This window comes from Borostomias antarcticus, assembly GCF_949987555.1.
Source record: "Borostomias antarcticus genome assembly, chromosome: 18".
Classification (NCBI taxonomy): Eukaryota; Metazoa; Chordata; class Actinopteri; order Stomiiformes; family Stomiidae; genus Borostomias; species Borostomias antarcticus.
Window position 1 is genome coordinate 6685220 of NC_140251.1, and position 124509 is coordinate 6809728.

At 46.4% G+C, this 124509-nt stretch overlaps 11 protein-coding genes across 13 annotated transcripts; 5 read left to right on the forward strand and 6 right to left on the reverse strand.

Annotated features, from left to right (window-relative positions):
- Nucleotides 1-2824: 2824 nt before the first annotated feature.
- Nucleotides 2825-8883, forward strand: LOC311320665 (intestinal mucin-like protein; the record flags this gene model as incomplete). The annotated part of the gene is made up of 5 exons (XM_084452469.1): nucleotides 2825-2909; nucleotides 5169-5200; nucleotides 5291-5459; nucleotides 8495-8615; nucleotides 8721-8883. 5 exons carry the CDS (start codon nucleotides 2825-2827, stop codon nucleotides 8881-8883), a joined length of 570 nt encoding a protein of 189 aa, XP_084308595.1.
- A 2119-nt stretch (nucleotides 8884-11002) lies between these two features.
- On the forward strand, nucleotides 11003-17782 carry gtf2h1 (general transcription factor IIH, polypeptide 1). The gene is made up of 15 exons (XM_084453242.1): nucleotides 11003-11139; nucleotides 12113-12268; nucleotides 12384-12576; nucleotides 13010-13172; nucleotides 13312-13405; nucleotides 13944-14093; nucleotides 14190-14269; nucleotides 14605-14735; nucleotides 15203-15290; nucleotides 15400-15488; nucleotides 15604-15721; nucleotides 15831-15921; nucleotides 16080-16195; nucleotides 17313-17405; nucleotides 17503-17782. Exons 2-15 carry the CDS (start codon nucleotides 12115-12117, stop codon nucleotides 17587-17589), a joined length of 1647 nt encoding a protein of 548 aa, XP_084309368.1. The 5' UTR covers nucleotides 11003-11139; nucleotides 12113-12114; the 3' UTR covers nucleotides 17590-17782.
- A 1095-nt stretch (nucleotides 17783-18877) lies between these two features.
- On the forward strand, nucleotides 18878-31835 carry hps5 (HPS5 biogenesis of lysosomal organelles complex 2 subunit 2). Of its 2 annotated transcripts, XM_084453039.1 has the most exons (24): nucleotides 18878-19000; nucleotides 19718-19766; nucleotides 19998-20126; nucleotides 20290-20400; nucleotides 20603-20667; nucleotides 21090-21282; nucleotides 21402-21532; nucleotides 22000-22221; nucleotides 22822-22893; nucleotides 23054-23142; nucleotides 24202-24380; nucleotides 24963-25121; nucleotides 25248-25407; nucleotides 25602-25719; nucleotides 26231-26380; nucleotides 26495-26563; nucleotides 26714-27321; nucleotides 27946-28066; nucleotides 28487-28636; nucleotides 28771-28890; nucleotides 28992-29105; nucleotides 29777-29883; nucleotides 30268-30559; nucleotides 30717-31835. In XM_084453039.1, exons 3-24 carry the CDS (start codon nucleotides 20025-20027, stop codon nucleotides 30775-30777), a joined length of 3393 nt encoding a protein of 1130 aa, XP_084309165.1. In that variant the 5' UTR covers nucleotides 18878-19000; nucleotides 19718-19766; nucleotides 19998-20024; the 3' UTR covers nucleotides 30778-31835. The 2 variants fall into 2 exon arrangements, with proteins under 2 accessions (XP_084309165.1, XP_084309166.1); XM_084453040.1 differs by lacking the exon at nucleotides 19718-19766 and having other exon boundaries at nucleotides 18895-19000.
- Nucleotides 31836-32459: 624 nt separating this feature from the next.
- On the forward strand, nucleotides 32460-38935 carry epx (eosinophil peroxidase). The gene is made up of 16 exons (XM_084453141.1): nucleotides 32460-32575; nucleotides 32682-32772; nucleotides 32987-33162; nucleotides 33697-33829; nucleotides 33949-34078; nucleotides 34210-34416; nucleotides 34821-35196; nucleotides 35721-35881; nucleotides 36075-36333; nucleotides 36490-36660; nucleotides 36979-37216; nucleotides 37661-37872; nucleotides 37983-38147; nucleotides 38273-38356; nucleotides 38583-38685; nucleotides 38826-38935. The coding sequence occupies exons 1-16, from the start codon at nucleotides 32545-32547 to the stop codon at nucleotides 38881-38883; spliced, it is 2595 nt and encodes an 864-aa protein (XP_084309267.1). The 5' UTR covers nucleotides 32460-32544; the 3' UTR covers nucleotides 38884-38935.
- A 969-nt stretch (nucleotides 38936-39904) lies between these two features.
- rab3il1 (RAB3A interacting protein (rabin3)-like 1) lies at nucleotides 39905-46986 on the reverse strand (the record flags this gene model as incomplete). The annotated part of the gene is made up of 12 exons (XM_084452526.1): nucleotides 39905-41235; nucleotides 41426-41492; nucleotides 41616-41715; nucleotides 42071-42094; nucleotides 42336-42448; nucleotides 42602-42730; nucleotides 43874-43993; nucleotides 44483-44722; nucleotides 44881-44958; nucleotides 45165-45260; nucleotides 45632-45821; nucleotides 46763-46986. The coding sequence occupies 12 exons, from the start codon at nucleotides 46984-46986 to the stop codon at nucleotides 41150-41152; spliced, it is 1467 nt and encodes a 488-aa protein (XP_084308652.1). The 3' UTR covers nucleotides 39905-41149.
- Nucleotides 46987-49166: 2180 nt separating this feature from the next.
- Nucleotides 49167-53120, forward strand: best1 (bestrophin 1; the record flags this gene model as incomplete). Its single annotated transcript, XM_084452719.1, has 9 exons — nucleotides 49167-49318; nucleotides 49499-49593; nucleotides 50011-50244; nucleotides 50477-50631; nucleotides 50766-50843; nucleotides 50969-51121; nucleotides 51253-51333; nucleotides 51527-51678; nucleotides 52034-53120. 9 exons carry the CDS (start codon nucleotides 49167-49169, stop codon nucleotides 53118-53120), a joined length of 2187 nt encoding a protein of 728 aa, XP_084308845.1.
- Nucleotides 53121-53576: 456 nt separating this feature from the next.
- Nucleotides 53577-56178, reverse strand: fth1b (ferritin, heavy polypeptide 1b). The gene is made up of 5 exons (XM_084452623.1): nucleotides 56038-56178; nucleotides 55468-55573; nucleotides 55151-55297; nucleotides 54574-54699; nucleotides 53577-54442 (listed from the first exon to the last, which is right to left on the reverse strand). The coding sequence occupies exons 2-5, from the start codon at nucleotides 55567-55569 to the stop codon at nucleotides 54284-54286; spliced, it is 534 nt and encodes a 177-aa protein (XP_084308749.1). The 5' UTR covers nucleotides 55570-55573; nucleotides 56038-56178; the 3' UTR covers nucleotides 53577-54283.
- Nucleotides 56179-57970: 1792 nt separating this feature from the next.
- LOC311320666 (inner centromere protein-like) lies at nucleotides 57971-68741 on the reverse strand (the record flags this gene model as incomplete). Its single annotated transcript, XM_084452470.1, has 19 exons — nucleotides 68674-68741; nucleotides 68292-68399; nucleotides 66972-67651; nucleotides 66649-66703; nucleotides 66255-66445; nucleotides 66071-66116; nucleotides 65889-65982; nucleotides 65616-65756; nucleotides 65452-65469; nucleotides 64663-64772; nucleotides 64358-64478; nucleotides 63573-63695; nucleotides 63081-63238; nucleotides 62890-62989; nucleotides 62466-62582; nucleotides 62187-62234; nucleotides 61735-61797; nucleotides 61459-61612; nucleotides 57971-58155 (listed from the first exon to the last, which is right to left on the reverse strand). Exons 1-19 carry the CDS (start codon nucleotides 68721-68723, stop codon nucleotides 57971-57973), a joined length of 2562 nt encoding a protein of 853 aa, XP_084308596.1. The 5' UTR covers nucleotides 68724-68741.
- An 11473-nt stretch (nucleotides 68742-80214) lies between these two features.
- LOC311320624 (inner centromere protein-like) lies at nucleotides 80215-90409 on the reverse strand. Of its 2 annotated transcripts, XM_084452419.1 has the most exons (20): nucleotides 90226-90409; nucleotides 89636-89787; nucleotides 89254-89361; nucleotides 87938-88605; nucleotides 87625-87679; nucleotides 87230-87420; nucleotides 87046-87091; nucleotides 86866-86959; nucleotides 86599-86739; nucleotides 86435-86452; nucleotides 85711-85820; nucleotides 85411-85531; nucleotides 84617-84739; nucleotides 84011-84168; nucleotides 83820-83919; nucleotides 83393-83509; nucleotides 83114-83161; nucleotides 82662-82724; nucleotides 82386-82539; nucleotides 80215-80416 (listed from the first exon to the last, which is right to left on the reverse strand). In XM_084452419.1, the coding sequence occupies exons 2-20, from the start codon at nucleotides 89776-89778 to the stop codon at nucleotides 80232-80234; spliced, it is 2643 nt and encodes an 880-aa protein (XP_084308545.1). In that variant the 5' UTR covers nucleotides 89779-89787; nucleotides 90226-90409; the 3' UTR covers nucleotides 80215-80231. The 2 variants fall into 2 exon arrangements, with proteins under 2 accessions (XP_084308545.1, XP_084308546.1); XM_084452420.1 differs by lacking the exon at nucleotides 86435-86452.
- A 5869-nt stretch (nucleotides 90410-96278) lies between these two features.
- On the reverse strand, nucleotides 96279-101712 carry pgghg (protein-glucosylgalactosylhydroxylysine glucosidase; the record flags this gene model as incomplete). The annotated part of the gene is made up of 13 exons (XM_084452473.1): nucleotides 96279-96439; nucleotides 96846-97057; nucleotides 97151-97248; nucleotides 97379-97474; nucleotides 97596-97729; nucleotides 97877-98013; nucleotides 98184-98256; nucleotides 98507-98618; nucleotides 99059-99190; nucleotides 99617-99736; nucleotides 99856-100291; nucleotides 100730-100940; nucleotides 101463-101712. The coding sequence occupies 13 exons, from the start codon at nucleotides 101710-101712 to the stop codon at nucleotides 96279-96281; spliced, it is 2172 nt and encodes a 723-aa protein (XP_084308599.1).
- Nucleotides 101713-106080: 4368 nt separating this feature from the next.
- LOC311320823 (protein phosphatase 1 regulatory subunit 12A) lies at nucleotides 106081-122959 on the reverse strand (the record flags this gene model as incomplete). Its single annotated transcript, XM_084452668.1, has 25 exons — nucleotides 106081-107467; nucleotides 108342-108392; nucleotides 108760-108810; nucleotides 108977-109081; nucleotides 109295-109358; nucleotides 109457-109482; nucleotides 109598-109660; nucleotides 109783-109886; nucleotides 110131-110233; nucleotides 110361-110483; nucleotides 111552-111642; nucleotides 112852-112968; nucleotides 113058-113156; nucleotides 113372-113461; nucleotides 113579-113667; nucleotides 114025-114224; nucleotides 114383-114508; nucleotides 114723-114961; nucleotides 115363-115448; nucleotides 116121-116195; nucleotides 116581-116725; nucleotides 117605-117761; nucleotides 119264-119382; nucleotides 119633-119763; nucleotides 122684-122959. The coding sequence occupies 25 exons, from the start codon at nucleotides 122957-122959 to the stop codon at nucleotides 107381-107383; spliced, it is 2817 nt and encodes a 938-aa protein (XP_084308794.1). The 3' UTR covers nucleotides 106081-107380.
- Nucleotides 122960-124509: the final 1550 nt, after the last annotated feature.

Here is a 124509-nt window from a genome sequence, read left to right on the forward strand (position 1 = left end):
CAACAACAGTCACTACCACAATAACAACAACAACAACAACAACACCAACAACAACAGAAGCTTCCACAACATCACCATCTTCCTCAACAAAATTAACAACAGAGGCAGTTACAACTGGTAAAACAACACTAAGGACATCAACAACAACACCTTCAACAGTCACAAAGCCCCCATCAACTCCATCCATTCAACCAACAACAGTGACTATCACAACAACGCCCACGACCACAGTGACATCTTCCTCAACAAAATTAACAACAGAGGCAGTTACAACCGGTAAAACAACACTAAGGACATCAACAACAACACCTTCAACAGTCACAAAGCCCCCATCAACTCCATCCATTCAGCCAACAACAGTCACTACCACAACAACAACAACAACAACAACAACAACAACAACAACAACAACAACACCAACAACAACAGAAGCTTCCACAACATCACCATCTTCAACGTCAACCAAGACAACACCAGTTACGAGCTGCCTTGTTTGCGGATGGTCTGATTGGATTGACAAGAGCTATCCTAAATTTGGTCAAAATGGAGACTATGAAAAAATAGAACAGATAAGGCAATCTGGAGTGGACATATGCAGCAAACCAGTGGACATAGAATGTAGAGCAACAGAGTACAGAGATGTTCCTCTCGCAGCCTTGGGTCAAGCGGTAGAATGCAATCCTCAGGTCGGGCTAATTTGCCATAATAAGAATCAAGTCAGGCCACCGTTGTGTTTAAACTATGAAATAAGAGTAAAGTGTTGTGTTGACCACTGTGTATCCGGTAGCACTACAACAAGCAGTAAGCCTTCAACAACAGCTTCAGAAAGGCCAACAACAGTCAAGACCACAACAGCACCCACGACAACAGTGACATCTTTCTCAACAAAATTAACAACAGAGACAGTTACAACCAGTAAAACAACACTAAGGACATCAACAACAACACCTACAACAGTCACAAAGCCCCCATCAACTCCATCCATTCAGCCAACAACAGTCACTACCACAACAACAACAACAACAACAACAACACCAACAACAACAGAAGCTTCCACAACATCACCATCTTCCTCAACAAAATTAACAACAGAGGCAGTTACAACTGGTAAAACAACACTAAGGACATCAACAACAACACCTTCAACAGTCACAAAGCCCCCATCAACTCCATCCATTCAGCCAACAACAGTGACTATCACAACAACGCCCACGACCACAGTGACATCTTCCTCTACAAAATTAACAACAGAGGCAGTTACAACTGGTAAAACAACACTAAGGACATCAACAACAACACCTTCAACAGTCACAAAGCCCCCATCAACTCCATCCATTCAGCCAACAACAGTGACTATCACAACAACGCCCACGACCACAGTGACATCATCTCCCACAACCAAAATCACATTTTCCTCAACCCAGTCAGAAAAAACAACTACATGTTTTTGCAAATATATAAATCAACATTTCCCTGCTGGTAAGTGTTTCTTTGATTTGTTCATCAAGCATAAATTTCTTGCCATGCACAGATTTTCTAACCAAAAATATGTTTCCTCTTTTTACTATAGGTTCTTTTATTTATAATGAGACTGATGGGGCAGGCTGGTGTTTCACCTCATATTGTAATTTAACATGCAGTGTTGAGAAACAAGCAAGACCATGCCACTCAACTATACCACCGACTGTTCCACCAACTGTACCTATAACAGCAACATCCACATTGACTGTGTCTACAACGGAGCCATATAAACCCTGTGATAATACCATTCCACAAAGGAAGGTAAGTTAATTCGCTCCAGATCGGCTTGCTATCTTGTTCCAAAATGCATAATGGCTTAAGATGGGTTTTTACTTAAAAAATAAGTCGTCCTTTTCTTTTGAAGCTAAAAACAGGCTCGTTTGACAAAATGAATTTCCCTTGTGAACAATAAAGACATCAAATCGAATCTAACAGGTGTCAGTGTGTCGCTCGTCAGCATCGTTTCCTCATGAAACTTGCGCACACTGAGATCGAACACTTATCCTCTAATTTGCGAACACACATGACCACCTCTCATAAACACCATACCAGTTTATGCCAGCTTTCCATGACCATGACATGACTTTAACTAATTCAATTTGGTTACATCTGCTACCTTCATGCCTGTGATAGACTACGGACACATCATCTAAATGAAGGCCTCCATATCATCACTGCGTATGCCAGACAATGTGTACCATTGGGCACTAAGCCTCAAAACTCAAAAGTTCTCACCCATCACAGTATCCTCTAAAGAGTGGGCTGGCATTCCTTAGAGCTGCACAGGTGAAATCACTGATACATATGTATTTATAAGGCCATCTTGAGACTGCACCTACAGTACATTGTCCAGCAGGCAAATTAACCATATCATTTTTGATCACACAATTTCAAATCATTTGGTTGAACCAAAAAATCGGCTAGGAACGAAAGCCCCTTTACTCTGTACCTTCCATTTGGAAAGAGCTGCAAAAAGATATAAAAGAGATGGAGGAGAACAAAACGGGTCCTGTTAATGTTATGACATGTATGATTTTTGATGTCAATGAAACTAACCCGATTAAGTAAATACATTTTAAAAAATTGGGGGAAAAAGTTTCTGGGGTGGGTATAGCAAGGAATGTCTGGATTTTCAAAGGGTTTTTAGGGTGTATATAATGGAATAAAATTGTTATAGCTGTTAAGTGTGGTGTTAGTTTTTGTTTTATGTTAACAGGATGGTGAGTCTTGGAAGACTGAGAACTGTAGCACTAATACCTGCATCAATGGCCAAATCAAAACAACACCAGTGAAGTGTGAATCAATGGCAAAACCTGTGTGTGTAAACGGTTTACCACCAGTTAAGGTCTATGACCAAACAGGTTGCTGCTTCCATTATGAATGCCAATGTAAGTTCAAACTAATGTTTCATTTCACTTGATTCAAAGAAAACATCCTCAACATGTGTCCTCAGAAAATCGGGAATAGGACTTATTTTAACTTAAAGCTGCATTCATGTATTTTATTTACATTGTCAAAACGAATTAAAACCACCCAATATCAGATTATTTCGCTGAGCCATAGTGCCCCTGTTGTCAAGAAGCTTGCCCGTGCCTAACCCCCCCTCCTTATATGGCTCTGGCCATTCGTTTTAGCCATTCGTTTGTAAACATGTTTGCGCAAGTCCCTTACTTCCATCTAGTGGTAAAATAAAATCAATGAATGCAGCTTTAATATTTTCTAGCAAGTCAGTTTATTCAAAGTGGTCATGATCTCTAATTATAATGTCTTTCACAGGTGAGAGCTATGGATGGGGAGATCCTCATTATATCACATTTGATGGAAAATATTACGCTTTTCAAGGAAACTGCACCTATATTTTGGTTAAAGAGATAATTCCTAGATACCATAATTTCACTGTCATCATTAACAACGAGAGCTGTGATCCTTCTGGAACCATGTCTTGCCCACACTCTCTGATTGTTTACTACAAGTCCTATGAAGTTATCCTTACTTACAATAAGTTTCCTAAAACAACAAATATGGTAACTATAATTATGCTGTATCACAGATACAAATATGAACACGTCTTGCTTATATCAAACACACATATCATAACCTATAGGTTACCATTCATACAGTACATAGGACTGAAAGCTTAGTTGTAATGTATATGATGAGCTAATTTGATATTACATTATAATCCTTAATGTATGAGGAGCTAATTTGAGATTACGTTCTAAACCTTAATGTATGTGAGCTAATTTGAGATTACATTTTAATCCTTAAGGTGTATATAAATGGCAAGCAGATCTTCCCAACATATTCTAACGATGACCTTGTCATCACAACGTCCGGAATCAGCACTTTCTTGAGAATCCCAGAGATTAAAGTGCAAGTAACGTACACAAAAATCATGTTCATCATCAGCCTGCCATATTCCCTCTTTCATAACAACACAGAGGGCCAGTGTGGTGAGTCAGCATTAATGTACAAAACATGTCATGTAATTATATTGTTTTGACATAGACATGTACTATATGTTTGTGACAAATATTCTCAAAGACAGTATCAACTAGCTACCATAAATCTTTCTCTAATTAATTTTGTCACTATATCTTTTACATCTTTGAGGTCTCTGTGACAATAACCAGGCAAATGACTGCAGATCGCCAAGTGGCCAGACCAATTCATCATGTTCTGATATAGCATATGAGTGGGAGTATCCAGACAAGGAAAAGCCCTACTGTGAACCGCCTACCCCTCCGCCCCCTCCTCCCCCCACCCCGCACCCCTGTCCCCAGCCGGTCAAGTCAATCTGTGAAGTCATACTCAGCAAGTAAGACTTAGCAAAGAAACAGTGTTGTATTATCTCTCAATTTATGCAATATAGTGCATATATGGGTAGTAAATTCACTGTGTGCTTTCTTTGTTAGGGTATTTCACGAATGCCATAAAGTAATCCCACCACAAGGGTTCTATGAGGCCTGTTTATTTGACGTCTGCAAAATGGAAATTTCCACGATTGGCTGCTCCAGTTTGGAGTCATATGCCTCGTTGTGTGCCAAATTTGAAATCTGTGTCGACTGGAGGAATTCAACAAATGGACTATGTGGTGAGAATGCCTTGCCGATTATTACGAGTTTTTAAAACACCACAGGTTTAAGCATTTTGATTTTGTTACAACATTTTGCTTTTCCTTCTGATTTGACCCTACTTTAGAATATGACTGCCCATCTACGAAGGTCTATAAGCCATGTGGCCCAGCTGTACAACCAACATGCAACGCAAGGTAAAATTCCCAACAAGAAATCAGCAAATCACACAACAAGCATGAATTCAATACAAAATGGGAATTTTTCATCCATAGCATTTTGCGTTCTTTCCCATCATTGCTGAGTTTTAAATATATGTTTTCTTATTATACTTAGATACAATCAAAAGTATGTGCAGTCATGTCTGCAAGGTCAACAGAAACCGATATGTGATGAAAAATGTATAGAGGGCTGTTTCTGCAAAGAGGGGACAGTCTTGTTTGATACATATAGTGACATGTGTGTGATCTACTGTGGTGAGTATACAATAATATTTTAATAAAAATTACACTAGTGATCAGTGACGCAATTCAAATGTTCAAATCTAATTTCCTTTATTTGCTATTATTGTAGGCTGCACTGGACCCGATGGCATGCCTAAGGAGGTACGATCGTTGAGCTGATCATGTATGATGTAGCGTCATTGGGATTGATAACTCGTTGTGTGCCCTGATCTGCTTTGTTTATGTACACAGCCTGGAGATAAGTGGCAGAGCAACTGCCAGGAATGTGTTTGTGACTTAGACACTCTCAGTGTTCAGTGTGAGCCTGTGAAATGTCCTGCCCAAAAACCCATTACCTGTGACAAGGAAGGTGAAGTGTTGGTGAACTTAACGGTGGGTTGCTGTCAGCAAACCGAGTGTGGTAAGTAAACAAAAAGGTAGACTCTCAGCAACCAATCGGCTCATTTCTAGAGGAGGACAGAAATAAACTGGGCTTTAACATATTTCTTCTATCGTAGTGTGTGATGGGAAACACTGCTCAGCACAACAACCACTGTGCCCAGTAGGGTCCGAGCTAAACATCACTATGGGTGACTGCTGCCTGTCCTATTCCTGTGGTAAACCCTTATAAAATAATCACTCTATTAATTTTGAATGATTATTGTATTTCAAAGAGATGAGACGGATAAGAAACACCTATATCTAAAGATGTAACTGCAGTATCTAAAATGTTTGATGTTTGTCTTGTTTCTTAGAGCCCAAATCTGTCTGTGTCTTCAATAATACTGAGTACCAGGTGAGCCGCAAATACACATTTTAAAATCTATGAGCAAAATAAATACTTGGAGACAGTATAGTATGTTGTGGTGATTAAAACCTACCCCTCATACTGTATCTGGTTGTGAGTCGCTTGTCTCATCCTAAAAAGCACATTGACATTGTACTTCATTTCCAGCCGCGTTCTAAGGTTCCAAAAAACACATGTGAGGACTGTCATTGTGGTTCTACTCAGCATCCTGACACCCAGCGACATGTTATAAAGTGTTCCCCTGTTACATGTGACTCTGAATGCCCCCAGGTACTGTACTAGCATGGTTTTAAATTACTTTGATGACTATATTTGGGACAGAGTTTGATATTTTCATTTTTGTCTTTAGTTGGTTTCAGGTTTGGGTTTTTACTTTTGGGGGTAAATCTAGACATTGTAATAGAATTTTTAGAGGTTTTCAGAGATAACTGTCCTGGGCTTTTGTTCTCAGACTTTTTGTTCTTAAACCTATTGTTGTAGCCATGAACCTAACTCCTGTTTGCAACCCCCTACCTTTTGAGATTCAAGACCCCTGCCTGTGCTAACTTAATTTATGACAGGATGACATCTCCAGGGGGACACACACCCAGGCCTTGTTGTCTGAGAACCTGTGACCTCCCATTGTTTACATTGTCTGTGCAGAAACCTTTGATAATTTACCGCCCTTTTCTCCACTATTCTGGCCATTGTTGATGACGTCCGCCATTAAAGGAGTAGTAAAGGGAAAATGCATGTTTAGCCCTGTTTTAAGGCTACTTATGATCATATACAATGGTTCAGATCAAAACATTGACAAAGCTAGTATTTTCGAGAAAGTTAATAATTGCTCTACCGCCGTTTTGGTCATACAATGGATGTGGATGGGCATCTTGCAAAATCATTCAAAAACATGTTAAACTCTCGATTTCAAAGACAAGAAGCTCACCGAGGGGGTAATTGGTGTCCGTTGGTGTTCTGACATCCAATTCGCCGCAAAGTATGAATCCTGTAGGGTTTTATTGATCATTTTATGAAATCCATTGACTTGTATTGAAGGGACCGTTGTAGATGTGTAGATCAATCTGCAGAGGGGATTCAGGAAGCGGAACTACTTATGGTAGCTTATGTTATTGTTCATGTTGCTAGGCTACCTAGTTTGCGGAAGTTTACACACGTATGTGCTGCGACTAAATAGTTCTATGCTAAATATTTAAAAAAGCCTTTCCAGATGAACTAGAATCTTACTTTATGGCGAATTATATGTCAGAACGCCAACTAACACCTAGGTGAGGTTCTTGTCTTTGAAATCGAGTTTAACATGTTTTTGAATGATTTTTCAAGATGCCCATCCACATCCATTGTATGACCAAAACGGTGGTAGAGCAATTATCAACTTTCTCGAAAATGCTATCTTTGTCAATGTTTTGATCTGAACCATTGTATATGATCATAAGTAACCTTAAAACAGGGCTAAACATGCATTTTCCCTTTACTACTCCTTTAATGATGACGTGTAATGATGAGTTAGCCAATCGGATCTTAGAAACGTCATATCCGGGCATAACATCGAATATAAGAGCGCGCAAGAACAAACTGAGTTACTTCTTCTCTGTAAAACGCTTTTCTGTGTTTTATTCTGAAGTCCAATTGCAATTGTATGTTTTGGCAAATAAACCAGATTGAACCTTTTTGAGCGAACCTCGGCAAATCCTTTTACTTTTGATAGTTACATCAAATTTATTCCATTACAACAACTATGGTGGGATCCTTATGGATGCCTATTTTTTGTTGGTTGTCTTTGGTTTGAGCAAGCACCAGGTTGTTGATTTCAGGGAACATAACAATACAATGCTATTGATGCAATGCTTTATTTTATTTCCTGAAGGGTTATGAGTATGTAGTTCAGTCCAATTCATGTTGTGGAGAGTGTGAACAGAAGAGATGTGTGGTAGTCCTCCCAGGCAACACGTCTCACATCATTGAGGTGAGTTAAATGCCAATGTGGTCAAGGTCAAAATCCTGAAAACATTCTGTAAAGGCATTCCCATTTATTATAATTGTCTTTCTTTACACAACTCTCAAACTTTTACCTGATCTTACTTATATACAGCCTGACCATGACTGGTCTTCTCCTAATGATACATGTACTAAGTATAAATGCACAAAGGTCAACCACCAGTTTACAGTTGTGGAATTAAAAATTGAATGCCCAGAATTCCATCCAGAAGATTGCATCCCAGTGAGTATTCAGTAGTTGATATTGATACTGAGCCATGAATTATCATGTACAAGTGTCTGCTAAATAACTAAAATGTGTGTGTGCGTGTGTGTGTGTGTGTGTGTGTGTATGTATATATATATATATATATATATATATATATATATGTGTGTGTGTGTGTGTGTGTAATAAGATATATATATATATCAATTTGCCTGTTCTTTTTTTTTTATAGGGAACTGAAAGACATGACCAATACGGTTGTTGCCAAACTTGTAAGTAAATAAAAAACTGTGCAACATATTGCATATAATCATATAGTTAATCTTTTTTGCTTTAAATTCAGGTCTACTGGACAGTGTACACAATAACACACAATGTAGTCCTGGATTTAAGATAAGTCATGTTTTGAAAACTGTAGTAATTAATTTTTTCCTCTGCATTTTCCTAGGCTCACCACGTCCTGACTGCCACGTCAGAAACACAACCACACACCTGGAGACTAAAGACTGCAGGTCTGCAGTATCTGTGGAAATCCCAGCATGTGGAGGATTCTGTGAAACGTCTTCTATGTGAGCATCATTATTATTACTGTTGATCTAAGTCGATCTGAACCCTGCTCCACCTGGTGTGGTTAAGCAATGCTCTTAACCATGTTTTTTGTGTTTCATTTGAAGGTATTCAGCAGAGAAAAATGCCTTAATGCATTCATGCACCTGCTGTCAAGAAATGTCTACTAGCCAGAGGGAGGTGGAGATGATCTGCTCAGATGGGAGGAAGTTCCAAAGATCCTACACTTTTATCGAGACATGTGGATGCCATGTTAGAGAGTGTGATTAAGCAATAAACCACTCGAGGCCGTGTGTTGACTCCGCTTCGCGTCGTGCCTAACAACGCCCCCTAGCTGTTATAAAATCACTATAACACACGGCCTCGAGTGGTTTACTGCTTTTATACAACGGTTACTACAGCTATTAGTGTAAAATAAACACACAGCAATGTAAAATATGAACATTTATTCAAAACGAAGCATCATTCCCTCAATTCCGCCGAGCAAAATAGTCCCTCTAACAAAAGAGTTGCCAAGAAACAACAACAACTAGGCCTACAATGCATTGGATCAAATGGGAGGCGCATTAATACTGAAAATGGAATGATATGCGGTCCCAGGTGTGTGTTACAAAGTATTTTAACACGGCTTCCAGCCAATCAGAATCAAGAACCAGAACTAACCGTTGTATAACAATAATTAATAAATGCTACATTAATGTCGATTCAGTTTAAAAAATAATTTATGTTTTTTAATTATGTGCATTATCCTATGGGCACAACAGGGTTTCCATCTTCAACATAAAGTAATGTATACATGACTTAATAATTAATCATTTCTCTCTGCATGCAGATTTTTCTTTTCATTTTCAAGTCTATTAAAGTTCAAACAAGAATATGCGTCTGTTTTTTGAACACGAGAACTCTTCTGGTCTAGAATATGTGATCTTCTCTCCTGAGTAATTTGTACCATACACAGGCCTACTTCGTGTTGAGTAGTGCCTCCTGACCAAGACAATTTTATTGTAGGTGATTCTGGCTCATACCAATGTAGAGGTGTAACTGCAACCACACACTTAAAGGAGTAGTTTGGTATTTTGCATCATAAGCCCTGTTATAAAGGTTATTTACAATCATATACAACGTCATATAAACATTTTGACAGTCTTTGCACTCTTGAGATATTAGTGGTCCTTGCTCATGTCACAGCCAAGTACACAATGGATCTCTATCCATCTCTATCCATTGTGTCCTTCGGTGTGGGTCTTAAAGGAGTAGTAAAGGGAAAATTCATGTTTAGCCCTGTTTTAAGGTTACTTATGATCATATATAATGGTTCAGATCAAAAAGTTGACAAAACTAGCACTTTTGAGAAAGTTGATAATTGCTCTACCACTGTTTAGGTCATACAATGGATGTGGGTGGGCACCGTGAAAAATCTTTCAAAAACATGTTAAACTCATGTTTCAAAGACAAGAAGCTCATGCTCATTTATCATTGGGATAAATCTGGGGTTTAGTGTCTTGCCCAAGGAGACTTGACACGATCATTGGACGACCCGCTCTACCACTGAGCTACCTTGCTGTACACCCACATAGCTTTTGCTCATTGAAATGTAGAAATTTGGAGTACACTATACACACTGGCAGGTATATTAGGCTTAGGGTTATACAGTGTATATAATATATGCATGCATGTATACACTAAATAATCCTAACCCTAACTACCTGCCAGCGTGTATCGGGTACTATTGTGTACAGCGCTATCGGGTAGCCTACAGCACGAATTCTTACTAAAACCACGAAAAGAGAAAATATTACACCTGTACTAGCATCTTTCTGCTTCTTTTACTTTTGTTTAAGTCTTTGAATGATCTAGCACCTTCCTACCTGTCAGACTGCCTGTCGGAGTAGGCTATGTTCCAAATCGTTCCCTCAGATCGCTTGGTGCTGCTGAGGGTGCCTCCATCAAACAGCAAGAGGCACGGTGATGCTGCCCTCAGTAGATATGCACCGAGGATTTAGAAACATGCTTTATCCAAAGCGCTAAGCTATATAAGTGCAGTCCATTTACCATTTACAATTCATCCAGCATGGGTTGTGTTTTCATCAAAAGTGTGTTTTGCTGGCCTAAAAGGTAATTAATCTGATATTGAATCAAATACATTGAAACTAAAGGGGCTAATATATAGAATGCTCAAGGGATATCACCGAGCACCCTCCTGTATTTTGAAGAGGGACCCCCAAGCTACAAGAATAAACAGAGAAAAATACTAAAATCAGGTTAATCAAAATATAGTAGCCTGACTCCCAGACTAAAGTGTAAGCTATGGACGGGAACTACAACACAATCGCTCACTCTTCCGGAACTATTAGCGCGATACACCTTTTGACACATTTGTGTCGATGGAGAGCACAGAGTCTTGAGTTGTTATACATTTCAAACAAATAACACCTTCAACAAACATTTGCACTCACGTTAACTGCATGTCCGATATCGGGAGAACACAGAAACAAGGTATCAACTGCAACAACGTTGGAGATTGAGGTAATGAATATTTTCTTCACTTTCTTAGCCAGTCAGCCAGTTTCTCGAGTCGAAGCTAGCCATGGGCATGATGATGGGCTATCTAGCTAGTTAGTGCTAGCCTGTACTGGCCTAGAAAGTACAGCGAAAGCTTCGCCGGCTTTTGGTATGACGTGCAAGGGGTATGTAGCTAGCTACTAACACGTTTTCATTAATTTGGTTTATGATGTTGCCTAACTGAGCATGCTAGCAAGATGCTAGGTCATTAGCTAGCTAGCACTAGCTGGCTTGCTCTTTTTAAGTAGCTAGCCGGCTAATGTAAGCTAACGTCCCTAGCTAGCGTTAGGCTAGCTAGATGATATATTAATGTTAGCCTTGTAAATTAGCGACAATTGCAAAAAGCCAACTTTTTGCTAGCCTTACCTGCCATACATTTTATTTATTTCTGGCATCGCCTCCATTATAGCATTTGACATAGCGAGCTAGCATCGTAGACATACGTACTTCTCCCGTCTTGCTCCTGCGACCTTACATTTACATTGCAGTCATTTAGCTGACGCTTTTATCCAAAGCGACAATACAATCAATTGCAATTACATTTAACGTAGGAAAAGCCAATGTACTACTACTTGCCAGAACTCAAAAGTACATCTCCTTTCTAAACAAGTGACTAAGAGCATAATATAGTGCTGAAGGCAAAAAGTGCAAGAATAGCAAATTTAAAAAAAAAAAAGACAATAGGTGCTTAAGAGGGGAGGATCGTGGTAGTACTTCTTGAAGAGGTGCGTTTTGAGCCTGCCGGGAAAGATGGGCAGCAACTCTGCTGTCCTGACGTCAGTGGGCAGTTCAGATACCTTATTGATCCCCAATGGGAAATTGCACATTATGCCATTATGCTAGCTCCTACGTCTTAAGCTCAAGTCAGTTTTATGTTGTTTTCAGTAATGTTACCTCTCATCTCTTAATGTAAGCCTCCATCTTTTTCATCTTTCAGCCATGGCAGCGTTGTCGGAGGAGGTGCTGCTGGTGGTCAAAAGGGTGCGACAGAGGAAACAGGATGGCACTCTGTACCTGATGGCAGAGCGCATAGCATGGGGCCCAGAGGGGAAAGACCGCTTCTCCGTCAGCCACCTGTATGCTGATATCCGCTGTGAGTTCTGGCTGATGAAATCACACACCTAAGTCTAAATAGGCTATCATAAATATAGCGCAATGATTTCACTGTGGGGTTTTGTTTGTTATTCTGTTGACCCCTGGGTGTGCAGGTCAGAAGATCAGCCCTGATGGCAAAGCCAAGATTCAGCTTCAGTTGGTCCTTCACACTGGTGAGAGTACCACATTCCACTTTGCCAATGAGAACACTGCCCTTAAAGACCGAGACGCTGCTAAGGACCTTCTACAACAGCTACTACCCAAATTCAAAAAGAGGGCCAACAAGGAACTTGAGGAGAAAAATAGGTGAGGCCAAATGACATCCAGACATCCAGGTGTGCATTTTAACAGATTGGTTATGTCCTTACTTGTAAAATTACTTTATTTGAAAAAATAAAAATGCTTTGGTTGCTTTGCCTTCATCAGGTTACAAAGACTCATGTCTCAAACACTGACAATGACTCATGTCCCGTTGTAACCTGATGAAGGTCTATCTAGCAACCGAAACATTGTTTTTTCCCATAAAGTAATTTTGCAAGTAAGGACAGTGTGCGGGAAGCCTCTCTCAGCCTACTTAGATCTATTTCCTCCTACGCACCTGTCGGCTAACTCTTGAAGGTGTGCAGCAGCCGTAACAGTTCCAACAGATTGGTTATGAAATTATTATGGTATGTTATGAAAATGAATATGATCAACATAAACTGGAATATTTGTCAGCATTTTTATTCTTCTCCCCCAGAATGTTGCAAGAAGATCCGGTGCTTTTTCAGTTGTACAAAGACCTGGTTGTAAGTCAGGTGATCAGCGCAGAAGAGTTCTGGGCCAACCGGCTAAGTATGAACAACGTGGACCACTCACTTTCCAATAATAAGCAGGAAGTTGGGATATCAGCAGCCTTTCTGGTGAGCACATCAAAACTTTTCTAATCACCACAGTGGTGTTAATAGTATGAAAAAAGACAAAGTTGGCAATTTCTTGTTGATGCACATAGAAATGTTTTGTATCATAGAATTATCATGAATGTCGTAATGTGGGTTGTAGGCAGACATACGGCCTCAGACAGACGGCTGTAATGGTTTGAGATACAATCTCACTTCTGACATTATTGAGTCCATCTTCAGAACATACCCTGCAGGTAAGATACCCAGTTTCTGCATGTATCTAAATTAGTACCACTTCAACCTACTGTATACACTATCTAGTACCACTTCACACTATACGCTCTACCAGTGTACTGTATCTAGTACCACTCACTATACACTATATCAATGTGTTTAGTACCACTTCACACTATACACCATCAGTGTGTCTAGTACCACTTCACACTATACACTATACCAATGTATTTAGTACCACTTCACACTATACTGTACACTGTCTTAATGTCTGAAAGTATGATTTCACCTAATCAGCTGGAAAATAATCTAGGAATCTTTTCCAGAGGTGCATTTGAGGCTACATTGTTTTCACTCATACATTGGTACCTATACTGTATATATAAGCTGCCTATGAGGAGGTTCAATGCCGTTTGCTGGACTGATAAGCAAAGGAATAAATGAATACTATTTGATCTGCCAGAACTAGTTGGTGCATGTTAAACAGGTTTGTGTATTTTTGTATTTACTGACTGGCTGAGTCAACTCAATCACTGTTAAACTATCTTTTACCTGCAGTGAAACAGAAGTATGGTGAGAATGTCCCGCACAACCTGACTGAAAAGGAATTCTGGACCCGCTTTTTTCAGTCCCATTACTTCCACAGGGACCGTATCAACACTGGTCTACAGGATATCTTCTCAGAGTGTGCTAAGGAGGATGAAAAAGGTTAGACCACATGTGTTCGAAAAAAAAAAGCTAATTGGTCATTTCCTTTGTCAACATCATTACTGAAATAGCCATATCCACATCCACATCACGCAGGCTTGAAATCCATGGTCGTTCAAGGAGTAAAGAATCCTTTGGTGGACCTCATGTCATTGGAGGACAAAACATTTGACGAGGTAAGAGTCGTTATGTTTTTAATATGCACCTATGGTTCAGGAGGTAGAGCGGGTCGTCCAATGACCGCAGGGTTGGCCGTTCAATTCCCGGCTCCTCGTGTCCACATGTCAAAGTGTCCTTGAACAAGACACTGAACCCCATATTGCTCCTAATGAGCAGGCTAGCACCTTGCATGGCAGCTTGCTGCCATTGGTGTGTGAATTTGTGTGTGTGAATGAGAGGCCAATGTAAAGCACTTGGTCCGTTAAGGTAGAAAGGCGCTATATAAGTGCAGTCCATTTACCTACTATTGTATGGAGTGGAAGAGCTTGTCACTGCATGCTTCATTGTACAGGGATATGGGATCTCCACGGCACCCTCCACATCCAATTCTAACAAGACGGTGAAGGAGAACAGCAACTCTGCCATCATCAAACGTTTCAACCATCACAGTGCCATGGTGCTGGCAGCTGGCTCACGGAAGGGGTGAGCCGAGTTATTCAAGGGACGGTTAATGTTCTCTTAACATAAAGATATTTCTGTTAATTGTTTTTGTACTGATTCTGTTGATTCTTTCTGTGTTTGTTATATGTCTCTGTGGCTTTGTGTCACTTTTTGTGTCACACATGCCTCGTTTGAAATAAAATGTTTGCCAAGCACATCCACCACGCTGGTGCAGGACAATGTGACATCTGGTGAAACAAGGTTGAGGTCCGCACACAGCTACTCCACAGGGTTTGTTTACAAAAGTGACAACGTTTTGAGACAACCATTACCTGACGAAGGCCCACGCGGGTCGAAACGTTGTCACTTTTAATCCAATAAACAAACCCTGTGGAGTAGCTGTGTGCGGACCTCACACATGCCTCGTTTAACACATTTGAACAAAGAAAATGGGCCCGCTCTCTTTACAGTTATTAAATGTTAACCTATAACCTTTTGTGTTATCAAAGAGATGCTCCCAACGATCAAGCTAGTGAGACAAGCAGTACAGATGGAAACTCAAGGGACTCTGACTTCTTTCAACCACCCATTAAGAAGGTAGAGGTTCAAGCAAATTTATGAAGCTGCGATCTATTCTTAATTATTGATGAATATTCTGTCTAAATGGCAATTCTTAAGTCTAAAAGCATGTGTTTATATATAACAGGTGAAATTGCAAGAGGCCATAGAATATGAGGACCTTCAAAGGGAAAATGTACAGAAAACTATTGCCTTGAACCTCAAGAAATCTGACAGGTAGAGGAATTGTTTGGGTTATTCTTCACATTCTTTCTACTCTTGACTTGGAAGGGATATACTTGTTTGGAACAACTGTGTCATTCAGTTGAGTATTAAAATCCTTTTCTCCAAGGTACTCTCATGGTCCTGTGCCTCTCCAGTCCCAACAGTACACCACTAGCCAAGACATCATCAACTCTGTCAACTGCATCCAGCATGAGATGGCCAGCTACAAGCCCTGCCTTACTCAGGTTAGGGACACCTGGCGGTCTCTGATTCTACTCAGCCTGCCACCGAGGCTTTGGATTGTGACGTTTCTTCTGAAAGGAGATTATCCTTCTCACAGCTGTCTCCTTACAGGTGATGTCCAGCAGCACAGCCAGTTCTGCCATCGCTGCCCTTTCTCCAGGGGGCATACTGATGCAGGCAGGGGCACAACAAGCCATAAACCGTACGTTCATTGCTTCTGTTGAATAGGTTTGCATTCCGTTAGTGTATTCAATTAATGTTGTCATATACAAAAAAGTAACCAAAGACAAGTGTTGCGATGTGCAAAAACACCATGTGCCTGATGTTCTCTGACTCTGTTGGTTCTTTGCTTTGTTACAGAGATGGTACCAAATGAGGTCCAGGGAGAGCTGAAGCATTTGTATACGGCTGCTGGAGAACTACTGAGGCACTTCTGGTCATGCTTTCCTGTAAACACACCGTTCTTGGAGGAGAAGGTAGACCTCTTGAATGTGCTGCACTCACTTCTGCACTCTTCTTATTCAATCAGCTAGAGTTCTTGCCATGGTCTGATCTCTCCTTATCAGTTCCATCATCAACAATTTAATTTAATAATATTCAGAATCCAAAGCCACCACACTTAGGGCGCTTTCACACCAACCTTGTTAAGTCCGGTTGAACCGAACCAAACCCCTTGTTGCGGTTTGTTTCAGTGGTGTGAACGCAGGAATCAAACTCTGTTGCGGCCCAAACAACCACTCTCTGGTCCGGCTGGACGATGGTGGTCTCAGTCCACTGTCAAGTGAACTCTGGAGCGGTCCATTTCTGGTGTGAACACCATTCGAAACAATCTTTGTTTTATGAACTAAAAGTCCCACAATGTCTAGCCTACAAGTTGAAAATAGGCTTCATATTGTCGTTGTAATACTTTTTACTCTTATGTCATTGGCTACATTTTGCATTTTGGGAGTGCAGTGCGCATTTGTCATGCCGTTACGTAGGCCTAGGCTACATGTTATCATTTGGATTATTACTATAGGCCCACAATAAAGATGATTGTGATCAAGTTAAATTATGTAATACCAGTGCATTTAATTTAATTTAATCATTGGGATAGATGGGAGGGATGGGATAAATGGGAGGCTTCATGTCCAGACTGGCGCAAACTCCAGGAGTGGAAGTGACCTACTGAGAAGCAGGCCTACATAAATATTAAATTAATATATCCTAATAAAATACAATAACATGCCGAATACAAATTATTAGTTAGTAACTAATTAATAATCAGCCTAATTTAGAAATGCATGTGCCTGTGGAAAAAGTGCCTGAAAAAAGAGGTGCCCAAAATCGTTTGGTCGGGGGGGGGGGGAGATGCCTGTCAGTCAATGGCGGACTCCACTCCTCAAGTCTTCAAGTGGGCCGGTGTGGGCCGGCCTGGTTTCTGTGAGTGAGATATTCAGAGGGGATATTCCCCATTCAGAAAACAGATCTTTAGGTGTGAACGCAACCTTAGTTTCATCATAGGAAACACCCTCAGCTTGTTAACGTGGCCAAATCCATGTGTTGTTCTTGCTGTAGTGCTTTTTCTGACTCAATTAATCATTACTCTTACAGGTTGTGAAAATGAGGTCAAACCTGGAGAGATTCCAAATGACCAAGCTCCGACCCTTCCAAGAAAAGATCCAGCGTCAATATTTAAGTACTAATGTAAGGACCATGATTCGTTAACCTCTGTAAAAGTAGGGTCGTACATTTGACCCTGTATAGGCCTTTCGCAAATAAACATATGAACCGATCCCCACAGCTGACGGGGCACCTGGAGGAGATGCTGCAGACGGCATACAACAAGTTCCATGCCTGGCAGACCCGTCGCATGATGAGGAAGACCTGAGAGACGTCGTCCTGCAGACGCCGTATGGAGGCTGAACGAGGAAAGAACACGAGATGGGCTCCACGCCTCGGCCTGCCCCGGGCTGGGCACACAGAGAAATAAGGCCCTGACAGGTTGTGGTCCACAGGGGCCGTGAGGACATAGATGGATGCCGCTGTGTCTCTTAAACGTCAACAGAAGACTAAACTGCATCTCTACCACAAACGACTGTAATTAGTTTCTTTCTGTTCTGTTAGCTTTTTTTTTCTTTTTTCTTTCAATGGGCGGGGGGGAATATTTCAGGGTTCCCATAATGGTTGAACCAGACAAACTTTTAAATAAAGGTATTAAATGACCAAACTTCAAGAGAAAAGGAAATCGAATGACGGAACTCTCAGGAAAAAAAGGACTATGTGAGATGCAAAGCAAAGGACTATGCGAGTCACTGCACAGGACAAGACTGACGAGGGATGGCTCGAACAAATCAATGCAGCCCTTCCGAGCACCGGGCCTGTTCAGGGGGCAGAGTTCCAGTGAACCTGGCCTGGGCGGTTGAGGGGAGTGAATATAGCAATACTGTAAAGACATTTCCACTGTAGTGCTTTTTAGTATGTGTGCCCCAATCACACTTTAAAACGGCACTGGGTTTGTAATGTCTGCACCTTCTAGCTGCACTGAAGACAAACTTTGGATGTTACACACATTAAAATATGATGTTCATGCTTGGGTCTGTACTGGTTTCACTTATGTTTCTCCACCCTCGAATCGAGAGGGCCCTGTTATTTCGGTGGTAGGAGGAAGCTTGCATCATTTCTTCACAGTGCACTGAGAGGCATGAAGTCAACAGCCTTCTGGACCAGGCATCTGTGGGCGCCCGTTACTTTGTGGTGCACTTATCTCCCTAACCCCCGGATCTCCGTTATCATCAGGGTTATTTCTGGCGCTGCGGAGAATGGTTTCACATTTCAATCGATTGAAGGGGGGTCTTAATGGACGCATAACTCTCCAAGACTGTCTGGCTGCGCTCTAGAAAATAGGCCAAGCACGGTATCGGCGTTATTATTATACTGTTGACTACAAAATACAGAACATATGTCACGTGTAAAGTTTTACATAATATCCATAAAGTGACACAACTACGAGTATATAAATTCGTGTTTTTTTCACGTAGTAGGGTAAAATCATTTAGTCCAATTCCCGTGGTGCGCCTGTTGGGACTGCTAACAAAGTAGTACCACAAGAATCTCTCACCAGGAAATGTAACTTTAGTGTTTGTGAGTGGCGGGGGGGGGTTGTATTCAGTTTGAGCGTCAGGCTGGAGTGTGTGTGTATTTATGATGCGCTGAAGTAGCTAGATTGGGGAGAATGACTTAGCACTAAGTTAAACGGGTATTTAATACAGAATTGAAATAAACTGTTTTGAAATTTGCAGGTAAGTTCTAAAATCAATATTTTGTATATCTATTGAGCTACGTTGGCTAACATGTAGCGTAGCGATGTGAAGTTAGAATACGCTGACGTTACCCTAGCAGCTAGTCAGAAAACTTGATTGAGTGAGCTCGGTGTTGGAGTAGCTAGACATGGCTAGCTTACAAAACATTGTAATTGTCTCTGGCTAACATTCAAGTAGTGTGCTGTCTTTCCCCGTGTCCGTGGGGCAACGTTAGCTAGTCTACCATCACACCAGCCACTGTCCCGTGATCGGCAGTCATACAGTTGCAAAGCCTGGTCGTACCGATGATTATTATAACCAAACTAATGTAACTTAGTATGCCACACTGGCACTAACTAACGTTATGTTAAATATAACTCAAAATTATTAGTCAGATAGGATAACTACGAATAAGTAACTCATAGTGCTAGTGGCTAACTAGCAAATAGTTAGATGCCAGCACTACTGTAACTCCAGCTGAAACTGCAGAAGAATGTTTAAGTTTGACGTGAGCTTTCCACGTCGCTGTTAAATGTGCAATGTCACTTTAGTAGACTAATGTTAGCTTTTGCTCTCGAAATAATTAAGATTTTTAGTTGCCAGCAAAAAATGTCAAGGTACAATGTAGTTAGCTACCTTTCTCATGTTTAGAAAGTAGATAAGTGAAGTCATGATTTTTCAATTTGAGAGGATAGTGACAGTCATATGATGTTTCAGCTGAGTTAACCAAGGCAAATCGACCAAGCAGGGAGTTCAGATTGATCAGGTGAGCTTTCTGTAACAATGTTCATTTTTACTGACATAGACTTGTCTTAGTGTCTGGCATTTGTTCATCACTATCGACCAAAATAATATTCCTAATGTGTAAAAAAAAAAAAAAAAAAAAAACCTGGCAAATAAAACTGATACTGATCGCTCACAACATTTCTATATAGACCTACTTTTACAAAATCATAGTAATCTTTTCCTTTTTTGCTTCACAATTTATCACTTTCAGCCGTGCAGCATCCTAAATATTATTCCCATGATTTCTGCTGCGCCTGAGTATCACAGCCATGTTCTGGCAGAGTTTGACTGCTTGGACCCTCTGCTCTCCGCCCTGCGCCTGGATTCTGGGAGACTTAAGGTAGCGGCTGCCTCCTCCTGTCAGACAGACAGCCCGGGGGAGAACACAATAACACAATTACTCTGTATTGAATAGAATGTAATGGATATCACATGGACACTTGTAAATTGTATTTAATGTGTGTGTGTGTGTGTGTGTGTGTGTGTTTGTGTGTGTGTGTCAGTGTACCTGCTTGGCAGTGTCGAGGAAGTGGCTTGCGTTGGGGACATCGGCAGGGGGATTGCACCTGATCCAGAGAGAGGGCTGGAAGCAGAGGCTCATCCTCGCTCACAAGGTGTCCTTTTCTATATACGTCTGTTCTAAAACCTGGCATCAGCTTACAAGAGGCAAAACTAAACACTCTCATATTGAAATATCTTTTTTCTTTTTATAGTTGTACGGTGGGCTATTTGACTAGTTCAAGTAAGTGACAACTGTTGAGGGGGAACAATGCTTATTGATCAATAATCATATACTGTAATTGGATTCTCTTCCAGGAGGGTTCTATCACTCAAGTGGCTTGTTGCCCCCACGATGAAGACTTTATCGCTGTTGCAACAAGGTAAACAATGCTATCTGTGGCACTGAATCTGATAACCTAGGGTTTATATTGATTATGTTGTTCAGTTTCCTCTACTTTATTGACAAGGTTCAGGCAGTGTCATTATCTCACTGATGCCCTCTCCTTCCTCCTCTCTGTGTCCCCGTCCTCTGTTCTGCTCCCTGTGTGTCTCCTGGTCTCCCTGTGTGTCTCCTGGTCTCCCCGTGCATCTCCTGGTCTCTCCGTGTGTCTCCTGGTCTCTCTGTATGTCTCCTGGTCTCTCCGTGTGTCTCCTGGTCTCTCTGTATGTCTCCTGGTCTCTCCGTGTGTCTCCTGGTCTCTCCGTATGTCTCCTGGTCTCCCTGTGTGTCTCCTGGTCTCCCCGTGTGTCTCCTGGTCTCCCCGTGTGTCTCCTGGTCTCCCCATGTGTCTCCTGGTCTCAGTCAGGGGCTGGTGGTGGTGTGGGAGCTGCAGCTGGAGCGGAGGGGGCGTCCGGAGAGAGTCAGCGTGTCCTGGGAGCACCGGGGGCAGACCATCACCTCGCTGTGCTGGGACACTGGCGCCTTGAGGGTTTTTGTCGGGGACGCCGGCGGCAAGGTGTCCTTTCTCCGCGCCGGGTCCTCCAAACTCGGCAAGGTATTCCTCTACTGCTTCGGGGCGCTTCGCTGTGGCTGAACATGTGCAGCACTTCTGACAGGTCCAGCATGATTGAACTGCAAATTCTTAACCCCTTTGTTTTTTGGTTGTGTGTCCAGGCGTCAGCGTTTGTAATGTTCCCCGTCCAGACCATCACCACAGTGGACTCCCGGGTGGTGCAGCTGGGCTACATGGACGGCCGTCTGCTGGTGTCCTCCCTCAGCCGCTGTTACCTGTGTGACACAGAGAGGTGAGGGGAGGAGCCTGACTGGACCACCACTTAAGACATGGTGTGCAACTCAACAGAGTAGAAAGCCAGGATCCCCTTAACCTTGCCTGTCTGTTTCTGTTCTGATGATGTTTGGACACATCATGTAGCCTGGCTCCAGCCCCTGAATCTGAATTTTCGAAATGCAAACCAGGGTCTGGAAAGGCTCTCGTCCAGTGATCTCTGGTTGGAATTCCAGCCAGGCCAATCAGCATCCTTTGAATGCGTCCTATGAATTAAACTGCGCAAAGTGATTGGTTAGGGGATGAACTAATCGCGGAGGACTCCTTCGGCAACACCCATCTCTGAAAATGGCTGCAATGGGAGCCTGTTCAGACGGAAGTGAAACGAAATGGGAATTCAGTCTGAGAGCGCCAGGCTACAACATCACAGTTGTGCTTCAACAACCTTACGTGCTTATATTCTCTCTTATCTCTCCCCGTCTTCAGAGAGAAGTTCTGGAGGGTGGGGAATAAGGAGCGGGACGGCGAGTACGGCGCCTGCTTCTTCCCTCAGAGCCGGGGGGTGGCGGCGGGGGGGGTGCCTCCCCTGCTGTACTGCGCCCGGCCCGGATCCAGGATCTGGGAGGCTAGTTTCAGCGGGGAGGTCCTCAGCACCCATCAGTTCAGGCAGCTGCTGGCCTGCGCCCCGGTGCCGCTGGTCAGTTACAGGTACGTCCTTCCTCATCATCGCCTCGCTTGGAGACCGTGTTCCACGTTGACTTGACTGAAGTACCTCAGATCTAAAGGAAAATTAGCTTTACTTAGCAATAAGGTAGAGTCCTACTTCGGGATGCCAAATCTGGATGAACCCTACTTTATGGAATATGACCTTATCGTTCATGGGCAGCGTCTTTCATGTTTTCTAAAATGTTTATAGATCAAAACCAAAGAAATATATAAAAAAGAAATCCCTGATGACCTCTTGCTAGCTAGCTAACTTGCTCGTTGGCCGGTTGGGAATGTTGTGCGCTGAGTTTAACAAGCCGTGTAGACAGCTGACTTGTTGGCAGGTGCCGCTGAATCATGCATGTCACATTTCTCAGATTTGCAAACATTCTTTCCCCCAGTATTTTGAGCTCAATTTACCCAAGAATCTCCCCATCTGCTTAGAATCTTCCCTGTGAGTAGGCAGGGTGCTGCTAGGGTGGCGTGTACCCCAGTGGAAATAACTGCCTATGCTTAGTATATTAGATTCAGATTCAGAAATTATTACAGAAGGTTGAATCATTTTTCTGTCTTTTTTGGTTTCTTCATGTTCAATCCCTTCAGGAGTGAACCACGTTACAATCCGTTGCAGAGGAGTTCCCAGTCCATTGCCTTTCCTAGACTGCTGTACCTTGGGTATTGTCAATCCTCTGTATTCTTTCAGTCTCAGTTCACTGACAGTTCCCATAGTAAACTGATGTCTGATTTTGTTTTCAACATGGCCTGACAAATGTGGAGGAGCTGTATGTCTCAGGCTCATTTGTAACCTCATGGTCCTCTGTATGCTGATGTGCAGGGACCAGCACCTGCTTACCTGGACTGATTCAGCCGTCTATATCTTCACCCCCCAGAGTGGCCAGGTACTTCTGTGGACTGAGGTCAAAGGTGAATACACCTTCAGGTTGCCCTCAAGATTTCCTCGCTATATTACTCAAACTCTGTTAAATTACTTTCTGCTGCTTGTACGTAGTCTCACAGGCTTGTGCTGTGTTCGTTTGCAAGTTGGAAGTCGATAGTTCCGAGTCGGTGTTCCCGACTTCCAGTTGATTCAAGATTCAAAATCAGTTTTATTGGCCTTGTACATGGTTTACACATACTAGGAATTTGACTAGGGTAATGGCATACACTGATGGAGACAACAGGACAGTGCGAAGACATGACAGTACAAATACAAAATACGATATAATCAAAGAAAAAGTCACAAATGCAAAATCACGCAAAATATACAGAATCGAGTGTGGTGAGCTTTTATACAGTGTGTGTGTGTGTGTGTGCAGAGTGTAGTGTGGTACCGTAGGTGTGCTACGTCCCAGTGCATCTGCTTGAGAAAACATGGACGCCCACAGCAAACTGATGTTTGAATGGCAAGTCTCTGAACTTTACAAACATCTACTGAGGACCTTTTATCAATTACCACAGCACCATGAGCAAAGAGAAACGGCGTACAGTATACAGGGCAGGGGTTGAGTGGTTGTGTTGTTCATTCAGAGAGCACTTCGAGCATGCATGGGCAGCCATGTTGGATGGAGGGCCATGTACATGCAGGGATTCATTCCAACCCAACACTACAGCAGCTGGTTTAACAGATAGCACACTTTAAAAGAGGCGGGAGGAGTAGGCTAGTACCGCACGCTCGCAAAGACTTCTATCAAGCACTATCAAGTCAACTGAGTGGAAATGTCAAATACAAAGTCGTCGCGGCACGTTTCACAATACAAACACTACTGCACATAAAGTTGATGATGGGTGATTCTGTGTGTATGCCGCGATATTGCTGTGACGTCACGTGTGTTTATGTCGGCGAACTTGGAATTCCGATTTGGAATTATGTCTTGATCGACCGTTCCATTGCACTTTTCTGCATCAGAGGTTGTTGTTTTTTCTCCCCAAGCTCCAAGTACAATGGAACGCAGCATTAGACTAATCTGTCCCTCTCCCCTGTAGACGTGGTGGAGATTGCCGTCTACCGCAGTGAGCTGTTCTGTCTCCATGGTGACGGGCGCCTGTCCCACCTCTCGTTGTTGTCTGTGGAGCGCTGCGTTGAGCGGTTGTTGCGGCGAGAAGCCTGGGCGCCGGCCGCCGCCGTCTGCTGCATGTTCCAGCACGCCATCGCCCCCAGCAGGGTAAGACGTGTACTGCATTTCCTCTGCTTCCTGCCCTGTTGGACTGTAATCATGAAGTGGCGCAGTGTTGAGTGTCAATAGGCCCATTTCATGACCATATTGGTCTGATGTCATGAGGTGGTAGAATACGGAGGTTGCCATTGACTCCAATGTAAAAAATAAAAATAATTTATTTAAAAAAACGCTAAAAAAAATACTACTTCAAGAACCGAAATAGTCTAAATAACAGGTAGAATACACAATCGGACCTACAAACTCATGATTACCAGACTTCACTGTTGTAGTTTTCGCGTTTGAAAATACTGTACATGGAAATGAATGAGCCGTAGTCAGCCATCAGCTCATTCACTTCCATGTATTTCCAAACGCGAAAACTACGGCAGTGAAAAACAATCGGGAGTCTGGTAATCATGAGTTTGTAATTTCGAAGTGGTATTTTTATAACGTTTTCTTTATTATATTGGAGTCAATGCCGACTTCCGCATGTTACCACCTCATTGATATGAATGACCCATATGGCGGCGCCGGGTTGTGAAATAGGCATATGAAGTCATCAGTGTGGATCACCATTGTTCACGGCAGGTCAGGAAATCAATCCCCATCGACCGTCTTGACCACCTTAGATCACAGCTCAGCCACGCCACACACCCCGAGCTGATTGGCCAGTTAGAGGAAGTCATCGCCAAACTAGAGCCTCTGGACTCCGCCTCCAGCAGTCGCAGAAGCAGCATCTCCTCGCATGTGAGGTTTTATGCCCAATGCTCCTAATGCTACATTTTATGTGTTCATATACTTGGTTCAAAATCGTTCTGTAGATATGTTTTTGTATTGGCATACCAGCATTTAAATATGCGGTCTTCCATCCAGGAGAGCTTCAATGTTCTGGACTGTGGCATCTATCGCGTCATTAGCCGCAGAGGCAGCCAATCGGATGAGGAGACCAGCTCCGTCGTCAGCCAATTGATGTTAGAGGAGGAGCAGCTGAAGGAGTTTAGTTTTGGTCAGGAGGAGGAACAGGTAGACCCCGGTAAGGAGCAAGTTTGATACAAGCCATCACGCAAACAGGTTCATGGTGACATCTTGTTCACATTGCCCCATTTCCTTGTGTTCTCTGTGCTACATCGGCAGTGGTCTGCTACATCTGCTTGCTATATGGTCTCATCGTCCCCTCCCATCACTCCAACCCCCCCCCCCCCCCCCCTCCCCTCCATCTTCACTCAGATCCCCAGAGTGGCGAGCGCATGGAGGGCGAGCGTTCTGAGCCCAGCCTGCAGTTCCATCTCCCCCTCCCATTCCGCTCCAAACCCCCCCGCATCGCGCTGCAGGCCGTCAGAGACAGGTGACCACCCCCCCCCCCCACCCCCGCCCACCGCCCCCACTCTAATGACACAAAGGAGCAACAGAAGCTCAACCGAGTTGAGTGCAATATGTTGTATACGGTTTCAGAGGCAACAGCAGCAGATACCATACAACAACACATGACAAGTAGATGTGACAGATTAAATGGATTTTCGGGGGCCAACAGGTTTTACTGTCTCGGGAGAAGTGAAACCTGCACTTTAAAGTGCAGCTGTTGTCTTAGATGGTTCACTTTAACTTCTCCTTTCCATCATGTGGCCTCCATGTTCTGAGACGGTATGCCCCCCCTCAGCCCTCCACCATTTTCGTTCTTGCGGTACATTTCGTCGTGTCCCTTGATGCCCGTCATACTCTTTGTATTGCGGCCGGCTACACCAGGGCGCTGTGTTTTTGAAGACGGTCTGCTCTCTGCATCTCCTAGGAAAGTGATAGTAGCAAAGTCCTGCGAATGCTAATCTGCCGCCGTGTTTGCGCCTCTTCCTGTCGCTCAGCGTCTCCAGCTTTGTGAAGAAGACGACCGACCGGATCAACACCCTGCAGATGAACTCCGAGATCTGGCCCCGCCCCCCTGACCCCAGGGAAGGGGGGCACGCCGAGGTCGCCACTGCCACGGCGACGATGCCCGAGGAAATAGAACACGAGTGAGTATGGAATAGTAAGCTGTGATACAGTACGCTTGAGCAAGACGTTCTCAAGAAAAAAAAACAAAAAGGAGTCAGTTCCCTTTTGATGGTGATTTGTTGTGTATTGCACAGGGCGTCCGCCGATCAAGCAAACGCAGAGACTGACCTACAGGAACTTCGAACGGCGACGGAGCGAGTGGCGTGAGTTCAGAGCAACAGCCTTCTTTTGTTTGTTTCCACAGACATACCTTAATATTGTTACAGGCAGAATGGAATGATCACCCTAACATTGAAATACACGTTTAAATGGGGAATATACCGTATACATCCGTTGTATTCCATCCAATGCAGCTCCAAGATCCAGGACCCGTTGGTTCTGCTGGACCCGACTTGCCTGGGAGAAGCTCTGCAGGAGTGGCTGCCTGTGCTGGAGAGAGTCCTGGGTCCCGAGGGGCAGGGTCCAGCTGATGAAGGACGCCCGGGTGCGGAGGGAAGGGGGGAGGACAGGCGGCAGAGCGACCACCCGGAGTCAGAGAATCCGGCCAGCCCTCCGGAGGAGCCAGCGGGGGAGGACAGCGTAGAGGAGGAGGGGAGGCCGGAGGGTTCCCTGCAGCGCGGAGGAGAAGAGAGGCAGGGCGAGAACCGCTGCAGTTCCGAGCATGTCGAGGCGGCGCCTGCCGTAACGTCGAACGGCACCCCGTCGGAGCCCGTGCGCGTGTGGGCCCCGAAGCACCTACCCTCCGACCTCCAGGTGGAGCTCGGCCAACTGGCCACCCTGTACCTGGAGCTGGGGGCGTTCGGGAACCAAATGGCCCACGGCGGCGGGCGTGCCACGGGGGTCGCCGTGTTCCTGCGCCGCTACTTCTTCCTGCTGGAGCCGGAGCGTGTGAGAAGGGCGTGTCTGCTGAGTCACCAGGACCGCCCGGAGCTACAGAGCTCCTTCATGGAGGCCATGTTAGGTCCGTAGCTAGTCCTGTTTCCTTCATGGGAGCATGCTAGGTCTGTAGCTAGTCCTGTTTCCTTCATGGGAGCATGCTAGGTCTGTAGCTAGTCCTGTTTCCTTCATGGGAGCATGCTAGGTCTGTAGCTAGTCCTGTTTCCTTCATGGGAGCATGCTAGGTCTGTAGCTAGTCCTGTTTCCTTCATGGAGGCCATGCTAGGTCCGTAGCTAGTCCTGTTTCCTTCACGGAGGCCATGTTGGGGCCGTAGCTGGTCCTGTTTCCTTCACGGAGGCCATGTTGGGGCCGTAGCTGGTCCTGTTTCCTTCATGGAGGCCATGTTGGGTCTGTAGCTAGTCCTGTTTCCTTCATGGAGGCCATGTTAGGTCTGTAGCTAGTCCTGTTTCCTTCATGGAGGCCATGTTAGGTCTGTAGCTGGTCCTGTTTCCTTCATGGAGGCCATGCTGGGTCCGTAGCTACCAGTCCTGCTTCCGTCATGGAGGCCATGTTAGGTCCGTAGCTAGTCCTGTTCTCAGGACTTGATGACATGGTGTACTTATGTTATTTGAGACAAGCAAACAATGTAACATTGAAACCATGTGCCGATACATTGTCTTTTCTTTTTTCATTTATTTTTTAAAACAGAACTGACTCGACCGAGCAAGGTGGTGGAGGTGATTCAGAAATGTGACCTGCTGAAGTCTCTGCGCAGCCTGAGAGAGTTACAGCCCTGGAACGCCCCGCAACTCCTCGCTCACCTGCACAGGTACAGTACACCTCTCAAAACATCACAGGTACAGTACATCTCTCAAAACCTCACAGGTACAGTACAACTCTCAAAACCTCACAGGTACAGTACACCTCTCAAAACATCACAGGTACAGTACATCTCTCAAAACCTCACAGGTACAGTACACCTCTCAAAACCTCACAGGTACAGTACAACTCTCAAAACCTCACAGGTACAGTACACCTCTCAAAACCTCACAGGTACAGTACACCTCTCAAAACACCACAGCCACCAGCTGGTGAAGAGGAAACAGAAGAGAAGAGAGAGTCTCCTATTTGTGCCGTCATGCTACAGGAAGCTGTAAACGGTTCACTTCCCCATTTGGGTTCAGAACTTTGGGATTGTTTGAGAGTGAAAAGTGCCCTATAAATGAAATGTATTATTATGATTATCTAGGTTGTACGAGAAGCACGGGGAGGTGGCGGTGCGCTCCTTCGCCCAGTTCTATCCCACAATTCTTCCCTCCGACATAATGGCTATGGCCCAGCCGAGCCACTTCCTGGCGTATCTCGACAACCTGGTCCAGTCCCGCGCTGAGGAACAGAGGTAAGTCAGCGACAGGACGGTTTCACAAACCGGCTGTAGTCCTCCTGTGTGTCTCTGTCTATGCTTTCAAAACAAACAAAGACGAAAAGCCCCATGGATCGAACCTGTCTGTCTGTATCCCTGCTGCCCTCCAGAGCCGCGTTCGTGGGGTCCCTTCTTCAACCAGAGACCCTGCGTCAGGATTGGCTGGAGCTGGCCTTGACGCATGATGCTCCACAGCGGTCCAGCACCCTAACCTCAGACGGGCAGCCCAGGTCTGGAGATGTTGGACTCACCGGGGTTCACTTCATTCACTCTTCCTGTTGAGTCGGTCTTCATAACACATCCCATCTCTCTCTCTGTTGTCGTGCTGTAGGTGGCATTCCCACTTTTTCACGTGGGGATACGGGCGCCTCCTCTCCCTCCTGATTGGCCTCCCAGCCGACCTGGCATCCAAGCAAAAGATGGCGGAAACCTGCAGGGTCCATGGGTAAAGTTGTGTTTTTTGTCCTGTAGTCGTTCCTAATTACAGTATCTGGTAAAACCAAAGACTGAGTAGTAAACCTGTTATGAAAGGTGTCATGATGCCTCTCTTTGTGTGCAATACTGTGACGGTGTCATTTGTGGTTCTCATAATTCATCCTGCCAGGTTCCCCTATGTGCGTGCGTGTGGGCGTGCGTGCTATGTGTATAAGGGGATGTACATTGCAAGGCATGATAGAATTGTTGATTTATTAGTGGCAAGGCTAATAAATGTTAGCATCTACAGTAGATGTTGTCGATGAGGACAGTAGAGAAGTCACCATTTTTTAAGTAGGATGTACGTTTGACCATTGTCTGGAAGAGGCAATCATTACCAAGGTTTTAAAGTACCAACTGCTCAAGGATCTTTATTATACAGCTTAAGTACAAATGTAAATTGCTGGTGTTTATATTTGGAAGCCTAGGTAATTTCCACAGACTAGCTGTGAGGGTCCTGCAGATGGCAGGAATGCCCAAGCCAAAAGCTAAGGCCTTGGCAAGGTTCTATTCGATGTCTGTGATAATTGGCAGTGGCAATATACTGTATGGAGGAGACGCTGCTTCCCGTATCCATGAACTCTTGTCAAGTGTGCACGTGTGTGTGTGTTTGTGTGTGTGTGTGTGTGTGTGTGTGTACAGATACTGGACTGGCTACCTGTCCCTGTGTTGTGAGCTCCAGCGTCGTACGGAGGCTTTCTCTACCATCTGCAGGCTAGATGACATCAACCTCCTGGAGGAGCCCAACGGTAATCACAGCCACTCTTCCAGTTACAGCTCGCTGTTTTACACCCCTAGATAAATGCATGCAAAATACTGTTCTTCACTTGCAATAAATCAATTTAATAGGTACCTATTTTGTGAACTCTTCAGTAATAGGTACCTATTAAATTTATTTATTGCAAGTGAAGAAGGCAGTGTGTGGGACTTCTTTCTCTCTACTTAAGTTGGCCATTAGTTCTCTCCGACGGACCTATCAGACTACAGAGGTGCAGAAGTCTTGAGAACCAAAGTACTGTCATTGAGAACGACAGGCTGAGCTGCTGTACATTGGTCTGATTGTGCTTAGTGTGCATCACAGCGCCCACATGAACCTCTCCTCTCTGTTCTCGTGGTCGTCCTCTGTCTGTCAGGTGTGGTTCCTCAGACCCTGGAGGAGTGGAAGGCGTTGATCCAGCTGTCCCAGCAGTGCAGCAGGCTGCCGGACACGGCGCCCGCCTCCAACGGGGGCGGCCTCGCCAACGGCTCCGCAGACAGCAGCAGCAGCAGCCAGGTCAGCCCTGAGAACCTGACCCTGCGGCTGGCTGGTGCGGTAGGGCCTGACCAGGCCCTGGCCGCCCTGCAGGAGTGCGGCGTGCAGCTGGAGCTCCGGCCGCACTCCGCCCTGGTCTGCGAGCTCCTGAGGGTGGCCGAGAAGAGGCAGAGGTGGGTGTTCCGTGACTACAGGGATCAGCATTTTCCACAGTATACAGTTTGTATTTCTCATGTTGAATTTCTGATAATTAAAAAAAAAAAAAAAAAAAAAGTGTTTTGAAATTTGTCTTCTAACTGATTTTCGTTTCTTGTTTGCGTTTGACGCCAGGGCCCTGATCCAGACTATGTTGGAGCGCTGTGATCGCTTTCTGTGGTCCCAGCAGGCCTAGCTGCACCAGCAGCGCTGTGTGGAGATCTGTTACCCGAAACCAAACCATGAACAATCTAACATGCTGAATGTGACCTTGCCTATTAACTGCTTATGTTGCACCATTCCTCAGTGTTGAGACTGATTAATTTTAAACTAAAATTTAAAGTCTTCCGGAATGAATATTGATATTTTATCTGCACTGATTAACCTCTTTATTATTGACTGCTTATGGCCTAACGTGTGCAATCATGAAAGTTAATTAAATTAATTAAAATATAATAATAAAATGCATCGTGAAGAAATATGCTAATCTATTAATATTTATGTGAATAAAGTCTTTGAACCATGCTGTGTTGTTTTTCTTATCACAGACATTTCAAGAGGACACCAGGGTAAGGGCGGCCCTGCTGTCTCTTCGCTCCCTTGTTGGGAGGAATGACTACTTCTTTTCAAACAGACTGATGTTGTGTAACTGATTGGTACTCAGCAGTGATAACATTAATAACACTGTATTGAAATGTGACTGTCTTCTCTTTGATGGTATCTCAGCTGCACACCTGGAACTTCAAAGAAGGAAGGAGAAGAGAGTTGTGCACTGTTCTCCCTCCTTTCATTGGCATAAAACTATAAATGTATTGTCTTTATTTTCATGTTGATTTCAAAAATAATTTTTGATCTCAAGGCCCCCAGAGTAGGCTGTTAAAACAAGCCTCCACCATTCCCAGGTGCCCTGTACTTCCCGTAAGCCCTCCTCTCCTATCCTGACCTTCCATCCTCGCCCACCTGCCCGTATCATGGGAAGCCCTGGCAGAGTGACCATCAGATTCAAAGGTCTCGGCATGTGGCAGAGACACTGACACACTTGTAAGAGAGAGAAAGGGAGCCTATTGAGAACTGAAGAGTTCACATGACGTCGGTGTGAAATTCCCTTCTGTTGCTCCTCATATTCTTAGAAGTGCAGCTGCACCGCAACAAAGATAATAATCCTCACCTTGAATCGGTGTTTACAAACACTGAATGATCACTACTGTATCTGTGCTGTAGACATGCACATTTCCTCGAGAAATCTTCTCACGGGTTTCCTGCACCATCCCTACTTCCATCTGCCTCTGACGGATATGCAAAACCTTTTTCAACCATTTGCTCAATTTATCCAATAAAAACAAAGTTTGTGCAATTTTCTGGCAAGTGATTCTATTTGACACATAGCTGTCATGATGAGAGTGGGCAGAAGTGGGCTTGATTTGAAAGGCTATTAGGTCGAGGCAAAGGGGAGTCTGTTTGATGTTGAGTGCCTGTCACCAGAGAGAGATAAGTAGATTCTGCACATACCTGTTGGCCTTGCCAGTGTATAAAAAGTCAACTTCTGATGCTTGGAGCAGACACGCACACACAACGACACACCTGGCACTCAGGATCCTGAACGCTCTCCAATGAACATTAAGAGACCTGCACATAGCTATGTATTGATATTATGTAAGCCGTTTAGGCCACTCATCACTTCATAGGCATTTATACTCATGCTGCTAAGTGACAAATTACATACTTCCTGTGGGCACTGTGTGATACTTGGTTTGGAGACGCAGACTAAAGAATTAATCAACTCGGCATCCATGGTAAGCTCCTCTGACATCACTAAAACCCATTACAATATTCCTGTTTGCAACAGATTCACATAACACTGCAACCGCTTCTGTCATTGTATGTGTTAGATGTCCTCTTGTTTTAGGTGTCCCTGTCTCTGCTTAGACTGGCTCTCAGCCTGCTGTCTCTACCTCACTCTGCCATGCCACACGGAATATTCCAAAACACCTCAGGTATACATATATGTGTACATTGAGTAAAACCAATGTCTAGTATCACAACATGTTTATCATCGTGTACGTTTGAGTGGGTACTGGACTAGTGTGTGTCATTTAACAGGTGGTGTCTATCTGGGGTCCGCGTTTATGGAGGAGGCTTTGAGACGAGCCATCGAATTGACCGATGCTGCTTATGCTCGTACCAGTGAGAGGTAATCCTCTGGAAGACAGGTTCACCTCATACCTTCTCATTTGTCTTTGCAGATTATTTGTAAATGGCTTTGTGTTCTGTCAATAGATAAACGATTAAAAGTAGATAATTGACTATATTATGATGTTTTATTTTGTTCATTGTTCATATCGATTTCTGAATATTTTGTGGTATTTTAGCTCTGTGATTAGTGTGCTAATTTATTGCCATTGCAGAGTGAAGATGTCTCTGTCAGAGGGCTCTCTCAGGCCTAGCGACCTGCTGGCCCAGTTCAAACAGGCCGGACCCGTGACCAGGACCCACATCAGGGCCGCAGAACTGCTGGACAACACGGTGGAGCTGATCAGGGAGATGGTCTACACTCACACCATGGCCCAGCCCAACCTCACTGGTACCGGAAAAATATCCACTGGGCGTTTTGTATATGGAAGATTAGCATCTTTCACACATGCCATGATGCTATAAGTACATTATGGTTTCACATGCCCCAGTATGAACATCAGAAGCTGTGTGTCAGTTATTTCTTGTGGCAAACTGGGCGGCTGTGGCTTAGGAGGTAGAGCGGGAGGTCACCCAGTGATCGTAGGGTCGGTTCAGTTCGAATCCCAGCTCCTCCTGTCCACGTGTCGAAGTGTCTTTGGTCAAGACACTGAACCCCAAATTGCTCCCAATGAGCAGGCCATGCATGACCTTGCATGGCAGCTGCCGCCACTGGTGTGTGAATGTGTTTGTAAATGGGTGAATGAGAGAGGCCATTGTAAAGCGATTTGGATAAAAGTGTTATATACATAAGTGCAGTCCAAACTGAGAGAGTAGTAGACTGAGAGTACTCATCAATTAAAGCCTTTTCTTGGAGGTGCGACAATGTTTCGATGTCAATACATCTTCATCAGGTCAATTATTTCTTGTCTGTGGTTCTGTGAAGAGCTGCTGACTGAGGAGGACCTGGAGACCCTGCAGCAGGCGACCGGCTGCTCCTCCGAGCTGAAGAGGCCCCAGTGTGACACTGGCTGTCTGACTCAGCGATACCGCTCCTTCACTGGGGAGTGCAACAACAGGTCAGAGCACTCACCCGAAAGCACAAACACAGGAATACATGTTCGACTCACAGTCACTTCAGCAGTTAGTTTTTGTATAATTTTCTCGTGCCGTGTGTCATGTCGTCATCCCCCCACAGACGGCACCCGAAATGGGGGTCAGCAAACACCCCCTACTCCCGCTGGATGCCGGCAGAGTACGAGGATGTCAGAGGGGTTCCCAGAGGCTGGGACCCAGAGCACACCTACCACGACTTCACCCTGCCCCCGGTAAGAGTCACTCACCTACCACGACTTCACCATGCCCCCTGTAGGAGTCACTCACTCCACACTATTCACTCTGCGTCAGCTGTGGCACCACACTCCAGCAGCCGTGAAGCCCTCTGGTCTCCCCTGTCCAGGTGCGGTTGGTGTCCCATGAGGTGCTCTATACCCACAACGACAACATCTCCCTGGACTCCACCCTGTCCCACCTGCTGGTGGAGTGGGGTCAGTGGATCGACCACGACCTGGCGCTGACCCCTCAGAGTCCCAGCACGGCTGCCTTCAGGACAGGAGCCGACTGCACCCGCACCTGCAGCCGCGACACGCCCTGTTTCCCCATACAGGTGCGCTCGGGCGTGGGAACCCACATCTGGGAACCCTTCCAGGCTTCAGACAGATATATGGTTACTTTAGTTAGTTCCCTGCGGGGAAAATTGCTGTGTTACAGCAGTAAGGACAACAACAAAAATCTGTGTACCTAATTATAGTAGGTCCAAATATTGAGAATAGGGCAAAGTACAAAAATCAGGAAGTGAAGTAAGCGGTGCGGTGCAGTCGATCACCTCTGAACAGCTGTCACAGCCCCTGGCACGGATTGGAAAGAGGCTACTCCTGATTGGTCTAAATCTCATGCTAGGAACGGACACACACATGGACGGACACATCCAACCTCACCACTAGATGCCGCCAAAAATTACACACTGCACCTAATGCACACTTAATGACCCTTTCTTTTTCCTTGTCCCAGATCCCTGTAGCGGATCCTCGAGCTGGCGTCCAGAGCTGTATGCCTTTTTTCCGCTCGGCCCCGAGCTGCGTCGGGGGGCCGCTGCCCCATCGCCGCAGAGAGCAGCTGAACGCCATCACCTCCTACATGGACGCCAGCATGGTCTACGGCAGCTCCGCCTCGCTGGCCTCCGCCCTGCGGAACCTCTCCTCTCCTCTGGGCCTTCTGGCCCTCAACCCCCAACACTCAGACCAGGGCCTCGCCTACATGCCCTTCCTGCCCCGCCCGCAGCCCCGCCTGGACCCCTGCGGCCCTCGCAGGGGGCTCAACTCCACCGATGCGGAGACACCGGATGCCCCCGCAGACTACGAGAACAGCACGTCCTGCTTCCAGGCGGGTAGGTATACGTGTAATAGCAGGCATATGCATACGTGTAATAGCAGGGTAATAACAGGCATATGCATATGTGTAATAGCAGGCTTATGCATACCTGTAATCAGGGCTGAAAATTAACACCTGCCACCGGCCAAATGCAGGTAAAATTTCCAATTGGCGACTAGATTTCGGAAGGCTATCTGAAAAAAATATATACTTGGCCGGTAGATCTACAGTCCCCTTGGCAGGTGACTCACCGTGAGCCAAAAAGTTAATTTTCACCCCTGCCTGTAATAGCAGGTTTATGCATACCTGTAATAGCAGGCTTATGCATACGTGTAATAGCAGGGTAATAGCAGGCTTATGCATACGTGTAATGGCAGGCTTATGCATACTTGTAATGGCAGGCTTATGCATACGTGTAATAACAGGTATATGCATACGTGTAATAGCAGGCATACAGTATGCTAGGAACTCGCAACCATGCCAAAGTGTAGACGGGCTTTGGGGGAAACTATCATACCTGGCCTGATTGCTTCTCGTCAGGCGACTCGCGGGCCAATGAGCACTTGGGGATGATCGCCCTGCACACGTTGTTCCTGCGGGAGCACAACAGGCTGGCGGGGAAGCTGCACCTGCTCAACCCTCACTGGAGCCCCGACACGCTCTACCAAGAGGCTCGCAAGATCATGGGCGCCATCCACCAGGTACACGCCCACCCTGCTCATCCACCAGGTACACGCCCACCCTGCTCATCCACCAGGTACACGCCCACCCTGCTCATCCACCAGGTACACGCCCACCCTGCTGTGTATCTTTACCAGGACCTCCGCCTGCCCTCTGGGTCTACACGCTTGGTTCACCAGGGTTCCTAACTCATCGAGATCACTTTTGTCCTAGGTTCTAACATGGGAACGCTACCTGCCGCGGATACTGGGGGAGGACGCCGCCTCCCGCCTCCTGCCTCCCTATGAGGGCTACGACCCCGAGGTGGACCCCGGCATCGCCAACGTGTTCTCGGCCGCCGCCTTCCGCTTCGCTCACGTCACGGTCCAGCCGGTGGTGGCGCGGCTGGGCCCCGAGTACGGCCCCAGCGCCCAGCATCCTCCGCTGCCCCTGCATCACTCCCTGTTCGCCTCCTGGCGGGTGGTGCAGGAGGGTGAGAGACGGGGCCCCGCGCTCGGCTCATCCTTTCACCTGGTTCTGCCGCCTCTGACCTCTGCAGTTTGATGTTTGTATTCACCACTTCTTTCTCTCTCTCTCTCTCTCTCTCTCTCTCTCTCTCCCTCTCTCTCTCCCTGTCTGTCTGCCCCAGGTGGTATAGACCCTGTGCTGCGTGGTCTGCTCCTCTCCCCAGCCAAGCTCCAGGCGCCGGGCCAGATGATGGTGGAGGAGCTGACGGAGAGGCTGTTCCAGGCCCAGGGAGGGATGCCTCTGGACCTGGGGGCCCTGAACCTTCAGCGGGGCAGAGACCATGGCCTGCCTGGTACAGTACACATACAGTACTCACACAGTACGCATGCAGTACATATACAGTACATTTACAGTACAGAAACAGTACACATGTACATATACAGTTTATTCAGTACACTTACAGTACACATAATACGCATGCAACGCTTCATCTCGGAGCACGCTGTCAAATTCACATATTATAGCACTATCCCTATCTGACAAGTTTTCTATACCCCGAAACAGTCCCCCTTTCTACTTCTCCTCTGCGCCCATATATCCTTCAAACGTGTCGATCTCATTGTCAAACTCTCTCCTTCCCGTCCCACCCCCCCCCCTCCTCCTCCTGCAGGCTACAGCTCGTGGCGCCGTCTCTGCGGTCTGTCCGTCCCCGACACCGCGTCCGACCTGGCCGGCGTCCTGGGAAACCCCGCTCTGGCCCACAAGTTCATGCTGCTGTACGGAACGCCCCGGAACATAGACGTCTGGGTCGGCGCCATCTCAGAGGCCGCCCTCCCAGGGGGCAGAGTGGGCCCGCTGCTGGCCTGTCTGCTGGCCAAACAGTTCAGAGCCCTGAGAGACGGCGACAGGTGAGGAAAGGAACGATCTGTAACAGCGGCACGGTGGCTCAGTACTTATCTAGCATTGTCCTCTCACAGCCAGAAGGTCCTGGGTTCGATTCCCGCTTGGGACGTTGTCGGCACTGGGGATGTTCTCCCCAGGGTTGTCAGGTACTCAGGTGGGGTATCTTCCAGGTCTTTCTGTGTGGAGTTTGCGTGTCCTCCCCGTGTTTGCAAGGGTTTCCTCCCAAGAACCCAATATGAAAAACATGCAGACAAACAGATGTGTGTGTGTGTTGTGTGTGCTGTGTCGCCGCTCACTTACGTGTGTGTGGCAAAATAAAGTCCCCTTGAGGTTCAGTTATTATTAACTATGAGTCTCCTTCGCTGTAATGGACAGAAATACGATGACTGAATCCCAAGAATCCGTCAGTCCCGTTAACACAGCCGTGTCCCGTGTGCTGGTTCTGTCAGGTTCTGGTGGGAGAGAGAGGGCGTGTTCACCAGCACCCAGAGGAGGAGCCTCCGCGCCGTCTCCCTGTCACGCATCATCTGTGACAACAGCCACATCACCCGCGTCCCCGAGGACCCCTTCTACCGCACCGCCAGCTTTGAGGACATGCTGGCCTGCAGCCACCCCCTCATCCCTCACCTGGACCTCAGCGCCTGGAAGGAACCGGACCTAGGTAGAGAGGAACGACGACGCAGACATATGGCTTTAATCCAGAAACGGGAAAAGATCATAATGAGATGCTAGGATGCGCCTTGGTTCACATCTGCCTTCTGTCCCTCTCAGATCCCAGCTGTGGTCCAGTTCCCAGGCTCCAGTCTGGCTTCTCTCTCCTCTGTGACTCCACGATTCTGTACCAGTGTCGTTCGGGCTTCCGTCTTGTTGGTCCGTCCACCGTCACGTGTAACTCCGGCAGCCATCAGTGGAGTTTGGCCCCTCCTTCCTGCCAAGGTACACAGCCTCAGACCCCCTTCCTCCCCCCATCACCTTATCCCTGGTGAGTCTTTGCTTTGCTGTCCTGAGAAGACAACAAAGTGAAAATATGTTTTATCAGTGTTGGCAATGATTGTGTGCAGATATCAACGAATGTGCAGAACAACCACCCCCTTGCCCCCAAGCTATGGAATGCACCAACACCCCGGGTTCATTCATATGTACAGGTATGCACCTCTCTCATAGTATGTATGTATCATACACCTTGTCGTTACGCAATAAATAAATCAGATTAAACAGCAACATCCTGTCTGGTCCTTGCACCCTGTCTAATGTTGTCTCCATAAGTGTTATGTTATGAAGTGTCTCCATCAATAAAGCTGATTGTGATTCTGACCTGTGATCCCCGTGTTTCTGAGCTTCTGTTCTTCTCTGTGCTGTCATCCGTTCCAGAGCCTGGCCCCGCCTCCCTGTCCACCGTCTCCATGGTCACTGCAGTGGTGGTCGTGGTCGGGGGAGTGGCCATGTTGGTGCTGATGATGATCTGCTATAAAAAGTACATCATCTACTAATCATCTACTAATGATCTTATTAACCCAAATATATACACAACTCTATTAAAGGATATATATGCTTTACTTGTTAGAGAGATTGTGCTATGTTTCACACTTTTCTTAATTTTCTTTTTTTCTACAGATATTTTCCAACGAAGCAGGTGTCGGTGAATGCCGGATGCTGTAAGGAAGACAGATAAGGTTAGCAGAGTCGCTGCAGGTTCAAAACTTACCTCTTCAAGAAGTACCACCAGGATCCTCATCTTTTGCTACCCTTGGATGCTATTATAAGTCACTTTGGATAAAATCATCTACTAAATGACTAATAACGACTTGTATCATTCTCTCTTGGCCATACAATGTGCCTCCCTTGTGTCTTCCTTGAAATGATTGAGGACTATCATGCCATGTTTCAAACGTGTCCTTTTATCAGGTTTAACATTGAAAATAGTTGTAGTTACAGCTCATGAAAAATAATATTTCAATAACAGTATCCCATAAATGAACAATAAAGTGACCTCATCTTAGACTGTCATGTTAGGCAATGATCACTTTTGACAAGCTTGAAGTGACACTCCCCAGAAGTGGCATCATGTTTTGCATTCTGTTGTCATGACATCCTCAGCTGTCTACTTACTCACTGGCTGCATATTAAACCTTCTTCATGAGGCCACTGTGAGTGACAGGCTAGTGTGCCAAGCAAATTCATAAAACGGAACAAGCTTGGAGCTAAGTACAAGTATCCGGAATACTTAACAAATCCTCTAACAACTTTTCCAGTAATGCCATTCTTAGTGAGATATTCTTGGTATGTCGGGTCTGTGCTATATTACAGTACCTCCCATAAACCTGTTTAGCAGCTGTGGGCGCAGGAGTCAAGTAGAGCTTTTTGTATTAGGGCATCGAAGACGCTCCTAGTGACAAACTTAATACTGACAAATCAGTGAACTGAGGTGAACTAGGCCTCTTTGTCGTCCTGTTCTTCTTCTGAGCTGCTGTGTGGCTTAGGGTGCTGAGTCATCTGTTCCAGGCACTGACCAAAACTACTTGGCTGACGTACAAGTGGCTTTCCATAGTAGTTTTAGAAAGACTCATTTCTGTGAACACATACTTTCAACTTTGGCTTTTAGGCCTGTAGTCCATACACATAACAAATCACACGGCACACACTGTGGGATGTTCTGGCCAAATATTTATTGTAAGCCTTCTAATGAAATGAGAATACATGAAATTAATAATAGATTTGCCAGTATATATAGCAATCAGAACGGAATTATATTTGCTAGCATATTGCAACTCCAAACCAATGAGAAGGTGAGGAAGTCATTATTGCACTTGGTTTCATTCAGGAAACTAAATGTAACTTCTTTATGGCCTTTCATGCAAGGGTAGCTATTATCACCAATACAATATGAGGTAATATGACCTGGACACACTACACTACATATGGTTATGTATTCATGCAGTACAAAACACTTGGTCACTTATGGCTTTCACATACATGCAGGAGTGCATTTTATATATACTACAACTGCAACAGTTGTGCATAATACAATCATGTTAAAGCTGTTTAATATCCAAACTATATAGTTAAAGCTGTACTTACATTGTGAAGGGCGGTACTACCTGCTGTGCATAACCATATATGATTTCAGCTGTTTCTGTATCATTGCCAGAGGGAATACTCAAAACTGTTTTGGGATCCGCAGTATCTCCATAACCCAAACTATAAGTGCCCTGTCTGTACAGACCATGCAAGGCATCTAAAACACAGTGCAAGAACGTAGCAACGTTAAAGCCATACTGTATCTACAAACAAGGCTCCTGCGCTCTGATACTTCCTTGGTGACGAGTTGAGTCTGACGACATACGCGAGAGGTCCAGGCATACTGGAGTGTATATGGCACCTGTGCCAATATGTGAACATTATTATAGTCCTGGATAAGGAATGTGTCTGTGGATACCACATGAGTATAGTCTATCTGCGCTGATGAAAGATAGCCAGGAAGCTACACATAATATGACTGTCAAATGATCTCAACACACTCCATGTCCAGTACACTCAGCAGCTCAGGCTAATGACTGACCCTTAGCCAACTTAAGTACATTCTATACAGCTCACTGGAGCCATTTTAGTTTCACTTCAGTCTGGAGTGTTACATTAGGTCTTTTTGGATACAATACAAGGCCATGGATAAGCAGAACTGCCCTTTGCAGTACCCATTGAGCGTGACTACATTTTGTGAAGACATTTTACTCATTAACCTCCTGGTCATTTCAATGAGGATTTACACATTTCATATTTCTAATGTTTTGCTCTCTTTAGTGTGACAGGGAATCTCCGAGATGCTACAATTCTCTTTCTTTGTCAACGAGCATTGGCGATCACGTATCTGGGATCCACACATCCTCCCCCTGTTGGCGTGTCTTGTGTGATGGTGACGGTGCTGTCTTGGCGCTGACCGCTTAGTCCTGGTCTGTGGGGAAGAAGCCCAGCTTGGCCACGGTCATCTCCCTTCGCAGCCGCATCACCTCCCAGAACATCTGCTCCGCTGCGGGGGACAGGACAGGCGGACAGCGCGTTAGTCAGCAGGACAGGCGGACAGCGCGTTAATCAGCAGGACAGGCGGACAGCGCGTTAATCAGCAGGACAGGCGGACAGCGCGTTAGTCCGCAGGTCCGTCGCCTCAACAAAGTACCTGTTGCCAGGGGTGTTGGTTACGTTTTTTAAGTCCATCTTACCGTCATGTCTGACCAGCCCCTGCTGAATATAGCGGATGTAGGTGAAGAAGTTGCACACGGCCGTGATCTGGAGAGGGAAGATGAGACCGGTTTCACACATCACATCACTTGGACGGGTCATCGTATCAGAAGGGTGAACAACTAAACCGACTGCATCTACAGAACTGAGGAGGAGGGGGCGGATGAGTACCCGCGCTCGGCTGGAGGGAGAGATGTAGTAGTAACTCTCTTTGTCACCGAGCTTGATGCGATGACGGCAGGGCCGGGACATCCCGCTTAGCGCACACTTCCTGGGAGACAAGAGTGCCAAAACTTAGCTGTGAAAACAAAGCTGTAGTTTGGCCTCACACAGACCAATGTGAGATAAACTGCTCGGTCAGCATAACAGCCAGAGGAAGCGGACGAGGAATATTACAAACAAACATAGTCACAAACAGCTGCATCAGCAAAGAAATAGGAACCATCAGTGCTGTCAGATTGTGGGTCATATTTCAGTTATACTGTGTACGAAACAACAAAGATCCAAGCCAAGCAGACAGAGTTGTTAAAGTTTGTTAGTAAGACTGGGACAGGTGTCTTTGTATCATGTTAATTCATAATTTAATTGAAAGGTTAGTCAATTGATTGCCCTCTAAAATCACTTACGTCTCTACCGCTGCCCTCAAACCACTGGGAAAACAATCATAAATCAAAAAGGTGATCAGAAAGTATTGTGAAATGGTGAATAGTTGTGAAGAGTGAAATAGTGAAGAGTTGATACCCAAACCCAACTAGATAGATCTCCATGTGACAGAGATACTGCAGGTGAGCGCAAATACTTGTTGAGCGCTCATTTGTGCACAAACAGGCTGTGAATGAGCTGCAGAATTAACAGAACAAGGCTGAGCATCTGTGTGGAGGAACAACTCACTTAGGCCCTCCGCACTCCACGGCTGAGGCTTTGACCACGGGCAGGGTAGACATGGCCACGGGCTCGATGGTCAGCGAGTTGTTCTCCACTGCACTCTGCACCGACTGGGACAGCTGGGGGGGGGGGGCAATGGGGCGTCCCGTATGTGTGAAACATTCAAAGATAGGCTATTTCACACACGCATGTGTCATAGTTCCGGAAAAATCCAGTGTAGTGAATATTTTCCCGGAGCTGCGGTATTTGCGGACAGGCGTGAAGATACTGACCTCAGAGCGTGTGAAGGACAGACAGGGGCCGACGTCCTCCCTGTAGATCCGGCCCAGGAAGGCGGAGGAGCGGTCCAGACCGGGCCGTTCCCTCCAGCTGAGGAACTCTGCATACAGAACCGAGTCCATCTGAGGAGAGAGGACCCAGAGTCACTGACCCAGTCACAGTAGACTAGTTAACTCACCCAGTCACAGTCAATTGTAAATGGTAAATGGACTGCACTTATATAGCGCTTTTCCACCTTAGCGGCACTCAAAGCACTTTACAATGGCCGCTCATTCACCCATTCACACACACATTCACACACCAATGGCGGTAGCTGCCATGCAAGGCGCTAACCTGCTCATTGGGAGCAATTAGGGGTTAGGTGTCTTGCTCAAGGACACTTTGACATGTGGACAGTCGGAGCTGGGATAAGAACCGCTGACCCTTCGATTATTCAACGACCCGCTCTACCAACTGAGCTACAGCCGCCCCACAAGTTAACAATAGACTAGTTAACACACCCGGTCACATTAGACTAGTTAACACACCCGGTCACATTAGACTAGTTAACACACCCTGTCACAGTAGACTAGTTAACACACCCGGTCACATTAGACTAGTTAACACACCCTGTCACAGTAGACTAGTTAACACACCCGGTCACAGTCGACTAGTTAACACACCTGGTCACAGTCGACTAGTTAACACACCTGGTCACAGTCGACTAGTTAACTCACCCGGTCACAGTGGACTAGCTACCCATCACTTCTCTAGTCTGACTCAACAGATGTAGGTTTTGGGGATAAGCCTTGTCATTTGTTTATTACTGCCCAATCGGTGGCGACGGACCAGATTCCTGGCCCAATATGGACCCCAGGAAGAGTAGCTGTTGCCTTTGTAACAACTAATGGGGATCAAAATGAACAATAAACAATCAGATTCAATCAAGACTGTCAAACAACAACTACCTAGCAACCGCTCTGCTCAAGACGACTGTGATTGATTTAAAGAAATTTCCCCCCTATCCCTGAACGGTAATGAGTCCAGCCAGACCTTTCTCCAGCGCTGGCACAGCGTAAACCAAGTGTAGAGATAGGTCTGGCTATGCGAGACTACCTCTACACTGATCACATAGTGGAGTACACAGGAAAGACTATACACACGGTTGCTAACCAGCTAAAGTCGTAGTAGGCTACTGTAGAAATCTCCGCGTCTACATGGCCGTGTCTAAGCTGCTGGAGGAGGAGACAGGTGAAGCAGCGGCCTGGTCGGATGGGTGTGGTTACCTGGAGGTTATGAACCCTTGGTCCCGCCCCCAGCTCCTGCCAGTCAGGTTCATAGGTCATACTGACAGAGTGGCCAGGCAGCAGACACAGAATCAGAGAGAGAAGAGCCGGAACAGCAGGCTGAGAGAGAGAGAGAGAGAGAGAGAGAGAGGAGAGACAGAGAGAGAGAGAGGGAGAGAGAGAGAAAGAGAGGAGAGAGGAGAGACAGCGAGACAGAGAGAGTGAGACAGAGAGAGAGGAGAGGCAGAAAGACAGGAGAGAGAAAGAGAGGGGAGAGAGAGAGAGGAGAGAGGAAGGGGTAACAAAAGGAAAGACCAAATGCAGGAGAGATAATGAGAGTGAAAGAGAGAACAAGAGGCACATGTTGGGAGGAATAAGAGAGGAAAGAGGAACAATGTACACGACGAGGGCGGGGTTGAAAACAGGCCGGGTCATTAGAGAGAAAGTTAGTCACGCAGGCTCTTAGGAAGAATCACTAGACAAGTCTATAAGAAAAGGACACCTCTTTACTCCTGAAGGTGTGAGCAATGACAACATGCGACTGAAACAGAGAGAGCGAGATGCAGACGTGGTGTCGTTCTGCCGCGCTGCTACAGTTGTACGACTTGCCTCTCTGTCCTCCTTGGCGCCAGGCTCCAGGGCAACGGAGGGAGGGTCTACGGCGTGCGCGGGCGTGGACGGGAGGGAGCCGCTGGCGCTCTTGTTGCGGTAGTGCCCTCCCCCGTGCCTGTGGGCGCCCCTGGCGCCCGGGGAGAGCAGCTGGGGGTGGAGCTGGCGGTTCGGGGAGGAGGGCGTAGAGGTCAACACCAGGGTCTTCAGGGCTGTGACTTCCGCCTGCAGGACGTCGATCTGCGGCCGAGGAGGATCATGGGAGAGGTTGATGATTGCACCTGCCCAACTCATTCGCTTCACCCGCCCAATGCAATTTGATTGGCTAAAAACTTAAACAATTTCAGTTGCAACCGTCCTATGTGATTTGATTAACGGGGGCAAGACGATAAACTCACCTTCCCCTGAGCCTCCTTCAGCTGCTTCTCTGCTGCTGCTTGTTTGACGTTGGCGTCGTGCACCATCTTGTGAGCCTCCTGTGTCACCAGACATCGCGAGGGATGTGATTTATAGATAACTGCAAAAGGCTTCAGAAAATCCTGAAGGAGTCTGTCACAAATGTCAATAAAATGTTCCCAGCCAAGTCATAGAATTCAGTATGGTCCCTCCACGATGGTCACATCACCTCCTACCTCAAACAGGCTGGCAGTAAACTCTCCAGATTATTAACATCAGCTCCTACCTCAAACAGACTGGCTGTGAGCTCCTCCAGCTCCAGCTCCAGCTGAACTCGGACCTGAGAAAGACGCTCGCACTCCCTGTCCTTCAGCTTCAGCTCCTGGATGGGGTCGGATGAGGTCCGGATAGGGTCAAAGTGGAGAGAACATGAGAGGAGAGGAGTAGAGAGGAGGGGAGAAGAGGATAGGGTCGGAGAGGGGAAGAGGGGAGAGGAGAAGAGAGGTGAAGAGAGGGAGAGGAGAGGGCATAATTGGGTTAGTAGTATAGGGCTGGGCCTACTGGAAGGACTGCATTGTTCTGTTTTCCAGGTCAGATTGTCATGTCAGTGTAAAACTATTCTTGTTGCGTCAAACAATTAGTGCAGCATATTGTGAAGGCGATTCATGTGACTATGGGATAGTGTGCGTGTGCGTGAGAGAGAGAGAGAGAGAGAGAGAGAGAGAGAGAGAGAGAGAGAGAGAGAGAGAGTACCTTCTGCGCAGCGTCAAGCTGTTCCCTGAGGATCTCGGAGCCCTTCTCCCTGATCTCCATGGACGAGCTCCTGAGGCGGGATATGCCGTGCTCCCCTCCCCCCCGGGGGCTCTCCTGTCCCACAGGCATGGCCTGAGCCTGCCCCCCACCCTCTGCCCTGGGCCCCGCTTCTGGCTCCAGGTCTACCAGCCTTCAGAAGACGAGACAAGAACACGACCACGACATCCTAAGTGGTGGAGGATTTGGGGGGAGTTTTACATTCCCTTTTATCATTCGATGACGGTGAAACGTAAAGAGACAATTGAGCTGCCATGATTTGTTTCATCGCCACCAATGTGGGCCCGATACTGTTGTCGCCACATAGGCCTATTTGGACCCTGCTCTGTGTAGCCTATTATGTTTATGAGAACATTTTGTCCACAACAAGCTCAACCAACTCGACTGTTTTCCTGAATAGACTATCGCTATACACTGATTGGGTGAATTGTAGAAAAATGAATATAAACGAAGAAAAATAACTATGAACGAAGACAAAAATTACTTTATATAACTTTCCCTATGCTATGGTAGCCTACATTTCACCGGATTTCCCTTCCGATCCTCCCTTTATACCCACCGAAGGCTCGGATCGTCGGGAGGATCACTTCCAGCGCCTCGACCGCGACGGCATCAGACCAGCCAACAAGATTCCCTTTAACTCCACAGATTGTTAACAGTAGTTTAACAAAATGTTCACTGTGAGACCATTTCAGCGAAGAGACGCGCACTCAAAACAATGTTGCAGTTTATCAGGACGGAATGCTGATAACGATACAGTCGCTGTAGCACACACTGAACAACCCAGATAAAGTTGTCCAGGCTAGGATTGTGAGTTTTGCTATTAGGTCGTGTGTATTTTGATCCCTGCTCATTCAGATTCCAACCGAGAACGACGTCAGTCTGCCATACGGGTCACGTGACAGCACGAGCACGTCCCCTTCCATCCCTGACTAAACAGCGCGCGCGCCCTCTGTGCAAGTCACTGTCCCCTCTTCCAACTGACCGGCGAATAAAGATTACAATAATCAATATATATATACATAAACAAATAAATAAAGATTAAAAAACACCTCCATAAATGTTTATTCTTACTTTCCAACAGCACACTTCTCTCTCTGCCTCTCCGTCTTCCTGGTTGTTGAATTATATTTAGGTCCCCGCTGCCCTGTGGGACTTGGTTTGCCGAAGAACGTATCGGAGGAGTAGACTGCGATCCCGGATCTCTCTGCCACAACGACCTCATACCCCGGACTGGTGGCCGCGGGCGGCGGGGAAGACGACAGCTGGACACTGTGGATTCCCTCAAACGCATCCATTAGGCGGTGTGTTACAAATCCAGCTGCAGCATTGACTTATCCCAGTGAGAAGACGAATGCTCCCACCTGTCCTACCAGTCTGTTGTAGCCATTATGTCTTCACATTTGAGTAGCGTCAAACTTTTACCAGATGCCAAAACCTGGGGAACACGAAAAGACACTTAAATGGGACTTCAATGCAGTAGGCTATGTTGCAACATGTCAATTTCCCCCTGGGGATCAGTAGACCTACTACTTACCTACACATCAAACTAGACCTGAAGCCCACGGGCCATGCATCAAAGGCATAGATGATCCCGAAAAGAGTAGGCTAGGTCACATTTAAGAAATGGAGATCAACATCACCATTATAAAGTATATTGCAGTATGCTATTTGAAACTCCTCCTGCTGCTATTGCTGAGCGGCAGGTGCCATGCAGCGACAAGGTTGAGTCTGTTCTATAATCTCAATTATAGTTCCATTATGAAATCTATAAATATCAACTCATTACATTGTGTTGGGGGTTTTTAAGACAAAACATTTTGTGTTGACAGGCAAGACCTATAATTTTGACAAATGCTCCACATGTCATATGCTCATGGAATAGCCTACTCACCCTGGGTGGTCCAAACGACTCTCAACGCATAGTGATAGGCTACCCAAACCAAGAACTCATCTGAAATTCATTGACTGAAGTGTCGTCAGTCAGGGAGCTTGGTCCGAACTTCGCCCTTTCTGTGTTGCTCTCTTGCTGGTCGGTCATTCGTGAAGGGTTAATCACTAACACCTTCATTCCAGCTGCTCAACAGCATTTACACATTTCTTCCACTAGATGGCGACGTAGAGCCCCGCCACAAGTTTTCATTGATGTGGTCCAGAAAGGCATAGGCGACCATTTACTGCCCCCTGGTCATTTTGATTCAGTTCTTACAGCCTACAACTGGTTTACTGTCACCACTGGATATTTTTCTGCATGCATAATTATCTCTCTCTCTCTCTCTCTCTCTCTGTGTGTGTGTGTGTGTGTGTGTGTGTGTGTGTGTGTGTGTGCGTGCGTGCGTGCGTGCGTGCGCGTGCTTGTGTGTGTGTGTGTGTGTGTGTGTGTGTGTGCCTGCCTGTGTGGAGAGAAAGGGGGGTGGAGGGTCAGACTGAATGTGATTTAAGAATGCACTGTTATCTATTGGAAGTGTTTATTTTGCCATGTATTTGTTTTAAATGTTGGGATTACGTGGCACACAGATTTGCTCAGATTAGCTGGGAACCAGCCTCACAATGCATCTTTGTTACTGAAACAGATTAACACGTCAAGTGACCGGAGGTGTAGTGGTCCCCTGCTCTCTCTTTCTCCCCTACTTCTCTTTCTACCACATTCTGTACCAAGCTTGTCACCACACACCTCACAAGGCACAGTGAGTATGACAAACTGGGAATGTATTGTTAGATTAGGATTCAAGGGAGATTCTACTGGGTGTTGTTGTCTGAGGGGATCTGTCTGGTTGATGAAAGTAGAGCAGATACATTATTGAGTATCAATATGAAATATGAATATATTTGCTTTTAAATAACCTACTTTTACATACTTTCCATTTTTCTAATCTCCCCAATTTACTCCCCACTGTAGTATTATTTTGTAGTAAGTATTTACATTACTTTTGGTTGTATTGTATATAGGATTGTATTGCATAGGATCATATTGTATTTGCCTGCTCACTATTGTATTTTTCACTGTCCTGTCTTGTCCTTGCACCTTGTTTATTTGTTATATTGTCTATTTATTGTTATGCACCAACAGTTGAAAGCGAATTCCTTCTAATATGTGTGTGTGTGTGGGGGTGGCCAAAATAAACCTGATTCTAATTTAATGGTAACCTTGTTACTGTAGCTCTGCTCCTGTCTGTCTGCTGACATGAACATCACTGTGTTTCAGTCAGCCAGCTAGTGTGTGGGCAATGAATCAGAATCAGTTTTATTCGTTTTTACACATACTAGGAATTTGCTTTGATCAATGGTGCATAACACTGATGGAGACAACATTAGACAGGGTGCAAGGACAAGACGGTACAGTGCAAAGACAGGACAGATGGATATCAGTAATAATTGATTCTCCTGGTGACTCACGTCTGTCTTTTAGATATGTGACCAAACTAGTCCTATGCTTCTGAACTCCGCACCAGAGAGGTTTGGCCAGTGAAGAACAGCGATGACAGTGACCTACTCACGGAGGGTTGCTGACGCTCGTCTAGGCACCTTCTCTCAACTGCTCCTCCGCTGGAAGGGCAGCATCTACAAGCTGCTCTACAGGGAGCTGATCATCTTCACAGCACTCTACTACGGCCTCAGTGTCATTTACAGGTAGGGTGACTGCTACAGGAAGTGAACCGACTACAAATATCAGTGGTATGAATTATAATATCTGGCTCTGTTCTGTCATGCAGGCTAGAGTGAGTAGTTGTTTTTTGTTGCTGTCACTATTTATTACAATGTATGATGTATTCATAAGGCTCTCTTGTGACTTGGCACTGTTTCTTCTAGATTTGTGTTTACTGATGACCAGAAGAGGCTGTTTGAGAAACTGTCCATATACTGTGACCGCTATGCTGAACTCATCCCAGTTTCTTTCGTATTGGGTGAGTTGTCTGTTTCTGAGTCATTCGCTGTGGTCACTCAATCATACTTCTCCTTAGTGTCAGTGACTTTCAAGCTTTTGTGCCTTCCATCATTGGTTTTTGAAAAATGATAATGCTTCCCCATTACAAAAACATAGTTTGACTTCTACCCCACATTACCCCCCAAGGTGATCAAGGAACATTAAAGTGGTCAAGCATGACTGCCTGACAGTGATTGTGGAATGTCTAGGTGTCTGTACCCCAGTAATGCAGGTGAAACCTGTAGGACAAGTTCCCAAACACAAATGATACCTGTTCAGAATCTTCATTTGTGAGACGATTTCATATCCAAGACAGGCTTCTCTAGGCCCTGGGAATGCACTTCATGTAGATTCCTTGCTCTGCTTTCCCTTAATGAAGACTCTTATCGTCGTACAGGCTTCTATGTGACGTTGGTAGTGTCCCGCTGGTGGGGTCAATTCGAGAGCGTACCCTGGCCGGACCGCCTGGCGGCGTTGGTGGGCGGGCACGTCCGCGGCACTGACGAGGCCGCAAGGCTGACCCGACGCACCCTCATGCGCTATGCCAACCTCTCCGGGGTGCTGATCTACCGCTCCATCAGCACAGCGGTCTACAAGAGGTTCCCCACCATGGAGCACCTGGTGCAGGCCGGTATGGCCTCGCAACCCCACAGCTAACAACCCCACATCCTAATAACAGAACATTACACTCATAGCTGAGCCCTGACTCTTTGTGCTAGCAGTTACACTTAGTGATGCAACAGCAGAGATTAACAGCTGAGCTCCCAGAGGCTGTTGTTGCAGATCTATGGGAATATACGCACTTCAAAGTCCATAATATCATTTTTGGCCCCTGAGTCTAACAGCTGACGTGTGTGTGCCAGGTCTGATGACAGTCGAGGAGCTGAGGCAGCTGGAGGACCTGCCTTCTCCTCATAATAAGTTCTGGGTTCCCTGCATGTGGTTCGTCAGCCTGGCCCTGAGGGCTCGCACCGACGGCAGCATCAACAATGACGTGGCCCTCTCTGCCATTCTCACTGTAAGCCCATATGTGTTCAGATTTGGGATGGGGTTTGAGAGCAAATAACTTTGCCTCAATGTATTTGAACCAACAGGTTGTCCATGATTGTGTCCACAAGGCATTAAAACTAGTTACCCATCTTCTCTCATCAGGAACTGAACAGTTTACGGACCAGGTGTATGAAGCTATACGGCTATGACTGGATCAGTCTACCCCTTGTCTATACTCAGGTTCTGTTTAGTGTGGTGTTAGTGGTTGTAGTTATAATTATAGTCATAGACCAAATATAAGTCATTAATCTTACCCGATCAGAATGTTGTTAACTCCTGAGTCGTGAGTGGTCTCTTTCTGTTAGGTGGTGACAGTAGCCGTCTATAGCTTCTTCCTGGCTTGTCTAATTGGCCGTCAGTTCCTGGACCCGAGTCAAGGTTACCCTGGCCATGACCTGGACTTCTACCTACCTGTGTTCACCTTGCTGCAGTTCTTCTTCTACGTCGGTTGGCTCAAGGTGAGATGAGGATGAAACATCTCTGCTGTTCTGCTGTCCAAGAATTGTTGTATAGTATGTAGGTTCTACAGCATCACAAGACCTATCTCAAAGTGCACGTGTTTAGCTTGGATGTCCCTGAACCTTTTCAGGTGGCAGAGCAACTTATCAATCCTTTTGGTGAGGACGACGACGACTTTGAAACTAACTGGCTAGTCGATCGTAACTTACAGGTTTGAGAATCCTATATCCAAATTACAAAAAACGCCCAAACTACAATATACTATATCACTACTTTCCCCAATCAACTGTATAGGTCTTTCTCTCCAGAATTCACCAGTCTTCATGTCAGCCCTTTTTCATTTCTCACCAGTGTGTCAAACCAGTCTACTGGTGACGCAACCTGTTTTACCCCCCGTTTCCCAGGTGTCCCTGCTGTCGGTGGATGAGATGTATGACAGCTTTCCAGTGGTAGAGCGGGATAAGTACTGGGACGAGTCCGAGCCCCAGCCTCCCTACACCGCGGCCAGCGCCGAGCACTGCAAGCCATCCTTCATGGGCTCTGCTCTGGACATCAGGTGTGTGTACCACAAATACTGTAGTAGCCTACTGTAATACTGTACTGATAGCACCAGATATTTCTTTCATCATGAAGATGCGAATGTGTCTGCTCTGCACACTGCCCCAACCAACGCCAACGTTGGATAGGTGGGGCCTTGTTTGTTGGTCACTGTCGGTGTCGGTTGGATGAATTTTCAGTTGAATTTTAAACTTCCAACATTCTAACAACAACTGCCAACTTTAGAATGTTGGGTGTTGGGAGGTGGTTGGGGTTGGTTGGGGAAGTGTGCAGGCACCTTGTTATGCTCGTATGTAGTTCTGATCAGACCAATTTCAGACTCTGCTAACACGATTGACTCACCCCTGACCCAGTGTGCCCAAAGAAGACATGGAGTTCCAGTCCAATCTGGAGCAGATCAAGGAGCACGAGGAGGCCAACTACTCCACCCCGCTGCTGGGAGGCCTGGGTCGGCTTCTGGGGGTGCAGTCCCCCAGCTTCCCTCGCTCTTCCACTTCCTCCAGGGTCTCTCTCCTCCGCCGCCGCCCCGGGGCGCCGCTAAGCCGCTTCCCCCTCTACCTGCACCCAGATGCCCCTGCCTCAGCCCTCGGCCAAGTCCGCCAGCCCCCTGGCCACGAGCGGGAACCCGACTACGCCTTCTCCTCCATGCCCCTGTACGAGCGGCCCGGCTTCTACAGCTGCCCACAGACGCCCATCCACTGCGTGCCCCCCGCCATGCCCCGCCCCCGACCGCCGCACCGCCGGCTGCAGCAGGGCGACTGTGAGCACAGCTGCAGCTCTCTGGCGCCAGCGGCTGTGGGCTCTCAGCTGCTGCCCCCAGATACGCCCGGCAACGTTCCTCTGCCGCCATCCTCTGCCTTCCCCTGGCTGAGCGAGGATGGGGAGACCCCCGGTGGGCCGGCCTTCTCCTTCCCTGACCCCGCTCCAGAGCTCTGCCCCGTCGCTAAGCTCCGACCCGGCCAAGGCCTGTCGTCCCGGCGACCCCTGCCTCCTCGCCTCACCCTGGACGCTCTGTCATTGGCCGAGGGTCCGGCCGGGCCTTTCAGTGCTCGGACCGCGGGAGGCGGGGCGGAAAAGGTTTTCTCGTTTACTGGCCCCTCTCGTACTATGGCACAATATCCCAACAACAGCTCCAACAGCATTAATGTAACAACAACCTCCAACAGCAACAGCACTGCAGCAAACCTCTGCAATGGTTCAAACCATAGTAACTATTGTTGCCATGCCAATTTCAACAACAGCACTCGAGCAAGTAACAGTGGCACCAGTGGAGGTCTAAGCAATAATGTGAACACCATTTCTACATCTGGATCCCCTCAGCAAGCAGCCAATCAGCAACATTCCCCTAATGATTCAGGGATTTCATTGGCAGAGGGGTATCTCCTCGGAGTGTTGGACAGTGGGATGGACAAGGCTGCAGGAGGAAACGACCCGGACTGAGGAAGCGTTGGCAGATTGGTTACCAGCGACCCCAGCGTGTTTATTGGCTGGAAATTTTCACACACTGAAATTTGATTTTAATATTGATCAACTGCTTATCACTTACACTTGTTCAAGTTAAACTGTATTATAAGGTTCAATTGGAAACAGTGAGCTGATGCTCGCTGCTAGGATAACTTTTGTACGAGCCTATTGAGATCTTGGAAAGACTTTGAAAGACGGACAATAAGTGTTGCTCTACAACACAAAAGGAATGTGGGTTAACAACTCTCAAAACAAGTTAGATCACCTGTAATATCCAAATAACCACAAGCAGAATTAAGTGGCCTCATTCTCAGATTTAAGAACAGTTGGGGCTACTTAAACATCTTCTCAAAAAAAGTAATAATAAAGATGTATTTAGTTTTACTGTTTATGCAGACATGAAATAAAGAAGCAAAGTCAAAATGATTAATGTTTATCCGCAGCTTTATATTATATAAATTCCAAAATATAGACAATGCAATGCAACAAACATTATGACATACTGTATTTTGTAGAGAACTGTACTTCCATCAAATACATAATCTGTGCTGTAAGGGATGTACAGTAAGAGCAGATAGTCCATTATAGTTTACATATACATTATGAAGCTGTACAGTCTGACAATGATGAAACCACATTTTTTTCACATTAGATTCCTGTTGGATAAGGGTAGGGCAGCTTGCCTTAACTACATTTAATATATAATTTATGGCATAAATTATACATTCATAAATTATATTCTTCAAGAATCCATTCATATTTACTTTGAAATTCACAGACAACTGAACAACAAAAATATGTGTGGTTCTGATAAAATGTACATCATGTGGTCCCATTACTTAAAAGTAGCACAATCCCTTTTGATCAGTACAACTATAATGCCTTTCAAGGGACCAGTCAGTCTGTTTTTTATTTTTTAATCAAAAATGTAAATCTTGCAGACACATTTCTGAGCAAGGAAGAAGGGAGAAGAGGACATGGTATGCACATACATACGTACATAGAGCTATGGCTTCTAGTCAATTTGGTCTTAAGCTAGCACATCCATGATAAGAGCTGTGTTGAATATATGTGGTAAGGCCAAACCACACATGCACTGGCCAGTCAGACCAACAGAATCATAAGAATGGAAGGCTGGTCTAACTGCTCTCCTTTCCCATGGTGTGTTTGTCAAACAGGTACTCTGCCAAGCCGTTCTGAGGCGCTCCCATGCGACGCAGGTTGGTCACCCAGTCGGCCAGCTCCTTGATGGACTTGACCTGCTCGTCCAGATAATGTGTCTCGATGAAGTCGCACAGCTGTGGGAGAAGGAAATGTTCAATTATCGACATTTCTCAGAACAGCTTCTCCCCTACCTGATACGATGTGTGTCGAGCCAGAGTAAATTGAGAGTATGAGTAAATTATGAGGGTACTTATTGTAAACTCACATGAGGGTCATTGTGTTCTGAGGCCATTTTGTGCAGGTCCAGCAGGGATTGGTTTACACTTTTCTCCAGCTGTAAGGCACACTCCAGAGCCTCCAAGCCACTCCCCCATTCATCTCTGTCAGGTTTCTGTAATATAAACATGGTGAGACACACACACACACACACACACAAACATAGACCATGTCATTGTGACAATCTGTGAAAAACCTTTCAACAAAACAGACTTTTGATGTACTGTAGTATTCACACAAATCATTATGCTTATTTGCTGTTCATGCAAGAAGCAGGATGGGAGGTGCTCCTCTTTCTCTTATCAACGGGGGCCAAGAAAACAGATCGAATGCAAAAGCATATCATGTGTTCCACAGATAGGCACTATCACTGGTGGAATTCTGTTCTCCTCCACCCATGTCTCCAACGTGTACACACGTTACATCCACATGGCCGCTATTCAAGCCATCTTGCGACCTGCAGATCTGAAAGGTGAGCTTCACTGCCCAGAGGATGAGAGGACACAAAGAGGCCTTAATCGATGCCCAGTCCGGTGTTTGGTAATATGAGCCCCTACTCGTCTTACCTTGATGTCCTGCAGGAAGATCCTGCCGCCCCGCGCGTTCTGCACACTCATCAGCTTCTCGGCGTGCTCACGCTCCTCTTTGGACTGCGCGCCGAAGAACTCCGCAAAGTTCTGTAGGGATTTATCATCCCTGGCGAAATAGTATGACTGAAAAGGAGAGCAGTTTAAAAAGGTGAAAGAACAAGGTCGTCACAGTATTCCAGACATAAGAGGAAGTTTAAAAACAAGTGACATCTTTTGTCTTGGACTAAACACAATCTGCATTGTTGGCAGAACAAAGGCCCATTTATTAGATGCATACTCTAGCGGACACTTACCATTGATAGGTAGACGTAGGAGGCATACAGTTCCAGGTTGATCTGCCTGTTTATGGCAGCCTCACAGTCCTGGTGAAAGTTCTGTCGAATTTGGGAACTCATGTTTCTGTTCAAACAAAACAAACTGAATTGTTTCAACCGGGTTATGGTAGCTAGATAACCAGCACGCCAACTTCATAAACACAACCTAATCATAAAGTGGGTCAGATAACTAGCATTACGTACGTTAGCTAAACGGAAGGTCGATCGTCCTGTCTTGTAGGCTTAGATCAGTCTGCTACATTTAATACTAGCATAGCTCGCTAGATTTGCATGGCTGTCTGGTACAACTTTAGGATATATTCGGGTACAATTTAGCTAGGTACAAGTAGCTTTACAGCTAACGTTTTCCCTGGTGCCCTAGTGCTTGACCGAATGTAAACGTTACCCTGCCGAAGTTGTTGTCTAGCTAAGTTGCTAAGGTAACTACAGTCAAATAGCCTGTCGGTAATCAAGTTTTGCGTTAGTTAACTTACATTAGACCATTACATTCGTGCTAACATTAACAGATTCGATAACAAGGCCCCTTACCTGTTCAAAAAATACTGCAATGTCTTAATAATCCTGTCGTAGTCGCTTACTGGCGAGGAGCTAATTTAGCTACAGTAGCTAGCTAGTGCAGTCTGGTGGTAGTGGTTTCTTCCCGTGGAGAAAACGTCAGGGTGACTGGAGTACGGGCGGGCAACTCATGATGACAGTGTCTCTTCCGTAATATGTTATGTTACACATGACAAGACCAAAAGTTATGTCTTCTTGAGTAAAAGTTATAATTTGGAAAAACCTTAGGGTAAAGCCAGTCATGTATATCAATCCATAAGGCTTCAGACCACATACACTTGAAAAACAGATGAATAGTAGATTCAACATCATCACAGAAAACACAATTATTCGTTTCAATACCAAATCGTTGTTGCACAAAATCACTGGAAGGATAGGGCCTACACCCCATTTAAAAAATTAAAATGAATTTCTTTTGCTTTGGGAGTAATGGGGAATTTCAAATATTTTCTTCTCAAAAGGCTAATAGTATCTCTGGAGAATGATTGTGAAATTGAATTTCTATAATATAACACTGGGTATGAAATATCATTAAATAAAGTTTGTTTGGGATCTTAACTCCATCAAAGGCATACTCTCCAATATAAAGATGTGGAAGGGGATGGCTTTAATTATGGATTTAAACATGTTACGATTGACACATAAATCATACTTAAGGCAAAAACTATCATAAGGATACAGCCACCACTGTCGACTAAATGGATCACTGACCAAATAACTTTTTCCATCCAGTCCTTGTTGTACAAAGATTTGAGTTTAACTGTAATATATCTGTTATTCCATGAACTGTATGTTATTCCATATTGGTGTATTGTGTGGCGTGAAATTATGGTTGTATAAAGTTTCCAGTATAAAAGGACCTGCTGGTGAAACAGATATAATTTAACAAGGAGTCTCTGAACATTGAAGTCACATTTAAGTAATTCTATGCCACCCAGCTTTTTAAATAATTCCCTGGGTATATGGTACCAGAGGTTATCGTTGACCAAAAATGATTTAAACCAATTGATTTTCAAGGTTCCATTCATAAAATCAAAGTCTATAGCTTGTAGGCCACCATCTTTGTATTCTTTGTCAACTCAGCTCTCTTTACATAGTGGACTTCCCTTCTCCAAATATAATCAAAATTAACCTGGTTGATTTTCTTAATAGCTCTATTGATCCGGGTGACTTTAGTGAAGTTGGGTTCAAGTTGACTATTCGACAGATCGTACTGACTGACCATAGACATATACATACATGCAGTCGGTGTCGCTTTTATTGTATTTTAGTGCCCATTCTAATTTATATACATATTTTAATGGGAAATGCATCTATTTATTTCGATAGCTCCCATGTCGTGTGGCTCAAAATCAATACCAGACATGGTACTACATTGGATATATAGGACACCTATAGCTCCTTTCATTATATGTCAGCATTCAAGATCCGTTTTATTGGCCATGTGGCCTATATGGTAGGCCTACCCACATACCAGGAATTTGAACGCGTAACGACATACGCTGTTGTAGATGACGTAGGACAGGACAGTTGATCCATTATATATTATTTCACTGGAGAGGATGAGGAAGAAACTTTAATACAAAGTCCACTATTTATCCCACAAACTGAAGCCCATCCTGGACAACCCCTCTATGGCGAGATGTAGTGAATGTCAGATTTGCAAATTGCAATTTGACATGAACATTATTGTAATGTAGTAATGAGTAATCAATGTATGAGTAATGACAACATACAGGTACAATAATGACAAGTTCTACTCGTTTTATTCCAGAGATTACAACATTTATACAAGATATAAAAATAATAAAATGGACAAAACCTCCAACATCCAGGACAGTGTCAAACAGCACAGCTTGTGCATAAAACCATCACCATCACAACCAATGCCCAGGCCAGTGTTTAATTAAAAAGGAAGAGTTCCCTTCAGAGGGGGCGAGTGCCAAACAGCAGAGCTTGTGCGTTTGAAATAACGCGGCTTGCTCTTAAAGAAGATGTTCTCCAATTTCGGTGGTTCACAATCTCCAAAGTGAGCGTGCAAGTCCAGGGGGTTGAAATATTGTTGCTTAATTGACTGCTTCAGATTGACACCTATGGTGGAAGAACAAACATTATCAGTATAATCAAAAGCGAGGAAATGTATAGCAAAAAGTAGGCATAATAGTATCAAACAGTATGAAATTGACCCTCACAACATAAGACTTCCACATCTATGGTGCGTTGGGAGGCTGCGTCCAACTTGACTGCAGCAGCTTTTTGGTAGTCTCAGTGCCAGACCCATGAGTTCTTTCGCTGACACGCTATGTAAACTACGCCAACTACATTACTGCATGCTGCAGATCTCTCCATGGGTCTGGGACACTTTTATGCAAAAATCTGGCAATTTCAAATACTGGCAGTTCATTCATAGCGCCGGAATCCCGGCGACACCAATCACTAACAACTTTTGCGATCAGGCACTCCTACCCATAGATATGCCCCGCCCATCCAACCTGGGATAGCGTCTCATTTGCTGCTACGACCTGTCACACTATAAATTTTGACCCGTCAATACGCCATCAAAACAGCAGTTTGGGCGGAGAAGTGGCACAGACTCTTATGTAGTATTCGGAGCACAGCAATTCAACATAATATTTGAGTCTGGTGAGAGAATAGCTTTTTGGTCGTCTCCAACAGCCAGACCAATCAAATCTCCACTTCATTTACGCTGTGCATGCGCTGGAGAAAGGTCTGGACGCACTCATTACCATTCTGAGATAGGGGCAGGGGTGGGGCGCAGTATTTCTTTAAACCAATCACAATCGACTTGGGCGGAATATGCCTGGAATATGAAACTTTTTCCATAACCGGCGGGCAAACAAGCAAGGACCTCCCTATTAGACAGAAAATCGTATTCTTTGTATATCTCTATAACCACCCACCGACAGAACCAAGCATGCAGGCCCGTAATGTCATCGGGAGCATACAGCCGGGACCAAATGAAAAACCCATCCAGTCCAGTAAAGGGGAAAAGCCAACTCCGTGAAATGAGTTAACAAGGAAGCAAGTCCAAGTAGCTTGAATCACACTTCATGTGCCAGATGTTACAAACAGCTTGACTCATTAGCAATACTTGAAAAGTGGAAAGCTGCGGTTAGTGACCAATCAGAGGCCAAATCAGCCTCCCTGCACAGACCACTATCTGCACGGACAAATCAATATTTCAGGCATAAAATCCAAGAGTCTTCATTGGTGTCCATGAATATCAACGTATTTCCTCAGAAGTTCTCACCGCAGCGAGGGCTTCTGGGTACTCAGATTAGGCTACGCAAGACTCATTTGCCAAGTTTGATCCATTTCATATTTTAATACACATAACCATAAGCGGAAAGTGTATCAAATAACTACAGGATAATTTAAGACACCTCCTCCTGCACCACAGGATGCCAGCTGACTAGCAAGTAGAAAAGGCTTGTCGTTAGTCAGCTAGCATCCAGTATTGCAGGACAGGATCATGCTATTGTTGATAACACAGCAAAATGTGATTAAAGGAGTAGTAAAGGGAAAATGCATGTTTAGCCCTGTTTTAAGGTTACTTATGATCATATACAATGGTTCAGATCAAAACGTTGACAAAACTAGCACTTTTGAGAAAGTCTGGTAATTGCTCTACCACCGTTTTGGTCAAACAATGGATGTGGGTGGGCACCGTGAAAAATCATTCAAAAAACATGTTAAACTCTCAATTTCAAAGACAAGAAACTCACCGAGGTGTTAGTTGGCATTCTGACATATAATTCGCCATAAAGTAAGATTCTAGTTCATCTGGAAAGGCTTTTTAAAATATTTAGCATAGAACCATTTAGTCACTGCACATACCATAAAGTAAGATTCTAGTTCATCTGGAAAGGCTTTTTAAAATATTTAGCATAGAACCATTTAGTCACTGCACATACATGTGTACATTTTTGCTTGAACTGATTCCGTTCTCGCGCAATGCCATAAGTAGTTCCACTTTCTGAATCCCCTCTGTGGATTGATCTACACTGATTTGCCACTGCTTTCTAAGAGGAGCTATGTTTATCAGTATACTGCACTGTAACTTTTATTCCTGTATTCTATTTGTCCTGCTTTTTGTTTAAATGTCTATAATGACTTGCTTTTTGTTTTAATGCTTTTAATTTGTCCTGCCTTTTGTTTTAAATGTCTTTAATGTCTTGCTTTTTGTTTTAATGCTTTTAATGTCTCATGTAAAGCACCTTGAATTGCCCTGTGGCTGAAATGTGCTATATAAATAAACTTGCCTTGCCTTGCCTTACACATCTACAACGGTCGCTTCAATACAAGTCAATGGATTTCATAAAATTATCAATAAAACCCTACAGAATTCCTACTTTGCGGCGAATTTGATGTCAGAACACCAACGGACACCCAATTACCCCCTCGGTGAGCTTCTTGTCTTTGAAATCGAGAGTTTAACATGTTTTTGAAAGATTTTTCACGGTGCCAACCCACATCCATTGTATGACCTAAACGGTGGTACAGCAATTATCACTCTCTCAAAAGTGCTAGTTTTGTCAACTTTATGATCTGAACCATTGTATATGATCATAAGTAACCTTAAAAAGGGCTAAACATGCATTTTCCCATTACTACTCCTTTAATATCAGAAACATGACAAATTATGAAGATTATCCCTTAAAGGATCATACCGGTCTAATATGATGTGATCTCCTAAAACTACTCACCCAACGTTTATCACATTACCGCAATCCATTTTCCGAAGTAAAGCGCAAGCTAAAAGACATTTGCATTTTCGTGTTTTACTTACATTTCAAAGGTTGAATGTGATGGCTTCAAAACATATTTTTAAATTGTTCCCTTGTTGTGCTGACAAACTCGTCCCGGTTAGTTTTAAATAATTTTCAGTAGTTATTATTTTCGTTTTAACCCTCTTTGCACAGCCTATGCCAACAGTCTGTCCTCTTCCTGTTAACATGGCAGCCGTTGCTAGGAGTGCTGGGTAGAGAATCTAGCGTAGGTGGATTAGAGAATATAGCGCAGGAGTTCAACGAATTTGAACGAAAATAATATAACATAAAAACTACAGAAAATTATTTGAAACTAACTGGGACAAGTTTGTCAGCGCAACGAGGGAACAATTGAAAAATATGTTTTAAAGCCATCATGTTCAACTTTTGAAATTTAATTAAAACACGAAAATGCAAACATCTTTTAACATGAGCTTTACTTCGGAAAATGGATTGCGGTAATTTGATATACGTTGGATGACTAGTTTAAGGAGATCAAATTCTATTTAGACCGGTATGGTCTTTTAAAGAGCTACTTACAGCTGTGAGACATGCGTCACCATAAACAATAAATATATATATTATTAACTGTCATCCTACACACCTACTGCCCATGACGGAATGGGTTTCCTTGGTGCCTGCTCATCATCAGTAGAGTCGTCACTGTTTTGGTCCATCCCATAATCCTCGGGGTTTGAACTCACAACAACTGGTTTGTTGCCACCCTTTGGAGTGAGGTCATAAGACTGTGGCGACTGCTGCAGGGGAGTTCAAAAGTGGTAGTTATTACACAAATTAGTCATTAATTACATCCGTGTTGCTTTCAATGTGTAGATATGTATTAGATGTGGTGAAATGTTAGCAATGCAAGAACTCATACCTCAATGTCTATAGTAGCATTGAAGCCAGGGCCCTTCCCTACAGGGGTCTTCATTAGAGAACTCTGTAAAAGCAGAGTTTATCAGTAACAAACCATCCTAATCCCAGTCAACCCATATAACTTCATAGAGTGCTGAGGTGATGTCCTCATCTTGTAGGATGAAAAGTTAGCATCATTGCCAGATCTAAACTAACTAGAACCAACTAAAGACTTCCAAATTAACAAAACCCACCTGCAGCGATACTGCAGTCTGGGAGTCTCTGTTAAACACACACCTTATTTTTGGCATTTTTCTCAAATCCCATTCATGTTTCCCATAGGGGTTTAGAACTCAGCACAAATGGAGGCGATGCTAACTTTTCAGCCTACAAAATGACATCAGACCTCACCACTCAAATGTTGTGCCAATTGTATGTATTAGATGTGGATGTTAGAAATGCAAGATCCCATACCTCAATGTCTACAGTAATGTTGAAACCAGGTGCCTTCTTTAGAGAATGCTGTAAAATTAGTATTTTCATCAGTAACAAACCACTAAACCCAGTCAAATGACAGGAGGAAAAAAACGATTCAGCTCAACAATCTAAAATACTTTGTACAGGGTTCCCACTCCAAGTCAAATATCGAATTCCCTGACTTTCAATGACTGAATAGACTTTTTAAAATTCCATGATATTCCAGAAATCCCATGGCCTGGGAACCCTGTTCGTACGAAGAAAGCGCCAGTTCACCTGGTCCACGGAGGGAGCGCTCTGCGCAGCAGCGAGCGCGGCGGCGGCTTCCTTCTGCTTGACTTCTCTCAGTCTAGCAGCTCTTTCCTCCTCAACCCGCTTCTGCTGCTCCTCCTCCTGGTGGAAGACACACACACACGCACACGGCCATTTACCAAAGGCCCATGAATTGTGAACATACGCATACGATTACTTTAATGTCTCTTTGTAATGTCTTAATTTCTTATTATCGTATTTCGTAGTGTCTATAGTGTCTTAATGTCTTATTTTGTAAACTGTCTCCTGTCATATTGTTGTAATGTCTTAAGTCATGTCTTGATGTCTGAGAGTGCCGGGCACAATGCATTTCATTGTATTTTATAAATACACATTACAATAAAAGCCTTGAACTTGATTCTGGGTGTGGTTCCTTCTTGGAACTCACCCTCTTCCTCCACTCATCCAGCTCTCTCCTCTCTTTATCCCGGAGAGCCTTCTCCACTTCCCTCTGGAGAGCCAGGGCCTTTTCTCGTTCCTCTCGCTCTCTGAAAGCGAGGGAACAAGTTAGTGCCGACTGAACAGGATTAGGACAACACTGTTAATGAAAAAGGGACAGCAACAATGGCAGAAATGAACCTTTCAGCTGCAGCCTGTCTCTCTCTCTCAATCTCCCTCTCTTGCTCCTTCTTCAGCTCGAGCGCGCGCCGGGCCTCCGCCAGCCTGCGGACTCTCTCCTGCTCCTCCTCCACCCTCCTCTTGGCCTGCTGCTCCTCCTGCAGACGCTTCTCCTCCTCCTTGGATAGAACAAGGGTGACGTTATTACATTCGCACACACACAGGACGGTGACATTAACAATTTCACACACACACACACACAGAACAGGGGACGGTGACATTAATACAATCACACACACACAGGAGGGTGACTTTAAAGGAACACGCCTACTTTGGTGTAAATTAGCTTATTAGCCAATTAGCAAGTTGCCATGTTCCTTAATCAAAAATGCATAGAAGGGTGACATTATCACACACACACACAGAAGAACGGTGACATTAACAATCACATACAGGTACATTCAGCAGATCTTATTGACCAATGACAAAAACCTGCCAGGCAGCAGCTCTTACAGCTTGTTGAATCTTCTTCCTCCTCGCTTCCTCCTCCAGCTTGCGCCTCTGCTCCAGCTCTTCTTGGCGCTTGGTAGACGCCACCTTCTTGGCCTTCTCTTCTGCCAAGCGTTCCACCCGCAGCTGAGATACAACAGGGAGAACATGAGCCCCTTTGCACTGGGGGTGTTGAAACTAATTGCTTGTAAGATGCATTGCGATGCGGATGATTCTGCAGTGACGGTCCATAATTGATTATAGCCCATTATCGATTATAGTGGCTTGTTGATTTTCCGGCTGCGGCTGGACGTTCTAAATAACTTCCGGGTAGATATCTAAATAGCTACGATAGAAGACGGTGGTTACAGTATGTATGTAGCTAGAGAGATCCATTATGTCCCACCAGTCTCATAATGAACTAAAAATATTTTTCATTTCATCAGCCTCTCACGCTGTCAGATCCAGATGCTAATTTTATGTTAAACCAAATTGACTAAAAACAAGAAAAGAAAAGAAACCTTAAAGTCCGCTAGTTTGGGCATTAAAACAAACATTTATTTTTGGCCTGGCGGGGGTTCTCGTTACACTAGCCAGTGACAAGTGAGAGCCGCTGATGGCATGGATAAGCCGTGTGCAGTAATAAAGAAAATTGAGGATGCAACGCACACTAATGCATCGTGATATCGAATCGTTGACAGGATCATCGTAATCGACTCGTGAGTCCAGTGAAGATGCACAGCACTACTTTGCACACCAATGCCGTTTGTAACTTTAGTTCTATTCCAGGGTCCTAGCCCCCTACCAACCTTGTCATTTTTCTCATCAATCTGGGCCATTTTCTGCTCGATCTTCTTCTTCTTCTCCTCGTCTCTCTGCTCCTCCTTGATTCGAGCCTCAACAACTTTCCTCAGTCTTTCATCCCTTTTCCTGAAATGATTTAACACAAACACGTGGTCAACTACGGTTATTTTAAATGTGCTGTACAAAAAGTGTGACTTGGCTTGTGTCCTGTAAAACAGGTTAATCTCACCAATTAGTGACAGTCCTGCCCCACTTCACTTGCCTCTCGTAGATTTTGAATTTGATTTGAAATATTCTGCACTATACAAACCTTTTCAGCTCTTCCTGTTTCCTCTTCTTCTCCTCCTCCATCTTCCTCTTTCGTTCCTCCTCTTGCTCCTGTTTTTTCTTAAGAGCTTCCAGCTTCAGACGCTCTCTTTCCTAAAAGAAAATAATTGTTAGTGGAGTGACAGATACAGACAGTAGGGTTGCAAAATTTTGGGAATATTCACAAACCTCCCATGGAAATAAATTTAAAAACAAAATGTATTCCTGTTAATTCCCATTGGTAATTTTAGGAAGTTATGAATATTCCTGGAATTTTGCAATCCTAACAGACATACACAGATTCTACAGTAATTGGGGTTCTAACTTATTGACAACCAGTGGTGGTAGTTGTTTTAATCACAAGGGAAATATAAAGTGGAATCCAACAATGGTGAGTAATATTAATGAGAAAAGGGTTGGCGGGTCATAACAGGTGATCTGAATATCATCTTCTATTCACAGCTGTGCAAACAGCAATAGATTTAACAGTGGTATGTTAACACTACGTCATCATAGGAACATTAGGCAAGACACCCAAACCCACTGCCTTAGTGTTCTGTGGTATCAAAGATCACCTCCATATCACAAAACCACTGCCTTAAGTGTTCCGTGGTATCAAAGATCACCTGTATATCACAAACCCACTGCCTTAGTGTTCCGTGGTATCATAGATGATCTTTATATCCCAAATTCAGGTGAGTTGGAGAGGGAGGGGAGGACGATGTGTGACATTAGGTTACTCAAAATACAACCCAACATTCCCAACCACACCATCACCTCCACTAACACTTACCACTACACCACTGCCTGACTGGGGAGGAAGAGAAAGATCCGCTTCAGCATCGACCCAGGTTAAGTACTCAACAGTATTAGCTTTAATCGTTGACAAACATCCCAGCTATTCCCACAAAATTAACACATCGCAAAGAAAGCTGGTCTATATAGAGCCCGACGCACCTTGATGTCAACTCTGAGAGGCGTGGTGTGTTTAATGAAGGACTTCATCACGTTGGTGCGCCCCGTGGAGCTGGGAGTCATCATCAGAAGCTGGTTCTTCTGCACCGTGTGAAGGAAGGACCTCATGGCCGGCCTTATTGCCTGAGCACAAAACAGACATTTAAAAACATTATAAATGACAGTCAACAAAGCTACTCGGAACAGTAGCAAATGCAAAGTGCCCATCCCAACAGTGTTAAAAGAACTCCAGACAGAATGTTCTCTTGAACTTACAGTCTGACTTTTCTTGGGGGGAGAGGCCTTCTTCCTCGGGCTTAGGAAATCCTCTGTAGCATCTGCTGCTTTGCGTTTAGCGGTTGGCCGAGTCCTAGGACAAAGACATTGTTAACTCAAAATAAATATCAGATTAAAACATTATTTTTTATGTAGACCTTTTTCGTGCTTCATACAATTACCTCAGACTTGAGGTAGAGTTTGATTGAAGCTTTTTCCCACTGCCATCTATGAACAAATTAAGGATGTTTATATTTAGTCATTTATTCACTATGAATGAAAGACTAGTCCACAATTAAGCAGCCATTTCAATACAAAACCTCAAGGTAATGTGTGCAACGCAATACGCGGTGTGATAAACAGTACCTGATCCCGAGTCTGGTGTGCCGCACTTGTCTTTGTTGATGATGGAGGCTGTGGCAGTCATTACAGGAGTGTTCTGGGCCCTAGACCGGGTCAGACGAACGACTGGGCTCTTCTCCTGCTCTACATCTGGAAGAGCCTCTGTATTCCCCATATCAGTCTGAACCTCTGCACCTGCTGGCTGCTCGGACAGCCTAAGATAAACAAATAGTTTATTACACAAACTTGCAAACAGTAGATAGGCTACCGTTAAAACCTGTCAATACCTGGGTTCACTTCACTTGGGGCTTTAAAACATTATTTCTCCCCTCTTCCACCAGCAACTACACTATGCAACAAAAGAACATTTCACCAGGCATGAAACGATGTTGTGGAAAACAATTATGGAATCACTTACCCCTCTGCCTTCTCCTCCTCCACCTCCTCCTCTTCATCTGACACTACGACAACATCTGCAGAGATGACATCAGTCAACAGGCTGAACAACAAAAGTGGATTACCTCACTAGCCACACAAAGATGCATTCACAACAAATGTTTTTGTTATTCATAAGATACCACACGTAATCCGTGTTGCCTGCTCCTCGATAAACAGTGACGCGTTGTCACCAACTACGGGTTGTTGTTGTTTACACTGTCAGTCTAAATAAATATAGCACATTAACATCAGTCTTTCCAGATTTCACATCTGGGTTGCGACCACCCCGGGCTTACTACTCACCACTAACGTTACTGCTGCAGGTGGAGCTGCCCATGCGCGCCTTCATCTTCAGGAAGGAGCGCCTGGAGGCGCGACGCACCGACTCCTGCGTCATGCTGTGGCGCAGCCCCGCCAGGGAGCGGCGCACGGTGAGGGAGTGGCGGACGGAGCTCCGGCGCGATGACCGGGAGGCCGCAGAGCCAGCTATGGTGATCTTTGTAGCAGTACGGCCAGGAGAAGGCTCCGCCGCCATTAGCTTTTCGGCAGACTTGCGTTCGCCGGCGGAGATCCTCACCGCGGCTTCCAGCATCGGTATGGGAGGTGGAGGGTGGGATGTGCTTGAAGTTTGCGGAGGGGACCTGGACACCCGCATTTCGGCAGACTCGCGTTCGCCGGCGGAGATCTTCACCGCAGCTTCCAGTATCTGTATCTGGGGCGGAGTGTGGGATGTGCTTGGAGCGCTCGGCGCACTCTCCGGCTCTTCGCCATCAGGGACGGAGTTCTGCGCCGCCTTGCGGCCGCTTCGCGAGGGCGGTCTTGCGTCCTCCTCGGACTGCACCTGCTTGTTTCGGCGAGTGTTGCGTTTGGGCTCTTCCGTGAAGACCTCGGAGGCGGGGGACTTTGGGGCATCTTCGGGAATGAGATTCAGTGAACTAGTCACTGAGAAACGACGCAGGTTGCTGCGCTTACCCTTAGAGAATCTGAGAGAAAAGTAGACACGTAAGACACCCAAGCGAGTAGCCTTTTTGGAACACTCATAGCGAAATGGATAGCGTGAAGACACTGTAAAATGTATTATTTTCTACTGTACTTTTAGGAAAGAAAAAACATGGAACCCATGAAAGATGTAACCTGATGTGCCATGTTGTTTGCTTCATATAACCATCTGGGAACTCTCAGTTGGAAACCGTTTGGAAAAGGGCAGGCACTTTCAAAAATAATTGGCAGGTGATCGGATGAACCATCAGGAAAAAATCTGTAAAGGTCTATGACGCGCTAATTTCAAACGCTTCTCGCCGTCATAAACCCGTCCAGCGTAGCTGTTTGTATTTCAAATCCCTCAGAACCAACGCTGATTGGCAAGATCGTTTTCCGATCTGGCTCACAATTGTCTATCGAGAGGATCCTGAGTGATTTGCAAGTAAAAATGGGAGGTCGCAACATCAGGATGGTCTCACAAGGCTATGAAAGATGCACACCAAAATGTAAAACAGACAGATCGATAAGCTGAAACTCACCAAATGGGGATCACCTAATTGGGACGCTGTACTCGTATGTCCAAGTAGTTGTCACAATATTGGGGCTTCTAAGTGAAGAATGAGATAAGTAGCGTTCACCTACCGTCTTTTCACGCGACTTGCATCCCGTCCCAAAGATACACGTTTCCTACGAGTGCTTTTCTTCTGTGATGGGGTCTTTGGCATCAATTCGGGCTCTGCGCTGAATTCACTGGGATGTGAAGAAAAGTAGGCAGTTCGACAATCAACATCAGGTATTGTAAATTCACTATTAATAAGCAGTGTGTGTAACTTGTGGAGCTACGCCCCCTCCTCACAGGGCTGTAGTTGTGACTAAAGAAGTGGGTATACTCTAGCAGAAAAGTGACCGTTTTTACATTAGTGGTGTTTTAAAGAAGTGGATATAATTTTAAGTGGATAATTTTAAGTGGATGAGTTTTTCAGTCTGCTTTCTGAGGGTATACTACTAGATATCGATATCCCACCTTGAGAACATGCAGGTGGCTTCCTGCTGGATCTCCTCGAGCCATACCATGTGGTCAGTTTTGATGTCTTCAACATATTCATCAATTTTGTCATTGAACATTTGCATGAGAGAAAGAGTGGTGGAGAACACAGAGCAGCTCATGGTGGAGGCCTGAACAGGACAAAGAATTGTGTCGTTAGCAAGCCATCTAGAGAGTTAGCTAACGTTAGCCAATATTGATGTAAATAAATAATACATTCTGCATTTGCCAATAATACATAGCTAATATTACTGGAAAAGTCATTTGCCAGTTAAACAGTACCGTTTGCTTTCACCATGGGAAAAATCTGGCTTCGTTAACATGGGCAGCGTCGTGTTCAGCTAACTTAACCTAGCTAACGTTAGATTAGAAAGCTAACGTTAATACTGTTATAGATGCAGTTTCTGTTTGTAGCCTTACGTATTTCACTCCCGAATATACATGATTTTGGAGGCAACGTGTAATGACACATAGGTCTACCTAACATTAGCTAGCTAAATAAGCTAACGTTAGCCGACAATAAGTGATTGTCCACTAGTCTGCTATTCCCAACCCGTGCATTTCTAAAAACAAATAAAACGCTTATTACGTTACCTTCGACGTTGAGAAGCAAACTATAAAGAATATAAGAAAACACCTAAAGCGAGTTATCTACTGCATTTCTACGCATGAAAACACGCAATTTTCAGGAACAACTTTAAACATCCGCCAGACTTCACTGTTCTTCTTCTAGCTCCTTAGAATCACCCGCTGGAACCGTTTAATATATTTAAAATGGTGACCACCAATCGCAGGTGAGTTCTGAAATGACGTCTGAAAATGACCATGAGGTTTGTGTCCCCTGGGTAATGCTCTCTCACGTGACAGAGCCACGGACGGAGCGATCCCACTGAACATTAAATTGTTCCTTCGGCAACCCGAGGTTATTACTGTATATAATAACATGGCTCATCTCTTTTACCCAATGAGGTTGTGTATTAAGAGTTAATCCCAGCAACGTTCCATTGATACAGACTAACCCACCGTACGCCTAATACGATCAGTGGCAGCCCGGTGCATCCTCGGGAAGCAAGGCTCAACTAAACGAGGCACACTTACAGACTTTTCCCTGTGGCCAATGAAATTCATAAAGCACATGGCGAGGGCGGGATCACTGATACAATTCTATTCAAACACACCAATGGTGAGCGAGGGTTTGTTCCGTAAACCACAACAGGAAATCTGAAGCATCAGCAACCCAATGAAAGGACAATAACAAACAATAATATACCTGCAAGCAGCGATGTGGGGGCCAAGCAGTTTAGCTGCAAGCAGCCAAGGAATCAGCTAGACTGACGTGGCGACATGAAATATGTTTGACAAGAGTCAAGGATGGTTCCGAGAATTTCAAAAGTCAGACATATGGTTGAACGGGATTCGATCTCTGTACCTGCAACTTGCAAGGCCGACATGCTAAACACTGTGCTACGCCGGATGTTGCGAAGGTGAATCACCCTAGTCCACAAGGCATGTTGGCCTTCCCTAACCCCCTGAGTCTGAGTCCTGATTAATGTCAGCTGGAAGAATTGCTTCCTCTCGGTTGAGTGAGAGGGGGGGGGGTGGCGTCGTTTAAAAATATACATCGAAGAGCTTAGCATTTTTGATTTTATGAATCCCAAGAGTCGTGTGAACTTTTGATATATAATATGTATATGAGCTGTGAGAATTGGAAGAGGGAAGGCAGTTTAGAAAATGTGACTTTTTCCAAAATGCGCCTTTCACCACTCTGAAACTGGTGAAATTGTGCAGAAGACAAAAAGTGTTCGTTGCATTCTGCAATCAAAACAATGAAGTACTGTAATAATGAATTCATTGGGTGTTTTGAACTCAGCATGAGCCAGGGAATCCATTGCTACCATAATTTTTAAGATTGGACATACAGTTCAAAGGTTATTGGCATAAACGCAACTCCAACTTTGACACGCTGGTGGCGCTAGAGTGCACGAGATCTCAACATGAGGCTTGGTGACAGATGTTATGGGTGTGTCTCGGATGAGTGTGCCAAATGTGGTTTTGATAGATTAAAACATTACTGAGATATGACCCCAGTTCCTGTTTTGCAGCTTTTCTGCCAATTTTTATTGGCTGTCACGAGCGAACGCAATGGATAATCAAAAATCCCTGTAAATCTTTTGTAGACACTGGTGTATAGATGACATCCACCGATGTTCGTGCAGATTGGTGAAAGTTCCTAGGAGGAGATACATTTTAAGGGTTTTGCACATCATTCAAAATGGCGGAGAATCCAAGATGGCCACAATGACGTCATAGAGTGCGTTGAATCCGGCTTGAGCCAAGGAATTGAAGGACACCTGAAGTTTGAAAATTGGACTTGCTGAAGAAAAGCTGCATGCATAAATACACCTCCAACTTTGACACGTTGGTGGCGCTAGAGAGGGCGAGGTGTGAACATGAGACTTGGTGAGGAGGGTCAGGGCACTGTCCCGAATGAGTGTGCCAATTTTCACAATTTTTTACCATAGGGTTCTATAGGCTGCCATAGACTCCCATGGCAGAAGAAAGAAAGAAAGAAAGAAAGAAGAAAACGTACAAACACAATGGGTGCTGCAGCAGCTGCGCTGCTTGGCCCCCAAATATTGTGGCATGCAAGCTGTAAAGTATGATATTCTATGAAATTACATTCCCTTGAAAACCATACACTACGGATGATAATATAATGAATGTGAAGAATATAGGTAAAAGTCTACAGAGTCAATGTAAAGCTGTTTGTGTGTTTCTGTTCACATGTGTACGGTCTAAACGTGCAGTGGTAGGGATGAAAGGAGACAGTTGTGCTGTGCTGGGGCCGGGGGTCAGGAGGCCACGCTGGGACGTCACAGGGGGGGGGGCCCATCCTCCCCAGGGTGTCCGATGCTTTTCATAGAATGTCATAAAAGTACCAATAGCCAAACAATCAGTCGGATTGAGACTTCAGATGGTGGATGGCAGGTCATGCACCTTGTGCCTGACAGGCTATGCATCTTGTGACAGTAGGGCCCCTCCGGGGAGCCAATCTGACTACACTAGACCTTAAGGGAGGCGTGGGGGTGGAACAAGAGGATACTATTTAGTGTCTTGAGTTAACCTTGAGACCTTGATTTGGGATGCGGTAGACTCTGTGTGCCTGTGGTTGCCCAGCCCCGATTAGATCAAGAGGGGGAGTACGAAAGAAGATTGAGGCCTCGTTTTCTGCCCACAGCTCCAGCCAGCTGAGAGACAGGGACTGTAACATGTGAGGATAAGTTCTGTCCAATAAATCATTGTTTGCCGCTTCCAATCCCGTGTTGGGTGATTTCATCAATGACTATCAGAACAAGAAGGCTATTAACATCGTGGTCCATATTAGATTTGCAGACCCCAGTAGTCCTGCCCCTTCCCTCCATTAGAGAGCCCGCCAGGACTGACGCCCCCAAACCCGCCGGAGGTCTCGTGCAGGTAGGGGAAGGTGCTGAGCTGGTAGAACATGCAGCCAGTCAGAGCCCTGCTGAGGGTGTCGGGGCCAGTGATCTCCACCAGGCTCCCCGACCACAGCTCGTCCCAGGCCCGCTGGTGGGAGGGCCGCAGGCTCCCGGACGCCATCAGCTCCAGGCCCTGGTCGTAGTGGGCCTCCGCGCTGTCGGACACCGCCACGATGAAGCCCCAGCGAGACTGGCTCTGCTCGGGCAGCAACGTTAGCGAGGACGCAAAAGGGGTCCAGATGAGGTGCACGCTGGGACAGGTCAAGCCCCCAGGATCAGCTTGGCGCATTGAAGCCACCATGGGCTTTCAGGCCAAGCCCGGTATTGCAAGTCATGTCACGGCATGCGGCCCAAGAACCCTTATTTCCCATGTTAGTGGATGATGATAGATAGGGCTAGAAAAGGAAAACAAAATTTTTCTGGGTATCATTCAGCATCAGAGACCAATCTTATCAATATAAACTTTTAATTCAAGGGGTTTTGGGGTTTTTGAAGCCACCAATACCTGTATCGAGCCATTTAAACATGTGCTGTGCACGAGCCTCGGGGACGCGCTGGTCGCGCGTTCGTGAGTCCTGCGAGCTCGGGAAAGCACGTGACCATAGGAAGACCCGCCCTACTCTGCCTCTGATTGGATAGGAAGTCATGTAATGACGTCGCTAACATTTGCTATGCTTTAGCAATGAAGCTTATGATCATGCTAATCAGAACGTATGTCTATGATGCAAATGATCATGACATGTGGTTACTTTAGGACATCGTTGGAAAAGATCTAGAGGGTAAGTGGGTCAATGTTGAATAACTTAGCTAACATTATCTAATGTTACATTTCTTTATATTAACATCAACTATATTGATAGGCTAGGGAGCTATGCTAACGGTAGCTAATGCTAACGGCTTAGGGTTAACAGGTCTCAGATGTATTTCAATTTTAACAATGTTGAGCATGATCAATGTGACATTGTTCATACATTGATTACAGTCTGTAATCTTGTCTGGCATTATTTAGCTATAGTGGGCTGATGCTTGCTGCTGCTACTATAGCATTTGCCACATTATACATCAAATTAATCAAGCATAGTGTTATTACCTGAAGGCATTATTACCATTGCAAGTAAGCATGCCATGTATATGCCATGCCTGGAAATCAAATTAATAGTGTAATTATTCCCCATCATAGCTCATTGTACACTGATATAATCATTCTCCTTGCCTTTGCTAATACTCATCTCTTTTATCAAACTTTGTGCTAGGAAAGAAATCTGGCTGTGATTCGTCGCTAGTGCTCATCCAGGCTGTTGTCATCTCCCGCCTGGACTCCTGCAACTCCCTACTTGCTGCCATCCTGCAGCGTTGGCCATCAGACTCCTGGAGAAAGCTGCTGCTGACCTGGTGTTCAACAGCCCCATGCTCTTCCACAAAACTTCCCTACTCTGTTCTCTGCACTGGCTCCCTGCGCTGTCCCATCCAGTTTAGGACTGTGGTTCAAGCCTACAGGGCAAATGAACAGCTCCCTCCGACCTCCAGGCTGTGGTCAAGCTCTGCTGCCTTGAGGTGATTGGTTCCCCAGTTGCTCCAAGCCCCCCTACGGCAGATTGTAACGCCCATGGCTTTTTTCTGTCCTGGCCTCACAGTGGTGGAATGAACTGTGCACTGATGTCAGAACAGAGCCAATAATACACACTGTTCATAGTGAGCCTAGTTATTATTGATTAACTTGGACTGTTTCCTCTCTCCTTGTCAGTCATTAAAATATGTTCAGTGTTTCACAATACTGATGTATAACATTTCATTATTTTGTCTCAGACCATTTCTGAAACAATCATCAGTGTCAGTATACATTTCCCTCCAATGTTATTGCTTGCCCATTTTTAACCATTTAACTACTAGACTGTACAAACGAATTGCACAACTATAGTATTTTCTAGGTATAGCCTACTTCTCCACTTTCTCTTAATGTTGGTATGAAATGGCAGTCAAACTATGCAATGATGTTCCACACTGTTTCCACCCAAATTCCCAACAAATGTGGCCACCACACTGTTCAGGACATTCACAGGTCTTGCTCTCAGGGATCGGTAAAAGAAAGGGACATGGTTCCTCCATAATGTGCTAAGGCTCTGCTTAGATCAAAGGCTTGGTCATCAGAAAATATCACAAAGACAGTGATCACAAAACAATTAAAAACATGTCACCAGTGTATGCCTTAACCCTAGTCAAATTTCTAGTATGTGTGAACCATATACATGGCAGTAAACAGATCTTGAGTCATACAAACTGGAGGATGCTTGACCCATACAAACTACTTTAACTCAATTTCAATAAACAACTCCAAAATATGGCAGACAGAAGAGCTGAGCAGACTTGGTAGATGACTGGATGATCTTACAGAGAACCAAGGGAAATTGACTGGTATTAATGCTAAGAGTAATGAGGGATGAGGTGCAGCTGGGCAGAGTGGAGACAGGTGGCAGGTGATGCAGGAGATGGGAAGGTGAGTAGGCAACAACCAAGCATGAACAGGAACTGGACCACTGGCTCCCCTTGACTGTCCAACCCATCCATCAGCGCCAGCAGAGTGGACACGATAGAGCCAGAGAGAGAGACAAATGCAACGCAAGGTTAGTTTAGTTCCAATCGCCCATGTGCAACATCAATCAAGTACGCAGCCAAGCTGAAGAACCGAGTTACATCAGAGGCGGAGCGAGGCGGTGGCTCCGTGACAGACAGGCCTCACCTGTGTATCTGGTCCTGTCTGCTGGAGCATACTGGGGCCAGCCGGTCTATCTTGTGGAAGAAGATGAAGGAGGGTCTCATTAGGTTGACCTTGGGAGAGACCAACAAACAGCCATCACAAGCTCTCAGTCAACACTGAGGATGATGGTCAGGTGTCCTGTCCAATAATTATACCCCCCTCCCCCCACCGCCACAGTTGCCCCATTGGCTAACCTGGTCAAAGAGAAGGCAGAGCTGATTATGTGTTCTGATTCACCAACCCACTTGCTAAGGCAGTCAGCTCCTTTCCTTATAGACACCTTTGTGTTTCCCTGCCTACACTCGTTAGTCTGCACCCGCGCCACTGGGGTCTTGCCTGTACTTGGGGGACTGTAGATCAGAGCACTACACATCTGTAGGTGGGGGGGGGGGGGTTGGGGGGAGTATGTGAAAAACAGGGACTTCACAAGACAGCTCAAATTAGACAAGACAGCTTAAATACGGCTGGGTCTTCATATGTTTACTGGAGCAACGTACTGTAGTGTGGTCTCACCTAGGAGGTTCTTCTATCAGGTGATCGAACACAGAGGGGTTGCTCTGCTTCCTGTTCACTGACTGAAAAAGCAATCACAGTGGGATTTAGTGACATCATTATGCACATCAGGAATTCATTATCTCATCTAGTCAGTCAAAAAATGATTTTGTCCTCACCAATAGGTGGCGCCTCATATCACTGCATTTATCTTTTAAAACAGCAAACACTATGTGTAAATAAGGTTTTAAACTTCATCAACATCATTATAAATAATCAGCCCCTATGGCTGGATACAGGCGCAGCAGAAGTCGAGGGTGACAGTACTAGGTTTTTTAGCTGGCAGGTGCCCGTCAGGCTCAGTGAATATCTGGTTGAACTGGTTTAAACTCTGTCCTCAGTATTAGTACTGCCCATGTGCACAATTGATTCGCTAGCTTTTCATTGGGATAGCTGGTGGCAGTGTTCTAGAAAGGTGGTCATGTGCGTTCCTAAGTCAGAGGACCCGGGTTTGAACCCAGTGTGGGCAAGTGTGGTGGAATCAATACACCTGTTACAATCGCAGGAATTTTATGGGAAGGAAGGGGCTTCTTTTTTCTTTCTTTTTTTAAAGGTTTTGTACCTTCAATATTAGACACTTAAGCAAACAGAAAAACACAAAACACAACTATAAAAGGCCTGGCTTGGTTTAAAGCCCACTCACCACGTCAAGGTGCAGGCCAAGAGTGGGGACACGACAATCACTAACAGACAAACCCTGACAAATACACATGTAAAGACATGTAAAGAAACACGTAAAAACATATAGACTATACATATAGGAGTAGGGAAGTTGTGTGGAAGAGCATGGGGCCGTTGAACACGGGATTAGCAGCAGCTTTCTCCAGGAGTCTGATGGCCAACGCTGCAGGATGGCAGCAAGTAGGGAGTTGCAGGAGTCCAGGCGGGAGATGACAACAGCCTGGATGAGCACTAGCGACGAATCACAGCCAGATTTCTTTCCTAGCACAAAGTTTGATAAAAGAGATGAGTATTAGCAAAGGCAAGGAGAATGATTATATCAGTGTACAATGAGCTATGATGGGGAATAATTACACTATTAATTTGATTTCCAGGCATGGCATATACATGGCATGCTTACTTGCAATGGTAATAATGCCTTCAGGTAATAACACTATGCTTGATTAATTTGATGTATAATGTGGCAAATGCTATAGTAGCAGCAGCAAGCATCAGCCCACTATAGCTAAATAATGCCAGACAAGATTACAGACTGTAATCAATGTATGAACAATGTCACATTGATCATGCTCAACATTGTTAAAATTGAAATACATCTGAGACCTGTTAACCCTAAGCCGTTAGCATTAGCTACCGTTAGCATAGCTCCCTAGCCTATCAATATAGTTGATGTTAATATAAAGAAATGTAACATTAGATAATGTTAGCTAAGTTATTCAACATTGACCCACTTACCCTCTAGATCTTTTCCAACGATGTCCTAAAGTAACCACATGTCATGATCATTTGCATCATAGACATACGTTCTGATTAGCATGATCATAAGCTTCATTGCTAAAGCATAGCAAATGTTAGCGACGTCATTACATGACTTCCTATCCAATCAGAGGCAGAGTAGGGCGGGTCTTCCTATGGTCACGTGCTTTCCCGAGCTCGCAGGACTCACGAACGCGCGACCAGCGCGTCCCCGAGGCTCGTGCACAGCACATGTTTAAATGGCTCGATACAGGTATTGGTGGCTTCAAAAACCCCAAAACCCCTTGAATTAAAAGTTTATATTGATAAGATTGGTCTCTGATGCTGAATGATACCCAGAAAAATTTTGTTTTCCTTTTCTAGCCCTATCTATCATCATCCACTAACATGGGAAATAAGGGTTCTTGGGCCGCATGCCGTGACATGACTTGCAATACCGGGCTTTGGCCACTACGTCAAATGGCTTCATGCGCCGGTGAGCAACTTTCATTGAAATGAATAGGCAGTAGAGGTCTTCTCGGGTCCAAAAAGACGGACCCGAACCCGAATGGATCCGATAAATTCGTTCCGAGATCCGACTGGATCCGATCATTTGAAAAAAATATATATACCGACCCGAATTTGTCCCGAGACATTACAGACCCGATCCGATAAATGTCCGAGAGCAGGAGTAGGACAGAGACCCGAGTTCGGGTCGGGTCGGCGGATCCGACAGACTATTTAAAGTTTAACATCAGACAAGCTGCTAACGGTGTCCATCTTTCTTTGTTTGCTATTTTCCCCGCTCTGTCTCAACTCGCAATCACGCATGCGTTTCTCTCGTGAGATTCAGCGCTGCGCGCCAAAAGAAAATAATGATTAAAAAAAAGAAACGATTCAGCGCTGCGCTGATCACGGATCTTCTCAGATCCACTCGGGTATTACACATAATGATAAACAGACCCGGGACCGACGGTAATAGAATGGGATCCGACCCGGACCCGACTGACCATAATAAAACGAGGAAACGTGGACCCGAACCCGTACGGGTCTCGGGTCGGGTCTCGGGTCCCTCGGGTATACCCGACCCGTGAAGACCTCTAATAGGCAGCCATTTTCAATGCCGTCTCCAGTTATATTATACCTCCATGGGACAGGTGCCCCCCGGGACCTCGGCAGCGGTGGTCTGTCCGTAAATGTGCCTGAGTGAAAAAAAAGTAAAATGCGAGTATATTAAAATCCTACCTTGTGTGCCAGATATGCTACCTACAGCTCGCTAGAGTGCAAGACCCGTTAGCAATACTGTACTTGAAAAGTGTTGCTGAGCTGGACTCAGCAATAATTGAAAAGTGGAAATCTGTGGTCAATGACCAATCAGAGGCCAAATGAGCCTCTCAGCACAGCCTACTAACTGCGCATGCCAATCAGCATCTGGTTTAAAATACAATCGGATTCTCAATCGTGTCCACGAATATCATAGCTTGTTCCCAGAAGTTCTCGTAGCGAGAGCTTCTCGGTACTCAGAACAGGTCCGACATGATTCAATGCTTTTAGGGAAGCCCACTGTGGGAAGGGAAGCCCACTGTGCGTTTTTTTTTTATTAGCGAGCGCGCTTCCCTTCATCTCCGCGTGGACGTCGTCCTCACCTCCCGCCTTTATAGTCTGGCGCAGACTGGAAAACGATGTCTTTGCTGTCGGGCGTGAAGGAGCTGTTCAGCGTCACCGTGATGGCGTCACGCGAGGCCTTCTGGCGCGCCAGCAGAACCTCCATGACCAGCAGGTTGGAGTGGCGTCGGTGCGCGTAGAAAGACTGCGAGGCCGTGACGTTAGCCGTGCTAAAAGAATGAGTGAAAACACCTGAGGGGTGGACCAAGGGAACGGAGTGAGAGAGAGAGAGAGAGAGGTTAGCTATGTTCAAATCTGTAGTGCATAATGGCAACAACAAACTGAGTATGAAGGTTAATTAGTGGGAGGAAACATTGGAACCACACGACATGCCAGTGCACAACTTCTGGAAAAACCCAATACTTTTGTGGGTGTTTAGGTGCGTCTGTATACCGTTGTGGGTGTTTAGGGTGTAGGTGTGTCTGTATACCGTTGTGGGTGTTTAGGGTGTAGGTGTGTCTGTATACCGTTGTGGGTGTTCAGGCTGTAGGTGTGTCTGTATAGCGTTGTGGGTGTTCTGGGTGTAGGTGTGTCTGTATACAATTGTGGGTGTTCAGGCTGTGTCTGTATACCGTTGTGGGTGTTCAGGGTGAGTCTGTATACTGTTGTGGGTGTTCAGGGTGTAGGTGTGTCTGTATACCGTTGTGGGTGTTCAGGGTGTGTCTGTATACTGTTGTGGGTGTTCAGGGTGTAGGTGAGTCTGTATACCGTTGTGGGTGTTCAGGGTGTAGGTGTGTCTGTATGCCGTCATGGGTGTTCAGGGTGTAGGTGTGTCTGCTCTGCTCCTCCTCAGTTTCAATCGTCAGATTCACCAGCGTGTCCGTGGTGAAGACGTAGGGGTCTGGACCGTCAGTGGCCATCACGGGGAGATGGGCTCCACTTTTGAAAGATTAAATGTTAAACAATATAGTACCTGGAACAAAACAGTTAGAACACACACACCGAACCATCTGTGTTATGACTCATCATATGACAAGCTATAAACATATGAGGGATCTTGGTTGACAATCTGGACCTTCACCCTAATGTCCCTGAGTGACACAAATGAGACAGACCTGTCACACTCAAGACATGCGATAGTCACCATCTGGCATGTAGCTGTGAGCTGAAGCACAACAGCAACATACAAACTTTGTAAATACATAAATAAATACTAGCCCAATTATATGTCAACATTCAAGATCCGTTTTATTGGCCATGTAGCCTATATGGTAGGCCTACCCACATACCAGGAATTTGAACGCGTAACGACATGCGCTGTTGTAGATGACGTAGGACAGGACAGTTGATCCATAATATATATTATTTCACTGGAGAGGATGAGGAAGAAACTTTAATACAGTCAACTATTAATCCCACAAACTGAAGCCCATCCTGGACAACCCCTCTATGGCGAGATGTAGTGAATGTCAGATTTGCAAATTGCAATTTGACATGAACATTATTGTAATGTAGTAATGAGTAATCAATGTATGAGTAATGACAACATACAGGTACAATAATAAGTTATTTTATTCCAGAGACTACAAACTTTATACAAGATATGAAAATAATAAAATGGACAAAACCTCCAACACCCAGGACAGTGTCAAACAGCAGAGCTTGTGCATAAAACCATCACCATCACAACCAATGCCCAGGCCAGTGTTTAATTAAAAAGGAAGAGTTCCCTTCAGAGGGGGCGAGTGCCAAACAGCAGAGCTTGTGCGTTTGAAATAACGCGGCTTGCTCTTAAAGAAAATGCTCTCCAATTGCGGTGGTTCACAATCTCCAAAGTGAGCGTGCAAGTCCAGGGGGTTGAAATATTGTTGCTCAATTGACTGCTTCAGATTGACGCCTAAGGTGAAAGAACAAACATCATCAGTGTAATCAAAATGTGTAGCAAAAAGTAGGCATAATAGTATCAAACAGTATGAAATTGACCCTCACAACATAAGACTTCCACATCTATGGTGCGTGGGAGGCTGCTGAAACAACTTTTGCGATCAGGCACTCCTACCTACCTACACCTACAGAAAATCTTATTCTTTGTATATCTTTATAACCACCCACCGACAGAACCAAGCATGCAGGCCCGTAATGTCATCGGGAGCATACAGCCGGGACCAAATGAAAAACCCATCCAGTCCAGTAAAGGAGAAAAGCCAACTCTGTGAAATGAGTTAACAAGGAAGAAAATCCAAGTAGCCTGAATCACACTTCATGTGCCAGATGTTAGACAGCTTGACTCATTAGCAATACTTGTCGTTAGTCAGCTAGCATCCAGTATTGCAGGAGAGGATCATGCTATTGTTGATAACACAGCAAAATGTGATTAAAGGAGTAGTAAAGGGAAAATGCATGTTTAGTTCAGTTTTAAGGTTACTTATGATCATATACAATGGTTCAGATCAAAACGTTGACAAAACTAGCACTTTTGAGAAAGTCTGAATTGCTCTACCACTGTATTGGTCATACAATGGATGGGCACCATGAAAAATCATTGAAAAAACATAAATTCAAAGACCAGAAACTCACCGAGGTGTTAGTTGGCGTTCTCACATATAACTCGCCATAAAGTAAGATTCTAGTTCATCTGGAAAGGCTTAAAATATTTAGCATAGAACTATTTAGTAGCAGCACGTGTGTAAACTTTCGCTTGAACTGATTCCGATCTCGCGCAATGCCATAAGTAGTTCCGCTTCCTGAATCCCCTCTGTGGATTGATCTACACATCTACAACGGTCGCTTCAATACAAGTCAATGGATTTCATAAAATGATCAATAAAACCCTACAGAATTCATACTTTGTAGCGAATTTGATGTCAGAACACCAACGGACACCAATTACCCCCTCAGTGAGCTTCTCGTCTTTGAAATCGAGAGTTTAACATGTTTTTGAAAGATTTTTCTCGGTGCCCACCCACATCCATTGTATGACCTAAACGGTGGTACAGCAATTATGACTTTCTCAAAAGTGCTAGTTTTGTCAACTTTTTGATCTGAACCATTGTATATGATCATAAGTAACCTTAAAAAGGGCTAAACATGCATTTTCCCATTACTACTCCTTTAATATCAGAAACATGACAAATTATGAAGATTATCCCTTAAAGGATCCTACCGGTCTAATATGATGTGATCTCCTAAAACTACTCACCCAACGTTTATCACATTACCGCAATCCATTTTCCTAAGTAAAGCGCAAGCTAAAAGACATTTGCATTTTCGTGTTTTACTTACATTTCAAAAGTTGAACGTGATGGCTTCAAAACATATTTTTAAATTGTTCCCTTGTTGTGCTGACAAACTCGTCCCGGTTAGTTTTAAATAATTTTCAGTAGTTATTATTTTCGTTTTAACCCTCTTTGCACAGCCTATGCCAACGGTCTGTCTTCTTCCTGTTAACATGGCAGCCGTTGCTAAGAGTGCTGGGTAGAGAATCTAGCGTAGGTGGATTAGAGAATATAGCGCAGGAGTTCAACGAATTTGAACGAAAATAATATAACATAAAAACTACAGAAAATTATTTGAAACTAACTGGGACAAGTTTGTCAGCGCAACGAGGGAACAATTTAAAAATATGTTTTAAAGCCATCATGTTCAACTTTTGAAATGTAATTAAAACACGAAAATGCAAACATCTTTTAACATGAGCTTTACTTCGGAAAATGGATTGCGGTAATTTGATATAAATTGGATGACTAGTTTAAGGAGATCAAATTCTATTTAGACCGGTATGGTCTTTTAAAGAGCTACTTACAGCTGTGAGACATGCATCACCATAAACAATAAATATATATATTATTAACTGTCATCCTACACACCTACTGCCCATGACGGAATGGGTTTCCTTGGTGCCTGCTCATCATCAGTAGAGTCGTCACTGTTTTGGTCCATCCCATAATCCTCGGGGTTTGAACTCACAACAACTGGTTTGTTGCCACCCTTTGGAGTGAGGTCATAAGACTGTGGCGACTGCTGCAGGGGAGGTCAAAAGTGGTAGTTATTACACAAATTAGTCATTAATTACATCCGTGTTGCTTTCAATATGTAGATATGTATTAGATGTGGTGAAATGTTAGCAATGCAAGAACTCATACCTCAATGTCTATAGTAGCATTGAAGCCAGGGCCCTTCCCTACAGGGGTCTTCATTAGAGAACTCTGTAAAAGCAGAGTTTATCAGTAACAAACAATCCTAATCCCAGTCAACCCATATAACTTCATAGAGTGCTGAGGTGATGTCCTCATCTTGTAGGATGAAAAGTTAGCATCATTGCCAGATCTAAACTAACTAGAACCAACTAAAGACTTCCAAATTAATAAAACCCACCTGCAGCGATACTGCAGTCTGGGAGTCTCTGTTAAACACACACCTTATTTTTGGCATTTTTCTCAAATCCCATTCATGTTTCCCATAGGGGTTTAGAACTCAGCACAAATGGAGGCGATGCTAACTTTTCAGCCTACAAAATGACATCAGACCTCACCACTCAAATGTTGTGCCAATTGTATGTATTAGATGTGGATGTTAGAAATGCAAGATCCCATACCTCAATGTCTACAGTAATGTTGAAACCAGGTGCCTTCTTTAGAGAATGCTGTAAAATTAGTATTTTCATCAGTAACAAACCACTAAACCCAGTCAAATGACAGGAAGAAAAAAACGATTCAGCTCAACAATCTAAAATACTTTGTACAGGGTTCCCACTCCAAGTCAAATATCGAATTCCCTGACTTTCAATGACTGAATAGACTTTTTAAAATTCCATGATATTCCAGAAATCCCATGGCCTGGGAACCCTGTTCGTACGAGGAAAGCGCCAGTTCACCTGGTCCACGGAGGGAGCGCTCTGCGCAGCAGCGAGCGCGGCGGCAGCTTCCTTCTGCTTGACTTCTCTCAGTCTAGCAGCTCTTTCCTCCTCAACCCGCTTCTGCTGCTCCTCCTCCTGGTGGAAGACACACACACACACACACGCACACGGCCATTTACCAAAGGCCCATGAATTGTGAACATACGCATACGATTACTTTAATGTCTCTTTGTAATGTCTTAATTTCTTATTATCGTATTTCGTAGTGTCTATAGTGTCTTAATGTCTTATTTTGTAAACGTCTCCTGTCATTGTTGTAATGTCTTAAGTCATGTCTTGATGTCTGAGAGTGCCGGGCACAGTGCATTTCATTGTATTTTATAAATACACATGACAATAAAAGCCTTGAACTTGATTCTGGGTGTGGTTCCTTCTTGGAACTCACCCTCTTCCTCCACTCATCCAGCTCTCTCCTCTCTTTATCCCGGAGAGCCTTCTCCACTTCCCTCTGGAGAGCCAGGGCCTTTTCTCGTTCCTCTCGCTCTCTGAAAGCGAGGGAACAAGTTAGTGCCGACTGAACAGGATTAGGACAACACTGTTAATGAAAAAGGGACAGCAACAATGGCAGAAATTAACCTTTCAGCTGCAGCCTGTCTCTCTCTCTCAATCTCCCTCTCTTGCTCCTTCTTCAGCTCCAGCGCGCACCGGGCCTCCGCCAGCCTGCGGACTCTCTCCTGCTCCTCCTCCACCCTCCTCTTGGCCTGCTGCTCCTCCTGCAGACGCTTCTCCTCCTCCTTGGATAGAACAAGGGTGACGTTATTACATTCGCACACACACAGGACGGTGACATTAACAATTTCACACACACACACACAGAACAGGGGTGACATTAATACAATCACACACATATAGGAGGGTGACTTTAAAGGAACACGCCTACTTGGTGTAAATTAGCTTATTAGCCATCTTCCCCAAGTTGCCGTGTTCCTTAATCACAAATGCATAGAAGGGTGACATTATCACACACACACACACACACACACACACACACACACACACACACACACACACACACACACACACACACACACACACACACACACACACACACACACACACACACACAGAAGGAGGATAACGTTAATGACACACAGAAGAACGGTGACATTAACAATCACATACAGGTACATTCAGCGGATCTTATTGACCAATGACAAAAACCTGCCAGGCAGCAGCTCTTACAGCTTGTTGAATCTTGTTCCTCCTCGCTTCCTCCTCCAGCTTGCGCCTCTGCTCCAGCTCTTCTTGGCGCTTGGTAGACGCCACCTTCTTGGCCTTCTCTTCTGCCAAGCGTTCCACCCGCAGCTGAGATACAACAGGGAGAACATGAGCCCCTTTGCACTGGGGGTGTTGAAACTAATTGCTTGTAAGATGCATTGCGATGCAGATGATTCTGCAGTGACGGTCCATAATTGATTATAGCTCATTATTGATTGTAGTGGCTTGTTGATTTTCCGGCCGCGGCTGGATGTTCTAAATAACTTCCGGGTAGATATCTAAATAGCTACGATAGAAGACGGTGGTTGCAGTATGTATGTAGCTAGAGAGATCCATTATGTCCCACCAGTCTCATAATGAACTGAAAATATTTTTCATTTCATCAGCCTCTCACGCTGTCAGATCCAGATGCTAATTTTAGACATGTTAAACCAAATTGACTTAAGATAAAAAACGAGAAAAGAAAAGAAACCTTATAGTACGCTAATTTGGGCATTAAAACAAACTTATTTTTGGCCTGGCGGGGGTTCTCGTTACACTAGCCAGTGACAAGTGAGAGCCGTTGATGGCATGGATAAGCCATGTGCAGTAATAAAGAAAATTGAGGATGCAGCGCACACTAATGCATCGTGATATCGAATCGTTGACAGGATCATCGTAATCGACTCGTGAGTCCAGTGAAGATGCACAGCACTACTTTTCACACCAATGCCGTTTGTAACTTTAGTTCTATTCCAGGGTCCTAGCCCCCTACCAACCTTGTCATTTTTCTCATCAATCTGGGCCATTTTCTGCTCGATCTTCTTCTTCTTCTCCTCGTCTCTCTGCTCCTCCTTGATTCGAGCCTCAACAACTTTCCTCAGTCTTTCATCCCTTTTCCTGAAATGATTTAACACAAACACGTGGTCAACTACGGTTATTTTAAATGTGCTGTACAAAAAACTTGGCTTGGCTTGTCCTGTAAAACAGGTTAATCTCACCAATTAGTGACAGACCTGCCCTTCACTTGCCTCTTGTAGATTTTGAATTTGATTTGAAAAATTCTGCACTATACAAACCTTTTCAGCTCTTCCTGTTTCCTCTTCTTCTCCGTCTCCATCTTCCTTTTTCGTTCCTCTTCTTGCTCCTGTTTTTTCTTAAGAGCTTCCAGCTTCAGACGCTCTCTTTCCTAAAATAAAAGAATTGTTAGTGGAGTGACACAGATACAGACAGTAGGGTTGCAAAATTGTGGGAATATTCACAAACCTCCCATGGGAATGAATGGAAATAAATTGACCCATTGGTAATTTTAGGAAGTTGTGAATATTCCTGGAATTTTGCAACCCTAACAGACATACACAGATTCTACAGTAATTGGGGTTCTAACTTATTGACAACCAGTGGTGGTAGTTGTTTTAATCACAAGGGAAATATAAAGTGGAATCCAACAATAGTGAGTAATATTAATGAGAAAAGGGTTGGCGGGTCATAACAGGTGATCTGAATATCATCTTCTATTCACAGCTGTGCAAACAGCAATAGATTTAACAGTGGTATGTTAACACTACGTCATCATAGGAACATTAGGCAAGACACCCAAACCCACTGCCTTAGTGTTCTGTGGTATCAAAGATCTCCTCGATATCACAAAACCACTGCCTTAAGTGTTCCGTGGTATCAAAGATCACCTGTATATCACAAACTGAGTTGGAGAGGGAGGGGAGGACGATGTGTGTACACATTAGGTGACTCAAAATACAACCCAACATTCCCAACCACATCATCACCTCCACTAACACTTACCACTACACCACTGCCTGACTGGGGAGGAAGAGAAAGATCCGCTTCAGCATCGACCCAGGTTAAGTACTCAACAGTATTAGCTTTAATCGTTGACAAACATCCCAGCTATTCCCACAAAATGAACACATCGCAAAGAAAGCTGGTCTATATAGAGCCCGACGCACCTTGATGTCAACTCTGAGAGGCGTGGTGTGTTTAATGAAGGACTTCATCACGTTGGTGCGCCCCGTGGAGCTGGGAGTCATCATCAGAAGCTGGTTCTTCTGCACCGTGTGAAGGAAGGACCTCATGGCCGGCCTTATTGCCTGAGCACAAAACAGACATTTAAAAACATTATAAATGACAGTCAACAAAGCTACTCGGAACAGTAGCAAAGTGCCCATCCCAACAGTGTTAAAAGAACTCCAGACAGAATGTTCTCTTGAACTTACAGTCTGACTTTTCTTGGGGGGAGAGGCCTTCTTCCTCGGGCTTAGGAAATCCTCTGTAGCATCTGCTGCTTTGCGTTTAGCGGTTGGCCGAGTCCTAGGAAAAAGACATTGTTAACTCAAAATAAATATCAGATTAAAACAATTTTTTATGTAGACCTTTTTCATGCTTCATACAATTACCTCAGACTTGAGGTAGAGTTTGATTGAAGCTTTTTCCCACTGCCATCTATGAACAAATTAAGGATGTTTATATTTAGTCATTTATTCACTATGAATGAAAGACTAGTCCACAATTAAGCAGCCATTTCACTACAAAACCTCAAGGTAATGTGTGCAACGCAATACGCGGTGTGATAAACAGTACCTGATCCCGAGTCTGGTGTGCCGCACTTGTCTTTGTTGATGATGGAGGCTGTGGCAGTCATTACAGGAGTGTTCTGGGCCCTAGACCGGGTCAGACGAACGACTGGGCTCTTCTCCTGCTCTACATCTGGAAGAGCCTCTGTATTCCCCATATCAGTCTGAACCTCTGCACCTGCTGGCTGCTCGGACAGCCTAAGATAAACAAATAGTTTATTACACAAACTTGCAAACAGTAGATAGGCTACCGTTAAAACCTGTCAATACCTGGGTTCACTTCACTTGGGGCTTTAAAACATTATTTCTCCCCTCTTCCACCAGCAACTACACTATGCAACAAAAGAACATTTCACCAGGCATGAAACGATGTTGTGGAAAACAATTAAGGGAATCACTTACCCCTCTGCCTTCTCCTCCTCCACCTCCTCCTCTTCATCTGACACTACGACAACATCTGCAGAGATGACATCAGTCAACAGGCTGAACAACAAAAGTGGATTACCTCACTAGCCACACAAAGATGCATTCACAACAAATGTTTTTGTCATTCATAAGATACCACACGTAATCCATGTTGCCTGCTCCTCGATAAACAGTGATGCGTTACGGGTTGTTGTTGTTTACACTGTCAGTCTAAATAAATATAGCACATTAACATCAGTCTTTCCAGATTTCACGTCTAGGTTGCGACCACCCCGGGCTTACTACTCACCACTAACGTTACTGCTGCAGGTGGAGCTGCCCATGCGCGCCTTCATCTTCAGAAAAGAGCGCCTGGAGGCGCGACGCAACGACTCTTGCGTCATGCTGTGGCGCAGCCCCACCAGGGAGTGGCGCACGGTGAGGGAGTGGCGGACGGAGCTCCGGCGCGATGACCGGGCCGCAGAGCCAGCTATGGTGATCTTTGTAGCAGTACAGCCAGGAGAAGTAGCCATTAGCTTTTCGGCAGACTGGCGTTCACTGGCGGAGATCCTCACCGCGGCTTCCAGCATCGGTATGGGAGGTGGAGGGTGGGATGTGCTTGAAGTTTGCGGAGGGGACCTGGACACCCACATTTCGGCGGACTCGCGTTCACCGGCGGAGATCTTCACCAGATACAGTATCTGTATCTGTGGCGGAGTGTGGGATGTGCTTGGAGCGCTCGGCGCACTCTCCGGCTCTTTGCCATCAGGGACGGAGTTCTGCGCCGCCTTGCGGCCGCTTCGCAAGGGCGGTCTTGCGTCCTCCTCGGACTGCACCTGCTTGTTTCGGCGAGTGTTGCGTTTGGGCTCTTCCGCGAAGACCTCGGAGGCGGGGGACTTTGGGGCATCTTCGGGAATGAGATTCAGTGAACTTGTCACTGAGAAACGACGCAGGTTGCTGCGCTTACCCTTAGAGAATCTGAGAGAAAAGTAGACACGTAAGACACCAAAGCGAGTAGCCTTTTTGGAACACTCATAGCGAAATGGATAGCGTGAAGACACTGTAAAATGTATTATTTTCTACTGTACTTTTAGGAAAGAAAAAACATGGAACCCATGAAAGATGTAACCTGATGTGCCAGGTGGTTTGCTTCATATAACCATCTGGGAACTCTGTTGGAAACCGTTTGGAAAAGGGCAGGCACTTTCAAAAATAATTGGCAGGTGATCGGATGAACCATCAGGAAAAAATCTGTAAAGGTCTATGACGCGCTAATTTCAAACGCTTCTCGCCGTCATAAACCCGTCCAGCGTTGCTGTTTATATTTTGTAAATTCCTCAGAACCAACGCTGATTGGCAAGATCGTTTTCTGATTGGGCTCAAAATTGTCTATCGAGAGTATCCTGAGTAATTTGCAAGTAAAAATGTGAGGTCGCAAATTCGCAATATCAGGATGGCCTCACAAGGCTATGAAAGATGCCCACCAAAATGTAAAACAGACAGATCGATAAGCTGAAACTCACCAAATGGGGATCACCTAATTGGGACGCTGTACTCATATGTCCAAGTAGGTGTCACAATATTGGGGTTACTAAGTGAAGAATGAGATAAGTAGAGTTAACCTACCGTCTTTTCACGCGACTTGCATCCCGTCCCAAAGATACACGTTTCCTACGAGTGCTTTTCTTCTGTGATGGGGTCTTTGGCATCAATTCGGGCTCTGCGCTGAATTCACTGGGATGTGAAGAAAAGTAGGCAGTTCGACAATCAACATCAGGTGTTGTAAATTCACTATTAATAAGCAGTGTGTGTAACTTGTGGAGCTACGCCCCCTCCTCACAGGGCTGTAGTTGTGACTAAAGAAGTGGGTATACTCTAGCAGAAAAGTGACCGTTTTTACATTAGTGGTGTTTTAAAGAAGTGGATATAATTTTAAGTGGATAATTTTAAGTGGATGAGTTTTTCAGTCTGCTTGCTGAGGGTATACTACTAGATATCGATATCCCACCTTGAGAACATGCAGGTGGCTTCCGGCTGGATCTCCTCGAGCCATACCATGTGGTCAGTTTTGATGTCTTCAACATATTCATCAATTTTGTCATTGAACATTTGCATGAGAGAAAGAGTGGTGGAGAACACAGAGCAGCTCATGGTGGAGGCCTGAACAGGACAAAGAATTGTGTCGTTAGCAAGCCATCTAGAGAGTTAGCTAACGTTAGCCAATATTGATGTAAATAAATAATACATTCTGCATTTGCCAATAATAGATAGCTAATGTTACTGGAAAAGCCATTTTGCCAGTTAAACAGTACCGTTTGCTTTCACCATGGCTTCGTTAACATGGGAAGCGCCGTGTTCAGCCAACTTAACCTAGCTAACGTTAGATTAGAAAGCTAACGTTACTGTTTAGATACAGTTGTTTCTATATTTGTAGCCTAACGTATTTCACTCCCGAACAGGGCTGAAAATTAACACCTGCCACCGGCCAAATGCAGGTAAAATTTCCAATTGGCGACTAGATTTCGGAAGGCTATCTGAAAAAAAATATACTTGGCCGGTAGATTTTTTCATCTACAGTCCCCTTGGCAGGTGACTCACCGTGACTCACCTCTGCTCCCGAATACTCATGATTTTGGAGGCAACGTGTAATGACACATAGGTCTACCTAACATTAGCTAGCTAGCTAAATAAGCTAACGTTAGCCGACAATAAGTGATTGTCCATAGTCTGCTATTCCCACACGCGCATTTCTAAAAACAAATAAAACGCGCATTGCGTTACCTTCGACGTTGAGAAGCAAACTACAAAGAATAAGAAAACACCTAAAGCGAGTTATCTTTCAAACATTCATTTCAATGTTTCACATATGGAATGCGCTTGCGCGGACCATACGACGGAAGCTTTTATACAACGTCTGGCAAAGCGTGACAGGAGGCCCCGCCCTCCCAGGTTATATACCTGCGTCACCGCGCCAAACGTCATTCTCGCTTTCTTCCCCGTGCAGTTTTGTGTGAACCTACGGGCCCAGTCCCAATGTCCCCCCTAAACCCTCAAGCCCTGAGCCCTCACAGACTTATTGACGTCACCTGGTAAAGTGGTTGAGTGCGAGAGGCTGCAAGGGCTTGAATTGGTATAAAAAGGAATGGGACAGCACTTGCGACATCACATTACGTTGACGTGAAAACATATTTCTTACTATGTGGGGCTTTTTTTTTTTTTAAATCAATTTTTCAATTTTACATGTTTTTCTTGTAGGCCTTCGTGTAAATAAATTTTGGGCTGAGTCAAATCCCCTTTACATTATCAGAACTCTCTGTGTTACCCTCAAAACATGTCTGTTCAACTTGTTGAAATCATTTCATTTTGTGGTCATATGCGAACTACATTACTGCCTGTCATTATTGTTTGTGATGAATCCACAAGTATTTACTTAAGAATGATAATACACATTCTGCACCTCACAACTCTTTCCATATTCATGTTGGAGATCTCAATTCAAAGAACACTGCTTTTAACTGGGCAATCATATGATTTAGAGCAACAGAAATCGATGTAAATTATAACCATAGCCTACATATTTTTAAACAAATCACATTATACAAACCCATTGGGTTAATAACCCATACTTAAAAATAATGAAACCAAAATAATTATAAGGCTACTTGTGCAGATAAGCAAGTCCAGCTGAAAACATGAAAACATATTTTGTTTTGTAACGTGAACGTTAGGGTTGGTTGATCTGTCCGTGGTTGTTTATTGGCTGTTCTTCAGGTAACCCCGTGTTTCACGTCACAACGATATGAACTGTGGGTAATTCCCTCAGGCGAAGTCTGCAGAAGTGCAGACTTACGGTAAGGGGACATAAAGGGCTCAAAATGTCTGCCAGAGAGCCCTCATGCACTTGCCGATTTGACATTGGGACACCCCTAAGCCCTCGCAGACTTCGCGGGGGCGCGCCCTTAAGTCTGTGAGTCTGCAAGGGTGGACATTGGGACTGGGCTGTTGAGTTGCCAGCTCTAAAGGTACTGTGTCGCTTAACGGCTCGCAGACGGATTCAGTGGCCGTTTGGTTACTATTTTCCAGTCGAAGAGCGCGGCTCAGTGTTCCTTAGACTGTGCCTTCTCTGTGAAGCTAGCTGTTGCTTACAGTTGCCGACCGACAGTGCGGAACCTGATAAAAGCACAGTTTTTCCCCCGCTATTTTAGCTAATAGCTCATTTAGCCTCCCTGCTGCTGCTCGAGGTTGCCGACCCACAGTGCGGAACCCCACTAGCACAGCCCCCCGGGACATACACTACCGGTGTCCCGCTGGTGAAGCCATTGTAGGCATTCAGTAGTTTTTACTGGTTTCGCGGCTAGCTAGCTATGTTCTGCAAGCATACGGTAGTTTTTACTGGTGCTGCGACTAGCTAGATACGTTCGCCCAAAACTCTACGGAGTCACTGGGCTTACCTAGCTCGGCTAACGTGCGTTTAGCCCCTCTAACGTTATATTCCCCCAACACCGGGCTAACTTGGTTAGGAGTTTTTCCGGCCTGCCGGCTTGTCACTTAACTCTTGGATCTCTCTTGGATCTCTTCTTGTCACATCTCTGTCTGCTCCTTTCTTCCAGAAAGTTTTCAGGATGGATCACAAGCCTTGTGCCTCGGGTTGTGGTGATTACCTGGCGGCCAAGGACCGACACACGCTGTGTGTAGGGTGCCTGGGTATTTCCCATGCGCAGGCTGCCCTGAAAGACAGCCTGTCCTGCGTCTCGTGTTCCGGGCTCACTCCACGGGTCCTGGAGAGAAGGCTGCTCAGGGCTTGCACCGTCGAGAGGGAGCAACCCCCCTCTCCTCCCATTGCCCCCGGATTTGGCCAATCCTCTGGGGATGGAGAGCCGACCGACGGCAGTCCCCCTCCGGGGGAGCCGCTCGTGCCCTCGACGGGGCTAGAGGATGAAGGCTGGGGACTCGCTCCTCCCCATGGCGGGACCGAGCCAGGTCCTCGCGATCCCGTACGACGACCTCACAGACGAGGCTAGCGTGCCTTTTGATGTGCAGGATGAGCTCCCAGATCAGGGGATGGATGACTTCCCTCCCCCGGGACAATCCGGTCGCGACAGCCCTGCAAGCGAGCCTGGAGAACCGGATCTCTCCTTTCTGGAGCTCTGTAGGAGGGCCTCCCACAGGCTCGAGGTCCCTTGGCCCACTCCGCTAGACCCCCAGGAGGGTCGCCGGAGTATCTTCAAGGGGAAGATCCTCGTCTCCGCCACTCCGCTCCCTCGCCAACTCCTTCCTCTGCACCCTGACTTTGTCGCGGGCATTAAGATGCACTGGGCTCAGCCCCAGTCAGGTAGGATCCCCATCAAGGGATTCTCCAACCTTGATGCCCAGGGTTTGCAGCAGGAGGGGCTCACTGAGCTCCCGTCGGTGGAGCCCGAAGTAGCGCACCATTTGTCTCGCGGGACTCGCCTCCCTCCGGCGATGGAAGCTATCTCCGGGGCTAATCACCGCGTGTACCGGTCTTGCGGCCAGACTGCACGTGCCCTGAATGCAGTCGCCCTCCTTGCGGCCTACCAGGCTGAGCTTCTCGGCGACTTGGCTGCTCTGCTGCAGGAAGGCCGTTCGCCCACCTCCTCCCTCCTCTCGGAGATCCGTGTGCTGCAGGATTACACCCTGGGAGCGGTGGACGGAGCGACGCAGGCCACCGGGAGGACCATGGCTCTAGTCGTGGCCTGTGAGAGACGGGCCTGGCTGGACCTCACTGCCCTCCCAGAGAGGGTAAAGTCCCAACTGACTGACGCAGAGGTGCACCCCCACGTCCTGTTCGGACCGGCTCTGACTGAATGACGTGCCACTGAGGAGAAAAGGCAGAAAGAGGGAGAATCCCTCAATTCAGTTCTCCCCCGTAAATCCAAGCCCGTCCCGCCCAAGGGACCGGTGCAGGACAGACAGAGCTGTCCGCGTGTGTCCCAGGCTCCTCCTGCACCCCCTCGAGCTCAGCCGTCGGATCCGTCAGGCTCCTTCCGCTCACGAGATTCCTCCGCCTCGAGGGGCAGAGCGTGGCCCAAGCAGAAGGGGAGAGGGGGGGGCCCTGCTGGCCGGCCGGCTAAGGACGGTCCTCCCCCCGCTCCGCCAACAAACGCAAACTGCAGTAGCGGTCGCGGTCTCCGCTGCCGGGGGAGCTTGTTGCCAGGGTTCTGTGTTCCCCCCGAGCTTGGAGTTCCAGCCTCCAAGCTGGTGAGACTGAGCTGCCTCGGAGGTACCGGAGAACAGTCTCCCCTCCGGCCCAGAGCTCTCCCCTCGCTCCCTGTTGGGACTAGACGCGAGGATGAGTTCATGTTCTCACCAAGCACCCATAAATGTGTCTCATGTTCAGACATTAAACGTGTCAGACCTGTCGCATCCAGACCGCTCGCGGTCGAGGGCGCAGGTCACCATGTTGTCAAAAGAAATGAAACCTATAAAGTCCCTGCGACTCCCCATTCCGCCGATAGAGGATGCCGTTGCCCCTCTGGCGGTCACCCTGTCGGGGGAATCCCTTTCTCGGGGTCCCCTCGCAGAACGGGTGGAGAACTGGCGCGCATGCCACCCACCCGTGGGTCTTGGCCACTGTCTCACAGGGCTACAGGCTTCAGTTTGCCACAAAACCACCCCCGTTCGCAGGGGTCATGTTTTCGGCGGCTGCGGGGGAGTCAGCCTTGGTACTGGGGAACAAAATCTCGTCTCTCCTGAGAAAAGGGGCCATACGAATTGTTCCGGAGGCGGACAGCCACATCGGCTTCTACTCCAGATATTTTCTCGTGCCAAAGAAAGGGGGGGGCTACGACCCATTCTGGATCTGAGGGTCCTGAACAGTCATCTGCGGCGCTACAAGTTCAGAATGCTCACGAACAAGGTTCTGTTGCATTCGGTCCGCCCCAATGACTGGTTCACGTCAATGGACCTGCAGGATGCGTATTTTCACATAAGCATAATTCCTGCACACAGGCGCTTTCTCAGATTTGCTTATCGGGGCGTAGCCTACGAATACCTGACGGTTCCGTTCAGTCTCAGCCTTGCCCCCCGGCTCTTCACCAAGTGCGTGGAAGCAGCCCTTCAACCTCTGAGGTTGAGGAGGATCAGAATCCTGGCGTATATCGACGACTACCTGCTCTGTACCCCGTACAAACGCGCTGTGTCCCCTGTACTTTTCCCTGGGCACCAACACGCCCCTCGGGATGGATGCGCTAGCCCATCTATGGCCAAGCGTACTGCTATACGCTTTTCCCCCGATCGCCCTGATCCCGCATGTTCTAGCCAGGGTTTGGGAGCAGGGCCCATCGCTGATTTTGATTGCGCCACGCTGGTCAGGCAGACCGTGGCTGGCAAAGATCAGCCAACTCCTCTCGGAGCAGCCTTGGCCCCTCCCGTGACGCAGGGATCTTGTTTCCCAGGCGCACAGGCAAGTGTTTCATTCTCATCCGGACCGCCTGGCCCTGTGGGCTTGGCCTGTCCGGGGGTGATTACGAGTACGGATCACTCCTACTCGAAATGGTATGTGGAATCACCGTTCCGGGCCGGTCCGGCACATTCCCCTGTGCGTGGACCGTTGGTTCCGAGCGCGCGAGCGGATGTCCGCTCCCCAACTGATCTGTTCGGCCCTGTGGGCCTTGCCTGTCGGAGATTGGATGTGGACGTGAGTGAACTCACGCCGGGTGTGATTGATACCATGCTCAATGCCAGGGCGCCGGCTACGCGGGCACAATACTCCATTAAGTGGTGTGTGTTTGAGAGGTGGTGCGCCGAACAGCGCGTTATTTCTTTCCAGTGTTCCGCTGCGAAAGTTTTGTGCTTTCTGCAATCTCTGCTGGACAAGGGCCTGTCCGCCAGTACCGTTAAGGTTTACTTGGCGGCCATCTCTGCCCATCACGCGGGTTTTGTTTCTTCCACCATAGGTGAGGACCCACTGGTGCGTTGGTTCATGAAGGGCGCGCTCCGTTCACGCCGTGTCCAAGCCCGTGACCCCGTCTTGGTAAGTTCGGTAAGACTTCTCTGCTTGTTTTGCAAAGTCTCTTTTAGTTCTTGTCTGACAGCTTGTTCTGATTCTATTTCGAGCATTTCTCCGTATTCTTGAATTACCTTTTGGCGAACTTCAATCTGTTCTTCATTATCCATGCCGCGCAAAGTATCATTGGTTCCCTCCATTTCCGTCAGCCTTTGTTCTTGTTGCTCCTTTTACCACGCCGTCTTCAAACTCAACGCTGCTCTTATCCTCTTCATCCGTAAAAGTTTTCCTGTCCATCCATAAAAGTGTTCCTTTATATCCGTAGAAATGTCCATTTATCCATGGAAGTCGTCCTTTTCGTTCGTTGTAACCTTCGATAGAGCAGGTTGGCTGGAGGTGAAGCTCCATTGCGTTCCTTACTGTAACGTATCCCCGTATAGAAAGTGACTGGCAACTTAATGCTGGTAAAATCGTTTTATTTTCCGTTTTTCATGGTATTACATTCCTCAAACTTTCTGTAAATAAGCGTCCCACCGTAAGAGCTATGGCCTCATACGGGTCCATTAAAACATTAAACCTTCTATTAGCGTCCTTCCTTCACAAGAGCTAAGTTGAACTAAACATTTCACCGTCAAAAGCGGAAATGTAAACATGTTAGCGTCGCAGGTCTTCAAAAAAAAATATATCAAGAGTCATTATTATACACATAGATGAGAGCCTTATATATGGTGTTTGAGTCCCCAATCATGAGACACATCCACATCATTAGGCAGAAGATGAGGTAGGCCATGGTCCTCAGATAGGCCAACAGGAAAAGACTGAATCCATTCTGCAGATCTTCCCAGCCTCTCGAGGAAAAGTCACAGGTTGATCTGTGGAAGCAACACAACCAATAACCAATGTATTCATATTTGTAAACATTCATATTTGTTTCCATTACATTTGAACTACTCTAACCAGTGGTGTAGTGGAGGGTATACGGAGTACACACTTGTTTATCTATGGACCCACAGTTCTTAAAATACCACTAATGTAAAAACTGTAAAATTTCTGCTACAGTATACCCACTTCTTAAGTCAGAGTATACCCAATTCTTTAGTCAGAGTATAACCACTTCTTTAGTCACCACTACACCCCTGACTCTAAACTCATGTGTAATAGTGCTCCACATTTTGTGAATATGGCATGTTTCCTAAACATCAGCATTTTAGCATTGATCATTTGAGGCTATATGTACTGTATATGGGATCACCTGCATGAAGAGGGATTTTAGTCCCCGAGGACTTGAGGATGACCTGCAGAGCGCACGGTCTGGCGCCGTCCCGTTCCCTCAGAATGACGCACACTTCCTGTCCCCTCACCAACCAATCCATCTTACTGCCCAGGTAGCTTACGCCCCGGATACACAGCTGAGATATGTCGCTAGGGAGGAGTGGGGAAAAGGTGAGGCAGTCCTTCTCTACTCTGAGAAAAGAAAACGAAAAATCATAGAGCAAAACAGTTCATGTTATTTTGTTAGACTAAAAGGTTGCGACTTTAGGACAGGGTGTGCCCGACCTGAAGCCAGTGTATCCAAACAGCACAGCCTGCAGAAATCCCCCCATGCCAGTGAGAAAGTTCACTGCGCCAGAACCGTCAGATGATTCACTCCATACCTTAAGAGAAAATTCAGAACAAACACATTAGACACACACACACACACACAGAGATATGTGCGCAAGAGCACAAAACCAATAAGTAGGACAAGATAAGGACGAAAGATAGGACAAAAGATATGTCTCTGACTTGGAATGGTCCCTGGATGTTTTTGAAGCACTTCTGAAGCAGCTTCTGAGCTTTCTCAGCCTCCCCCAGCTCCAACCAGCCCACTGCAAACATGCCCTTTCAGAGGGCAGAGACACCACACAGTGGAGGCATTAGATCTAACTGTAGCACTTACAGTACCGTAGATGTGTTGTCTGCAGTGCAGTGCAGTGTAGTAGTAGTAGGTAACTAATCTTACCCATGTCATAGCTGGACCCTGGGGATCCGTGACAGGCTCATAGAATTCCAGGTCGTTCCTTCTGACTTCCGGGGTCATATGCAGACCCAGAGGATAGCCCAGCATCACCGTGTCTGCCTGCTTCACTGCGTCACCTGGGAGAGGTGGAAATGAGAAATGTAAAACATTACTACTTCCTTGGACCCACGAGTCACCGCGAGACTACTACTTCATAGGTTTTAGATGTTCTGGGGGCTATTTACTAAGAGGGTAAATAGATAGCTAGAGAAACTGCAACTCACCTTTCTTATAGCCATCGTATTCAGGGTGATACTTCAGCTCTGGGTCGAAGGGGATTTTGATTCTGTCAGCCACCTGCTGCCACTCTGGAGGTGCAGGGTGATTGAGGAGGCCGGCCAACTCCACAGCAAACTGGAGACTGAGAGAAAAAGAGAGAGAGAGGGGGGAAGAGAGAGAGGGAGGGAGAGGGAGAGATGGAGAGAGAGAGGGAGAGAGAGATGGAGAGAGTGGGAAAGGAAGAGAGAGAGTCTAACTATTTCTTTTATGTGAATTTTGGTTCTTACTCGGTGTAAGTGTGCATTCTGGTACCTGAATTTGGCCACTGTGTTTGTGTAAACAGAGTTGTTGACATTGTAGTAATACTCATCAGGTGGCATGACACCTGAGAGACAGAAAACAAACATGCTGGACAGTCATAACACTGTCGTAAAAGCCATTTGACTGTGTAATAATAATGAGTTAATATGTTTTGACAGATGTTAGTGCGTAACAACAGACTTCACACTTCAATAACGTGCTTGTTGGCGAGGCATATCAGTAGTCAACTAGATTAAGTATTGGGCTGTAAAGTGGTTTCTCATACTGTATTTCAGGAGTTCGTTGCAAACGCAGTACGTTCAGTGTAACTTTACCCAAGATGTGGTAGCTCTCCTCCTCTGAGCTCCAAGTTACCCTGGAAACCCAGTAATCAGCCACGCCCCAAATGACCTCACTGCCAAGGCCCTCCGTAAAAATGGACAGATCCTGGGCCGGTCAGACACACAGGAGAGACCGTTTCAGAATCAGGGCAGAAGATAGTTAGCTTGGCTTTGCCAGACCCAATTTGCAAAAATGCGAGGGGTCTGGAAATTCTTTATTTTGTTTATTTTCAATTTTCAAGGGGCAATATCAAAGGTCATGGAGCAAAATGCTTCTGTACACAATTGGATAGACCTACAACCAATCAGAGCAACGAAACATTGTATCATCATATCAAGTGTGTACAGTCATCATATTAAACCCAGCCCATATTAGATACACAGTTGAGATTGGTGGAAATCTGTTTGAGTGTTATCAGACTGGTCTGCGGAGAGAAGCAGAATGTGAGCTCACATGATCAGGATGGCGATGCCAGGCTAGAGGAGAGGGCAGGGGTGACTGTTCCCAACTGTTCTAAACAGCTCGTTACCCAGATAAGGAAATACCTGTGTGAGGTGAAGGTAGTGTTGGAAGGCTAGAGTGACATCTCCGTTGATGTGGATCTCTTGTTCCCCATAGATGTCTTCTGGACACACCTCCGTCCCTGACACCGCGCTCTCCCACGGGAACTTGAGGCCCTGTCAGGACGACACCAGCCTGTCAGTAGTAAATAGGAAGTACGCGCATGCACACCAATGTGGACACCCCCTTTTTGGGTGAAAACGAGGTGGGATCAGGGCAGGACTTGAGCTGCCATTCAGATTCAAAGTTGTTCACCCAAAAAGAGTCAGTTCCCGGATTATTGCTCTGATCTATTGTGAAATGTTTCTTCTGTAAGACGTGGCAAAGGCAAAAACGGTTATCTCTCCACTTTGGTGCCTGCATTCCACAAACATGTCGAAGACTAATGGAAACCATCATACAGAGGGGATGATCACCGCTCGTCAAGGGTTAGGACACAATAGTCCTTACACTGACAGGAAGGTGGGTTAGGACACACTAGTTTTTACACTGACAGGAAGACACTTTCATGATGTAAATGGCGAGACGGAGTTTCTGAATACCTTGTATCCCTGCTTCTGAGCATTTTCTCTGGCGCCATCCACAGTCCTCACCCTGTACTCCAGCACCGCCCGGGCTAGCTTAGGGTAGAAGAGTACAATGCTGGGATACATCCACGTGTCCTACGCAGGGAACAGAGAGGGGCGCGGCGAGTCACACCCAGCTTCATTGATATCTTTATAACAAACCATTTTACACAAAGAGTGCCTCACTGAGGTGACAGCAGACATGCCGGCCTCACCTGGTCCCAGAACACGTGACCCCAGTAGTCCTGCCCCTTCCCTCCATTAGAGAGCCCGCCAGGACTGACGCCCCCAAACCCGTCGGAGGTCTCGTGCAGGTAGGGGAAGGCGCTGAGCAGGTAGAACATGCAGCCAATCAGAGCCCTGCTGAGGGTGTCGGGGCCAGTGATCTCCACCAGGCTCCCCGACCACAGCTCGTCCCAGGCCCGCTGGTGGGAGGGCCGCAGGCTCCCGGACGCCATCAGCTCCAGGCCCTGGTCGTAGTGGGCCTCCGCGCTGTCGGCGCTGTCGGACACCGCCACGATGAAGCCCCAGCGAGACTGGCTCTGCTCGGGCAGCAATGTTAGCGAGGACGCAAAAGGGGTCCAGATGAGGTGCACGCTGGGACAAGTGCCCCCCGGGACCTCGGCAGCAGTGGTCTGTCCGTAAATGTGCCTGAGTGAAAAAAAGTAAAATGCGAGTATATTAAAATCGTACCTTGTGTGCCAGATATGCTACCTACAGCTCGCTAGAGTGCAAGACCCGTTAGCAATACTGTACTTGAAAAGTGTTGCTGAGCTGGACTCAGCAATAATTGAAAAGTGGAAATCTGTGGTCAATGACCAATCAGAGGCCAAATGAGCCTCTCACAGCCTACTAACTGCGCCCGCCAATCAGCATCTGGTTTAAAATACGATCGGATTCTCAATCGTGTCCACGAATATCATAGCTTGTTCCCAGAAGTTCTCGTAGCGAGAGCTTCTTGGTACTCAGAACAGGTCCGACATGATTCAATGCTTTTAGGGAAGCTCACTGTGGGAAGGGAAGCCCACTGTGCGTTTTTTTTATTAGCGAGCGCGCTTCCCTTCATCTCCGCGTGGACGTCGTCCTCACCTCCCGCCTTTATAGTCTGGCGCAGACTGGAAAACAATGTCTTTGCTGTCGGGCGTGAAGGAGCTGTTCAGCGTCACCGTGATGGCGTCACGCGAGGCCTTCTGGCGCGCCAGCAGAACCTCCATGACCAGCAGGTTGGAGTGGCGTCGGTGCGCGTAGAAAGACTGCGAGGCCGTGACGTTAGCCGTGCTAAAAGAATGAGTGAAAACACCTGAGGGGTGGACCAAGGGAACGGAGTGAGAGAGAGAGAGAGAGAGAGAGAGAGAGAGAGAGAGAGAGAGAGAGAGAATATGTAGAGGTTACTAGCTTACAGTAGCTGTGTTCAAATCTGTAGTGCATAATGGCAACAACAAACTGAGTATGAAGGTTAATTAGTGGGAGGAAACATTGGAACCACACGACATGCCAGTGCACAACTTCTGGAAAAACCCAATACTGTTGTGGGTGTTCAGGGTGTAGGTGTGTCTGTATACCGTTGTGGGTGTTCAGGGTGTGTCTGTATACCATTGTGGGTGTTCAGGGTGTAGGTGTGTCTGTATACGATTGTGGGTGTTCAGGCTGTGTCTGTATACCGTTGTGGGTGTTCAGGGTGAGTCTGTATAGTGTTGTGGGTGTTCAGGGTGTAGGTGTGTCTGTATACCGTTGTGGGTGTTCAGGGTGTGTCTGTATAGTGTCATGGGTGTTCAGGGTATGTCTGTATACCGTTGTGGGTGTTCAGGGTGTGTCTGTATACCGTTGTGGGTGTTCAGGGTGTAGGTGTGTCTGCTCTGCTCCTCCTCCGTTTCAATCGTCACAGCGAGGGGGCAGGGGACGTCTGCCCGGTGACAGTCTCCACCTTCACCATTATACACTCCACCCACATGCATTATCTTATCATACACTCTCCAGCCCAGCATCCCATTAGCCAGTGGAGGGAGGAAGCGGGAGTCGAGGGGCAGCGTGTCCGTGGTGAAGACGTAGGGATCTGGACCGTCAGTGGCCATCACGGGGAGATGGGCTCCACTTTTGAAAGATTAAATGTTAAACAATATAGTACCTGGAACAAAACAGTTAGAACACACACACCGAACCATCTGTGTTATGACTCATATCATATGACAAGCTATAAACATATAAGAGGGATCTTGGTTGACAATCTGGACCTTCACCCTGATGTCCCCGAGTGACTCAAATGAGACAGACCTGTCACACTCAAGACATGTGATAGTCACCATCTGGCATGTAGCTGTGAGCTGAAGCACAACAGCAACATACAAACTTTGTAAATAAATAAATACATAAATAAATAATAGCCTAATAATAATAGTAATTATTAAAAATAATATAATAATAACCTCACCACAAAACACAGAGCCGCAAAATACACTGCAATATCAATACCATTTCATCAAAAAGTAGGAGATGAAAAGATTACAGACAAGAGTTGACCAAGTCTTAGACAATGTCAAAATGTCCTTACTGCCTCCCCAGAGTGCTAAGTATTGCTCTGCACAGAAAGAATGATTCTTCATCACAAATCCTTGCAATATTCTCACGGAATCATCGCACTTTCACTTGAAAAGAAGGGGGGCATCCGTGTACGAAACGAGGAATGCAGAGATGAAGGTACACAGAAGTAAATCATAAATTGTCTCACGTGTAGAACAAAACCGCTTGATATGATTTTCCAACCAATGCAATGCCAATCTGCGATCTTGCGATTTCCAGCCGTGTCTTTAAGTTCAAGTTCTGTTAAAGTTTAGTCTTTGAAAGGAAGAAATAGTAAAAGCAGGCTGTATGCCAAGATAGTCATCAAATTATTGTCGAGTAGGTGGGACTATGCATGGGGGCGTATCCAGACGCTAGTAATACTATGGGGTAAATTTGGCATGCCGGACCTGGATTGCTAGAGCACGGATTGGATCTAGCATTTGCTGAAAAACACCGAGAAGAACCATAATGAGCGCTCCATGGCCTGCTCTGTTCTAAAGCTATCCACTTTGTCGTGGTAACCACTTGAAGAGTAGTGACAAGCAATCCCTCAATTTATCAAAATGGGGCCATTAATGGGAGACTGTAAGGTCAAAAAAACACTGGCTTCACCTTTTGTGTATTATCTGTTTCAAGAAGACAAGGAGAAAAATAGCTTATATGATTATTAGATGCCCCTCATCACCATAACTCTTTATTATGGATCAACTTTCCCGATGTGAAACTATACTGTAAGGTTACAGGTAGGACCTAGGCTATGCTTTCAACTCATGCACGAGTGTGAGCATCCTGACTGAGAACATCACCACCGGGTACGGGAACAGCAGCATACAAGATTCCAAGGCCCTACAGAGAGTGGTACGGTCAGCTGAACGTACCCCTCACCTCAATGACATCTACACAAAAGATGCAAAACCAAGGCCAACAGGATCCTGAAGTACCCCAGCCACCCAGGCAATGGACTGTTGTCTCTGCTACGGTCAGTGAAATGGTACTGCACCCACATGGCGAGCATGGACAGACTCAGGAAGAGTTTCCTCCCCAAGGCCACCCGGCACCTGAATTACACTAGCTCGTCTATACAGTGTCATTACTGGTGTACATCTAGAGTGTGAGCATATCTAGTGTATATAATGTCACCATAATGCATATGACAGATGATATCCCCCGGGAATATTTCTAACTACCAGGTGACATGGAGAGGGTCGACGTCGGAACCGCGTAGTCTGACTACGGGGGTTCCACAAGGGTCTGTCCTGGGTCCTCTCCTGTTTTCCCTCTACACTACATCTCTGGGCTCTGTCATTCGCTCGCATGGCTTCTCCTATCACTGCTATGCCGATGACACCCAACTGGTTCTGTCATTTCCCCCTTCTGATACAGAAGTGGAGACACGCATAGCTGGGTGCTTGGCTGACATTTCGGAGTGGATGACGACACATCACCTCAAGCTCAATCTGGACAAGACTGAGCTGCTGTTCCTCCCGGGGAAGGGCTGTCCGCACCGGGACCTGAACATCACCATTGAAGACACAGTGGTGACCCTGATTCGGACTGCGAGGAATCTGGGTGTGACCCTGGATGACCAACTGTCATTTTCCTCACATGTCACATCTGTCACACGTTCCTGCAGATTCAAGCTCTACAACATCAGGAGGATTCGCCCTTTCCTCACTAATGAAACGGCGCAGGTACTCATCCAGGCCCTGGTCATCTCCCGCCTGGACTACTGCAACTCCCTCCTCGCGGGGGCACCGGCGTCAGCCATTAAACCTCTGGAACTTGTCCAGAAAGCTGCTGCTCGCCTGGTGTTCAACCACCCCAAATTCTCCCACACAACTTCCCTCCTCCGTTCCCTACACTGGCTCCCTGTAGCGGCTCGCATCCAGTTTAAAACTCTGGCGCTAACCTACAGGGCAATGAAAGGAACAGCCCCCTCCTACCTCCAGGCCATGGTCAAACCCTACATCCCCTCCCGACCACTACGCTCTGCTACCTCAGGGCGACTGGTTGCCCCGTCACTCCAAGGCTCCTGCGGTCGATCGACACGGTCACGGCTCTTCTCTGTCCTGGCCCCGCAGTGGTGGAATGAGCTGCCCACTGATGTCAGGACAGCAGAGTCGCTGCCCATCTTTCGTCGCAGGCTCAAAACTCATCTCTTCAAGAAGTACTACAACAATCCTCCCACCTAAGCACTTATTATATTATATTGCACTGTACTTTAGATTGTGATTCTTGCACTTTTCCTTCAGCACTAGATTATGCTCTTAGTCACTTGTTTTAGAAAGAAGATGCACTTGTGAGTTCTGGCAAGTAGTAGTACATTGGCTCTTCCTACGTTAAATGCAATTATTGTTAGTCGCTTTGGATAAAAGCGTCTGCTAAATGACTGTAATGTAATGTAATGTAACTATAGCATGTACATAATAGGCTAAACCCATACAACCCAACCGTGCATAATTCATCCATGCCTTTATCTGTATAATTTTTGTGTAATTTGTAATTATTTGTCTTTTGTTTTAGCACATCACGGAGCCGGCAGAAACATTTCACTGTACTTTGTACACTGTACTATTTTCATGTGACGATTCTAATCGACAAGCTTATGTGGGACGGGACAGGCTCCACCTCAGTATACTGTATACCCCAGGGGCTCCTCTGCTGGTTCAAACAGCACTGCAGCACGACCGCCTCTAGGTGGCACCACAAGGCTGTAGCGGGCCCCTTCTGGCGGCATGCCGCGGGCCAGAGCCACAAACCCTGGGAAAAGCAGCGCTTTGCCCAAATAAGGCTGCAATCCATCCGCTTCCCTCTTCCTCCCCAGCTCCCTTCCTCTCTCTCACTCCGTCTTTCTCAGACCTAGGGGATATTTACAGAGAGAGCGCCTTGGCCAGCTCGGCCTACCTTATTAGGAGCTGAGCTCGTTGTCAGCGGTTCTATCCCTACAGGACAGTGGTCTATCTCTGCTTAAACACACAGAGATGAGACGAGCAGATGGGAGAGTGGGAGTACTGCTTGGTGTCTATGGAAGGGAACTCTGGGCTTGATAGGACTGTGTCTACAGTTTGTCCATGGAACACCATCCTCTTCCAGGACAGAGGACGGAATACTGACACGTTTGTTTTGATATGCTTATCAATAAGGTCAGAGTAAACACGCTCTAGTATGCTCTGCATGTTGTGTTTAACCCCCTTTGATGTGCTCTGTCTCTGTGTGGGAATGTCAGGGACATTATTCCAGCTGTTCCTCTCTCGTTTTTTTTTTCCACCCCGTCCTGATGATGTAGGACATCTGGCTAGCAGGCCCGTCAGAAGGCAGGACACTGATGGGGGGTGCGATGGTGGCGGGAGGGGGGGGGGGGACTAGCGAAGGAGCTAAACTTTCAGATGCTCACAAACGTCAGGCAGATTGATGATCCCACTGGCCACAGATGCACAGAAATGTTACCAAGAACAGTCAGGCATTTCAGCGAGCAGTCCACTCCAGTTGTGTATATACAGTACCAGGCTGGTTACAGTCCAGTCTAGTAGTGTATATACCAGGCTGGTTACAGTCCAGTCTAGTAGTGTATATACCAGGCTGGTTAGTCCAGTCTAGTAGTGTATATACCAGGCTGGTTAGTCATCTGAGGGCCCAGGGTGAAAATGTTATTGGTATATCTTGCTGAATTGAAATGTCATGGCAGGCAGGCACTTCGACTTGTGACTGAATCTGCAATGAGCTTGTAAGGATCCTACGACTGTTACTGTTAAGTCAACACCAATAAAAGCCTCCATAATAATCAACCACTGGCTACAAACTCACACACTTTCTTTATTAGGTGCCGACATTCATTTAATATATTAGAAAACAAACAAACAAACGTGAAGGAAGAGGACTAGGTGAAATTTCATTTCAGAAGGTTATTATTTAAGACTAATATTATTTATACACATGTATAATATACATAACCGTGCTCCCTTGCAAAAGAGAGGGATTGACATTAGGCAATGAAAAAATATGAAAATATCTTCATCATGATAATGGTAATAATTAAAATCAATGCATAGCATATTAGGCTTTTACAAAACAGCAAGTTCTATGTTGCAATGACCATTGACCTTCAGCTCTGTGGCGATAGACTCCTCCCCCTCCCTTCCCCAATAGCGACCTCAGGAGGGAGTTCAGGTGTTGGAGAGGAGAGGAGTCATTTTGTACAAGATAGATTCATTAAGAGGACAGGCAAAGCCACACAGACCTGGTACTGCTTTGCAGTGACTAAAGTGCTGGTCAACAGGCCGGTATCTGTGGTCGTTAAGGAGGATGGAGTCATGTGTCCGTGGTGGTCACAAAAATAGTGGGGAGTGCACTGGTGGAGAGGTAGGTGGGTTCAAACACTGTGTGGAATGACACTACCGATAAAGAATCTGGAGACCTCCCCTGTATTCAAGAGACAGTCGAACATGAGATAGCAGTGGCTGAAATATCTCCTCTGCCTGCCTCGCTGTCGAAAAAAACCATGTTTAGTCAGGATGTTAGAAAAGGAGAAGTGTGTGGATTACACTAAAACCCTGGTGAGAAATGCCTGGGGGGCCAGAGTGGGCCTGGGGTGGTTAGTAGTTTGTGGAGTAAATTTGTGGATACATTGCATGAAATGTGGTCACAAAAAAATAAATAGTAAAGTGGGAACTAAAAGGGCCAAGTTGCCTTGGGCTTGTGGAATGTGCATTGAGGGTGTGTGTGTGTGTCTGTGTGTGTGTGATGCACGCAAAGGAATGCGTGTGTGTGCGTGCATATTAGTGTTTCCCCTGGTGCACAGTTCTAGATTGTGTGTTCATCCATGTTTCACAAGCCACGGGCATTTGGCCTTTGTCAAGTCTCTCTCGCTGCTACTGTGGAAGCCGCGGACCAGAGACCGTGGTGGCGTAGGTCCTGTGGTGAACAGTGGACGTTAAGGCACACGCAAGCCACTACGAGGGGCCGGGGGGCCACGTCAAGAAGAGGCGTCACAGTCAAGTCAAGCTACGGTGTTCATTTGTGTACGACATTCTCGCTCGCTTCTTTCCCCTTCACTCTGTCTTTGGCACTGGGAGGAATGTGTGTGTGTGTGTGTGTGTGTGTGTGTGGGGGGGGGTGGACGGAGGGAGGAGTGAGGAGGAGGGGTTCCCTGCAGGCTCTCTGCGTCTCTCTCTCTCTCTCCGTCTATTTGGAGAGCTTGCTGATGACACGGATCAGAGCTCCGTTTTCATCTTTCAGACGCTGGTTGTCGGCTCGCAGGTCCCCCAGCACCTAGGAGGGGCAGAAGCACACGGCAGAACGTCGTTGGGTTGACTTGTGTGGCGTGTGAGAATTAAAATAGTTTTTTCTTGTAACAAGTAAGCTGTATTTCAGATGAGATATGTCTAAAAAAAAAGAGTTCAAATAAGGAAGACAGTAGTAAATCTTGATCTTTAGGGTGTCATGGTGAAGAGATAGGGAAGAGACCTCTACAATGAGAGGAGAATGGAAAGGTTAAACCACAAAGCATTCTCCTTGTTTGACGCTAGTGAACTGACCACAACGCTAGTGAACTGACCACAGTGCTAGTGAACTGACCAAAGCGCTAGTGAACTGACCAAAGCGCTAGTGAACTGACCACAACGCTAGTGATCTGACCCAACACTAGTGAACTGACCACAACGCTAGTGAACTGACCACAACGCTAGTGATCTGACCCAACACTAGTGAACTGACCACAACACTAGTGAACTGACCACAACGCTAGTGATCTGACCCAACACTAGTGAACTGACCACAACGCTAGTGAACTGACCACAACACTAGTGAACTGACCACAACACTAGTGAACTGACCACAACACTAGTGAACTGACCACAATGCTAGTGAACTGACCACAACACTAGTGAACTGACCACAACACTAGTGAACTGACCACAACACTAGTGAACTGACCACAACACTAGTGAACTAACCACAACGCTAGTGATCTGACCACAACACTAGTGATCTGACCACAACACTAGTGATCTGACCACAACGCTAGTGAACTGACCACAATGCTAGTGATCTGACCACAATGCTAGTGATCTGCGCAAACAGGACCGGTGAGCTAATCAGACTTGTGCATGCAGTGTTCTCTCTCTCTCTCTCTCTCTCTCCTCACCTTCAGCTCCTCCTCCAGCTCAGCCACACGCCGCTCCAACATCCTCCGCTCCTGACACCCACACATGGAGAGAGAGAAAGAGGGAGAGAGAGAGAGACAGAGAGAGAAAGACAGAAAGAGAGAAAGACAGAAAGAGAACAAGAAAGTCAGAAAGAAAGAGAGGGAGAGAGAGAAAAAGAAAGAGATAGAAAGAGAGAGGGGGAGAGAGGGGGATAGAGAGAGAAAGAGACAGGGGGAGAGAGGGGGATAGAGAGAGAAAGAAAGAGGGGGAGAGAGAGAGATAGAGAGAGAGAGAGAGAGACACAGAGGGAGAGAGAGAGAGAGAGAGAGTGACCAGGAGGCAGTGGTGGCAGTAGTGAGGCAAGGCAGCGCAGCATGGTGCTGGTCTCTGGTAATTCACGTCAGGCTGGTCTCTTACCTTCTTCTCCAGCTCCAGCAGGGCTGAACAATCGCTAAACCGCTCCTGTCTCTGCAAAACACACGGACAGACGATAAAACACCAGTTATGTCAGCTGACGTATTGAAAAAGGGTCTACTGTACAAATGGTTGGCAGAGCCATGCTTAGTTTTTGCACTAGTTAGACTGAGCTAGGCGCGCTGCTACATTGACGTGGCAGGGTGGAGACGCGTGTCACCTGCGTGGCCTTGTCCAGGTCCCCCCTGGTCTGGGTCACTGTCCGCTGAGTGTCCTGCAGCTGGGACTGGAGCTGGCTGTTCTCTCTGGAGACCTCCTCGAAAAGCTGGAATACACACACGCATGCACGCACACACGCACACACGCACACACGCGCACACGCGCACACACACACACACACACACACACACACACACACACACACACACACACACACACACACACACACACACACACACACACACACACAGAGTGAGTGACAGGGAGAGTGAGGGCTAAGATGGACAGAAACGGAGTTTCCCCTATTCAAACCCGTTACCTTTTTGTAATCCTTTGTTTCGGACCCTTCACCCGGACGGCAGTCGTTGCAGGACAGGTCGGACCTGAGATGGGGAGGGGTCAGAGGTCACGCCACGTAAACACGCGGACAGAACATGTGAAGATACAGGACTGATCAGAAGGGCAGAGGGCAAATCCATACCTGGAGCTCAGATGCCTGCCCGACTGCTAGCATGGAAACACAGGGGAGACAACGGTCAGTGTGACATCCGCACGCACACACACACACACACACACACACACACACACACACACACACATGCAGGCGGTCAGTCATACAGACCATTGAGTCCTGCACGCCGCTGCTTCCAAACTCCTCCTCCCCGCTAGGGTCGTTGTCGTCACTCTGCAGTGGGGGAGGGGAGACAGCCGGTCGGTTGCTACCAATGCTGACGTCAAAAGTCGTATTTTCAGCTTTACAACGACCAGGGCCGTCCCCCCCCGTGCATACAGTAACTGTCCACTCACCTCTCCCGTCCTCTGGGCCCTCCTCCGGGCCCGGGCCCTCCGCCGCTCCCTGCTCTCCCGGGCCAAGCGCTCGCTCTCGCTCTCCGCCGCGCTGCCCTCCGCGTCTGAGCGACAGGACGACACCGGGTCACGTTACAGTCAGCCACGCTAGCAGGTTAGAAGTTAGAGAGAGACAGACAGTGTGTGTGTGCGCGTGCGTGTGCGGGTGTGCATGTGTTTGTATATATGTGTGAGTGTGTGTGTATGTGTGTGTGAGTGTGTGTGTGTTTGTGTGTATATATGCGTGTGTGTGTGTGTGTGTGTGTGTGCGTGTGTATATGTGGGTGTGTGTGTGTGTGTCACGCCCACCTCTGCGGTCGGCGCTCTGGGGACGGGGGGCTCCAGCTGGCTGGGTGAGGCCCAGGAGGTCGGACTTCTGCAGGCTGGCGATCCGAGACCTCCAGCTCACCTCCTGTCAACACAGTTAATCACCTGCCTGTGACACTCAACTGACCCCGCAACAACACATGCTAATGGGCGCCATGCGGCCAGAGGGGCGGGGCCTCGCACCCGAGCTGCGTTAAAAATACCTCTCTCACCCCTTCCTCCGCCTTCTTCTGCTTGGCCTCCTTCTCCTTCTCCTCCTCCTCTCGTCTTTCCTTCCCCTTGTTGTCCGTCTTCATGGTCTTCTCGGCCTCCTGGAGGTCTGTTAGCGTCACTCCCTGGTGACAGAGCGCGCACAGAGCAGGGATCGGACACAGAGATCTCTCACAGCTGGTCTCGGCCAGATGCCAGACTCGAGATCTCCGCCACTGTAAGTCTGGAGATGCCTCCATTGAAAGTCGTCGCTAGGACGCTACCAATCAGAGCCCCCGCCTACATCTCCAACAACTGCGGGAATATCACTTAATTGCCTGTCGATGGTACACATATACATACACACTATATATATATATATATATATATATATACACATATATATGTGGCAATAAAAGAGATGGGAATATGGATCTTTTCAGATAAATTTGAGGAGTGCCTACAGTTTGCATGTTCTACATTTTATTATAAGTGTGTCATGCGTTGCTGGACCCGCAGTGGTCTGGTCTTGGTCTAGACTCGGTCTCCATAAATCCTGGTCTTGGTCATGACTCTGGTCTGGGTCTAAGGTGGTCTGGTCTGGGTCTAAGGTGGTCTGGTCTGGGTCTAAGGTGGTCTGGGTCTAAGGAGGTCTGGTCTGGGTCTAAGGTGGTCTGGGTCTAAGGAGGTCTGGTCTGGGTCTAAAGTGGTCTGGTCTGGGTCTAAAGTGGTCTGGGTCTAAGGAGGTCTGGTCTGGGTCTAAAGTGGTCTGGTCTGGGTCTAAGGAGGTCTGGTCTGGGTCTAAGGTGGTCTGGTCTGGGTCTAAGGTGGTCTGGTCTGGGTCTAAGGTGGTCTGGGTCTAAGGTGGTCTGGTCTGGGTCTAAAGTGGTCTGGTCTGGGTCTAAGGAGGTCTGGTCTGGGTCTAAGGTGGTCTGGTCTGGGTCTAAGGTGGTCTGGTCTGGGTCTAAGGTGGTCTGGTCTGGGTCTAAGGTGGTCTGGTCTGGGTCTAAGGTGGTCTGGGTCTAAGGTGGTCTGGGTCTAAGGTGGTCTGGTCTGGGTCTAAGGTGGTCTGGTCTGGGTCTAAGGTGGTCTGGTCTGGGTCTAAGGTGGTCTGGTCTGGGTCTAAGGTGGTCTGGGTCTAAGGTGGTCTGGTCTGGGTCTAAGGTGGTCTTCTTGACTACAGCACGGCGTGGCGCTGAGGGCCGGGCGCTGACCTGAGTGGAGCGGCGTGACTGGCGGGCGTGTCGGGAGCGGGCCTTCCTCTGGGCCTCGGCCTCCTCGTCGCGGACCGGCGTCAGATAGGACCTGCAACGCAACACGGAGAACAACACCCCCCCAAGTTAGCGCCGCCGAGCCCCGCCCACTGTTTAAAAGGTCAACTGTAAACAGCCATAAACCAGACAGGTGCTGTAAACACAGAGAGAGAGAGAGAGAGAGAGAGAGAGAGAGATAATGAAAGAGAAAAGGAGAGGGAGAGAGAGAAAGAGAGAGAGAAGGAGAGGGAGAGAGAAAGAGGAGAGGGAGAGAGAGAAAGAGAGAGAGAAGGAGAGGGAGATAGGGATGGGCATCAATGATCGAAGATCGATAATTGATTGATAATGATTTTGGTCGATCACAAAAAAATGTGAAATTCAGTGGAAATTAGTTTGTCTACGTTCTGTGTGAGAAATGTAATTTGTTGAATTAGTAGGCTACGCGATGACGCAACAGGTTCCCCAAGTAACGGTATAGTTGATGCATAGTAATATTTTTCCAGTCCAGCAGCAGCAGAACAGCCTAGCCATGTTGAAGACGAAGTGGGCAAAACGAAGTTTGGCGTGGGATCATTTTTATTTAAAAGGCGACACGGCTTAGGTTGGCAAATTAGCAGGTTGGCCATATTAGCGCAAACCTACCTCTGCATCACGGCAACCTCGGTCCCCTCAGAGAGAGTGTTTTCTGCGGCTGGCCTGACTGTCACCAGATTGCGTTCGCGTCTCACCCCTGAGCATGTTAATATGCTCATCTTTCTGAACAAGAACCAGTAGGCCTACTAGGCTCTCACTGGATTAAGTATAAGCTGGACGCTCTTAAGGACACTTATGTTTACGTTTTCAGTCATCCAGTCATCCGAGTATTTATTTTTTAACGTTACTGCTGGTGAGTAACGTTAGCTTATTTTTGCTATATTTTTTATTTATTTAACGTAAAATGTGTTAAACAATACGCTACTCACTGCCTTGTTTATTTAAGAGGATTGTTATTGGACTGAAGTGTCTAGTTTGAATGCCGTTTTGAGGGCAATCGCGTCAGCATGCGTGGACAGCCTAATGTAGGCTAACGTTATCAGAACACAAGAAATAAGGCTATTTTCAAGGAAACATGCTTTATTTGTTATTTCTGCCTTAGGCGTTGTTTTAATGGAAAAAAGCTTATCAATTAATCGATAGTTAATTCTTTCAATTATCGAAAAATAAATTTAGATCATTTGCCCATCCCTAGAGGGAGAGAGAAATACACGACAACCCGACTCACTTGCGTCTCTGCTTGGTCTCGGAGTCGCCGGTCGTGGTCGTGGTGGTGGTGGTGGTGACGGAGTTCGAGGTGGCGGTGGAAACGGGGTCCTTCTTCTCCGCCTGTTCCTGAGCGAGTCTGCGGACAGGAAGCAGTCAGAGGCCGGCGGGCTCACGCACACGGGCGATTCAGGAAGAGAGAGACGGTCAGACAGACGGGCGCCGTACCTCTGGGCCACCAGACTGTTGAGCCGGCTGAGTCCTGCGGAGCTGGTTCCTGTGGTCGAGGTCGTCGTGGGGTCATCCAGTCTCCTCCCGTAAGATGAGCTGGACACAAAACAAAACACATTCCGCTTTTTAAAAAAAAAAGAAGAAAAAAAAAGAGGGGTGGGAATCGACCGCAGAAAACAAAAAAACAACAACAAACAACAACAACAAAAAACAGCACTCAAGTGGCATAGCATGAAGCAGTGAACACATAACATGTGACACGCAGGAGCGCAGGCAGAAAGCAGGCAGGGCGGTGGGCAGTGGAGACTGACCTGCGAGGCAGGGAGGGGGCGGAGCTAGTGAGGTCGCCGCCTGACTGACTATGGTGGCGCCGGGTGTAAGAGGAGCTACGGCTGAGCCAGCTGATGGGAGACAGAGCGACAACGAGAAAAGATGCGGTGAACCTGACCGTTGGTTTCCCACCTGCGTCAACACACACACACACAACTGGGCCGGCTGGCGCCACACGCCGCACACACCTGCTCGAGTTGTCGGGGGGGTTGCTGCTGTCGGGGATGTTGAAGAGGCGGCGGGTCGGAGTGGGCGGCACCCGGGCGAGCCTGGGCTCCTGAACGAGACGCGAGGGAGGGAGTCCATCAACCCGTCGGTGGTCAGAGTACCATGTACCATTACCACGCAGTCACTCCCTACTTGGGTTGCAAAATTACAGGAGTATTCACAAACTTCCCATGGGAATTAACAGGAATTTATGAGAATTAATGGGAATTAACGGGAATAAACTGGAAAACTAAATTTATTCCAGTTAATTCCCATATATTTCCAGTTTATTCCCGTTTAATTGCTACTAATTCCCATCAATTCCCGTTGGGAATTTTGTGAATTTTCATGGAATTTTGAAACCCTACTTACAATGCTACGGGCTGCAGCGTGTGTGGCACGCTGTTGGACGAGGGGAGGCGGGTACCTTGCTGTCAGCCTCCGAGCTGAGGCGGGGGCTGGAGGCCGAGCGGGTCATGCCCCCCGGGGCGGAGGTCTCCGGCGGCCTGCTGCTGCCCTCCTGACCGGGGTCGGCCACGCCCGCCGAGCCCAGGGTCACGGAGCTGCCCGCCTTCCTCAGAGACGTCCTCCAGGATCCGGGAGCCGCCTCAGAGGCCGGGGGCTTCCCTGGGTCCTGCAACACAGAGTGGGGTGGGGGGGCATGACCGTCATCCACCGTCACAAGACCGACCAGACGATGGCCCTGGAGCGGTATGCTCTCCTCGTGACATACTCGCACCCCAGCCAATCAGCAGTCACGGGGGGGGGCCGGGTTAGAGATGTACACAGGCGGAGTCTGACCTTTTTCACCTGGTTTCCTGAAGTGCTGGTTGCCATGGAGGTAGCGTGGGTGGCGGAGCTGTTGCGCTTATTGTTCAAGTTGTTGATGATCTCTCTGTTCTTCGCTTTCTCTGCAACGTTACAGACAGTGACGCTATTAAAACCCAGACTGCACAATCCCATCAGGCCTAGCAGCTGCGTTCCACACACAGACTGTTTGAAATGTATGCTCAACGCCGTCCGTACCTCGGGCGTCTCATTCAAAGCGCGACTACTGAGGGTGCGCAGGGACACGTTTGACGCGATTCGTTCCCGGTTTTTGTCAGCGGCGGGCCTTCCTCTCACCTGACTCGGCGTCGCTCTCGGACTCGCTCTCCTCCTCGGAGCTGGAGCTGCTGGAGGCCTTGGCCAGGGTCTGGTTCTGAGCCTGGGCCGGGGTCTGGGGGTTCTGGTTCTGGGAGCCCGGCACGGCCTCCTCCTCCTCCTCCTCAGCCGGGCTGGCCTGCAGGGCCGGCGGGGGTGGGTGCTTCTCGCGCTCGTGGAGGCAGATCTTCTCCTTGCTGCTCATACGAGAAATTGAGGTCCTGCGGGGGGGGGGCAAGGACAGAACAACAGGTGGCATGCAGGAGCCAATCAGTGTAGGTGATCACTCTGGGTGTAGCCAATGAGAAGAGAGTGTCATGTGTGGCCAAAACGCACTAATCAGCGAGACACATGAGATCTCCGTTTAGCGTGAAACAAGACACCTAGTCAGAATCTGAATTCACTGTTTCTAAAAACGGCAGTTGCTACTTCAGAGAGGGTTGGGGGAGTGAGTCCTTAGCCGGACCTGTCAGTGTCGCGCCAGCGTGGGGTCAAGAGGGTGCAAGCAGCAAGGTCACACCTCCATGCACACACGCTATGCTATGTGTCTGTGATTCAGACAGAGACAGCCTCACACACACACACACACACACACACACACACACAAACGTTACACACTGACCTGCGCGGGCGAACAGGGGCGACAGAGATGGTTGGGCTGGTCTCGATGACGGGCGCCTGGGACAGCTTCTCCTTCTCACTGCGTAGCTGCGGAGAGACCCAGAGCCATCTTCAGTACAGGGTACAGAACATGTCAGTGACACTAGAAAGTGAGGTAAGTAAGTAGCCTTGAGAACCAATGGTTCTGGAGCCTAGTGGCCCATAGGGCAGGAGCCTATCTCCTGATTCCTTAGCGTGAGGCAACTTGAACTTACAAATACACCCCCTGGACATGACGCTACTATGTCACAGAGACTTCCCCCAATCCAACCCTTGATGCTGAGTGCCAGTCAGAGAAGGTAAATGGTAAATGGACTGCACTTATATAGCGCTTTTCCATCTTAGCGGCACTCAAAGCGCTTTACAATGCCCTCTTATTCACCCATTCACACACACATTCACACACCAATGGCGGTAGCTGCCATGCAAGGTGCTAACCTGCTCATTGGGAGCAATTTGGCGTAAGGTGTCTTGCTCAAGGACACTTCGACATGTGGACAGTCGGAGCTGGGATTCGAACCACCGACCCTTCGATCACTGAACGACCCGCTCTACCAACTGAGCTACAGCCGCCCCCAAGGTACCATTGGGTACCATTTTGTATAGGTTTTGGTCTGACTCAACCTCCTAATCTCAGGGAGGACACTCTAACCACAAGGCCACTGAGCAGGTAACACTAGAACGCGAAGGCACAATGAGAGCGGGTAAGTTAAGACGTACGGCGTTCTGCTTCTTCTGCAGCTCCTCAAGAGTGTCGACTAAATTCTCATCGGCGACATCCAACGCGGTCTGGCCCTGAAAACGAGGTCGATCACAAGCACAACATGCAGCGTCAGCGTATTTAGTTGGCGGTATCCTGGCACCGGCCAAACCACCGTGTCACAGAATAGAGTGGAGTGCATGTGCAGCCCATCTGTCTCTGCATGCCCAGGGCGGGATTAGAACCCAGGGATCCCGCTCGGAAGGCGGGACACGCTGACAGTTGGACGTCCCCCTTGGAGGGACTGTCAGCGCTCCTTTGAGGAGTGAGTTTCACCAGCTACTCCACGTTTCACTCAGTTACACATGCATTGCATCAATGAGATTTTGTGTGTGCGTGTGTGTGTGTGTGAGAGAGAGAGAGAGAGAGAGAGAGAGAGAGAGAGAGAGAGGAATAAAATGCCTGTGCTGGTCCCCTCACCACGATGTTGATGGCGGCCATGTCACACATGCTGTCGGCCAGCAGGGAGCACACCTCCTCCTGTCCCCAGTGAGCAGCAGCATGCAGGGCTGTCCATCCGTCACAGTCCCTACTGTCCACATCCAGCCCACACTGCAACAACACCCTGACACACACACAGACCAGACAGAGAGAGAGAGAGAGATGGAGAGAGAAAGAGAGAGATGGAGAGAAGAGAGAGAGATGGAGAGAGAAATGAAGAGAGAGATGGAGACGAAGAGAGATGGAGAGAGAGAAGACGAGAGAGAAAGGTGGAGAGAGAGAGATGGAGGGAGAGGAGAGAGAGAGGAGACAGAGAGAGATGGAGAGGAGAGAGATGGAGATAAGACCACAAAGGATGGAGGGAGAGAGCACAGGGATGAAAGAGGGGATGAGGAACAGACAGTTGTACCGTTTGAGGCCAGAATCCTCCAGAAGCTCTTATGTGTGTGACATGACTTCCAGCTAGGGTAGCTAACCCTAACCCTGACTTCCAGATAGGGTAGCTAACCCTAACCCTGACTTCCAGATAGGGTAGCTAACCCTAACCCTGACTTCCAGCTAGGGTAGCTAACCCTAACCCTAACCCTGACTTCCAGCTAGGGTAGCTAACCCTAACCCTAACCCTGACTTCCAGATAGGGTAGCTAACCCTAACCCTGACTTCCAGCTAGGGTAGCTAGCCCTAACCCTGACTTCCAGATAGGGTAGCTAACCCTAACCCTGACTTCCAGCTAGGGTAGCTAGCCCTAACCCTAACCCTGACTTCCAGATAGGGTAGCTAACCCTAACCCTGACTTCCAGATAGGGTAGCTAACCCTAACCCTGACTTCCAGATAGGGTAGCTAACCCTAACCCTGACTTCCAGCTAGGGTAGCTAGCCCTAACCCTAACCTCCAGATAGGGTAGCTAACCCTAACCCTGACTTCCAGCTAGGGTAGCTAGCCCTAACCCTGACTTCCAGATAGGATAGCTAACCCTAACCCTAACCCTGACTTCCAGCTCACTTCATGACTTCGATGTAGCCCTTGGCAGCGGCGACGTGGAGAGGCGTGGCCTTGGTGTTGGGGTGAGGTGTGAGAGTACCGCTCCCCGCCAGCACGGCCATGGCGTCCTGCAGCATGACACGCTCCTCCTCCCTGCGGGCCTTGTCCACGTCTATGCCTGAGGGACACGCAACAAACACACATTAAAGCACACAGGCTCGCACACTCGCATGCGCACGCACACGCATACACATACACACCCACACACACTCGCAATCGCACACACACACACACACACACACACACACACACACACACACACACACACACACACACACACACACACACACACACACATGCACTGGAAGGCAAATGTTAAGTCAATGATTAAACAGATATTCTGTTTGTGGATGTGTGTCATTTGGTTAATTTTCCTATCAGTTAAAGAAGGCAGCTACCGTACATCTCTGAATCTCCTCATGAGTCTAGCTGCATTCCAGCCATGGCTGCTCTTATCAGGTTGCAGAGAGAGAGGACGCAACGACAACGTGCTCCAAACAGGGAAACAACACGCCTGGAAAAGTAGAGGTGTGGACAGAACAGCTTCCTAATGCTGCCGCAGGTAGCCGTCCAAAGCATGTCTCCATGTTCAATAGCAGCGTTAGCGGCAAGGCTAACGACACCTCAACGTCACAAGGATTTTTTTTTTTTAAGGATTGTACAATAAGATGTTAAAATATGGGTATATAACAAACGTATGGCTTGTGTAAATTGTAAATTGTGTACTTTGTAATAATCTGTAGTCTTTTTAGAGCACATCACCAAGTTGGCAGTAACATTTCACTGTATACTGCACCCCAGCAGTGCCCAATATGCCGATCGTGATCGACCAGTACTGTAGGTCGCAGAGGCTATGCTGGTAAAAAAAGCCATACAAAAAAAAGGTGACTTGATGATGTGTGTTGAAGTTGCGTGTGCGGAGGCAAGCAGTCACGTCATCTCTCTTGTCCAAATGAGCAACTTCTTCCTCCTGCTACTTTGTAGATTACAAGTGTGACCTTTTGAACTGCAGTTTAGCTATTTTAATGATTTCAATCATGTGTGGGTTGATTTCGTCATTGTTTAAGGCTTGTAGGTGCAGCTGCTACAACTCGTTTTATACAATCTATTTTGTACCGCGGTTAGGGCTTATAGTAGCCTAGCAAAATCTATCAGAAACTCGAAAAAAGTCAGGACTATACAACCCATTCAGTGCAAGTCAGTGTATTGAGCTGTGTGATTGATTCATTTAAGTAGACTAAAGACACTGTTCTGACAAAGTTAACGTTCCACTTTCAGTGTGAAGTAATTGGTAGCTTGATCAATAAATGTATTCTTTGATTTTGAAACCGTAGCCGTATGTTATTTCGGTTGTATGTTGTTATTTTTTTATGGGTTTTCAGCAATGTGATTGTTTTTAAGATAAGATATGACTGTAATGAGACATTAATTAAAACCTAGCCAATGTTAAGTGAAGAGTGACATAAGGGTGGGGGCTCCAGGGGTGGAGGCGGTAGATCTTGCTGAGCTGGTCATTTTAAAAGTATCTCACAAGCCCAAAAAGTATGGGCACCCCTGTTGTACACTGTACTACGTACATGTGACGAATAAATCTGAATGTGGATCTGAATCAATCCCCACCCTGCTTCTTGATCTCGGCCTTGAGGAGTCTCTCCATGGCGTCCTCCGTGGCCACGTCCAGCGGCAGTTCACCCTCGCTGTTCACCGCGCCCACCTGCGCGCCGTGCTCTATCAGGTACCTGCAACACGCGCACGCACAGAAAGGTTCCTACGCTGGCAGTATCGTTTCACACAGCCACGAACTCACGCACGCACGCGCACGTAGCATGACTTCAGCATTTAGGTAGGCAGCGTTCAGACACATCTATATTCAGACACATTTATGTCTGTGTTCAGACACATTTATATTCTTGGACACTCATTCCATGGCATGCCACTGTCACAGCTGCAGGAACGTCAGTGACGTCGTGTCAGCGGGATGAGACCTACTTGGTGATCTGGATGAAACCGCAGGAGGCGGCGGCGTGAAGAGGAGTCCAGCCCTCGTTGTCCCCCCGGTTGACGTCACTCCCGCTCTCCACCAGGAACTGCACCATGTCAGAGTTCTCGTCTATGCAGGCCTGCCAGAGAACACACACACACACAGACCACACTGTACTGCACTGTCACACACACAGCATTCTCATCTATACAGGCCTGCCAGAGACCACACACAAACACCACACTGTACTCCACCATCACACACACACACACCACTGAATTCCACCATCACACACACACACACACACCACTGAACTCCACCATCACACACACCACACTGTACTCCACACACGCAGCCTATTAGAGCAGTGCACTTCCACTGAAAAGGCCGTGGAAACATAGCCTAGTGTTCTGGAATACAATTGCCTTAGTAAGGAGATCTGCTTACTTGACAAAAAGAGTATATACACACCAATCCATTTAGATGACCCTGTTGGTCAAGCCCTCTCTTGACATAGGACTGCTAAAAACAAAAAGCCAGCGTTACCAAACCTATTGAATCTCGCTAAAGGGTTTGGGCACGACGAGGCTATTAATATCTGGGAGACGGGGAGCACTTGGATTTCCTTCCTAAATGTTAACAACAACATAGCAGTTCCTTGCCCAAACACTTATCTCAGAGCTAGCCGATGCTAGCTATTGCAACAGTCCTGTTATCAGTCAGACACTATGGTCTATCGCACCATGAGTTAACCCAAAGCTTTTGTAACACCAAGGTCTTATCAATCGTAAGTACCCTGACAACAGCAACCTTTAATATTACCTAATGATGTGCGTTGAGATGATCTCCATTGTTTATTTCAATCGAGGCCTTTATCTATATTTGACCTGAGAGAGAGCCTCCTTATACAGCCTCCTAAGCCATTGACTCCAGTTTCTGACAATGTTTTAGTCCACAAAGAGCCCTGTCTGTCAGGCCGGCTATAAGCCACCTAATAGGCTTTTCTTTTCGGCACTAAGGCATCTAAATACAGGAATCACAAACCTATTTAAGGCCCCTCCCCATGTTCACCAAGTAAGATAATTGGTGGAGTTGTGGTGGTTTAGGCTAGTGAATAAAAAAGAAAAAAACCTCAAATCACTTCAGGACCAAGACTGGGTTTGTTCTCCCCTGAACTAGAAGCTCATAAAAAAAACGACTTTGCAGCTGAGTAGACCCCCTTTAACTACCGGAAACTCTCTGTTGAATGAACAGAGGGCACTTCATCTTCCACTCCGTGTTATGGGTGAGCTTTCTACCAGTCCTTCTCCTTGGGTCATCGAGTGACTCAGTGTGGAAATCGCCTTTGACAGCAGCAGCATGAGCAGTTTGAGGAATGTTTTCCATTTCTTCATCTGAAATCCCCAAAGTCCCTACCATGGGGATCTGGCAAAGAGAGAGAGAGAGAGAGGAGGAGAGAGAGAGAGAGAGAGAGAGAGAGAGAGAGAAAGAGAACGGCACAGCAGGATAGAGAGGGGAGAAGACAGAGAGGCTTTGGATGGCCAGGACGGAAAGTCTGGAGAGTGTAGGCCTATATTTAATTCTAGTTGCCAGGTAACCAGTGAGCAACAGGGGAGATGGGGATGGACAGCAGGAGAGGGACCACACCGGGCGACAGCCATGTGTGGACAAGGGCCCTCGGACATGCCGCCATACAGACAGGTCATGAAGAAGAGGAAGGGACAGGGAGGCTACACAACATCGGTATTTAAATAGACCACTTAAACACTACATAAAGACTAGTCTTGGACGGTTGTGTCACTGAGAAGACCATGGGAAGCGAACAGCTTTCGGAGGAACAAAAGAGAACACCTCTCAAGCTTTGGTATCAAGTTAATCGAACAAAACTATATCAATCATAATTCTGCGCCCCCAATGTAAAAAAAACAGAAATGTGCTTGTGTACGGCTCTATTCAAGGGAATCATAAAAGAGGAGGAAACGGTGCATCACTGAAGCCATGGGTGACACTGACACTGTCCAGGCTAGCGCTGCTCCTCTCTGTTATGACTCAGGCAGTGGGGAGGGAGCAGGGAACACTGCTAGGTTAGCTGACTACACACAGTAATGACAATGTTCGCCTCCCTGTGTGTAAGGGAGTGGGAATTACATGACAATTTCAACTCAGCCACCTAACACAAGGGGTTCTAAACTCTTGTGAAGTAATATTGCATATAGAGAATATAGCTTATATTTTAAGGGCATAAAGAATATGTCTTCTCTTGCATGCCCACAGTGGATCTGAAGTTAGGGAGGGATGACATATTGCTGCCACAGAATGTGAAAACGACTATGCATTTTCGCAAGCTTCTGTAAATAATTACACTAAAGCACCGTTTTGAACTATTCACATTTGAATGATAGGGTGGTTTTTAAAAAGGCTAGTGTCTGAAGACAAAGCATGTTGGGCCTACCATCCAATCCATGCAAATGGGACTGCCCTGGTATGAAGCAAATTGAACTTCTACCCATCCCTCACTCAAAAAAGAACAAATATAAAGATCCAGTCATTAGTCTGTCTGCAGGTGTTGTTTTCAAGGCCGTCTTATTGAAGGACAAAACAATAGATATCCTAGGTCACCAACGTGGAAAGCTCTAGGCTACAAGGGAGATATTCACACTGCAACTTAAAACGTCTGCGGCGGAAGCACAGTTCATAGTGTGTTCAGAGATCTTTTTTTCTCATGTGTCGAATAGCCTCAACCGAGTAAAAATAGACTAGCTTGAACGCAGCAGTGCGGATTCCCCAACCCTAGCCTACTTTTCGTAGCCGAGCCGACATAGAAGAATTACACACAGTTCAGTATCAGGACCAGACCGGGGTTTCCTGTTGCTTAGGCCGAGGCTTGTGCTCATCTACCAGCATTTAGAATGAGAACATCGCGCCTGAAGAGTTGCAACAACCGAAGACCTCAGTCCAAGACCACCGCGTTACGCTCGTTTCGGTAACTGTCACAGTCCCCCGGTGCTGTAACAAACTATAGTAACAGTGTAGCAATTTTATCCCAGATGATTACGTACCTGATGAAGCGCTGTCAGTCCATCTATGTTGGCGTGGTTGATGTCAGCGCCCTGCCGGAGCAGAGCCGCCACCTCCTCCTGGTCCCCGGCTGAACAAGCTGCCATGAACACGGCCCCCTGGGCGAACCGGACCCGGGCCCGGCGTGTCGCTGGGCCTGTCGAGAGCTCCCGTGTGTCCGGCCCCGTCTCGTCGGTTTCGGAGCCCAGCCATCGTTGTAATTGATCCTGTCTTCGCTGCTTAGCAGCTTCGGACCGGGAACGGTCATTCGCCGCCATCTTCCTCGGTCTCTCCGGGGCAGATTCAGCTCATAGTGCGCAGCGGGACGAGTCGGAGCGGAGCGGTCTTTCCCCGAGACTGCGCCCCCTGGCGGACGTGAGAACTCTGCAGCTGTGTTTTAGGACAGGATATCTGCCCCAGTTGCATGTAGGGATTCATGTATGATGATGACATCCTCAGACTCCCACGCAGGCAGTAACCCCCTTTTAGCTAGTCTAACTGGAGGAGGTATTATCCCCTCCTATTAAACATACCGTGAAGCTACAAACTGCCTGTAAAAAGTCATATAAAATATGTATATGTGTATATATATATATATATATATATACACATATACATATTTTATATGACTTTTAACAGGCATAATATATAAAATATTATTAATAATAACACTGATAATAATAATAATAGTAGCCTAAGCTTAAACTGTTTACAAATAACATGTCAGGCTGGATTTTGTGCCAGTAGTTTAATAGACTTGCATTAAACCAATGCCATTGGCAAACATCTTTACAGATACATTGTCACTACATACGATTTATTTTTTAAGATTAGACCTAGCAAGACAATTTCTTCCAATGTACTGAAATAAAGGCACTTGATTTAAAATCCGGATCACTTGATACGATTGTTGAAAATGGAATGAAATATTGAATTGGGTAAAAATCCATGTATTTTTTCAACAGGTTTTCCAGGTATTGACGAGTTTAAAAGAAGAAAAAAAAATTATATGAATTCTGTCCAGTGCACATCGATGGGAAACTGATTCACGTCATTCTGCAGTGAAAAAGACTGCAGATCAATAAAGTCTTATGAACAACACTCATGATTGCAAGACAGATACAGTAGCATAATAAAGTGTATCAGAAAGAAGGCACCACTATCGATTCATAAGACTGCACGTCCTGCTGGGCTTTCCAGCCGGTCGGCACCTTTCACCTTGACCTCTGACCCAGGGATGAGACGATAAGTGGGTGCTGTAGCAGAGGCAATCTGCTCAAGTACTGGTCTGACTACATTCCACAAAACACAAACACTTACCTCACCACAACATGTTCTTTACAAGTGTCGTCTTCTTTCTCCTACTGTACTGTAGGTGTTTGTATGTCATGTGTTAAGGCAAGGCCTCTTAAATCAATCAGCTTTGATTTACATTTTGAAAGTGGTATAGGTATATATATTATACATACATAAATCATATTATACAGTTACACGGTTTGCTGTGATAAAATACAGTTCCCACTGATGAGTCTCGTTGAGAGGTCAGGGAAGATTGTTTTTACAGCTCACCTATTTCGGCGCCCAAGTGAACTTTTTTTTCTTTCTTCCCTCTGGAAAATGTAGGGGTAGGATCTATGTCCACCCCCCCTTTGCTCTCGGTAAAGCGCATTGTGTTGCCTGTCGGTGTATGAAATGCGCTATACAAATAAAGTTTGATTTGATGGAGCCAACAACGAGCATGTCACTCAGTACGGCTGTAGTTCAAATCTGCTGAAATACTGTTACACTCTCAGCATTAGACAAGGAAATCAAACAAAAAAGCCATAGT

What these genes read in the sequence shown, in the direction of transcription:
- gtf2h1 (XM_084453242.1), top strand. Translation starts at nt 12,115, where the DNA reads ATGGCAGCGTTGTCGGAGGAGGTGCTGCTGGTGGTCAAAAGGGTGCGA. An exon ending in CTTCAGAACATACCCTGCAG is followed by an intron (nt 13,406 to 13,943) that starts GTAAGATACCCA and finishes TTTTACCTGCAG; the next exon opens with TGAAACAGAAGTATGGTGAG. An exon ending in ACAAGCCCTGCCTTACTCAG is followed by an intron (nt 15,722 to 15,830) that starts GTTAGGGACACC and finishes GTCTCCTTACAG; the next exon opens with GTGATGTCCAGCAGCACAGC.
- hps5 (XM_084453039.1), top strand. Translation starts at nt 20,025, where the DNA reads ATGATTTCTGCTGCGCCTGAGTATCACAGCCATGTTCTGGCAGAGTTT. An exon ending in GTGCCGCTGGTCAGTTACAG is followed by an intron (nt 22,222 to 22,821) that starts GTACGTCCTTCC and finishes CAATCCCTTCAG; the next exon opens with GAGTGAACCACGTTACAATC. An exon ending in TCTGTGGACTGAGGTCAAAG is followed by an intron (nt 23,143 to 24,201) that starts GTGAATACACCT and finishes TCTCCCCTGTAG; the next exon opens with ACGTGGTGGAGATTGCCGTC.
- epx (XM_084453141.1), top strand. Translation starts at nt 32,545, where the DNA reads ATGCCACACGGAATATTCCAAAACACCTCAG. An exon ending in CGCCCTGTTTCCCCATACAG is followed by an intron (nt 34,417 to 34,820) that starts GTGCGCTCGGGC and finishes TCCTTGTCCCAG; the next exon opens with ATCCCTGTAGCGGATCCTCG. An exon ending in GCCCTGAGAGACGGCGACAG is followed by an intron (nt 37,217 to 37,660) that starts GTGAGGAAAGGA and finishes TGGTTCTGTCAG; the next exon opens with GTTCTGGTGGGAGAGAGAGG.
- fth1b (XM_084452623.1), bottom strand. Translation starts at nt 55,569, where the DNA reads ATGAGTTCCCAAATTCGACAGAACTTTCACCAGGACTGTGAGGCTGCC. An exon ending in CCTACGTCTACCTATCAATG is followed by an intron (nt 55,298 to 55,467) that starts GTAAGTGTCCGC and finishes TCTCCTTTTCAG; the next exon opens with TCATACTATTTCGCCAGGGA. An exon ending in CAGAACACAATGACCCTCAT is followed by an intron (nt 54,443 to 54,573) that starts GTGAGTTTACAA and finishes CTTCTCCCACAG; the next exon opens with CTGTGCGACTTCATCGAGAC.
- LOC311320624 (XM_084452419.1), bottom strand. Translation starts at nt 89,778, where the DNA reads ATGAGCTGCTCTGTGTTCTCCACCACTCTTTCTCTCATGCAAATGTTC. An exon ending in GAGGAGGAGAAGGCAGAGGG is followed by an intron (nt 87,421 to 87,624) that starts GTAAGTGATTCC and finishes TGTTTATCTTAG; the next exon opens with GCTGTCCGAGCAGCCAGCAG. An exon ending in AAACAGGAAGAGCTGAAAAG is followed by an intron (nt 85,532 to 85,710) that starts GTTTGTATAGTG and finishes AAATCATTTCAG; the next exon opens with GAAAAGGGATGAAAGACTGA.